This window comes from Phaenicophaeus curvirostris, chromosome 3 (assembly GCF_032191515.1).
Source record: "Phaenicophaeus curvirostris isolate KB17595 chromosome 3, BPBGC_Pcur_1.0, whole genome shotgun sequence".
Lineage (NCBI taxonomy): Eukaryota > Metazoa > Chordata > Aves > Cuculiformes > Cuculidae > Phaenicophaeus > Phaenicophaeus curvirostris.
Window position 1 is genome coordinate 92,716,948 of NC_091394.1, and position 144,179 is coordinate 92,861,126.

Genomic DNA, 144,179 nt, shown 5'->3' on the forward strand with positions numbered 1-144,179 from the left:
TTTGCTGTTACCATTTAAAGATATGATAATTCCATGAGGGATTACCTCTGGATGTCAAGAGTCTTCATATGAACACCCCTTATCTTCGGGTCTGAAGTTTCTGAGATGGTTATTTAAATAAACACAAGCATAACAGCTCATCATCTAGAAAGGAGAGAATAAATAAAGATGGGATTAGTAAAAACTTCCAAGCTTTTCTATGTCATATATTATTTTAGGGAAGGTTGTAGGTATTTCTAAGTTACAGATGGGCAGGAAACACATATTGTCTGAAAATTTTTTTTCCCAAATCAGGTGAAAAGTCACATATTTCAAAGTCTGTCACAGAAAAAAGTTGAGAAGACAGTTGCAAAGTCCATACCAGAAAAAAACCCAACAAAGCAACCATTAGATTCATATGAAAAGGATGAGGAATTAAAGCCATAGTCTCTTTCTTCCTTACCACAATGTAAGAGAAAACAGAGATCTGACAGACTATATCAATGAAGCCATTCATTTTAGATGAAAGATTACTTTGGAAAATGGTCAAGTGGCAGAAATAACAGTCAAATCACTGCTCAGCACCCAGAAGATGGAGGAAATTATTTTGAATCTCACATCCTAATGAAGTAGCCCTGCTACTTTACTGTACCCATGCCTTCTTGCTCAATTTCACCTGCAAATAATTAACTCTAGTTCCTAATGAAGTGTCCTGTTCATTTGTTTATAATGTTAAAAAAGCAGCTATTTGCGAATGAACACACACACAAGAATCCCCCCAAACAGCGCTTGGCTTTAGCTAAGAAACAATGCAAAGTACACAGGATGTTCTGTTGAGATGTTCCTGACTCAGCTTCCTGGCATGACTGTTTCAGATCCTGACTGGCTCAATTACAACAATATCAAAGCAATCTCCATGGCATTCTCTTACTGCAATCTTCATTTTGTCAGCATGTCTTCTTGATCAAGTAAAATCATTCTAATTATTCCTGATGCTTTGCTCATTCCCAGTGATTTTAAAGAAAGAATTCTGGCATACTCTGTTGTGACCTACTACTGCATTGCATCAAGCTAAAGAGTAGTTCAGTTTACATATGTATATATACAATTTTCTTCTTGTCTTCTCTTTTGCTGTGTAAAAATGGACTTCAAAGATGTAATTTTGCCTTTGTGTCTATTATTCCAGATTTCCCTAATTTTCTTAATATTCACTCAAATGGGATTTTAATCTTGTCTACAGAAAAAAATTCAATAAATTTAGTCTGAATTAAATGTGTTATTGGAAAACTGATTGTTTAAGTAAATGAAATTACTATGGTTACTATGAATGGAATGGAATCAAACTTATCTTCAGAAGCATACGTAGCTGGAGATAATAAGGAAAAGGCCCAAATGGGTTCCCAAAACAGACTGTGTTACCTGGAAGAACTTGTCAATGGATCTGTGAATTGCAAATGCATTTTGTGGTAAATTTTACACAGGAAGATGAAAAAGAAGGCTTGCTGAATGCTTTCACTTATCCTCAGGTCAACGACCTTATCAAAAACTTCAGCAAGTTCTATACGTCTGTCAAAGTAGGTAAAAGATGCTCATCTGTCATGATGTGTTCATATATTTGAAACAGACACAGGAAGCAGAAGGAATGTAGGAAAGAAAGCAGCATTCAAGGAAAGAAGGAAAAAGTCTGTTAAGCCTGGCCAGTAAACTCCCCCATAAACCCTGTTAATAAATTTTATATAGCTATGATTTAATTTTATTGCCCAGTATTTTCTTTCCTACATGTATGTAGTTAGCAGCATGTCAGTAGGCATGTCTATACCATCACATCCGTTAAAATACATTGAAGCTCTGGGTGCACAAAGTCCCTCCTAGAGATCAAAGGACACCAAGATTTTACAAAAGGTGGCAAGAAAATGGCTTAAAAGAAATTCAAATTAGCATAAAAGACTGAAATCTTCACCTTGATAAATACTGATGGTGTTTTTGTGTTTATGAATTTAAAATCTTCTTTAAATAAGCTGACTGTTCTATTTCTTTTTTTTCGCATTCTGATTGTTACATAAAAATGCCAATGTTTACATGGTTAGAGATAATCAGAAGTATTTTAATATTGTCATAAGATGGAAACGTAGGTTTTATTTAAAGCGATTTTGATGATGAACCCAGGGTCACAGAAAATATTTTGTATTTTGCTCAAAAATGTATAAACTATTTTCACTGTCATACAATTGACTGCAAGAGGTGTACATCACATGAATAAAGTCAGACTGTTCAACAGTTTGAACTTCTTACATGATAACCCAATCATTATATAATTTTTCACTAAGTGGAGGGGTGTTTTCTGTTATTAGAATTTTGTGTCCTAGAGTAAATAATCAAGTATGAATTCCTTCCCCAGTGAAAGAGGAATCCATGTCTGACAGAAAACAGGCCTGAGACTCAAAAGACGATGGAAATAAGAAGCTTTACATTCATTTTATCACATTTGTGTGTGTGCCTGGGAACAGTATTTCCCTTTATCTCTTTACCTGATTTATAAGACTCTATTAAGCTGTAATCATTCTGTAAAATGGAATTTTCTTATTGGTCTAGTCGATAGCTCTGTTCTTGAGATTTCTTATGGGCTGTAAGGATACAAGAGATGTACTAGGGAAATGTAGACTCATACAGAATGCAATTTAATTATTTAATTATTTTACCATCTTGTGAACTACAGTATTCCAAAGTGGATATCATGCAAGGACTGCTGTGGAAGACAGCAATCTTAACCATTCAAAATGCCTGAAGAGGTTTCTCTTTGGCAACTTCGACTATTTTGAGGGCTTACATTTTCTTTAGCAGATTTTTTATGACTAGTCTAACAGTTCTGAAACAATTTTCCAAATTATCCTAATTCTCTCATGATAAATCAGTTGAGTAGTTTCTTTTCTTCCACTTACAATTCTTTTTTCTCCAGCTGCTCCTAACGGAATGTAAGACTGAAGATACAAACATTTGTATCTTATTTTTGAAATACAAGTTTAGTGTTTGATATTGTATGAAACATGGTCTGTGACGTAACCATGTGCAGACAGGAAGGCTCTTCTTGTTAGTATGAGTTAATGAAAAATGTAAGTCCAATTCTTGCACAGCTTCATTTTCTTTTGAATACTGTGGCTTTCACTTAAGAGAGATTTATGAAATTGAGCTTTGTTTAGCATTGATCATTATACTGCTAATCTCAGGAGAGATTCAGCTGCCTCTATCAGCTATAAAAGCTGAATATAGAACCTGAATCAAGATCTTTATCTCACATAAAGTGAAATCTCTATTATAAAATATAAAATTATGATTTTCCAACAAGGTAGCCCCTGATAAATCTGTAGCAGGACATTAAGTGAAAGAGTATTATGACAACTCATAACAAGGGTATTTAGAACACTATTTAAAATTGAAATAAACCCTGTTATTCATTACACAACCCCTCCTCCATTTTTTTATATATCTGTGCTATCTCTTTCCCTTCCTCTCAAATGTTTTCCTCGGTTTGTTTCAGTTAAAAGGGATGATGTAAGGTAAAGAACTGAGGATGATACACTGAGAAGGCACACCATGAAGCTTACCAGAATCCAATAAAAAGGACAGATAGGATATGAAGATTGGATCTGAGTAGATATAGATTAAAAGATTGCATAAGAAGTAGTGAATTATAATCTTTATTTTTTTGTAATCCTGGGTCAGGAAATTGGAAAATTTACCATAATAAATTGCAGAAATACTAGGAGGAGATTCAGAAGCCAGGGAGACTTCGGGGAATAAAAATTAAGTAGAATAAAGTTTGCTGTAACTTTTTTGCTCAGCGAATAACAAAATGTGTATAGCATATGAGGAAACAGAATCCAGATATCACTTAGGGATGCAACAGGACAGAAAGATTAATCACTGTCACCTGCTGAAAGGTGTGATAAGACGCACACAAGACCAGACCACCCCAAAGAACGACCCAGAAAATGTTGGAAGGGGCTCAAAATCTGATATTCCTTGACCTCTACATCACTGCAAGCAATACTGGGTGGGCTACCTGGGTGCAGGTGTCTTAGTGCTGGAATACTTAGCAGGCTACTTATGTGCTTGATGTTGTAGGTATCGCTGTCATTGGGGAGACTGAAATCAGTCTTGTTTAAAATAAATAATTCTTCCTTACTATGACTTAGTGTATTGAGCCACATTCTTGATACAGCACTGCAGAAGTATTTTTTAACAGGACAAGTAGGCAGGCATTACATTTCCATATACTTATTGTAATAAACAGTTCAACCTTTACTCTTTCTCTCATTCATTTGTGAGACAAAATTCCCTACCTCAGTTTCGGGGAAGATTATGAAGTATTTCATCTTGAGTGCAGTCTCCAGGCAAGTGGAGGACATTCAGGGGATCAGTCCTAGACAGCATGGGTTCATGAAAGACAGGTCCTGTTTAACCAACCTGATCTCCTTCTATGACCAGGAGACCCATCTAATGGAGGAGGGAAAGGCTATGGATGATATCAACCTGGACTTCAGCAAAGCCCTTGATTCTATTGTCCACAGCAGCTGGTGGTTTCATGACTTAGACAAGCGTACTCTTTGCTGGATAAAACACTGGCTGGCTGGCAGATCCCAGAAAGTTGTGGTGAGCAGAGTTAAGTCCAGTTGGTGTCTGGTCACAAGTGTGGGACCAGTTTTGTACAATATCTTTATCAAGATATCTGGATGAGGGGATTAAGTGGTCCCTCAGTAAGTTTGCAGGCAACAGCAAACTGGATGGGAGGGTTGATTTGCTTGAGTGTAGGAAGGCTCTACAGAGGGATCTGGATAGGCTGGATCACTGGGCCGAGGTCAGTTGTATGGGGTTCAACAAGGCCAAGTGCCAGGTTCAGAACTTGAGTCAAAACAAGCCCAGGCTTGGGGAAGGGTGGCTGGAAAGCTGCCTGGTTGAAAAAGACCTGGGGATTTTGGTTGAAAGCTGTCTGAACATGAGCCAGCAGTGTGCCCAGGTGGCCAAGAAGGCCAACAACATCCTGGCTAGTATCAAAAATGGTGTAGCCAGCAGGACTAGGGAAGTGATTGTCCCTCTGTAATCTGCACTGATTAGGCTGCTGTGTTCAGTTTTGGGCTCCTTAGTTCAAGAAAGACATTAAGGTGCTGGAATGTGTCCAGAGAAGGGAAACAAAGCTGGTGATGGGGCTGGAGCACAAGACTTGTAAGGAGTGATTCAGTGAACTGAGGCTATTTCATCTAAAGAAAAGGAGGCTGAGAGGAGAATTTATTATGCTCTACAACTACCCGAGAGGAGGTTGTAGTGAGGCGGGTTTTGGTCTCTTCACCTAAGTGACAAGTGACAGGATAAGAGTTGCACCAGGAAAGATTTAGATTAGGTATTAGGTAAAATTTCTTTACTGAAAGAGAGTTGAAACATTGGAACCAGCAGCCCAGGAGTTGGAGTTGCCATCCCTGGATGTGTTCAAATATGTTTTAGGTGTGGCACTTTGAGACATGGTTTAGTCTGTCTCCACCAATGGTCCCACTGCAGGACACAGCTGAGCCCCTCAGCCAAGTTTTCACTTCTGGGAAAAATTCCCACTTCCTCCTCCAAGTTTTCCTCTGAGGGGAAATTTTACCCTGCAGGTAAAACAGGTTTCCAAAAAGACCAAAAGCAGCACAGGCAGTGGAGAAGGAAGAAAGGAGGGAGCAGCAGCAGAGGGAGCCCCAGATTCAAGGAGAAGGAGGGCAAGAGGTGCTGCAGGCCCAGAGCAGAGATCCCTGCTGGAGCAGGAACACACCCTGCAGTCCTGGAGGGGGTCCAGGCCACAACGGGGAGATATTTCCTGCAGGATCTGAGGCTCCTGAGTGGGAGAGGAATCAAGAGTGAAGATGTGAAGCTGGGGAAGGGAAAAGAGGAGGTGGTGTGCAAAGAGGTTTTCCTTCTTGTCTTTGTTTATCACCATCCATATCTCATTTTAACTAAAAAAAAATAAATAAAATCTCCCCATGGCAAGTCTGTTTTACTTATGATGTTAATTATCTTTATCTTGACCCATGAGCGTTCTTGTCCTGTTTGCTCCCCCTCTGCTGTTGATAAGGAGGGAGGGAGAGAGTAGTCTGGGGAGGGAGAGAGTGAGAGATTAAGGCTACCTCACCATACAGGATTAAGTAGCAGCATACACATAATCTGCCTCACTGTACTAAATCTACCTCACTGAGGCTAAACCACACATTGAAAACTCCCACTGTTGAGGCTGAAGGTGTGTACGTCACTTCAGCAACTTCCCTACTGCACCACTACTTTTAAATTAGCTCAAGCTTCCAGGGTATTCACACCTTCAGGCTGTGCTGTCACAGTTTGCATAAAGGATATAGTGATTTTGTGTCTCCTTGCCATACTACTTTTCCCTTTCCCTTCTGTGGCCCAGTTCATCCATCCTTTTTTGTCTTTGTGAAAGCACTTGCATCAGTGTCATCCCAGTGGTCATGAAACCTTCAGGTGACCCATAAAATAAGTACAGTAAAAAAATGTACAGCTTTCTCTGAACTGCCTCTCTGAGAGATCAAACAAGCCCCCAGTACTGTTGTGAAGGAGGAGATGAAAATGGAAGTTATTCAGGAGCCTGAAGAGAAAGGCAATGAGAACATCCTGTGGCAGAGGCAAGCTGTGAGATCACTTTAACCGTAACACAAAACTGCAACTTAACTGTTCACACAGAGAACACCCAAACTGGTAAATAAGGCAGAATAAAGTACATTCTCTGGCACTTAGATCATTTAGCACAGCAGGGTTTATGTCCGCACTATAAAACAGTCCTTTTACTCAAAATAGTGAGATCCTGTCTTAAGTGCCCAGTTACAGTAGTCCATCATCTTAACTAAATTCTGATTGTCCTCAGGCATTACTCAAGAAAGTGCTAGTTGACCCAAACTATTGACCTGGCTATTTTTAATCTATTAGTATGGACACAGTCATATCTGTTCACTGCAATGATTTTTTAATGTCTCCTTCAAAACAGACTCTCTGAGTAGCAGTCCCTGAGGGTAGAATGCAGCTTCAGATCAAAATACCTGTTGTACAAGCATATAAGCATAGGCCTAAACATTAGTATGCAAAGCCGAGTGAAATGTCACATATTTTTGAGACTTAAGGAGCTAGGGACATATGTCATAAGACCTGTGCTGTTCTACAGTGACGTCTGAGTTGAGGGAAAATAAACCAGAGCAAACCAGATCACAACAGTCTCATAGGTTTACGGTGTAAGTCAAGCTGTACATTTTCATTATAATTAGTTAAGTTAACAAATTTTCATGAGTGTTGAAATTATGTTTTCTGTGCAAAGGGGTCTAGCACCATCTGTAAATGTCTAAAGCAGTCAGAAACCTTAACATGGGACTGGAAAACATAACACAGACCCATGCCCTTCTGGAATGCATGGTATTATGAAGCCTCTAAAATTACAATAGACATTCCAGGGTAGACAACTGAATCAGGTCAATAGTTCTTTAAAGTATGGTAACCTCTGCCAGTATTGAGGGTTTATGTGGTAAATGGGCAGCAAGCCATCAGACAATGATTTAAAATAAATTTGATCAGAATTTTCCTCTGGCACGAAATTTGAGTGACATGGAATGGCCTCTGTTTCTCCTATTAAACCCTCTTAGCTTCCAAATCAGAGCAGCTACACCCAAATGGCCTGTTGGGAATGATTTCAAGTTTCTACTAATGCTTAAAATGTATAGGTTAACCCAGATTAAAATCACACCAAAGTTAATCACAATTTCACTCTAGGTGGAATGAAGCTTCAGAACCCATGAATGTTCTTTCAAGCTATTTAATTAACTACAATAGACACAGTGAAGTAGTTTATAATAAAGAGAAGTAATTGTCTTACTGTACTTGAAAGAGATAGTTTCTCACATCCCATCTCAATGAGTGTTGTTGGTGGCACGTTTGGCCTAAGACTGGGATTTCTTTCACTAATAATATACTGAAAAAGGCAAGATTTCAGAATCTCTGGGGTGCTCACTTGTAAGTTTAGAAAGCTTAATAATGTCAGAAATTTAGACTAAGTGCATACTTTCAGAGTTAGGCCCCCATGTTCTTGAAACATTACTCTCAATCCCTTTTTTCTTTTTGACAATGGCATGGATTATTTCCCACTTCACTCATCACCCTAAAAAAAAAGTGTTGTAGTAAAAATGTGCTGTTTTTTCTTGCTACAAAAAGCTCCTGCTCAGGCATAAGGCCTATTTAATCTCAGGCCAGAGCAGTAACACAAATATTTTTCTACCCTCAACCGGGGGTTGCAAATCATTTTGTTTAATAGATGCCTATCAGGAAAGCCTGAAATTCCTCATGTGTGAATGAAGCTATTAAACCCCAAACCTCATTACACAAATAATGTCCATTTTGATATTTCAAAGTACTTTTAGGAAGGTGCTCACAAGAGTGTTGTAAATGATCCATAAACAGTGTAACACTATAGGGAGAAATTGTAGACTGGGCAATTTATTTTCACAAAAGTTTACTGCCAAAGGAGAAAACAATCGTCGGGGTCACTTGAGGCCCTGATCCTACAAAAGCTCCCCTCCTCTGTCTTCCTTGCTGATATTGTGACACTGTAAATCAGGAAAATTAGTCCTGTGAGTAAGCTTTTCTTAGGTGAGTGAGGGGTTTGAGGTATTGCATTTTTACCATGTAGTCACACAAGACAGGTATCTTTATTTGTAATTTCCTCATATTTCTAAATAATGTCTTTTTATACTTTCTGGAAGATATGCCATCACTGTAATTATGAGGAACTAAGATTTAAATAAGGAACTAAGACTTAAAAAAAGAAATTGAGGAAGGTATTCACCTGATACTTGAACATGACTTGTCTTTGTAAATGGAAAAAAAAGAAAAAAAACCAAAATAAACAAAAAGAGAAAAGTCACTTCTTGAAATTGTAGATTTCTTCAGTATTCCTGGAAAGTGGAAAGATTGAGGAAAAAAAAGCCTGTTTTCATTCAAATGTACCATGTGCAATAATTTCAGTTTATCCTAAACAAACCAATAAATCCTGAACGTCACTGGTACTTTTTTATATTATTTTTCTTACTAAATACCAAAAAGAGTTTAATTCCCAGATGTTGCATTTCTTGTATCTAAACTGTGCAACTAGTATGCAAAAGCTAGGGATGATAGACTTTAAAATCACACTGCCTGGCACCAGCTGAGGTGACAGGACTGGTGATGGAGAATTCAAACAGACAGTGGTTTCATGACATTTTTGTCATACTGACTTTGAGGTCAGTAAGGGACTGATTCTGAAGACAATCAGCAGGAGCAGTTCCAATTTAATCTATGCCAGTTGTCCACTTGAGGGTGGAAAAAACACAGGGTTTTACCTTGGCTAGCTGCCAGATGTCCCCCCAACCCCTCCTTCACTACACTTCAACAGTATAGAAGGAGAAAATAAGATGAAAAAACAGGATTGTTTCTTTCAGGATTTTTCTCACTTCTCTTTCTCACAGGTGCTACTCAGTGTTTTTTACTCTTTTTTAAATATGTTATTACAGAAGCCCCCCCATCTTTGCCAATGAAGAATGCATTAGCCAGTGGTGTGTCTTTATCAGAGACAGGTGCAACCACATGGACAACCCCCAATCTTTTCTCACAGAAGCTCCCCTTATCCCCTCCTCCCCTCAAAAAAAACCCAAAAACCAAAAACCAAAACTCCAAACAATTCACCCTTATATTCCTTTATTCTGATATTAGCTTCTTCACAAACTAACCTGCATTTTGGGAACTACTAATCTGCATCTGAGCCTACAAAAGGAGAGTTGATATTCTGCACTTGTATTAGCTCAAAACATTCAGTGCTTTTTCATGCCAGGTTTATTGCTAAGTGCACCTGTGGCACAGTTGGAAACTGGATATAGGGATAACGAAAGCACCTGAAGTCATGTAGTTGGTCTCCAATGATTCTCAGGCTGCTTAGATGTGCATTTCTCATTAGGAGTGTGAATAACAGAAACAGTTTTTGTTTAGAGGCACTTTAGGCATCATTATGTCATCCTTAAGCTTTGCATGCTAAGACTGATATTAAACCCAAATTCAATAGAGAAAGATTTACTCAGAACTCCAACCAATACTCACTCTAGATTTCATGCTTTTACTCATAGGCTGTTGTCTAGGATTTGTGATATAAGACTTTCCTTTTGCTAATTAAAAATCAGAAACACATTCCAGAAACAAATAATTGGAAAACTCAAAACCACTGGAAAACTAAGCCAGAGGTATAAATGGTTCCAGACCTTGCAAAAACAGTGCCCCTGCACACAATTGTTCACATCCTTTAGTGAAGGCTGATTGGATACCAAACCAAAAAGAATTTATAGTATTGAGTCCTAAAATTTGTATTTGGCCTGAAGACAGTTACAAGTCTTTGACAGATGCTCAGAACCTTTTAAGTCCTCTAAAATCCTAATATTTGGATGTCTGTGAATATATGTTTGAAACTTAACCAAATTTAAGATGTATATTGAACCATACAACATCCATAAATTCCTTCCAGCCAAAGTTATTTGAAGTCTTTATAGCATTGTGTTCATCTAATTCTGGATAAACTGCTAAAAATTACTTTTTAACTAAAACAATAGCTATGGGAATACAAATAGAGTTATCTGCCAGCAAAGGGGACAATTAATTCATTCGTTGCTGAACACTACTTTCAGATGTAATCACAATGTTTCCTGCTTAGAATTATTGGCATTGAGCTTGTGAATGTATCCCCTAAGGGAGGAAAAACACTGTAAATAACTTGCCTGTAAAGAGGGAGGTTTATTGGATTTTTACACCAGACAACATAAGCTCTGGTTAAACAGTGACTGATATTTATGTCCCTGTACATCCAGCCATAGCTTAGCTTCATTTTTTTTAATTTTTCTTTTTTGTTTTTTTTTGTTTTGGTTTTTTTTCAGTCTTAATGAATATAACAGTCATTGGCATTCAGATCCTGAGTCCTTCTAGTTTTCAAAACACTGACACGTTAAAGGAAGGTGAACACAGATGGAAAAAATAGTGTATTCCAATTTCTTTTACTACCTCATGAATTAAGGAGAAAAAAGGACAGGAGGAAGAAGAAAAGAGAGATAAAAGCGGAGATTAAATTATTATTCTTGTGGTATACATATCCAATAAGAATGTATGGCCTAAACAGAATGTGACGGTTTTTCAATATGCCCAGCTGAACTCTTGAGTTGTTACTGGGTTATCAGGCAGTGCAATTCACACAGAACTCCAGGGGTATTTGGCATGGATAAGCACAGGTGTCATGAGAGCAAAAATATATTTAAGCAAATATAGCTTAAATCTGCCACACTGTGTGGCACAAGGTGCTGAAGTGTTTGAGCTAAGGTCTTGAACCTCTGCTTGTAAGACATGATCCGTGGATCTACTTCAGATCCTTGGATCAGTCTGTCTCAGAGTTCCCTGCATTATATAATTACTTAGTAATGTTCTCAGCTTATTTATGCTCTAATGCAAGTTGAACTGTAGGAGGTGATTCTGGTGGGATTTTCTAAAGGCAGCTGCATAAGTGTGGTAAAACCCTTCAAAAATGTTTAGCCTTATTCCAAGGGTAGAAAATTCCCCCTGGAGATGTCAGATGAAAATGCGTTACTTCTTTAAGAGTGGCCTGACCTCAGGCTTTTGTATGGCCAGTTTATTTGTTTGTGGATAGCTACATAGTATAGTTCCTCCCAATTTATGCCTAAGAGTAATTTCTTATTCTACCACGGTGCAGAGAAAATAAATTAGAGGGAAGTCATCTTCCTCTGTCTTAAGCAGATGCTTGCATTGGATTTGCATCCTAAACTCCACTTACTGAAATGATCAGATCTTTACTGATAATAACAAGAATATAGATAACTAGTTCAAATATAGGTGCCTGCAACGGAAGTCAGGTGAGATTGATGAGTCCTATGCTTCATTTCTGCAATCTTCTCAGGCAGGGTTATATGCCACACACCCAGATACTCCATCCTATGAAAACTGTGGTCTTCCTGTGGAGGATCTCTATCTTATGTCTCATGGAAATCCCAACAGCCTGGTGCAGCAATGAACTTCATGTACATTCAGGTTTTATCAGGAAGTGAACGTCGATCTAGCAGCAGAAGCTTGCAGCTTAATCACCTAAATTTCACCACTACCCTTTTTGAAGATTTAAGTATTTTTTATTTTTTTTTAAGTTGATCCAAAATGCCAGCTCCTTCATCAGTGTCTGGTCTTCCTAACATAAGAAAGGCCAGTACATAAGTAAGAGCAAAGTTAATTTTTAAAACTTTTCTTGTTTCTATTTTTATGCTTGCTGTTCAATTGTCTTTCTCCACTTTTTCCAGTTTAAAGCTGTTTTGATTAATACAACTTGTGAATAGAATTATAATGACCTGTGCAATCCTTAGTGGATTAAAGATTTTTTAATAGACGTTTTTGTTATTATTACCATGCTTAAAAATTATATTTCTGGTGTACATAACATTTCATCTGATGATGAGAGAGACAAACAGTCTCATTCAAAATAAATTACTTTAGATATTCATATGATGAACTTGGGAATCTATTTTCTTTCGAAACAGCAGATTATTTAATTTCCAAATAACTCTCTGGCATAGAATACTATACAGGAAGCAGAAGTCAGTTGCAGTTGTTGATTAATTATGTTTTCTTGGCTGGAGTTCAATTTAAACAATGAAATGAATATGTTAGAAATTAAACTTTTACCTTCACTGAAAGAAGAGGAAAGTGCTCAGAACAGGATACTGCACATTTATGAAAACAATGCTGGTAGCCTTATATCTATTTTGTAAGCATTTTAGATTACATTTATATCCAGGTAATGTCCCATCGCTCTGACAGCACAGTGCAAAGAACTTATATAATTGAAATGTACATTTCTATTAATTACCTGCGCATGTGTAGAAAACAGTCCCTAATTTTTAAAAGTGGATTGCCAATTCGGAAAATGAGATCAGACATACTTCTGTCTCAATGTTCTTTTAACTATCTCACTTATTCTGTTCAACAAGATATAGTTCCCTAAATAGCCTTTCTTCCTCCACTGATTGTTGTTTTACATATGTTTTGATCTCTGTGATTTATAAGAATCAGTCCTTTACAATCTGCCCACATTTAATGTTTATGCTTGGACAATTATATTAAGGGCCCAGTTAAATTCTTCGACCTTTTTCTAGCCTGATTGTATGATGTGATAAACAGACTTTTTTCAGTGTTTGTTTGTTTTCTCAGTTGCAGCACTAGGATATGTGTGTGTTCTGCACTTTTGATGGTTCCTTTTTCAAGAATGACATATGGATGCCAATAAAAATGGTTCGTATGTCTGGTACTCTGCTATTTCTGTTCTTCTGTTTCTGAGATAAGCAGATGGAGATTAGGTAATTCTATAGCACTGTAAGTCGTAAACAAGTTGGTATAAATACTACTGCCTAAAATATTATGCTGAGCTTGCTCCATTTGAACTTCTGCCTCACTACAGCTTTTCTTAGGATTGTTAGCATATGCCATGTATATTGGGTTGGTTATTCTCTCCATTCTAATCGATATACAAATTTACATCGGTTGAATTGATCTTCTAAATTTTGCTATTCTTTAGACTAGAACTGGCTTCAATCTTGGGAATTGTATACCACACTTCACAATAAAGCCTGGGTTTTTCCCTCCTTATTTACTTTGATGAGCAAGCTAATGGGAAATATCATTACCCTAACACTTGGTTACTGCCTGTGAAAACTACAATAGTACACACTTCCAGATTATTGTTTCTTACTCTTTGCAGCATTAAGAAAGATTTTTGCATCATTTTCATGCAGGATTTGCTCTGCCTACAGCTACAACATGTGTATATATAAACCTAGATTTTTATAGATATTCAGATAAACCAAAACAACAGTAAAGAGAAAAGAGTAAACATAGACAAAGTCTTTCAAACTTGTGAAGAAATCTCAGTCAGGACTTCTCTCAGTGTGTCAATTAGAAACTTTAGCATCATGCTGCTTAGTCTCAAACAGAAATGATGGCTATGATCCTGAAGAACTCAGTCTCTGTCATTGCTCATTGAACAAGAGGAAAAATTTGGAAAATCCACAGTGACTTCTCGCACCTTCTTGTAAAGGCCAAAGCCCACTCTAGCTTGGAGAACACTCTCTCAATGTACCAGTTTTCAGTAGCATTTGGAAGGTCCTTATCCTCTGTCAAACATCCCAGGATTACTGTTCATTGCCACCGAATCCTCTCATTCTCTCCCTCCCTACTACTGCCACTGGACTTGTTTGTGGTCTGTGTTACTCACACATGTCTTTCCCTGTGACACTCAAATGTGTTTCACATGGCAGCCCAACAAATGGTTGTAGTAGCAGAACTCAGGGACACATCAGGCAAACAGAAGAGGGGAAAGGCAGGAAGGAGAAATTCATATGGAATCACTTTATGAAAAAGAAGTTTTGGTTGCAATCAATTCCTTTAATTCTAATAAAATCATAGTACACTCCAAAAGTGTACTCATCATATCTAAACTTTAGAGAGGATTTAGACAAAACTGAGATGTCAATGCAACCTATAAACAGGGTTATTTACTCTATGATCATTTCTATATAGGTTAGGACATTTAAAGTTAATGGAGTTTCCTTTTATTTAAGCAAAATGGAACTGAGTGCAGACTCTCTCCACTTTATATACTGGAAAATAATGAATTCTATTTTAAATAATCACAACTGGCACACTCAGAGAGTGTGAAGGGAGGAGGCTGGGAGTATGGATCATTTGGAATGGAAAGGAAACTGAGTAAAAAGATGTCAAGAGCAAAAAACAAAACAAAAAAAACCAAAAAAACCCCAAACACACAAAAAAACCCACAAAAAGTTATTCTTACCTTATTCAAGGAATGGAGGAAAATGGCAATCCAAAATACCAGAAATAAAGCCTACTAGTCACAGATGGAGATAAGAAAGTGATGTGTTTGCACAGGCCAGACTGCAAGAATGTAAGCTGTTAAGTTAGAAAATTCAACATGTGGAAACTTTTATGACAATAAACCATTGATTATTTAATTACAGGAAAACTTAAAGCATAATTATTTTGATTTTCTTTAAGAAATTACTGGAAAAACTAAAGGAAAGAACTGAACATTAATAAAGAAAAAATGCATTTGAGTGCAGATAGCAACGTCTGATTCTAAAGCAAAAGGATATGTAGATAATTGTTTATTATTTTTTTAATTTTATGCTTAATGTAATTCAACATTTATAGAACATGAAGTGAGCAATAAATAACTGTACCACAATAACAGGAAAAAAAATTGTCTATTTTCATGCAAGGAAGATTTTGCTAGAAAAGGTGTTCTTTTTCAAACATTGAAATATTTATGAATAATACTGGAAGTGATTTTCCTTTTCTCACCATATTTCCTGCCACAATTTCAGTGATAATTTAACAATTACATAATTAGATGAAAGATGGAAGCTGTATCAAGTATTTTCTGTTTTCTCAAAACATTGTTAGATTGCTTTGAAGAATATGGTATTTGAAAAGGTATATGTTGACCAAAACCAACCAAACAAGCACTCAGAAAATCAAACTCCTATGAAATTGTCAGCTTGGATACAGCAGAAAATGTGATCAGCTATAGAAAACAGACCCATTTAAGACTAAGTGAAGCAGAAAGGTTTTCAGAATATTCCCATTATTAATGAAATTGGTTTCTCATGGCTCAGTCAACTGCAGTGATTTTTCTTGTGCTTTGAGTCTTCATTTGTACTGAATGGCATCATAGAGGAAGCAATAACAAACTGCATGCAGGACTCCTGAGTTGTGTGTCACACACACTATAAATGACAGCTAGATGAAAGAGCTCTCTCATACTCTGTGCACCTGCATAATGCAAAGAGATGATCCAACCTTTGTATATGAATAAAAATGGAGGATTTCTTTATCCTCCAAGCAACCTTTCCTTCTCTATGTTGGTTCTACTAGCAGTCTACCTGAGGAATTATATCCAGCTCTCAGCCACGCTGAGATGTGCTAGGGTACTGTTGCTTGAGCAGTGCCAGTGTTTGCTTATTACTTATATTTTCACCTCACCCCTCATTCTCCCAAAGACATGTAAAAGAACAAAGAAACCAGTCTGGTGAAATTACAATCGATACTGTAATTCTGACTGATTTATCTGAAAACCATCATTATGAAGAATTTTCTTTTCTAACTTTTATCTCTGTTTCTGTCTATGGTCTTTTCTGCCTCAGTGTATGAAAGAGGGATAAGTGGGTTTATCAGCAAAATGATTATTGGAATATTTAGTTACTGAAAAAAAGTTGTCACAAAATTATTTCAAAAGCATCGTCTCACCTTAGTAGATGATGTAAAATTAAACGCAAATAATGCAGTGATTTTTTGCTGCTTTTCTTTATTTTGCGAAATTAATTAATTATCATAGGTTATCACTAAAATGAAATGGATTCAAACTGATCAGAGCCAGCAATGGTTTGGTGAAATCTGGAATTGCTCCAAGTCATACATATTCAAAGTTAATTGTTTTGTCTTCATATTTCTTACTAAGGTTTTAAACTAAAATACCTTTATTTTATCTATATATATATGTGCTAGTGAAAAAATAAGGAAAATTTGAATTTTTTTCTCATGCACTCTACAAATTTATATAAAAAAAAAAAAGTATATTTATTTGCTACTTAAGCAGACATTTTCCCGTGTTTCTACAAATATATTAACAACAAAAGGAGGGCCAAGTAGAATCTCCATCCTTTACTGGATACGCTGGAACAATAGGGAAAAAGGACAAGGACAAGGCTGAAGTACTTAATGCCTTTTTGTCTAAGTCTCTAACAGTAGGGTTAAGCATTCTCTGGGTACTCAGCCTCCTGAACCAGAAGGCAGAGAGTAAGAACAGAGCAAAGCTCTAATAACCCAAAAGAAAATGGTTAGATACTTGCTTGGTCAATTAGATATTTGCAAGTCTATGGGGACAGAGGGGATCCACCCCAGAGTATTAAGGGTGGCAGAGGTGCTCACCAGACCCCTTCCCATCATCTATCAGCAGTCCTGGCTAACTGGCAAAGTTCTGATTGACTGGAAGTTGGCAAATATTACGCCCCCATACAAAGAAGGTTTGAAAGGAGAATCCAGGGAACTACAGGCCTTTCAGTCCGACCTCAGTGCTGAGAAGTTCATGGAACAGGTCATCTTGAGTGCTATCACACAGCACACACAAGGCAACTAGGTGATCAGGCCCCGTTGACACAGGTTTATGAAAGGCAGGTCCTGCTAAACTAACTTGATCTCCTTCAATGACAAGGTGACCCACTTGATGGATGAGGGAAAGGCTGTGAATATAGTGTACCCGGACTTTAGTAAAGCCTTTGACACCATTTCTTACAGTATTCTGCTTGAGAAACTGGCTGCCATTGGCTTGGACAGATGTACTCTCTCCTGGGTTGAAAACTTACTGGATGGCAAGGCCCAGAGTCATGGTATAATTCGAGTTATATCCAGTTGGGTGCCAGTCACAAGTGATTTTCCCCAGGGCTCAGTGCTGCATCCAGTTCTGTTCATGTCTCTATTGATGATCTGGATAAGGGGATTGAGCGTATCCTTAGCAAGTTTGCTGATGACACTAAGCAGGGAGGAAGTGTTGATCTGTTTGAGTGTACGGGGGCTCTACAGAGGGATCTGAACAGGCTGGATCAATGGGCTGAGGCCAATGGGATGAGGTTAAATAAGGGCAAGTGCAGAGTCTTGTGCTCGGGATGCAACAACTCTGTGCAGCACTACAGGCTTGGGGAAGAGTGGCTAGAAAGAATCCTGGCAGAGAAAGGCCTGAAGATGTTGGTTGACAGTCAACTGATTATGAGTCAATAGTGTGCCCAGGTGGCCAAGAAGGCCAATAGTATCTTGACCTGTGTCAGAAACAGCATGGCCAACAGTACCAGGGAAGTGGATATGCCCCTATATGGCACTGGTGAAGCTGCACTTCAAATATGTATTCAGTTTTGGGCCCCTCACTACAATAAAATAAGGCATTGATTGTCTGGAGCACTTCCAGAGAAGGACAACAGAGCTGTTGAAGGGGCTGGAGAACAAGTGTTATTATGAGGAACAGCTGAGGGAATTGGGGTTGTTTAGCCCAGAGAAAAGGAGGCTGAGGGGAGACCTTATCACTGTCTGCAAGTACCTTAAAGGAGTTTGTAGAGAGGTGGGTTTTGGTCTCTTCTCCCAAGTGGTAAGTGATAGGATGAGAGGAAATGGCCCCAAGTTGCACCAGAGGAAGTTCAGACTGGACATTAGGAAAAATTTCTTCACTTAAAGGGTTATCAGACACTGGAATAGGTTCCCCAGGAAGGTGATTGAGTGAGGTATTTAAAATATGGGTAGATGAAGTGCTCAGGGATATGATTAAGTAGTGGACAGGTACAGTTGGACTTGATGATCCTAAAGGTGTTTTCCACCCAGGTGATTATATGATTCTATTTTTAGGCTGTCTTTCTATAAGGATTAAATAAACTCTCAGCTATATTTACCTGACCTAAAAAATTCTGAGCAAGACCTTGTGACCTTGGATGAGATCTAGATTATTTTGTAGCAGCTTTAATTTCTCACAATTATAAAATCAATGGTTCTCGAAGTTGTGCATTACTGTTTTTATTCCACGTGCCTTAATGCGCTCTGAGAAATGGGACAAAATATTATTTTATTCTCTACTTTCTTGTATAATAAACCACATACTCTGTAAACTGTTCCTCTGATGCAAAACAATAACACTCAGGAAATGTTCATTGGCTTTTGGGGGGACTTCTGGATAGCTGCAGGGAACTCAGTTATGTTCTAAATGTCATTGCTCTAAATATGATGGTTCCATCAATCAGCCTTTTCCTCGTCCTTGGTGGCAATGTCCCTCTCCCCGCCGCCCCAAGTGTTGGAGATTCTTCTTGGGTTTTTTTATGTGTAAAAACATTTGTTGTTATCCCTTACATAAGTGGCCAGAATGAGCTCTAGCTGGGCTTTTGCCTTCCTAATTTTCTTTCTGCATGACCTAATGAGATACCTGTAGTCTTTTTGAGTTTCCTGCCCTTTCTTCCAAAACTGGTAGACACTCTTTTTTTCCTGAATCCTAGCAAAAGCTCTCTGTTTAGCCGGGCCAGTTCACTTTATAGCACATGAGGACAGCCTATTCCTGTGCCTTCTTGAAGAATTTCCAGCCTTCGTGGACGTCTTTGCCCATTAGGACTGCTTCCCAAGGAACTTTTTCAACCTGTGTCCTGGACAGGCCAAAGTCTGCTCTCAAGAAATACATTGTAGTGGTTTTGCTCACTTTCCTCCTTACTTAACCAAGAATCAAGAACTCTATCCTTTCATGTTCACTTAGCTCAGGATGGCCTCCAGCCACCACATCTCCCACTAGTCCTTCTCTCATTGTAAACATTGGGTCAAGTAAGACACCTCCTCTGTTCAGCCTGAAGAAGAAAAATCTCAGAGAGATCTTATTGTGGCCTTTTGATATAAAATAAGAATATATAAGACAAATACAAATAGTTTGAGGTCTTAAGGGACAGGACAAGGGGTAACAGATATAAATTCAAAGAGAGTATGTTTGAATTGGACACAAAGAAGATGATTTTTTATGACAAAGGTGGTAAGATATTGGAATAGGTTTCCCAGAGAGGTTGTGGAAACCCCTGGAAGTGTTGAGTCAGGCTGGATGGGGCTCTGAGCAACCTGATGTAGCGGAAGATGTCCCTGCACATGGCAGGGTTTGGGGAACTGTAAGGGACTGTTACCATCGAACTGTTTTGGCTCAACATCACTGCCATCCACCATGATCTAGTAAGAGATCTTTATTGCAATGAAGAGCTGATCCCGTAAGAGCTGCCAACCACAGAGACGAACTGTCCCCAACGGAAAAACCATGACATCCACCTGAAACGTGCTTATCAAGTTGCACCTGGGCATGACAATGCCTTCCTGGAAATGGGTGGACTATTCGGGGAAATCATGGACTGGGGCAATAAATGGGGGAGCCTCTTGCTTCTTTGTGGCTCGGTGGGCTCGGAGCCTCTTGCTTCTTTGTTGCTCGATGGACTCGACCTGGTGTGTGTTGCTGCGTGTGCCCCCCGGTCTACCTGGAGCTTGGAGCATCATCGGCGCTCCGTGGCCGTGTCTTCATCATCACCTGCAATGAGACCAATCCGATGGGACATCGCTGGATTCGTGGTGGTGGTAATTAGCTGCATCTCTACCGTCTTCTTGCTTAGGGATTCTAACTTTTCTTTTCTTTTCCTTTCTGTCCTGTCACTGTTGTCAGTTGTTAAAATAAAGCTCACAAGATTGTACGGCATCTGACCTCGGTTGTGTCTTAATCTTGGTCTCTTGGGATCGTTTAAAAACCCTCCCCGATATTGAATCAGGGCAGGAACAGATGGTTTTTAAAGGTCCCTTCTAACCCAAGCATTCTCTGCTTCTACAGTTGTATGAGAAATGTCTAAAACGCCTGTTGACTGACACAAAAAATAAGGTTGTAAATATGCATCCAGGATCTCAGTACTGCAGGTGTAATACATTAATTCAAACAGGATGTTATGTATCAAAAAAGAATAATATATATTTTTTATCTGCCGTGGAGATAGAATTCAGGCAACTCAAACATCTGATATTCGTATCGGATTCAAGTCCAAATATTAATTCACAGAATTCAGAAATATTTCAATCTAGCATTTTAATTTTTTTCATGATTGATGGTTCTTGGCTTGTGCTTACTTTCTTACAGACTGCTTTAGTTTGGTGTCCTAGACTAAACTGTTCCTATTGTTTTAATTACATCATAACTCTATTAAGATAAATGGTAATTAATGACATCTAGCAACTCCCCTTAATGCTATCATAGCAAGTGCTGCTATGATTGTATATTTGCAACATCGTTTTGGACTTTAGAATATAGTGCTCATGCCATAGTAGAGGATGTACAATGGACAACATGAACCCAACATTAATCAATGGTCTATGAAATCTCAGTTGCACAGCTGAATGCATACATAGATCACTGTTCACATGTCCAGAGCCCTCATAAGACTGTCTGTGGTAAGGTCATGAAAAAATCAGATGATGTGATTCAAGTTCCAATAAATCTCAGTTTCAAAACATCTATGACGTCTTTTAAAAACAGAAGGAAATGATTTCAGACAAATGTGACTTCCACTCCCATGTTCTTATTTTACTTTTTTTACTTCTGTTTACTTCTATAGACACATTTCACAAGATATGATGGTTACAACTAATATAGGGAGGGAGTTAGATACAGAAACAAAACATTTGGAGATACTTCTACAAGCGTTAAAAAACATTTTCTAGCATTTCTAAGACACTTAGAAATCTGAGTCTTGTACTTGGTCATCTGTTAGATTTAGCTGGTAGGTTGCAAACCAGAACAGATTACAAGATTTAATCTCAGGATGCAGAGTGACCACAGCCTGTTAGGCAGGTTAGTGTTATGCTGAGATAAGTACATTACTTTCAACTTGCAGACAACTTCACTGTATCAGCCAATACACACAGACCTCAAGCGTATTAGAAGTTATGTCCCAGAAAGTCACATTTTCACTTATTTTGCACATAATTCTAAATCTTCAACTTCTATAATGAATTTATCATGTAATCCACCACATTGAACATACCTGATATCTTCATAGCCTTAATTTACCAGAATCTAAGTTGATAAACAACCTTAAGCCTACATTTATTTCATCCAATGTTAGCATTTTAAGGAGCTATTTTTGTTTGTTATCTTAGACCTTGAATATAGTAAACACAGAGAGAATCACAGAATCACAGAATAACCAGGTTGGAAGAGACCCACCGGATCACCGAGTCCAACCGTTCCTAGCAAACACTAAACCATATCCCCCTGCACCTCGTCCACCCGTGCCTTAAACACCTCCAGGGAAGGTGACTCAACCACCTCCCTGGACAGCCTACTTTGAAAATAATTTAAATCATAGATCTTTCTGGAGGAAGATTTTTCTCTCTGATGACACATGGGACAGTTTGAAACACCCAGGCTTAGAATTTTGACACTTCATTTAATGTCTAAAGGTAGAATGAATTGGATTCTTAAGATTTTTATTTTCTTTTTTGTATGTCCAAGACTCCCAAAGTCTTCGAATTACCCCATGGCTAATGAAATGCTCAAAATCCTCTTAAGATAAATCTCTCAAAAATTCTTAACTCCTTTCTTAAGCAAGGCAAAGAACACCTTTCTCATTGGTGCAGATTTAACTTTCTACCTGCTCGTCATTCCTTGGTAATTATATAGGGCTTCATAGGGAAAGTAAATGCAAGGTCAGTGAAAAGAAAAGACCTATCTCCAGGTGCATCCAACTAAGGCTTCTATCAAACGTATTGTCGATTACATCAGCTAAGGTTGCAAGTCAATAATTCACTGTAATAAAAGTAAAAAGATTGAGTTCATGATGACCTAGGGAACCTGAACATTCATAAGTCTATGGGATCTGACTAGGTGGTCCAAGAGTCCTGAGTGAATTGGCTGATGTAATTGCCAAGCCACTCTCCATGACATCTAAAAAGTCATGGCAGTCAGGTGAGGTCCCTGGTGACTGGAAAACATGACACACTGGTAAGCATCACACCTGTTTTGAAAAAAGGGTTGAAAGACCAGCTCTAGAAACTAGTTACCTGTCAGCCTCACCTCTGTGCCTGGGAAGATTACAGGACAAATCCTCCTAGGAGTTATGTTAAGTGACACGGAGGATAGGGAAGTGATTTGAGAGAGGCAGCGTGGCTTTACCAAGGACAAGTTCTGCTTGACGATGCTTGACGAGCCTAGTGGCCTTCTATGATGAAGTGGTTATTCAGTCAACAAAGGAAGAGCTACGGATTTCACTATCTATCTGGACTTTTTTTTCAATAATTTTTTTGTACTTTTTTTCCTTAAAATCTTGATTTCATTCTATTATGGAACAGAAAACAAATTCTACATCTTCAACACTACACACAAAAAGGAAATCTTATTATTCATCTGACAACAAACACCATACATATCTAATAAAAAGCATGGTCTTTTAAATGCGCAGACAATTTTGATATTTGGTCTGCATTGCTCTACATAGCATTGTTGTGTTAGTCATAAGTAATGAATTCTGCATAGAATAACTGCTTGTTTTTTTCACTTGTATAGAACTCTTTGTTTTGGCTCATGATAAGCAGAAGTAAGTAAAAATAATTATAAATATGTGGTTAATTAGAGAAATTGTTGTCACAGATAAACCAAGTAAAATGAAGCTAGTCAGGAAAGTTTTAGATAGAGCAAGGCTAACAAACCTCAGTCCTGAGGCCTTGCAAACTCAGTACAGAGTTTATGATCTATTACTGCAAATGGCCATATACATTACAGGATTACACAGTTAAAACAGTCAATAGAGATTCTTCTGGGAACATTTCTTAGGAAGACATAATTTGAGTATTGTGTATTGCCCTCCAGAGAACCCTGTTAATTTTGTAGTGTAGTATAATTGCTTAATGTTTAGCACTGGAAATTTAGCCACCTAGGCAATCTTCCCTGGAGATTTAAATGAAGCCCAAAACAAAGTTTAGCTAGCAGCTTGCCTCCAAGGCCTCTGTTTTTATTTTAGTTTTCTGTGGTGTCTTTTGTCTTAGGTGCGATTATTGTGTCGCCATTTTACCTATAATGTGGTTCAACTGTTAGAGTTTTGACAATGCCCATAACTCTCTTAGCAGAATTTCCCAGCTTTCTCTGTTTTTAAACCGTACCGCATGCTTCATTACTCCTGGTTACAGTTGACTTTCTGGCAGCAGGTTTCAGAATAATAACAATACATCTCAACCATCCAGCCTCCCTTTTCTTCAATTATTATTGTTAGACCATCCACATGGGCTGTGCGTACAGCTGTTTTATAGCTGTGGCCACCAGTAAAAGTACTGTAGTCAAGGCACTGGATCTATTCCACATTTCCTTCCATTAAAATTCATTCCCTGAGCAAAAATAATTGCAAAGATAATATTTTTTACAAATTCTTTTTTTCGGTGTTGGTACACTGTTGAAGCGGAGTGTCAACATCAAGTGTTGAAGCTGAGACACACAAAATTTACATATCTATCATCTGGAAAAAAAGAAATCTAAATATCAGTATTCTGTGTTGTTAGTCTGTATATTCTCACTTTTTTTTTTTTAAGTTCACTGTAGACTCAGACTTGTAACAGCTTATTATTGTTTAAAAAGATATGTAATGGGAACTGAATCATGGCAACCACCTTAGTGAGTGCTCTAAGCCTTAGAGAAAGACTGAGTTTTATAAACAAAGATAATTTTGTTGTGTTATATTCCATTCCTTCCCTTGACCTCTTTTGCTGCCTAATGGCCAGTAAATGGGGAGTTTTCAAAACTCAGCTATTGTGAGATAATAGTGATTAGTGAGGTAACTTGATCCTTGGTTTGAATTACAGGAACTTCTAGTTTGGATAACCTCACCATCTCCCAGATCTGGAAGCCAAGTAGAATATTGTTTTCTAGCATAGGCAACAGAAACAAAATAGTCAGTCTAAACCCCAGTCAAAGAATCACAGAATGGTAGCAGTTTGAAGGGACCTCTGCAGATCATCTAGTCCAATGCTCCTGCTTAAGAATGTCACCTAGTGCAGGCTGCAGAGGAATATATCCAGATGGGTTTTGAATCACTCCAGACAAGTAGACTCCACATCCTCTCTGGGCAGGCTGTTCCAGTGCCCTGTCACCCTTACAGTAAAGAAGTTTTTCCTCGTGTTCAAGTGGAACTTCCTGTGATCCAGTTTCTATCCATTGCCCCCTTTCCTGTCACTGGGCACTATTGGGAAGAGTCTGGCCCCATCCTCTTGACAGCGGCCACTTAGATATTTACAAGCATTGATAAGGTTCCCTCTCAGTCTTGTGTATTCCAGGATAAACAAACAGAGCTCATTCAGTGTCTCCTCATAAGAGAGGTGCTCTCACATAAGAGAGTTTCTGCAATCTGTGGAGTCTAGATAGATATTTAGCTGATCAAAGTTAGATGCTTGCTTTATGATAAACCGACTGGTTGTCTGAGATCCACTGACCAAATCATCTGGAGGTCTACTAGCTACAATGAAAGCTTAAACACTCATTAGACTGTCTTAGGAAATACCTATAATGTCTTCAGAGACTAATATGTAGAAGCCTAAATTTATGCGATGTTATTTCAAACTGCAATCCATTCTTACTTCCTTAAGTTACAGATATGTGGTTGATGAGTATTTCTGCATTTTTTATATTTATACTGAAAATTAAAACTCCCTCCCCCAATTCTGTTGTGACAATCATTATAATAGAACAGTAAGTTATTCAAGAAGTTGGATAGTTGCTAGAAAACTAGCTACTGCTTTTTACTTCCTTTTTTGTTACTGAGGATGTAACCAAAGGAAAAGAAGAATGATCAAACTATCAATATAATTTGTCTGTTTCCATCAGCTGAATCAGACTCAGACCGTGCATGGTGCTAAAACAGAATTTAGAGCCATATGTAATATTAAAGTTTCAAGTTCAGCCTAGCTGTTTTGTTTCTTTAAGCATTACACACCAGAAAGAACCATGTAAGTGTTGTTCTTAAATGAGAATTCAAACTTCTTCTAAGGTGATTGCACCATCCAAATGCTAGTCTTGCACAAAGACAGCATTGGCAGTACTCAATTTCTATCTCAATGTTAACCAATTCACAACATATCCACTCCATATCCATGTTCAGTTTAGTAAAAGACTCAAATGAATCACATCAGAAGGCAGGAGAAAAAATGTTTTGTGTTTCTGAAGTTGTTAGAATATCCACGAAATTCAGCCATATATGGACATAAAAAAAGAAAAAGGAAAAAAATATCTAACACACCATAACAGCCTTATTTTATAGCTAATATTTCAAAAACCTTAACCTTAGTGGTAATGGGACACAGAATTTTCTGACTGGTATACCACAGCCATCATACAAAGAGGAATTTCTAAAGAAATCACAAAATAAATGGACAACTAACTAGCTAGTTTTAAAGTGGGAAACATTTGACATCGATTTGCTTTAGCACTTGAGGCATTTCAAACCATCTTCATAAATCTTTTTCCAGCATCACAGTGGTCAATAAAACTGAAAGTGACCTTGTGCAAAATGTGCTATATTTTAATTACAGTGGGGTTATGTGCTGGATTAGGGGTAAATGTATTATGCTGTCACCCAGTATGTCAAAGCTGGCAAACATAGCAATTCTTGGCCTGTAGCTCAGAGTTTTTAGTTTGTCATATGTATAATTGGCCTGGACACTTATGTCTGAGGCTTTTTTTTTTTTAATCTACTTTTTTGGCTTCTTGTACATGAATGAGCCGAGTACCACAATATTATGTTATATATCAGAAAGTGTTTGTGGGTGTGTGCACACATGCACTAACTATAATACCTACCAAATAACCTATGTTGACTTTTCTTCTGTTTCAGGCTATACAAATCGCAGGAAAATCTGTATTTTAAAGCCTTATGTATGTATATATAAGTATAGCATATACAGTGCACATGTTCATACATTGATAAAGCCAGAATATATGCATGACATGCTACATAACATTAAAGCTAATTGTTACTTTTTACTAAGTAAAATGCTGCATTTGTCTTTTGCTTTGTGAAAGCTAAAATATTTCACAGCTGTGACACTGTTAGAGTCTGTTTTATGAAACTGTGGAGGATTTTTTACTGTGGGATTTTGGAGAATGAAGGAGACAGAAGATAGGTGAGGAGGAATTTTCTAATGAAATATTAAACAAACTGACATGGAAGTCTTGGGAGTACCTAGTGGGAATCAAAGTAACCTGAATGAAAATCCTTGCTCTGGAACAGGCTAGTTGGGATTCTGTAGAAAATTTCAAACATTATTAGATGCTTGGAGTTAGGCAACTCATTCTGCATTAGTTGGGGGAAAAGAGGGGAGTGTATAATGAGAATCCTACCAAAACCAGGATTTGGAAAATAATTGGAGTATTATAATTCTACTCACAGCCGCTGACTTTTGATGTTGCAGTGGAGAGATTCCTCAATCTGTTTGTTGTTCATGTTGATTATGAATGAAATAGGCTTGACAGCAACACAGGACGCATTATTTATAACATAATAAAAATATAGAGATGATGAGTCTGTTGGGGGCTGGTAGAGTGGACTGGAATATTATTTTTGAAAGGGACTTACTTTTTGACAGGTAGTAAATTTATCCATCTTTAATCAGTTCTTCAATCTAAACAGGGATAATCATAACACAATTTTACCTCCTCCCTTGTCTGTTTGGATTACCATTCTCAGTCTAAAGCCAAGCAAAATAAGACCTTGATTTTGGATCAAAACTGTACCTTTACTAGATTATAAATAATATAAAGCAGCTCATTCTTCTGTCTTCACCTAGTTTTCTCCCACAGCCAAAAATAATTTGACAGTAATTAAGCTATCAAAAGCTAAGAACTAAATCAATGTAAATTAAGCTACTAGATAACTGGGAAGAGACTCAATCACTGTATGAGTTAGGAACAGACAAAATAAGAACAAAATTTATTATTTTGGTAAAATATGTCCAGTGAATTTCATGTAAAGCAATGTTATTTTGAAATATGCCTCGAATAAACCAAGTTAAATACAATCCAAATTATCAGCTGTACAGGCATTAAGGAGAAACTTCCCCCGGAAGGCTCATTTGCCGTGTTAACTTTCCCTTCTCCATTTTTAATCTGCTGTAACCTTCTCTGTTAGGTATGTTAGGTATCTATCTATCTGTCTGTCTGTCTGTCTGTCTGAAGTTCTGGTAAGATCCCTCTTCCTGATCTCTCTAAAACTATGCTTTCTGAGAGAGGGAGAGAAGAAGGGAGAATAGCAGGGAAGGAAGAGGGACATGGAGGGAGTAGTATGGAGTGAAGCAGAAAAAGTAAATCCATCTGAGCAGGGGGAAAACAGGGGACTAAGCTGCCTGCATCAGGGTGGAGAAAGTCATGTCAGAACTGCAGAATGTTTTTACCAAAATCCCAAAGTCTTTGCTTTAACTATTTCTTTCAAATCTATGAGGGAGTCTGCCTGGCTCTTCTCCAGAGTTTTGTCCCAAGCTGGTATAACTATATGATCCCTAACACTTCAGAGAGGTTGTTCTGCTCAGTCTTGGGTGCAGTGGCTGTTCCAGGTTAAGGTTTGCAACAGGAAGACTGTGCATGCAACCATAGGCCAGAATCCCTCTTTTTCTTCCTGCCACTTTTTACTGCTCAGAGACCCTGATGACAGCCTTATAATTCTCTATGGCATAAGGGAGTTCTCAGCTGATGTCAAGCAGCATAACCAATTCTCCCACCAGCTGCTTTTCTGCACATTGCTGAGGGAAGAAAGGAAGGAAAGAGATGAAATGGAACCGGTGCTCTGTCAGTGCACAGGCACTTGATAGTACCTTGGAGTCTGGGGGGCCCTGTGAATGCAGCTTAGAAAGGAGAATCATAGAATAACCAGGTTGGAAGAGACCCACCAGATCATCGAGTCCGAGTCCAAGTCCATCGAGAAACAGGAGAGCAGGAGGACATTCCCAGCTGGACTTTAAGCTCATTAATGTTGGCAGTGTTGTTCTGACAATGTGGCTCAGGATACCTGCTCACATGATTCCCCACTGTCCTACAGAGGCTTTACAGCACGTGCAAGCTCTGAGTTCTCTGCACATTAATGCTACTGGCTAGTTTCTAGATAATTCATATATGAACTCCTAGTAAGACCTTTTGTTTTCTAAGACGTGTACAGCCACATACACCCATTGCCTATGGATTTCCAGACCTCTTGCCTGATGCTGTGACTGCTAGTGTCCTGTGCCTTCATTCCTGGGCAATGTGTAGCAGTACCATAAACTTGAGAGACCTCTTGCTTCACCCTTGTTGTGGCTCTGCAGATCTTGTTAAGATTTTAAATGTAGCAAACATAACTTTGACATCCTTTAGCTGACATGCTTAAGTTGCTTGCCTTTCTGCTGCATTAGCATTACAGAGATGAAATCTCTGTGAGACTTCCTGCACTCCCACTGAATCCAGCTCAGGATTGGACTACTAAATCATTAGGAGGTCTTTCACAGTTCTGACATGCAAAATGCAGACTTCTATAGGTGACAGTGAATCTGTACTTGCACTCCGGAAAGCAATAAATATTTAAAAACCCCAGCACTGCAGAAAGAACTGTGAATTCTGCAGCCATAATTGTAGAAGGAAAGCCTGTCCACCTGCATATTTTTGGATGATGTGAAGAATTCCAGATCTACAAATCTGAAGTATATCTACAAGATATGATCCATCTCTTTATTTTGAAGAAGTAGATTTTAAAGACATGCATGAATGTATGGAAGAATAAGAGAATGCTCAATCTCTCTCTCCCTCCCCAAACACTCAGCCTTTTTCAATGACATGGCCAACCTCAACAAAACCCAAAATCAAAACCAAACCCACTTTAGACTGCCAATATTAAAATAAAAGAAGGAGTTGGAAATCTCTCACAGAAACAAAAGGGCAAGTTAAAAGATGGTACCTAAAAAATTTATAGAAATACTACCTTCTTGGAAGTTTTACCCATACATTAGCCAACAAGAAAAAATATTCTATGTCAACACAGGAAACAGACTGGATGGCTACAGTGAAGTGTTTAATTTACATCAACAACCACAAATCAAACTATTTTACCAAAGACTAATGTATCAGTGATACTACCATAAACATAGAAAATTAACACCAGTTTTAAGTTGAGAGTTTTCTTCCTTCATTATAATAGCACAAAAATCAGGGTTTTAGGCTACAGTATGTGCTTGAAATCCTTCCATCAGTTATACAGAGAGTTCTTGAAGGCAAGTTATTTCATCTAAAAATAGGTGTGTGAAATAGGTAGTTGGTAACTTTATGTGAAAAATTTTCCTCTCAGGTATTGACTACAGGGGGAAGCTTGTCAGCTAATTCAGACTATAAACCAATCTGTTAGAGGAATATAGCTGGGTGGTTTTTATTATACTGATGGACTTAAATTGGAGGTTATTTACATACCAAATACATCTATCATGTTATCAGTATAAATATATATATTTATATATACAGAACAATGCATAGAAGCCTGCAACGTGATGTGGAACTGGAATACAAAAAGGTACAAAACACCATCCAAGAAGTGATGTCCACCTTCCAAAATGTATAATACAATAAAAAAGTTAAAATCATGAGAAGAAATTGGAAAGAATAAAATACCTGATTTGATGATGGCAATATGGTAGCAGAGCCATGCACAAAACTGATGCCCCCAGAATCTCAGCACAATCCTCTAGCTTTTCATCATATTGAACTTTTAACATGCATTAACAGTAAATTTCTAGCATTTTCCTCCAGCACAGGCCTTCTACACTGTCCTCTGCCTGGTTTTCCTTGGCGATATTTAGTTGAGACAATCCAAGACAAATCACGGGAATAAGTTTTTCTCACATTTAAGTTGATAATCTTTCAATTACACAAAATCAGTGGGTCTCTTCTATTAGAATTGTTAATATTTTAATAAAAAATTAAACATTTACAGACTTGAATCTTCAGTATGTTCTGACACATTATTATGTTCTGTACACATTATTATGGCTGTTAAAAGCTTTAAAATGTCCTGACTTTATCCTAATAAAAAAAGATTTTTTAAAAAATTTAAATTATTAGTGTCCTTTTAATGGTCAAAGTTAACTGAAAAAAAAATTTCAATCAGTCTGTAACAAATGGAAATTTTATTCTTTATAGAAAATGTGGGGAAGGTTATATTTTTCCAAATGCTGGTGGTAGATGTCTGGGTTATGTGCTGTGGCTCCCTTATGCTTAGCGCTTGCAACTTCAGAGAAGGGAAAAGAGAAGAAAAAAATCCCCCCTCAAATCAAAACCAAAAGCACAAACCCTTGTTCTTTAAAACTCATCTTCCAAGTGTAACAATATCTATACTTGCATAAATCTATGCTGCACTCTGTCCCACAGAGGTCAAAGGTTACATTTAGGTAATCGCCTCTGGAAATGGAAAATAGACTGCTATTCTGAATTCAAGAGAAATTCCTGCTCTATGGCAGTCATGACTGCCAAAACCCTGTGAAATTCTTCTTAAAGATGGCAGAACTCTGAAAGTACATCCAAGGAGGCCACTTTCTTAATCACATTCTCATCAGTAAGCATGAGTTTAAACACAACTGAAGAAACACAGCCACATTTCCTAGGGTTTATCAAAACCATCAGGGGAAGGTTAAGGAAAATAAATTTTCTGAGGGTTGATTTTCAGGAAATACCATGAGCAGAAAATAGACAAAGGCTAAAAGAATGCTTCAGGCAAGTATGCCTGTCCTTATCTTCCTCATATTGGGGTCTGCTTATGCCTAGTTAAAAACAGGAGTTTGGTCTAGAAGGACTTTTGGTCTGCAGAAGCACTTTTACCTTTTTAAGGGATAGCTTATGACAAGAAATTCAATAAGCTACTCTTAAGCTTTTGATCAGGAAGTCTTAGAACAGTTATGAAAAAGTAGCAAAGCAACTCATCTCAAAGCAAAAAATAATGACACAAAAAATGTAGCATTACTGTTATTGATTTCTTAACAATCAGTCTCTTAGGATATGTAGGGGATATATTTCCCTGACTGCTTCAAGTCAAAAAAACCCTATACAACAACGTATGTAGTAGCAAAACAATCTTTATTTGAAATGTTTCTGTTAAGAGACAAAGCTTCTAAAGGGAAACTGAAAGCTTTGTCTTGGGCGTTGGAAAGCCAACCTAGCTTTCTTCTACTCAATGATTTACTGAGAAAGAAATGGGAACTATTATCTTCTTTCAGAAGATTATAATTAAATTTGACAAGCTTGAAAGAGGATTTCACATTTCTTTTCATAGCTCAAGTCATCAAGTGAAAAGGCTACAGTAGTTTCCTACAGAACCAAAGCTGCTCCCAGACACATTCATACATAATACTCAGTGATTTAAAAGCCCACACCCACATCTTTCCCTTTTGCATCATAAATTGACTGATGATGACAAGTGAATAAGATCAGCACCTCACGGGGACAACCTTCATCTTAAATAAATGATAAAACTATTTAGCCTCCTCTAATTCTTCTACCTTCTCCCAGAAGGGTATATGAAGTGGCTTGAAATCCAGCTAGCCAAAATAATAAACCAAGCTTCAAGTTAGAAGCTGTCAGATCCTAAAAGACATTTCTTTTGCCACTTTGACCCCTTCTTAATTTTTTCCCAAAGCCAAAGAGGTATTTTGCATTTCATTTGTTCAAGCAATTGCAAAATTTATCCCACTTATTTAATTCTAGACAAGAATTTTTTATTTTTTTTTTCAGGGAAAGTTTTATTTTTCTTTCCCATATGGCCATCATGGAAAAAGCAATTAATTTCTCAATAAGTTTATGGCAGATTTTTTTTTCAAAATATAACTACTCTGCATGATAAAAGCACTAATTTTCTCTGAATCTAGGATTCAAGCTACAACCAAAAGATTTCTTAGTAATGAAGGTTATTATCTTTCATATTCCAAGGCTGAGCCCCTCTTAGTAAAATCATGGTCTTCAATGTAAGCTTTGTTTAGATATTACTAACGTAAGTGGTAGATTCTAAGCCCAGTGAAAGGAAGATTCTCTTTGATCCACTTTACAGCATTTATATATCAGACATCATGTCTCGAATAAATAATAATTAAAAAAAAACAGAAAAGCAAACCAAGATGGATTACATTTCTAATGTTTAAAGTGAGAGGGAGAGGAACGGCAGGGTAGAACCTGGCCCTGGAACCAACCAGTTTTAGAAAGCTGACATCCCCACAGATGAATAGAGACAACCAGTTCTAGCAAAGAAGTGACTGGACTTTAAGTACTGAATTACCAAATTAAGTAGACACGTCTGTTCACAGATTTCAGCCTTTATCAGTGAAAAGCATTCTGATAAATCAGCACACTGATAAATATCAGGATACAATAGCAGAAAGAGAATACTTGTATTTTGAATTACAAGTTTACTAGTGTTCAGTCCTGTCATCAAAGGCTACCTAGTCATAAATATAAACAGAGACAGAGTCATAAATATAAACAGAGACAGAGAAAAGAACTGTGGATATGTTATGGTAGGGGAAAAAAACCCTATATCAGAAAACAAGTGGAAGACTGAGAAAAAAAGAGATACTGAAGAAACTATGTGAGGTCACTAATTTAGAAGATAGGGGATTTCAACATCCTCAGGGACAATAAGTCTCGATGGGCTTATCTTTATGAGGTCAGTGAGGACATGAGATTGCTGCAGACACTACAAAGAAAGTAGTCAGAGTCTGGGGAGTTAAGATAGTTTAGTGTCAAATTTTGAAAGGTGTATTTTTACCAAATTTTCAAAAATCGCTATTATTTCTAACATAGAGTTTTGTAAGGAATACAACATCTAAAGTTTCTAGCAATAAAAAGAACATTAGTAGAACAAGGGTTAATGCATTATTACCTTTGTTGATAAACTTTATACTTTGGTAAATCAAAATTATTGAGATGGGGTGAATGGATAGATGAAATAAAAAGGTGAAAGGAAGGGTAGAATAAAATACATATGTGTATGTATACACTATGATTTAAGGGACAGAGAAATGGATTCTGAAAAGTGTGGGGAAGGCAATGGCAAGGGCAGAAGAAGAAGCAGATACTATAGAGAAGGAAGACACTATAACTGTTAAAGAACAGTTTATAGTTTAGTGGGAATCCTTAATGCCGGCGATATTATGAGCCTTGCACCTCCGGTTTCTTTGTTTTCTGGAAAAGTTCTGTTATCTCTGTCCAGAACTGTATAGCTCCATCTTCTCCCTGTAGCAAAATCGATCAACTTTGAATTACAGTTCTGGCAATAATACAGAAATTCAAAATACAGATCTGGTCCTGTGCACACAAAGCACACCTGTAGCTGGATGTCAGGGCTGGGCTTCTGCAAGTATCCAGGGCATTTTTTAATTTCCACAGCGGTCCTTGAACTCCTGCTTACATGCCAATGTACTGATTTGAGACAAAGGACCCATCTGAGCCAAGATAATGGTATAAATTCTTAGATGAATACACAGCAAGGCATTTGACTCATTGCCACAAAAGCAATTGCCTAGACATGTCATAGACCCTTTGACTGGCAGACTGGCACTACTTATATGCTTTGGTGTGCTGCGTTACATTCTAGGAAGACCATCCCACTGTCCAGAGATTCTTCAGTGAGGTTTCTTCTGCAAAAGTGATCAGACTGAACACAGACAAGATACTTGTAAGTAGTCAGTAGGACCTATTCCTGCAGAGACAGGTGTGGTCTCACAGAACAGTTTGTAACAACCTGTACTGTTTTGCGCTGTAATAATTTTCTTCATAGCAGCTTCTGTGGTGCTGTGTTTTGGATTGCCAACTAAAACAGTGTTGATAACACAGGGATGTTTTAGTTGCTGGTGAACAGGGCTTACACAGCACTGGTTTGCCCCACCAGTGACTAGGATGAAGTGCACAAGCAGTGAATTAGTTCCTTGGTTTACCTTGCTTACATGCACAGCTTTTGCTTTACCTCTTAATCTGTTTCTATCTCAGCCCAAGAATTTTCTTTGTTTTGCTCTTCACAGAATCACAGAATCACAGAATAACCAGGTTGGAAGAGACCCACAGGATCATCGAGTCCAACCGTTCCCATCAAACACTAAACCATATCCCTCAGCACCTCATCCACCTGTGCCTTAAACACCTCCAGGGAAGGTGACTCAACCACCTCCCTGAGCAGCCTGTTCCAGTGCCCAATGACCCTTTCTGTAAAGATTTTTTTCCTAACATCTAGCCTAAACCTCCCCTGGTGGAGCTTGAGGCCATTCCCTCTTGTCCTGTCCCCTGTCACTTGGAAGAAGAGGCCAGCACCCTCCTCTCTACAACGTCCTTTCAGGTAGTTGTAGAGAGCAATGAGGTCACCCCTCAGCCTCCTCTTCTCCAGGCTAAACAACCCCAGCTCTCTCAGCCGCTCCTCATAAGGCCTGTTCTCCAGCCCCTTCACCAGCTCTGTTGCTCTTCTCTGGACTCGCTCCAGAGCCTCAACATCCTTCTTATGGTGAGGGGCCCAGAATTGAACACAGGATTCAAGGAGCGGTCTCACCAGTGCCGAGTACAGAGGGAGGATAACCTCCCTGGACCTGCTGGTCACGCCGTTTCTGATACAAGCCAAGATGCCATTGGCCTTCTTGGCCACCTGGGCACACTGCTGGCTCATGTTCAGTCGGCTGTCAACCAACACCCCCAGGTCCCTCTCCTCCAGGCAGCTTTCTAGACAGACTTCTCCCAGTCTGTAGCGCTGCATAGGGTTGTTGTGCCCCAAGTGCAGGACCCAGCATTTGGCCTTGTTAAACCTCATGCCATTGGACTCTGCCCAGCAGTCCAGCCTGTTCAGATCCCTTTGCAGAGCCTCCCTACCCTCCAGCAGATCGACACTTCCACCCAGCTTAGTGTCATCCGCAAACTTGCTAAGGGTGCACTCGATGCCTTCATCCAGGTCATTGATGAAGACATTGAACAGGGCTGGACCCAGCACTGAGCCCTGGGGAACCCCACTTGTCACTGGCCTCCAGCTGGATTTCCCACCATTTCCCACCACTCTCTGGGCCCGGCCAGCCAACCAGTTTTCCACCCAGGAGAGTGTGCGCCTGTCCAGGCCAGAGGCTGACAGTTTCTCAAGCAGAACGCTGTGAGAAACTGTGTCAAAGGCTTTGCTGAAGTCCAGGAAGACCACATCCACAGCCTTTCCCTCATCCAGCAGCTGAGTCACTTTGTCATAGAAGGCGATCTTCTGATTCTCTCTTCCTTTCCACCACAGGGCAGTGAGGCAGCCCCATTATGGGACAGCTTCTGGCTAGAGTTTGACTACAAAAATAGCTAAAGTAGCTCTGCTACGTTTTACAAAATTTTGAGATATTCAGTAACGTGGGTTTGTGCAAGTGCTGCAGTGGTCACATAGGACCACAGTACTTCTTGATAGAGCAATTCAGCAGAATAGTGGTTTAAGAATTCAATTTGACATAGATGAAGCTGAATTCATTCTTCTTTTGGATTAGTGCCTGATACTGATGTCTTCATGGTCTTAATCACAGCTTGAAACATTAAAGAACAGATCTGTTGAGGTGCTGAACATACATCATTTTATGAAATTTCAACAGGAGTTTTGATATTGACACATAAAGCAGCAGATATTCTGAAAACTCAGATCATTGCTTATAGAGTTTTCTAAGACATAGAGGACTGATATTTTTCATAGAGTTGAGGTGGATAATAATACAGAAAATACAATTAGTGATTGATAATAACAATTGCACAGTTCTAATAGGAAGACACATTTCTGTTGAGTAGTTCCTGAGGATTAAATTCTGCATTTGACATTGAGAAAGAAAACATTATGTGATCCTGAAATGAAAAATTGCCTCATACCCACATGAGCTTGAATAGCAGTACATAAAAAATGTTAGCAGATACATTTCTTCAGTTTGTCCCATTGACATTCTTTTACAGAATAACTTTTTCTTTGGGTTTTGGACATCATTTTGGTAACACAAAAATATTTACGCATGCAGCTTTGCCTCAAAATTATCCAGCGTCTCCTTAGGCATCCCATTTTTTTATTTTTTTTCTCTGGCAGACAAATGTTTAAAAGTTCTGGATTTATTCAGGAACTTACTCTCATCTATGGATCATTACCTACTCTGTTTCCTCTGTACATGCTCAAGTCTTAATCAGTGAGGGAGCTCCTAGAAGAAAACTGGTATCCTGTTTTCCATGTTTTCCACAGAAACTTACTTTTACGAAACTCCCAATGTGTTAAACCTGTGAGTCAGGGTCTTTTTGGTTTTTTCCTACTTTTTCAGAGTCTGGATTCATTTTTATGCCTTGAGAATACTATAAAGACCTAAAAAAATTCTTTTTTTTTTTAAAAAAAAGGGATTCGATCAACCATAGTGATATCATAATATCATAATTACAGGTGATCATTAAAGTATCATTATTTCTATCTTGGGTTTAATTTGCGTTGGTGACTGAGAGAAGTGTCCTTTCTTCATTTTTGACCTTGTCCTTGAAATGTGATATACATGATAGACAGCATTGGAGAAACATTGGCATGCTGTGGCAGATAGTTCTGTCCTCCTTTTACGTATGCATGTTGTGTATGACTCTTCCTGTTTTCTGAAAGGACTTGTTCTTCAACAATTTAAGCAACAACACTATCTTTTTATAAAATATGTTTGCTGCTCTTTCCCAAGAACAGCAGCATATAATCCTGTGCTGATTTATGTTAGATTTATGCAGAAAAATTCTTTTGTATACCTCTTGAATAATTGTGTATACAATCATTAAGCTTCTGGCTTTTACAGCCTTTATAAAAGATTGATTTTTGGCTACTCTTGCTTCAGCTAGGTTTAGCCTCAGCCATGATGTAAACAGCCTGTGACCTGACAGAATATTAATCTATTCACCAGACTACTCCCTTGGGCTGAATAATTCTTTCAGTCTTGAGAACAAAACAAGCCTCCAATGTTTTGTTTAGTAAATCACTTAACAGGAGGTCACTGCGAATGCGTGACCAGGTTAAATGATATTTATTATTAAGTAAGTACAGACAAGCCCTCCTGTACACATTCTTAATTTAGGTGAAGAACAGTTGCCATCGGGAGTCACTGCATGCATAATGGGAATCTTCCACATGAAGTGATTTCCCTTCTTTAAATGCAGGGTTTTATGAAGACTTTTGCAAAAGGCTTTTAGGGCATGATACTCTGTACAGATGGATTTGCATAGCTCTGTGTAAGCTGAGGTCAGAGAGAGAATTCATCCTCAGGTAATTTTACAAAGCAAAAAGTGTCATTTTTGTTTACAGAGGATATAGCTCAGAACATTTCCATATTTATAAAAACTACATTATAAGATAAGATAATTCTGCTTAATGTAATTCATTTTGGTTTAATTAACAAGTGGCAGTGCCTCGTGTTCAGACATCACACTCCCCTAACAATAGGTACTGAGGTATTCATCAATTTATCTTTACAGGAAGGGAAATACTGTCTCCCTTTTAAAGCTGGAGTTACAGGAACATGACAAGAGGGTGAATCATGATGTAAAGGGTCTGTAGAGCTGCAAGCATATGAAAGCAAGTTATCCTACTCCTGATCTCACACCTTAAACACTTCATCATGAATTAATATCAAAAACCCTCAAAAAAATCTGCCTTACTTGATAGCTGTTGGAATTGTCTCATGCACCCAGGATTTTCCTTCCTTCATCTATTTCTAGTCTTTTCTTTCCTTTTTTTTTCTTGCATGTTTTGTTTTTTATTATCTATTCAAATCCAAGAAACGGAATTCAATAGTGTATGCATCTTCCCATGAACAGGAGAATATTAAATATTCCCAGCTGTCAAGGTTTGGAGTGAAAAGCAAATTAAATAGTAGCACAATTCAGGCAGCATTAATAGAGATATTAATTAAATCAGATTGGTAGTGAAATACCTGTAAAAATCATTATCAATATTTCTTGAACAAATTATGGAAATCCAAACCCACATGTTAACAGATCAGAATTAAGTGGTACGTTAAAAAAAAAAAATCCTCAAAATCCAAACCAACTCCATCAAAAGAGCCCAAATAGTAACAACAAAATCACAGTACTGCAACGTGCGATGGCTTTCCATGTAGTTGTTGCTGATGTCTTTGCCAACAGTAAGCTCAAGGAGAGACATTGCCTTTTTTACTCTCCCAGATCTAGGCTTGGTTAAGGTACAGCAAAACAGCTTGTCACAAAGTGAGCCATTTTGCCCCCAGTTATGATAGTTTTTGTTCCAATTCTTGTCATGAAATGATAAAACTTGGGAAAAAAAAGCCAAGTGTGTCAGCTGCTCTACTCAGCTGCTTCCTCAGTGCATTGGAATAACAGCACAGCCACTGCCTGCATGTTGTTTCTTCCCTTATATCTCCACTGACACCTTCAGGGCTTCACCTCCACAGCTGTTAACATAAAGGAGTGAGGAATGACATCAGAAAGCAATGTAAAGAGGCAGCAGAAACAACCCTGTTCAGTCCTCAGGGTGCTCAGTAGCTAGGCAGCTGGTGTGAGCCTGCATTTTTCCTGTCTTTTCCTTTCCACATAGCTCCCTTATCTTGGTTGATTTGTTCTTCCTCTTTTCCATGAAGTTCTTTCTTTCTCTTTCCTAAGACCTTGATCCACGTATGTGTTTACTAAATTTTTAAGTGCTCTTAGCTCCCGATAACTTACACCAGGAACATATTGTCATGTTCATCTTTGAAATGAGGCATTTTCTTCTCAATTTTACCTTGTTTTGTCTATCCTCCTAGTATTAATTTTTTATTATTATTTTTCTATTTTTTTTAATTAGTCTTGGGCATGCTTCTTTTCTCTCATGATCTGCCTCTCCAACATACTGTATAGTTCTGACTTTTATCCTGATATTTCTATTCTTTTGTTATTATTTTCTTGTACTATCATTCTTTGTGACAGCAGTTTGTGTCACCACAACCGTAACTTTTAACCCAGCTTCTCTGGTCAGGTTGCATTTTGTGCAGAGTGTAGAAAACAAAGAGGCTTCATGCTTTGATTTACAGGTCAGTCCTGAGTCTTCATGAAATGGTATGTTTATCATTTGATATTTACCTGACTTTTCTACACAAGATTTAGTTTTCTGTAAACCATTCACTACACCTCAAGGCTGAATTAATAGCATTAGGAATAAAATGCTATTAAACACACACCTAAAGAGTTTTACCAAAATTTTCTTTCAAAACAAGTTTTTCAGTTTTAAATTCATCTTTCCATTTTTCCTATTAAAATATATGTAAGTATCATAATTATTAAAAAAAAAAAAAAACCAAAAACCAAACCAAACCAAACCAAAACCAAAAATCAGAAGTTTTATTTAGTTTTGTATTCAGCTTGGGTTTTTTAACCATCTTTCTATTCAAACTTTAAAAAAGTTGTGAATGTTTTCTGATGTTCATCTTTGATCCTTTGTCTACCTGTGAGCTGGAGTGCAGGAAGCATGCTTAATATTTTTTTTTTAGGGAAAAATTAACCCAAACAAATTTATATTGGCTTTGAACCTGCACCTCCCATTCCATTCTGTAACACTGACTGTCTGCCTGAATGTCAATTGCAGAAAAGTCTTGTCATGGTGATCCTCAGTTTTTGTAAATTTAAATACAGAAACAGGGTTGATGTGGCAGAGTTTATCAAAAGAAATATTTTAGTTCCAGCAGAATGCTCCAGAGAAGCAGGAACATTATAGTCTTTGTTTCTGTGAAATTACTCATCCCAAGCAACCTTTAGAGATGATCGCAACCTAAAATAGTTTTCTTATGGAGTTGTAATTTAGTTCCTGTGCTTCAACCTTCCCTGTCCAAACAACTCATTACTGTATGTTTTGCATGTTCGTCTGTTTTCTTGTTAATATTTTTCAAATTGAAATTCTGAGTCATTGTCCTGGTTTGGCTAGGATAAAGTTGATTTTCTTCATAGCAGATGTTAGAGTACTATGTTTTGGACTTAGTGTGAGAATAATTTTGATAACACACTGATGTTTTTAGTTGTTGCTAAGTAGTGTTTCTACTAAGTCAAGGACTTTGCAGGTTCCACCACACTGCTAGTGAGGAAGGGCACAAGAAGCTGGGAGGGAGCATAGCCAGGACAACTAACTCAAGCTGGCCAAAGGGATATTCCATACCATACAAAATCATGATCTCTGTAAACTGGGGAGCTGGCTAGGGGTGGATATTGCTGCTCGAAGACTGGCTAGGCATCAGACTTTGCGTGATGAGCAATTGCATTGTGCATCCCTTGTTTTGTATATTCTATTGTTATTAATTATCAACATAATTGTTTTCATCATCATTGATACATCTCACTTTTGCTGTCCTATTAAACTGTCTTTATCTCAACCCACATTTAACCTGTTTTTTCCCTCATTCTCCTCCCCAGCCCACTGTGGGGGGAGGAGAAGGGAGCAAGCAGCTGTATGGTGCTTAGTTGGTATCTGGGGCTAAACTGCAACAGTTATACATGGAATATGTTGAGGTAGGTTAGTGGGCTGTGCAGAAAATGATAAGTGCAAACTTATAGGATGGTATAAACTAATTTATACTTTTACAGACTTGTGATTCTCCTTTGACTTGGATTCATTTTGGCTGGATATCAGCCTTCAGAGGAGCCTGATAACACAAAATATTAAATGTTTGTGTAATATTAGGCAATAGAAATATTGAGATTCATCTCCTAGAACATGACCTAGGACTGGGAACTTTAAGAAAAAAAGCTTCTTTTAAGATGCCCATATTTTAAGAATTTCACATTAAGTGATCCTAATCTTTTCAAAAGGAATCACAGAATCACTAGGTTGGAAAAGACTTCCAGGATCATTTGAGTCCAACCATTCCTACCAACCACTAAGCCATGCCCCTTAGTACCCCATCCATCCATCTTTTAAATACCTCCAGGAATGGTGATTCAACCACCTCTCTGGGCAGCCTGTTCCAGTGTTCAGTGACCCTTTCTGTGATTTTTTTTTTTCTGATGTCTAGTCCAAACCTCCCCTGGTGCAGCTTGAGGCCATTTCCCCTTGTCCTGTACCCTGACACTTGGGATAAGAGGCCGGCTCCCTCCTCTCTACCACCTCCTTTCAGGTAGTTGTAGAGAGCAATGAGGTCTCCCCTCAGCCTCCTCTTCTCAAGGCTAAACAACCCTGGTTCCTTCAGCCGCTCCTCATAAGACTTGTTCTCAAGCTCCTTCACCAGCCTCATTGCTCTTCTCTGGACTTGCTGCAGAGCCTCAACATCCTTCTTGTGGTGAGGGGCCCAGAACTGAACACCTTATTTGAGGTGCCGAGGTCATCTAGAGTCACCAAAGCTGCTGGGTGGGCCTGGGTTCGTTTTGGTCTGATAAATGCACATGTCCCTGGAGATCGGCGTTCATCAGCATGTATTAGCTCTCAAATTGCCACAATTATCCAAGTAATGGGAGAGGAGCAACCAAAGGAACCATATTTAATGGTTCCTGAAAGGGACCTGATTTAATGAGCCATTCGCAGTTTCACTGTACTGCCCACTGTAGTTAGATATGCATGGCTTAAGCTTTTGAGACAAGCATATGCTTCTGGCAGGATCAACCAGATATCCACTATGCTACTGGCAGGATCAACCGAGAATCCACTATGTTTTCCACTTTCAACAGCACCAGTCAATATCAAACACACTAGATATTCATAAAGGAGCAGACTTCGTGTGAAGGATCATAAACCAGTCTAGCTTATCGAGGCAATGCCAGTCATGCATAAGTGTCTGCCTTCTAAGACACCATTGCTAAGATAAGGACATGTAAATATTTTCATAAATTACATAGTTTGCTTCTATCAGCTACTTGAAGGTATCTCTTAAAGGCTTCAGGCATGCAGAAAACCTTCTAGACTGTCAAAATGCATTTCCTTTCCTAAAAAAAAACCAAACAAAACCCCAAACAAACAAACAAAAAAAAAGCCCCGAACCCCTATACTGATTTACAGAGGCTGACAAGAAACTTGTTAAACACTACATTGAGCAATAATCCCCTTGTACTGAAGTACCAAATGATCACTTAACAACAACAACTTGGAGAGCAGAGATCTATTTTTCATATTTTTCATATTTTTTTTTCAGTCAAAGTGGATATTAATGTAGCACTTCTCTTTACAATAACAATAGCTGCCTTATCATTGTTCCTTGTGGCTGGTCTCACAGAAGAACTCCTACTTATCCACTGCATGTGGGAAACCAGATTATTATGTAACTGTATATGTAGAAAAAGTCACCCAAAGTGCCAAGGAAGCCACTTGGCCTACTAGAAACTGCCATAATTAGGAAAGAAACTCCGTTATTGCCTGAATAAGGGGACTTATAGCCAATCACCTCAACCAGGCACCCTGGGGAAAGGATGCCCATGGTTACAAAACAACAGTCCCGAGTACTTGGACATTCCCTCAGTACTCTTGGTGTCCTGTGTGTCTGGGAAGGGATCCCATCATTGCCATAGAAAGAGTCTGAGCATCAGTAACTTCCCCTGAACACCTGATATCAGGATCATAGCCCGTGTGACATAGTCTGATATAACTAATGGAGATTTCCACTAGTATGGCATCTTCCAAATGCGGCCAAAGTGAATATTAGAACATCAAAATGAATATTCAAGGATCTGACTAAAGTAAATCTTCTCAAAACCCTGTTAGTGTGCAATTATATAGAAGTACGTTTAAGCTCTTCTGGATTGCAGCAGGCTGCAACCAGTAGTCTCTCTCTGAGTAGGGATTTCTCTCTGGTGTATGATCCATGTATGATCTCATTTTCTAACACAGCAAATGAAAAGGCCTTAGGCAAAGTCATCTCCCCTTGACAGCTGATCACTGCCTGTAGGGAATGCTGGTGTATTGAATGTGAGTATTCTCGTCAGTCTCAAGGGGGAAATTTTCAGGCTAGTCTCTCTTTGTCTTTGATGACTCATGCTTCCCTATGCTTATATTGATATATCATTGTGTACACATATATCTCTATATCTCCATGCTTGCAAATATACTTCTCATACCATGTAGTAAACAGGAATGGATCTTGTTATTTTCAAATCTAATTAATTCACTGATTAATTAGATTATAATATGTAAAATAATTTGGAATTACTTTGTTAATAATTTTATAGTTAAATATTAATATAAATTTTATAGTTTTGCCTTAATTGTTGAGAAATGGTTAAACGAGCAAGGACATATTCCTTTGGAGGAATTGTACAAGCAAGCTTCTAGCTGAACAATAGTTGGGAGCGGTTAGCTGTACAAGCAATTCCCTGGTAGAACATTAAGTTTAGCTATAGATAAGGTAGTGTGTTCATGGATGCAGAAACCGTAACAGTATGCTGCGTTCTTGATCATAGTGGTCGCACAAGATGTTAAGAGCAAAATAGCGGGTGACAGGTAGTGATATATTAGCATAAGGAGGGGAGGGATATTCAATATGCTTGTAACCATGGAATTTATAATTATGTGTTTGATCAACCAATGAAATTATAATACAATGATGTAATCAAGTACAAGAAAAGTATATAACCTGATTCTTTCTCAATAAAGATGGCCTTGCTTTATCAATCATATTGATTCGATCGCTTGGTCCCTCCCGTCCCGGCATTTTGGCACCCGAACAGGGACCAGGATAAGGATAAAAAGGAATTTTGTGAAGACCGGAAAAATGGCAGGAGCTCGGGGAGAGCACCGGTAAGCAGTGACCGGAGGGCAAAAATTGACACCTGGCTGGAACAGAAGTACGCCGATCCATGCCTGAACTGACCTCAGAGAGAGGTGTTCGCCATCCGAGGAGGGCTACTGCGAGAGAAAAAAGTGTAAGGCTGCACCAAGTTGTTGTGAAGAGTTACCGGTAACCATGAAAAAGCAAGTAGCCCTCGATTTATTACAATGCTTTTTAGAAAAACGAAAAGTAGAGGATATTAGTCCTAAAAAAGATTTGCCGGGATTGGTAGCATATGGAGTAAGTCTTGGGTGTTTTCAGGATCCCGGGTTGTTGTTTAGTGAATCTGCCTGGCGAGAGTTTGGAGATAAGTTATGGGATAAAGTTATTGATGAAGGTAAGACTGCAAAAAAGTTAATGAAACAGTGGCAAGCAGTTATTAACTGTTTAAAACAGTATCAAGCAGAAAAAAAGGTTGCGGCGATGGCCACTAACCAGCTGGAAGTTATCCAAACAGAGCCGAGGCAGTTTGTTCTGGGTAGCGACTACGTTTCGGAGCCACCAATTGACTCTACCATTATATTGGGACCCTCGACTCCTACCAAACGAGAGGTTCAAGCGCCTGTGCCGTCAGCTCCTCCAGAGTTAGATAATGATCCTTTATTTGATAGTGAAGAGAGGGAGCTAGAGGAAGAAGCGGCGAAATATCATGAAGAGAACCAAGCTGCCCGTCTGAGGGCCGCTCCCACACCCCTCCAGCTCCCGCGGAGCAGTTCACTGCGGGGGGGCCTCTGCCCTGGGCTGAGGGGGGGGGGCCGCCTACTGCTGCTGCAAAACCCAAGCAGTTTCGGCTTTGCAGAAGGGACTGTTAACAGATACAATAAGAAATGGCTTGATTAAACAATGTTGGTAACAGTTCAAGAATCAAGACAGTTTGAATAATGCAATTTTATAACAGATGCGGCTTTTTGGTTTATCAAATACTTATAAAGATACCGGATGTTGGAAAGTTGAAACAGGCATGACCCGTATATGGTGTTTATAGATACATCAAAGGATGTGCTTGACAAGCAGGTAGACAACCGAGCAGTTACAGAAGCCTTAATTTTGCAATCTGCGACAAAAAATCCCAGTGATGAATGTAGAAAGATACGGTGTGGTCTGAAAACTCCTACAACAACAGCTGGAATCATCTACCTATCAAGCACAGCTAGTAGCTGCTGCCCTGACTGTAATCTGGGACAGAAATACGTTCTGTCAGAGACGCAGCAAAGAGAGACATTTTAAAAGAGACTGCCACACGCAATGCCAGGAGAGAGAGCCTAAAATCTGCCCTCGGTGTGGAAAGGGCAAACATTTTATAGTTTTATAGTTTTGCCTTAATAAATTCTAAATTGCTGGTAAACCAAAGTTTTGTAAATTCCTGTTTGCGACAGAAGGTCATGACTTGTGTATTGCTTCAGAAATTCACAAAGTCTTTGCATATGGCTAGTGGTCAAAAGGAGTACATACTCCCTGTCAAACAGGATGAACTGAAAAGACTTCTTAAACCAGTATTTCTTTGCCATGATAGGTGTTCGAATCACTGTACTGAGTCCCTAAAACTGCTTCCCTTCAAACTGTAGGAAACTGCTTAAATTAGCTGAACATTTTGAGCAATGAGACTTTTTAGTTAGTAGCTAATCAGCCAAATCAGGGCTAGTGTAGTACCAGTTCATTAGTAAGTACACCTATGAACGGCAACAAAAATGCATATTTGACCCTAATTCTAAGCTGCAGGGATAAGAGATTCTTCTTTCATCATAGGTTCAACACTAGATAAACAGACCATTTACCTTAACTTATGTAATCTTAACTTGATGGGTTTGTAGTCTTTAAAAAAAAGAAAAACAAATCAGAAAAAAAAAATCACCCTTCCAAATAAATAAAACCCAACCATAGCAAAGCAAAATTAAATATAATCAGAACAAAGGTTATAGAATTAACACACTGATTTTTCTTTATTCCTGTTTCCCTGAAAACCTTGCCAAAAACTTTATGAGGCTTTGCATATATCAAGAAGAATATATTGGAACATTACAGGCTGGTTTCCTGGCCACCACTAATCAGTAAAATATTATGAGTTGGATTACACTCGCCCTAAGTAGAGAAGTCTTTTGTTGTAGAGAGGTCTTTATGCTCTCTAATCAGAATGATAACCTGTGAACCTCTAGTTATTCACTACAACTAGTTACAGCAAACAGTTTATTTTTTAAAAAGAGGGAGGCAGCCTTGAATGACTTAGAACAGACTTCCATTGTTCAACTTGACCATCCTACTGCTGTTAAGAGATGTCTCGGAGCTCTCAAAGCTAGCAGGCCATATGAGAACTAAAAGACACACGTCTACCATATTTCCTAATAATATAAACACTACCTTGATGCTGCAACAAAGGTATACTGCAATCGTGATTGTCATGCCAAAATAATCACTCCAAGTTAAAGGGAATGGCAGACAACATTGTCTTATTAGATGTTAACAGAAATTGGCCAGGCGTGGAAATTTTATCTGGTCCCCAACTGTTTAGGATGCCTCCTAATGAACTCAAAATTATTGGCCTCATGAGAAACTGAGTCCATGTGATCCAGTGAATGTTGCTAGCTGCCCTAGGGAAATTAAGTTAAAGCCCAGTAAAATATACATGCACATAAACAGGGAAAGTATCTGGAAAAAAATATAACATTTCATTACGCAAGAAGTCTGTAGCAAGCCACAAAAGTGTCAGATAAAAATAATGGAGAGAAAAGACGTTAAATGAAAATATTACCTTACTCTTTGATTTTATGATGCCTGATTCAGTATCTATGCATTTGAAAGATGCACTGGAATGGGTTCTTCAGGCAGTGTTAGCCCATCAATACATAGTTGTGTGCAGAAAATTGTTGAAAACACACAGTGTGAAAGCACTGGCAAAAATAGATGTCCTCACATGAGGCTGAAAGTGCAGCTGAATGACATGTCTGGTATGTGGGTTTTCGTAAACCAGATACTTTTGTGGGTCAGGCTTTTTGGTTCCTCTTTGTCCATGCAGTACGTTATTATCTCTTCCAGCCTGATTTTGCTATTAGCACATTATTTATGTAGCTCATTTTAAAATACATTTAAAGTAGGGGTTTTTTTTTAATCCATGGTTTATTATCCATGGATAATTGATTACAGATGACTAGAAAGACTATTACTGATTTAGCGGAAGAAGAGCAAATGAGCAGTTATGATATCTGAAACTTCAAACTCAAGGACACAATGTCATACAGTGTCTCAGTTATTGCATGAGGACAGGAAACTGAAACACAACTTATTTCACATAAACTGCAAGTCCACCACATCCTGATCTTCCAAAACTATGTGTTACAGTGGTCACAATTCACCCAAAGACGTGAGGAGCTCATGATTTTAGATTTAGAGTTAAATGCTCCTGCTAGACATTAAAGTTTCATCCAACTCAGTCAGGTGGCCTGCATATATTCATGTACTGACTACTTAAATGCTGGCAGGCTAGGGACCTTAGACTGGCAGAGTAATGGAGAAATGAGAACTATTTTAATAATAATATTTGAATAATAACAAAATAGAGTGGATTGCAAAGTTGTGTGAGTACTATATGATTACAAATTAGAAGCATAAGCTCTGAGTCCTCATCAGTTTCAGTGCCTGAGGCTTTTTTCTAAACTTGATGCTCTGTAGAAGTGATCCTGACTGGAAATAAAACCTTTTGAAACAACATATTTCACAGTAAATAAAAATGTATCTTTATTTCCGTATGTCCTTTCTAGGCCATCATGTGGATTTGTTGTCACACAGGTCTCTGTCTGACAATTGTTTGTTCCACCTACTGCAGGAAACCTTTATCACTTCCCAAACAGAATCTGAACTTGCTATGCCATCACAGGAGAAAATTAAAGCTCTCCTCTTTATTTTCTGTATATGATTTGGTTTATATATTAAAAAAAATTTAAAAAATCAAACCCCAAAAATAAACCCCTGAACCTCGCACTAGCGAGTAGAATTGAGAAAGTGATTAGTTCTGTTTTCTATGTTTCATTCTCATGCAAATGAGGAGGTTAAATTTCAGCAGTTACTAGAGTATTACTGTTTAATCACCAGTTTTATTTACTGAGAATAACAGCAGTTTGTAAGGATGATGCAGAGGCGTGAAGGATAGAGAAGAAATGGGACAGTCAGGGTTTCTAACTCACAAGCACACATTCTGAATATTACCAAGTTGGCTGAAATAAGACTTTTCCTAAATATCTTCTTCTCTCCCTTTCTCTTATCTGCGCTGTGATAATTCTCCTAGGCAATAAGGACAAGTAAGTCATGTTCAAATGAGAAGCCACAGCCGTATGTTCAAAAGCACATATTTTCTGTCCATCTTGACATTTATCCATTCCATAAACCAGGCATTAAAGGGAGATAATTTTCATTAAATAGGGCAAAGTTCTGTCTAACTATGGTATATGGGAAAACCAGATTTGACCAAGTCTTGCAACAGATATTTCTATATCTTTTCTCCCTATAATTAATGCATTCTATCTCCTTCTAAATGAGAGAGAAATCAAGACTTGCTCATATGTTAAACTTAGGGTATTAGTGTTTTATTTTCCTCTAGGAATTGCTCAGAGATTGTGTAAAAATCAAATATGGCCTTTAATATTGATATACTGACAGCTCTAGTTTAATTCATACAATGTGATTTCATTAGTTTCTTAGCTCCAGAGAAGTTCAGATTCCTTGATGCACAGTAGTTGGAATGGCATTTTATGAAAACAGTTGTTGAGCCCTGAAGGACCTGACAGTAGCAAAGAAGTGAATAAAGAGGTCATGAATTTCTTGCAGAGATGAAATCAACCTGTAGCATTCATGAATAATTCACTGAATTTTGAAAGATAAACCTTGGGAAACATCTCATCAAAGCACTTGTAAGATGAATTGTCATGAACACTTACCTACTAGCCCTGAAAAGCTAGCCTGATCTTGTTTCAAACATATGTATAGGATCACTTGTACAATAGTGTCTGAGACTTGGGTTCATAGATACCTTTTCCCTTCAAGCTTCACTTTAAGATTCACTTCTTCTATGAACTCTACCAAATACTTGATAGTGGAAAGACAGAAGGAAAGTTCTAGGATTTTTACGATGCTTGTTTTTAATTCAGTTCTGCTTTGGACAGCTTCAGTTTCCTAAGATATTCGTATTCACAGTCAGCTAAAACATGAGGTCTATGGATGACCTGCACCACAGAGAAATAGGTGGAATCACACACGATATTCTGGTTCATGCAAAATACAATAAGAAATATATTTCGGCAGCAAGTGAGATGTAGCCTATATAACCGATGATATCTGGAAAGCAAGCTAGAGTAGAACACTGTATCTATTCAGCTGTGTAGCTTTCCAGACAGGATTGAACTGGTCAATACTCTAGTAAGTGTTGCTAGACTCTATCTTACACTTTAAGGAGTGAATCATAGAAAGAATCATAAAATGGTTTAAGTTGAAAGGGACCTTAAAGATCATCTAGCTCCAACCTCCCTGCTGTGGTCAGCAGCAACTCCCACTAGATCAGGCTGCTCAAGCCCCATCCAACCTGGCCTTGAACACTTCCAAGGAGGGGGCATCCGTAGCTTCCCTGTTCCAGTGTCTCACCACCCTCATCGTGAAGAATTTCTTCCTAATGTCTAATCTATATCTTCTTCCTTCCAATTTACAGCCATTTCTTCTCATCCTATCACTCCATGCCCTTCTAAAACATTCCTCCCCAGCTTTGTTGTAATCCCCCGTCAGGTGCTGGAAGGCCACTGTATGGTCTCCTCCAAGTCTTCTCCAGGCTGAACAACCCCAATTCCTTCAGCCTGCCCTTAGAGTAGAGGTCCACCAGTCCTCTGATCATCTTTGTGACCTCTTCTGGACCCGTTCTGACAGCTCCATGTCATTCTTATGCTGGGGATTCGAGATCTGGACACAGTACTCCGGGTGGAGTCTCACAAGAACAGAATAGAAGGGCAGAATCACATCCCTTGACCACCTGGCTGTGCTTCTTTTGATGTAGCCTTGGATATTGTTGACCTTTTGCATTGTGAGTGTACATTGCCAGCTCATGTTGAACGAATTCATGGATGAATTTCACTGAACTTTGCCTAGTAAACTTTTTGACTGCATTGTCAAGCTTTCCAGGATTATAGCAGCTCCACATGTGTCTTAAGGAGCTACAAGACAGGAGGATTTCATGTTCTTTTCACAGAAAAATAGTTGTCATTCTCAGGTTGATGACAGATTGGAGGTACCTAGGCCACTTGAGTCGCCCATTCTGTGGGATGGTAGAGCACAGTGCGATACCTGATGTTGATGATGCCAGCATCACAGCAGCACACCTGCCCTAGACCTGCTGCAAAATGGAGGTGAGGCTGGCAACAGTGCTGGGAAGGATCATTGCCTTTTCCCAGCTGTCTGAGATGCATGTGCTGCACCTTACAGTGACAATTTTGAAATATGGCTGGAGTTTAATCCCAGCTCATTATATGCCCAGGTGCAAGCTCTATCGTTTTCAATATTTTTTTACTAAAAGTAAATGAAAACAAAAGTATAAAGGATTATAAATCCTGACATTTACCTCAGTAAAAAATTACTTCTGAATGTTGCACCTTTCACAGCTACGCTGAACCATGAAGAAAAATATGTTCAGAACAAGGTCTAAAGTTTGGTGCTCACACCCAGAGAAGAAAACAAGATTTGTTTTGAGTCGTCAAAATTCCTTGCTGCAGCTGCCTGTTAAAAATAAAAATCACTTCAAAAGCTCACTTTTTATTTAGACACATATATGACCTGGATTTCATAGTAATTTCACCAGCAGCAATCAGGCAATTCAGAAATAAGGATAAAAATAAAATTATGCACTAAATTTATTTCCACTGTCAAAGACTAAAGAGCAACATGTTTCCTGTTTAGCTGCAGCATGTCAGAAAAAGGCTGCATTAAAATAAGCATATTTTTACTAGTTTTTTGTGCACACAAGTTGTTAGACAGCTGGGAAGGATGGCCAAATAAACGAAAGGATGATATAAGCAAGAGATTCGGTTCCCGTTGAAGCAGAAATGAAGATATTTTCATTTTTCCACACCTTGTCTGCGAAAGGCTGATGAAGTTCAAGATTATATTACTATATAACTGACCAAACCATAAAATTAGGTTTACTGGACAGTTTATAGCCAGAATGTCTTAACTCCCATTTCTATCTTTTCTATTCTTTTCACCAGTGTCATGGTCCACTCGTAAGTGGACGTGTGATGGGTCGTTTCATTTATGATCTTGGAGTACAAAGGAAAAAGCAATCATTCAACAAGTCAAGGGAGTTAAATTTCAGTCCAGACTGGAACTGTATTAATTGTGCCCGTAAAGCACCTTGTGGTAGAAAAAGTGAGAGAATAAGGAGAAAGATAAGGAGAAAAGGGAAGAAAAGGGGGTTACAGCTACCACCACACCTCCACAGACATCCGTTGTCTCTGGGGGTCCCAATCCAGAAGGCGTTCCACTGCTTCTGTCTGTGATCGTTGTGCAGTTATAGAAGAATCAGAGCTATTAGCACTGGACGGTGGTTGGGATAGTTCAACATGGAGAAGTACAAAGATCTTCACCTGGGGAAGAACAACCTCATGCACCAATATATGCTGCTGAACCAGCTTCCCTGGGCCATACATCTAACTGTTTTGCATATAACTTAAAAGCTGAGGCCAGTCAGCACCAGGTTGATTATACACCTTTTCTTCTCGAATTTAAAACACATAATCTTTGGAGCTGTTTAGTAAGAAAGAACAATATAACAAAAATGAGAAAGCTAGTTGGTTCTTTTCTTTAAAAAAAATGGCTAAAAATTCAAAACAAGGTTTTATGGAAACATAAAAATTAAAAAATAAGTTTGCAGAATTTACTCAGCTGAAAATAACCAAATACACAATATAACAACATGAAAAAGAACAAAACTGGGAGAATTATTCCAAAATGTTCAAAGAGCTCGCTTCAGCTGTAGTAAAATAAAGCTTTGGAACTGTTTTCTTTGAACAATGTTATCTATATTAGAAATGATCTAATCTAGAAGAAAAAAATTAAGCAAAAAGGTTAAATTATCACAAAATGACAGGGCATCTTTTACTTCTGGTAAAGTCAATGCTAAAAAAAAAATCTATTTTGCTTATATTTTGCTCTCAAAACCATAGCTATTTCACTTTCAATTTGATACAAAAAAAATTTGATGACATTTCCATTTCTCTCCAAACAAAAAAACCCCACAGGACATAGATTGAAACATGGTCAACTGAAGGCTGTCATCAGCAAATCAGAGATTTACATTTTTTTGCATCTGCAGCCTGATTATGATTCACATTGCAGTTTTGCTGCAAAGATAATTAAGTGCTTTTAAAATATATTATTTCATTCCTTTCTCTTCTTCCATTCTTTCTCCTTATCTTCTTCTGCTGTCTTATGAAGCCTGCACATATAATATTCAACTCCTGTTTAGCAAGGAAAGTGTAACTTTCCTGAAATAGGGAAGGAAGGGGAAAGGGAAATTAAAATCTAGATCCACATCTTAATGCGATGAAAAGTCATACGTTGTCCTTCTCTAAGCTTCTACCTTGTACAGTTTCCACCACTAAAAATTACTATGACATAAAAAGAAATTTAAGTGCTTATATGAAGTTGGCAGCTGCAAAATTTTACAGAGGGATCACCACAGATACATTGACACATAATATTCTAAAGTAGATAAAGAAGAACACAGTCTTATAGGTATTGTAAAAATAAGAAATTGTGCATAATTTATTAAGTTCTGTAACCATTGTTCAGAATGCTTTCATAAAGTGAACTCTCTTTTTTATGTTTTTTCCACAAGAGATGTATGATAGAGATGCTGTAGATTGTGTTGGAAGCTGTCCTGTTTTTTATCACACAGACCATGTCTCTTCTACTGATATTCTTGTGTCAGCAAACAAGGGTTCAAATTCATCACCAAAGTAACCCCTACAAAGGAATTAAAGAAAACAAAACAAATGAAAAGAAACAAAAACCAAAACCAAAAAATCCCACACTGTAAAACAACCAAAAAAAATAACAGGGAAAGAGGCTTGTTTTTTGTAGATTATCTATGTATGTCTGTTAAAGTGGCATAAAAGGGTCATATTGCTCTTGAATTTGACTGGGTATTGACAATATTTACTTGTTGTTTTGTTGTCCATTGACTATCTTGAGGGATAAGATGCCTTGCAGAAGGACCTGGATTGGAGCATTAGACTATGATCAATGGGATGAAATTTAAGAAGTCCTAATGCTGGATTCTGCAGCTAGGATGGAGTAACACTGGACAACAGTATAAACTGGGAGAGGAATGGATGTCGAAAACTATCTAGCGGTGCTGGTCAGCAACAGGGTCAATATGAGTCACCAGTGTTCCCTAGCAGCCAAGACGGCAAGCTGCATTGTGGGCTGCATCAAGCACAGTATAACCAACCAGTCGGTCAAAACAGGTGATCATTCTGATATTTTCTGTGTTGATGTGGCCACACTTTGAGTACTGTGTGCAGTTCTGGGCCCCACAATTTAAGAAGTATGTGAAAGTCCTTGAATGTGTCCAGATGAGGGCAACAGAACTGGTGAAAGGTCTGGAAGGAATGTCCTGTGAAGGTGGATAAGGACTCTGGGCTTGCCTAGTTTGGAGAAAAGTAGGCTGAGGGGTGACCTCATTGCTTTCTACAGCTTCCTGAGGAGTGGGAGCAGAGAGGAAGGTGCTGATCATTTCTCTCTAGTATCCAGTGGTCGGATGTGTGGGAATGGTTCAAAGATGTGCCTGGGAAGGTTTAAACTGGAGTTTAGGAAACATTTATGTACTAAGAGGGCGGTCAAACACTGGAACAGCTTCCTAGAAAGTTGGTTGGTGCCCCAAGCCTGTCAGAGTTCAAGTGGCATTTGGACAATGTCCTTAATAACGTGCTTTAACTTAGTCAGCCCAGAATTGATAATTTTTTTTATCCAATCTGTGAATTTACATCAGGAATCTTTAATTTGTAAGCCAGTTTCTAAGGCTGTCTGAAATACTGCTTTTATCCTTCATTATATATTCTGATAATGACAGCATGTTTATTAGAGAGGACTAAGGTCTGATATGCCAGTTCTCCACTACAAATGAGACTCAGTGGTGATTTTGGTGCTATCATTGGTTTACCATGTTGAGGTACAATCTGTCCCACTAAAATGTAGTTAATAACTCTGTACATCTCCAAGGACTGACAGCAGCAGAAGCTCATCTAGTATTTGTCTGCACAACAGGTGTTTATTTGGTTTTCCCATTCTCAGTTCATTTTGTCAGATTACTCATCTAATGACTGAAACTCACAGCTGTCACAATAGCAAATATCCTTTTTCAGTTGTTGTTACTGCTCCAAATTAAACACTGATACATGTTTTAAGACCCTAGAGGAAGAGTGTTTGAGGCTGGCATTAAAGTGTCTCTTGCTTCTTTAAGACTTATTTTAAAGGACAGAAAGTCTGCAATCACCTTCACTTGAGCATGCTAAGGGGGAAACACAGAATTATTCTTCATTCACAGCAGATGATGAATTAGCATAAGGAAAGAGCTGAGCTAAGACAGTTGCTTATTTGCAAAATGCACAACAGTCAGGGAAGTCTCCAATCAGAATATACAGGCAGGCACAAGAATACAGAGTCATAAAACAGCTGAGTTTAGAAAGTGTCCCCAGGGATAATGTCTATGTTAAAGTCCTATGTCTCTTCCCAAAGCAGGGTCAACAACAGCAGGTTTTCTGGGACAATGTCCAGTAATGTTTTCAATATTTGGAGTATTCAAACATTTCCAATGTCAAATCCTTTTTTAATATTACCAGTGATGGGAACTACACAACCTCTCTGCATAATGTGTTTCAGTGCTTGCATACCCTCACAGTTAAAAAAAAAAAAAAGGTTTTAATTTGCATCGCTGGGAAGGTAACATGGGACCATGCAAACACATTAACAATAGCTAAATCTCATTTGACTGTCCAGAGAGCGTTCATTGCTATTTCTTAGGGCAAGTGTAGCCATGCAGCTGCGCTTAAAAATATGGATGTATTTTTTTTCCCTGTCTTCAAACACAGTCAAATTCCTGCACTGGTTCTGGAACAGTTTTAATTACTTATATGCATATATCTATAATAGCATCAACAGGAGAAACTGAACAAGCCAGCAGCATGTAATCCATTGCTTAGAGGTAAAATATAATGGGGGAAATTTTCTCAGGCATTGCTCCCACTTTCACTGTGAGTGAGGTGCCTAATGCAGCCGAAAGAAATGTAAGATATCTTCCCTCACATTAATGAATAATACTGTAGATATTTTCCCTCTCCAGAGTCCCTAACAGAGCCCTGTAAACCCAGAATTTTATTTTCTGGTGAATATACTGTTTATACAAAGGGCTTATTTTTCTTTAGTTCTGCCATGGAACCAGAAGTTGTTTTCCTCCTTTTGTCTTCACTTTCCATTTTTAACACTGCATTTGATATTGTTTAGACACATAACACAACTCTTCCTTTTGCTTTTGCTTTCCTGTTTACTTTTGTCCCATTTCTGGGGGGTTTAATTGAAACACTCTATACCCCCCTTTTTAACTCAATTTTTGAGTTTGGACAGCTTTACAAATATTTTTTTTTTCCTTTCCTTTGTTTTTGTGTGCGGCTTTTGCTTGTTCTTTATTAAATATTCCTTATTTTTACTAATATGTTTTTTCCACCTTATTTTCTTTCTCCAGCTCCCTATCCTGCTGAAGATGGAGTGATACAGTAGCTTGGTGGGCCCCTGGTGTTCAGCCAAGGTCAACCCACCACACCCTGAATCAGTAGTATCTCTACTTTATTGCCAAAGCCTACCCCAGAATACCTTCTGCACAAATATTATTCTCCAAAAATAATTTATTTTACTGGTCAGACAGACATTGCTAGCTCAGAGGATTCCCACCACTGGTATTTACAATATCAGACAGTGATTTTATGTTGCTCTTGCATTATATTAAGGTGAATTTGTGACTCCTTCCTCACACAGGCTCTGGAAATCAATGGAGTTTGTAAATATGTCTCTAGGTCAGCTGCTCAAGAGCATGCCTAGTGATGAAATTTTCAGCTGACTTCTAATTTTTAATATACCTCTCTCACTTCATTTGTCTTCGAACTTCCTGTCTTAACATATTTTTAGAATGTGTATTTTCATTTTTTCAATATTTTCTTCATGTATACAGTCCCCTACTAATGTAAAGAATAAGAGCTATTTGTGATATCAGAAATGAAAATGCAAATCCTTTTGTCACCAACTCTAGCTAGAGCTATCACTTGTTTTAGCTGAAAATTTTTCTTAAAAAGTGAGCATTTGACTTTAATGGAACATTTTGTATATGTGCATGAATCACCATAAATTAAAAAGTTTAACAAAATCTGAGGAAATAAAAACATACTGTTTCCTATATTTTTTTAAAACCAGACTTGATCTTTGTGTTTTACATAGTGTTTTTATTTAATTATTAACAGAAAAGTTGTATCCATCTAAAACTGCTGTAAGTGAGAAAGTAATTTATGAGTTGAGATGGACACAGTGCTGACCGTATTGACCATTATTTGATATGAAGAAAAGAAAATTGTCCTTGTCAGCTTCATTCAAACACAGGATTTCAGCAAGAAATCTGGGCAGGGGAATGTGTACTTTTTGATATTTTAATTCCAGCAAATAATAATTGAAAACCAGAAACAGTCTTCTAATCACATTAAAAATTACTCATAATGGTCTAGTTTAAAGCCAGTATTTAAATAGAACAGTGTTTAGCGTGAAAGAGGACAGAGATATTGTGAATAGTTGACAAACACAAGGTATTTCATTTTCATATCTTGAAATTATTTTGAAATATTTAAACAATATAAACTGATCCCTCATTTCTGGATTAAGTAGCTTAGTAATTGCTGTGCTGTAGTTACTTTGAGCTGCTTGTAAATGAAGGCATTTATTATAAGTCTTGGGAAGCTGTAATAAAATTTGAACCCAGTTGAACTTAGTGAAGTAGTTTATGTTTTAGCAGTAGAGATTCTATTCAGAGTACTTTTATCATATGCAACTGACTTACATTTCAAGCTGGAACCAAGACTCCAGTAGGATTTGACACCTCTTTTGGAGTTCTTACTGTGATTTTAGTCTCAAAAAGCTTAAGATGAGTTTTGCTTATATTATGAATAACTTAGGTGAATCTCAGCCAACAGAATTTGAGTTTTGTGACTCTAAACTGTCAATAGGCAGTATCTAAATCAGTGTTGTGACCCTGAGAGGCCACTATACTGAACACTTTCTTCTGTTGAGATCAGAAAGCTTGTATGGTCCTAGGACACTTCTCTGAGGCATCAGCTCCCAGATCTTCAAAGGATCTTGATATAGATTTGTGTGATGCAACCTGTCCTCCTGCTTTCCCAGAGAGTGAAAATGGGCAAAGATCCATATCAGTGGACCCAAAATGCAACCAAAATCTCAGTGAGGGAAAAGGATATACAGCTGCAAGAGCATGACATTACACAAGGAAATGGGCAATTAGATGTACCAAAGATTGTGCCACCCGTGCTTTTGTTCCCAATCATCCACAATATCCATGATGCAATTTCATGTTTCATTGGCATTCATTAAGCAAGTGACAGAAATAGGAACTGTTCCTTTTGTGTTTCTTCAGGCCTGGATAGGTCCGTTATTTTTAAGTGTACTGTGACATAGGAATAAAACGTAGACTATGACACGTTCCTAAAATGAAACGATATCTATTTTGTACGATTAATGTGAAGTAGGCATGCTCAATATAAGACTGGTCTTCTGCACTGCCATGTCCAGAAAGAAAGATGTTTTCAGGAAGACAATAATGAAAACTATATAGCATTTCAAATATTACCGATTTTCCTTTAAAATTATTAATTTTCTGGGAAAAGTAAGATTTTTTTTTAAGTTTACACTAACTACGTTTAGTCCAGATGTATGAAATCATTAAGATCTGTTTTCTGTCACTATAAGTGCATAATTTCTCTTTTTAATTTCACATTCTAAGTTAATTTAGTGTTAAAACTATTAAACTCAAGGGTATAAAGGGGTAGATCATGTGCAAAGCCAGAGAGATGGACAGTTTACCACATCTAAGGTCTGTCAGTAATCAGTTTGTAAATAGTAGAATAAAAGACTATCAATTCCCTATCTTTTCTGTGTTCTTTTCATTTCACGTAAGTGAAATAAAAATAAGCTTGCCTTTTTATAAACTCAGCTCCAAGTATGATTTTATTGCCAATATGAAAGATAAGTTTACCCTGCCAGACAGTTTACCTAGCAGTTCTCATTCTCCAGATTGTAGAAATGTTAGTATATTCTCAGACCATATTTTGTAGTGAATCATTCAATCCAATTTAAAGAAAACTTGATTTTTGCAGATAGTTTGCTTCCAGGGCTGCCCTGATAAAGAGGATATGAAAAGTAGTTTTGGCTCCCTTTGTTCTCAGCAGTCCTCCATGTCATTGCAGCTTTCGTATCCACAAGTGCGTTCCCGTACTTTCTTCCTGTACCCACAGCACACAACTCACATCTTCAGGTTTCAGGTATAAACCACCAATACTTTACAAAGCTGCAACACAGCCCTCACATTATTGCTTCACTTTGAACCAAAACAATGCAAAATGACATATCCACACACACAAACCAATAAAGCACACATAAGAAAGTTTCAGGGCTTCTGGGACTCTGCACGGAGTACAGAGGAGACCCAGTGTTAAGTGCTATGTGATGTAACTGTGACCAGTCACCTTCAGAGTGCTCTAACACCAGGAAAAGTGGACACAACTGGTCTGCGCTTTTGGGGTTTGAAGGCAGGGATCAATAAATGCAAGTAATACAATTAACAATACAGAGTAAATTGCATAAGCTCTGTTAAAAAGGCAACACTAAGTGCGTAAGGACCTGTATCCTCTAAAGCAAGTATGATGGTGAGCTGTCACCCCGCAGCAGCGCTCCTGTGCTGTTTCAGATCAGGGAACTCTCCTCTGAATTCAAAAGCTGTGGTGAAAAAAAATCAGTGACAACAAAACAAACTAATTCAATCTCTTAGTGTACATGAAGCTTGAAGGTTTGATAGAGGATACTTACCCTGGGAACAGCAGAACTCTGTGGGAGGACTGAAGGGAGGAATATGAAGTTCCTGCTCAGGCAGGATCCACAGGTTTAGAACTGCTGCATGTCAGCTGCCTAAGAATGGTAGTAACTCTCTCACCACTCCACAATGTGATGTTTGTTTCCTCCAGTTTTCTTCTGGGTCCCTGCTACTCATGTTATAACCTTTTCTGGATATTGAGGTCATGGGAAAAGGAAGTGAGAAGACAGCTCATTTGCAAGACTGAGCAGACAACCAAGGAGAGTATTGTTGGAAAAGAAACAAATGACTACTGACCTTTCACTTGGCCCCAGGGTGCAACTCTGACTCCTGGTTTTTGAAAACATTACAAATATGGCTCTTCAGACTCCTGAATGGTTTCATGTACATTAAGGTACTGTTTGTGTGCTTTGAGTCACGCTTTCAAATGAAGCTCTGCAGGTTGTGTATTATGAGTAATGGATATATTTGCACTTTCCAGTTGATATTAAAGTCATATGTCTACTCAAGATAAGTTTTTCTCTAATTCTCAGTATTCTGTTACCAAAAGCAGGAGGCAGAGAACACTCCTCCTTCTTTCTCTCCTGGTCCCACGTTGCTTTTTTCTATATGTTATGCCCAATTTTCTCATTTGGAGACATCCAGTTCATTAGAAATCCAGCACACTAATCTGATGCTAATGATGCAATACTGTTAACTTCTTCCAGTTCACTGAAGGGCTGGAAGAAAATAAAAAGGTAATCATCAGGGGAAATTTGGTCACCAACCACTCATTCCTTTTTCCTCTGCTGATGTAGGAAGTACATAATTTATACCGGCAAGTCTTCTTCACTAGGAAATTAGGTCAATCTATTTTCATTTACTCTGAATTGGCTTCATTTATTTATTTATTTGCTTCTGGTGTGGTACAAACATTTTTCTTTTAACAATTCCTGGCAGTTATATTAACATTCTGCTGCAGCTAATGGCTGAACAATTATTTTTCCTGGAACCCAAATTGAAAGGTTAACCTTAGTATTTATTTTTAAGCATTTTAAATTGTTTTCCATTGCAGGAGTATTTATTATACAGTAGCAGTTTAGAATAGAAAATAAATTAATAAATGAATTACAGTTTCATCAACTCTATAGACAAAGTGAAAATTAAACTACAAAAGTGAGAAAATTAATGTAGCTACACATTATTATTGCTTTTTGGCTTGTGAATCAGAAAACCTCAGACCTTTTCATAATATATATTCTTGTTTAGACTAAACACAAGTGCCGATTTTAAATATTATGAACAAGTGCGTCCTTTGAACTAGTGTGAATTGATTTTCTTTAAATTCATCCTAATATGTTTACACTAATGAAATAATCTGTATCTATGACCAAGTCCTGTTTTACTTAGGAGCTCCACTATCAAAGGAATTAATAATTTTCTCAATTTCACTGGGAAAAGTCCCTAAAAATGTCAAGAACATGTATAAATGTCAATAAATCTTTAAATATAGGATTAGATAAGAGGTGTATACAGTAAAGAAGGAAGGAGATTATTTGCCTGATCTCCTAATTCCTGTGAAATCTGGTGCTACTCATTAAAAGTAGGTCCTGAATCCTTCTGCTTCTGAAAATCCTAGTTATTTTAGGAGAAACAGTGCATTCAAAACTTCTATTTCAAACATGAATTAGCAAATTAAGCATCCCGACTTTTTTCCTGCAGTTCTTTAAAATCCCTATATTGTGTGAGAACATATTAAATTGTCTTAAATCAGTGACAAGTGAGCCTTAATGGCAAAGTGAAGTAGATCTTTATTATTTCTCAGTAACTATTTACGGGTCTATATCAACATTTATTTGTGTAATTGCCAGGCTGTGTATGAACAACAACAGCCCAGGGAATGTTCACAAAGTGTTTATCTTCAGGCATGTGTTTCATTGTCTACAATTTATTATGTTTTCTTCTCTATTACACGGTTACTTGCCTAGTCCTTTCTAACATTTCAACAAGTAAGACTAAATAATGAATAAGTAACTCACAAAAAAAAAAAATCTTATTTTACCAGATGATAATTCATGAAAACATGATGGGTTTTGCAGTACTAATATACTTAAATATAATTATACCAGTTATTTGTGAAACTGAATTGTGAAATTCCACTAATCAACATTAAAGAACAATGTTATATTTAAAGTAATTATTGTGCTCTTATAATATTACACATATCATATATTCTTTCTAAGACATTAATTATATAATTATAAATATAACATATACTATATAATATATAGTATCTTGTAGATATTGTATTATGTAATACTTTATATATTGTGTATTATGCATTACATATTGTGTATTATGTATTAAGCATTATGTAATGTATGATATGACGTGATATATATTACATATTATATATTAAAGGATAGACATATATAATATATACTGCGCATTATGTAATGTAAATTATATAATAATATATCATAATATGTAATATATATTAAATATAAATAATAATATATAATAATATAAAATAATATATAATAATATATAATAATAATAAAATCTAACATGTGATATATAGTACATAAATTAGTATTAGCATTATTAATGTTATTATTTTGAGAATACAACTCATATAAGAACCAAACTAAGCTAAATGCTACGGAAAACATAAGAAGTGGGGGAAACCAGTCTATGAAAAAAAAAAAAATAGAGACAGATAAATTATCAATTAATGCCCATACTGTGAAACAGTAGTTATATAAGTTTTGACAAGTAGCACGTCTCTAAACTTTTAAGAGGCTGAGATTAATACAAATTTTGTATTGCCTATTTTCATACACAGTTCATTTTCAAATATACCATATTTAATGATTCAACATTATGTATTATCCAGGTTCACGTACTTTTGAAATAAGAACTGGGTGAACAGAAGACTATCACTAAAGATTTTATACACCAGGTTTCAACAAAACTGTGAATTTAAATACTTATTGCATTCCAAATGGAAACAGATAAAATCAGATGTCCAAAAGATTAAAAACTTATTAGAAAACAGTATAAATGAAACCCCTTAAATGTAAACTTATTTAGTTATTTTAGTTATTCAAAATTGCCTCTGAATTATCAAATGCTTGCTTTGAAGAAACTTTGTAGTAGTCAGTGGTTCTATAATACATATTTTGTCACCTTGGAAACAATTAGTTATCAAACCACTAAGAAGGTTTAGTTTTATAAAAATTCAGTATTAAGTAGGCTTGTTAATTAACAGAATGCAAGGATATCTTACATTATATCTCATCGATTCTAACAGCTCACATCCACCTACAGGAGAATTATTCCTCTTCCCTGTCATTACCTGCTCCTCTGGTATGCTCCTGACACCAAACTTCTACACCCTCCTTCATGTTAGCTCTAACCACCCACTGACTGACCACGCAGTAAATCAAAATAGTTTCTTAATCCTGAAGAAATCTCACCAGGAGGATGAGAGAAGAAGTGTTACAATGATAGAAAGCAGAATCTAATCTGAGAAACAGGGTGAAACCACAGGGTTGGGAGCTAGGTTAGAGATAGAATTAAAAAAATCACCTCAGAAAGATTGGAAGGACTAGGACTATGTTTTGGGAGAACAGCAGCTTCTCTAGGTGGGCTCTGATACATTGTTTATGTCTACAATCTGCAACTGAACGACTTAGTTAAGAAAGAAATACAGAAAGATATGAAATCATGTGATTTAAAGATATAAATAAAGAACCCTTTATTTCTTGCTCAGTACTCCTCCTAATTTGAGCTTCCTAATTTGAAGCATTCTGCTTCAGAAATGTCAGCCTCTGGCCTGGACAGGCGCACACTCTCCTGGGTGGAAAACTGGTTGGCTGGCCGGGCCCAGAGAGTGGTGGGAAATGGTGTGAAATCCAGCTGGAGGCCAGTGACAAGTGGGGTTCCCCAGGGCTCAGTGCTGGGTCCAGCCCTGTTCAATGTCTTCATCAATGACCTGGATGAAGGCATTGAGTGCACCCTTAGCAAGTTTGCGGACGACACTAAGCTGGGTGGAAGTGTTGATCTGCTGGAGGGTTGGGAGGCTCTGCAAAGGGATCTGAACAGGCTGGACCGCTGGGCTGAGTCCAATGGCATGAGGTTTAACAAGGCCAAATGCCGGGTCCTGCACTTGGGGCACAACAACCCTATGCAGTGCTATAGACTAGGAGAAGTCTGTCTAGAAAGCTGCCTGGAGGAGAGGCACCTGGGCGTGTTAGTTGACAGCCAACTGACCATGAGCCAGCAGTGTGCCCAGGTGGCCAAGAAGGCCAATGGCATCTTGGCTTGTATCAGAAACGGCGTGGCCAGCAGGTCCAGGGAGGTTATTCTCCCTCTGTACTCGGCACTGGTGAGACCGGTCCTTGAATCCTGTGTTCAGTTCTGAGCCCCTTACCACAAGAAGGATGTTGAGGCTCTGGAGTGAGTCCAGAGAAGAGCAATGAAGCTGGAGAAGGGGCTGAAAAACAAGTATTACGAGGAGCGGCTGAGAGAGCTGGGGTTGTTTAGCCTGGAGACGATGAGGCTGAGGGGAGACCTCATTGCTCTCTACAACTACCTGAAAGGACGTTGTAGAGAGGAGGGTGCTGGGCTCTTCTCCCAAGTGATGGGGGACAGGACAAGAGGGAATGGCCTCAAGCTCTGCCAGGGGAGATTTAGGCTGGACATTAGAAAAAAATTTTTCACAGAAAGGGTCATTGGGCACTGGAACAGGCTGCCCAGGGAGGTGGTTGAGTCACCTTCTCTGGAAGTATTTAAAGGACTGGTGGATGAGGTGCTGATGGGCATGGTTTAGTGTTTGATGGGAACGGTTGGACTCGATGATCTTGTGGGTCTTTTCCAACCTAGTGATTCTATGATTCTATGATTCCCAACTTCAGTTTCCAGAGGTTAGTTCTTGTTATACCTCACTGGTTCTTTAAAACAGAAATTCCAAGCAGATATTAACTGAAATTACTTAAAAAGTGAATGAGTGAACTTTCACTATTCTATTTGATTAACTAAACAAATTGAACTATTAATATTTTACCACTGAAAGTTTTCTCCCATCCTCAGGTACTTTGTGATTTTTCTCCTTCTCCAGATTTAGAAGGCTCCTTTTTGTTAATGTGAAGAAAAAAGAAGGACACACTTTTTCTATTCTCAAACGTGTTCTGTTGAAGAATTTGATCATGTGCTCTCTTCTGTATTGTAGTTCCTTATTTAAACATCCAGGACTATATTAGCAGTTTATAATTGTACTGGGAAGGGACAGTTCATGACTGCTGTGACCCTCAGCCCTTTTCCAGACCCACTACCTTCCATTTGGTGTTCATGACCTGCTTTCCCTCTTTCAAGTAGAGCTTCATATTATATTACAGTCAAAGTTTAGTCTCCAAGTGCCCAGATAACAAGGTGATACAAACCTTTATCTGACAGTCTTGTTCTTCTCATCTTTTTAACTCTCTACATTTCAACTATAAAAATATATTTATTTAGGAACATGTACTTCTTTATGTATCAGGATATTAGTTGGCCCAATCTAGCTTCAGTCTGATTTGAGGTTTTTGGCATTATGGATTTGTTAAGTAGATAATACTGTTTAATGTTATAACAGGGTGTTTGAGTTATTATATAATAAAAAAATATAGCATCTGTTCTCTCCACACTTAAAATGTAATTATGGAGGAAAGTGTATCTAGAAAGGTTATGTGCAAGTCTCTTATAGTAGAGATGCTGAGAGCCATTGGAGCTATGATACTCTGGACTAACCACCAAACTTTTTTTTCCATGTGTGTTTTACTATACAACAAAGTATATACCCTAAGTCTATAGCAAATATCCATAAACTCTCATGGAAGTAGTGAATGGTTCTCAACAAACATCTTTTATTTAGAAATAAAATAACCTTGGGCAAATCAGAATCATAAAATCATAGAATCGCTTGATTGGAAATGACATTTGAGATCATTGAGTCCAACCATACCTGCCCACTACTAAACCATTTTCCTAAGCACTTAATCTATCCATCTTTTAAATACCTCCAGGGAGGGTGACTCAATCACCTCCCTGGGCAGTCTTTGCCAGTGCCTGATAATCCTTTTGGTGAAGAAATTTTTCCTGATGTCTAATCTGTCTGGTGCAATTTGAGGTGATTTCCTCTTGTCCTATCACCTGTCACTTGGGACAAGAGACTAACATCCACCTCACTACATCTTCCTTTCAGGTAGTTGTAGACAAGGATGAATTCTCCCCTCAGCCTCCTTTTCTCCAGGCTAAGCAATCCCAGTTTCCTCAGCCACCTCTCATAAGTCTTGTTCTCCAGCCCTTTGATCATCTTTGTTGCCCTTCTCTGGGCATCAGTGAAAGAATAAAGTCCCAAGTCAACAAAGTATTTTACCATTTGCTTCCTTAGCCCTTTTCACTAAAGTGTTTAACTTTAAATTGAGCTGAATTGCACTGGACACAAGAAGATATGCATTATACTTGACTGCTATCTCAAGAATTTAATGACTTTAGGTCTTAAAGGATTGGGGATGGTAGAAGTGATTTGTGTCACATAGATTTAGACTTTTGACCAATGTACCTTTAAAGTCTTTAGGCTTCTTATATGCAGTCGGGAGGATTAAGCAAATTATACAGTCTGTTGCGTATTACACAGAGACTGAAATACCTATGCTGAGCACTGATTATAGAAGGAGTGATACAAAAATGATATCCCAAATTAGGTACCTTAATGAAGTGCTTACTTAATGTTGGGTGGAATTAGCTGATCACTTCTACAGAATCTAGAGCACCTTCTGGTTTCTCTCGGAATAGAAAAAGCTTTTTCCTCTGCACATCTAAAGCCATGAAAACTAGCCCTGAGAAGTCCTAAGCATCTGCAAGTTGTCTTGACCTATATTTGGAAGCTTCTAGATGTCAGGCATCTTTTCTATTCACATGAAGCTGCTCTAAGCAGCTTCAGCTGCTTAGAGAATAAACTTATGAAGAATTCCAGTTATGAGTAATTATGAAAATTAGGAATATTTGTTTTGGTAAAAATCTACCTAAAGAACACATAAAGTTGTAGGTAAAAATGTGCAAAAGGCTTTATATTGGAATTATTCTCACAAGACCTCCCGATTCTTAAAGGGCAGAATCAACATGGAAGACAGGAATTAGTAGGAGAGGGGAGATATAAGACGAGTAGAAAGAGTAAGAGTGAGCAGTGGTTCACACATATTGTTGGAGCTCATCATGGTGTCACGAACGAGTTTTTTAGACAAAACTTGTATCCATAAAACATCCATCACATGTAGTCACAGAGATGGGCAGAACAAGGATATTTGACTAAGTGGAGCCTCGTAGGCTATGTCTGTGTGAATCGTTCATGTTGTGGAGTGAAACATGGGGATTTACTTTACCTACAAAATCCATTAAAGTAATATAGTTTACATAAGATACTTAAGCCATTATAAAAACTTAATGAATTGGATTCCCCCAAAAAGAAATATAGTTTAATGAGTTGGATATAGATTTGACTTTAAAATTCCCCAAAGTTCTTTAAGTATTCAGTGGCTTTCTGTGGGTGTTGGCAGAAAAAATTCAAAGTGTAGGGTCAGAACTCCACTCATTCAGATACTTACTTGTTAAGAAGAAAACTAAAAATTGGGGATATTAAATCTAATATACATGTGAACAATCTAATCCAGGTTTTATCTTCCAAACAGCGTGGAAGGGATTTCTTTTAAATATACTCTTCCATGCATGGAATATGGCTGATACATTTCTGACTCAAAGGTTTAGGAAAGTATGCATTTGTTAATTAAGCTTTGAAACGTAAAATTTTATATTTGAAGCCCCAGTATCATTAATCTAATTCTGGTATCAGTTATACTAGTAAAATCTCAAAGGAATCATAATGAATAGAAGCTCTATTCTATCATCATGTTTAACTCAGCTATTGTAACATTAGTAGGAGTGAGGTTCAAACACTCAGAGCAAATACTGGCAGGGGAAGAAGAGATTGAGACTGTCCTCAGAAGTTTGCTAAATATTCTCAACATTTAACATTTTAATTCAACATGAACTGTGTGAAATAGTTTGATGTAATTAATTGGGATATAGTATACATTACACACTCCTAAGGCCTTGTTTTGTTTGAAAGTACTCCTCAAGCTTAAGAAAAATTGTTGACAGCTAATTTCTTCAGGAACTTAAGCAGGTGGTAAATTAATAGCTTTGGGGGGGCTGCCATGAAGCATGAAAAGTTATGACTGTTGTCACTCCAAATTACTGTCTTTAACTGTGCATAAGGCAATGAAAAAACATTAGCTATGCAGTAAACATGGGTTTAGCCAGCAAAAAGGGATTTTATAAGGTTTCCTTGAGCAATTTCCAAAAGGTCATTCTATGCTTATGGTCCAGCCGTTGGTAGCATTTTATAGCCATTTGTTGTTGTTTTTAATCTGTGGCTGTAACAATGATCTCATTAGCTAAATCAATGGATGAGGACCATGTTGCAATCACTTTTTCAGTGGAACTCAGTGGAAAAAATGCAGATGTTGCAAATGCAAGCTAAAATATGAGTGTAAATAATGCATACAGTAACACTAACATTTTTCACTTATGAGAAGATTCCTGATATAGGCTGACTTTCAAGAAAGAATTATATTCCATTTGTAGTCTAACTTAAGTTGACCTTGTTTGCAGAAGATTAGGAACTAGAAAGAGAAAAAAGCTATAGCTCATAAGCAATGTGTGATTGAGATCATCCTCTAGAGCTCTCATGGAAATGCCCACACACATACTAATAATATCACTCATTTCCAAAACCTGGTGATATGCAAGTCCTCACTAAGGATTTCATTTGAATCTGAGCTAGCTCATGAACAGCAATTGTTCATGAGTGCTAAGTGTTGCACTATGGCAATTATACAGGCTGGACAATGGAGCTCCACTGCCTGGGAGCAGTCATTGACATTAATCTATTAGTATAGATATGGCCACAGAGCACAGACATACATCTATCACCTAAGAAGTTTCCAGCTGGTGAGGGACTTCTTCAGGCCACCATATCAGTAGTGTTGCAGCAGTTTCGTCTTCTTCCTAGCGTACTGCTTTCATCTACTACTCACATCTGTATACTTCTGTTAATTAATGGCCTCCTCAACCCTGGAGCTAGCATCCTAGCATGAGCATTTATTGTACTCATGATTCTTTAACATTCATTTTCTGGACAGTCTCACTTAACTGAATTGGCATGAAGCAAGCCTGCTTCTTTCCAGACCTTTTACCCTCTGTCTTCCATAATGTAATTGTTACTTTTTACGAGGGGTTAACAGCAAGGTAGATATACTAGATAGAAAATCAGTTTCCAGTTACACCATAGATTTCTGTTTGTAGAATCAGTCTCTTCTGAAGATGTCACTTTTACCCATGCTATGTCTTTATCTCTGGGCAGCTTCAGAGAAACTCCTTCTCTATACACCTTCCGGTATTCAAAGATATAATTCTCTTAGTGGGTGGCTGTGAGTAAGTCAGCTTCACAAAGATGCCTGAGTGTGATTAGCTGATCTTAACATCACAAAGCAAATAAAAAAGCACATCTGTGTGTGATTCTTGTGGAACTGGAGCAAACATCAGACCCAATGTGCATATGTGTTGGCTCCCTGGGAGTGCTTGAAACTTAGAGGAGTGTGACTTAAAAGATCAACAAGCTTTTAAAGGAAAAGAACAAAGAGTGAAAGGCTTTTTATACAGTGTGAAGGTGTAAAATCAGAAACATTTAAGGTGAATACGTGAGTCTGGCCAGACATCCTTCTAACACCTACTGCATTTTACAAATGTGTGATGTCTATTCTAATAAAGAATAGGAGAAGGGTAGTATAATATTAGTATGTTAGTGATGCTGAAGACAGCCAGTAGACAATTGCTGTCAGGTACACAGCCCTGGAAGATATGAATCCCCAGTCAATTAGAACAGACCACAGAAAAGGCTCGGTTGTGTTATAATATGGGCTCCCACTGAAGAGCTGATTTGAGCCGATTCCTCCTAGGACCAGCGGGTCTGCAGTTGGAATTTTCCCATTGGATTGGGAAGCCAGCCAAGGTAACATCCCTAGGACTGAGAACCTTCATCTCATAGGTGAGTGATTTCATACCATTTTCAATCATCCTTCTAGCAGGTTGTTCATGAAATTCTTAAAGCAGTTTTGTAGTATTATTTCTGCCTGACATCCAAACTTGTAGTTTACTTTGTTGGAGTGCTAAGTGATTTTGATTGTAACGAGTCTTCATTTTGAGTAGCTGGTTGTCCCTTTTGTGGGTTCCTCCATGACACTGGGTGACTAAACACTTGCAGAAATTTACCTAAGAACTTACAAAACTAGGTAGGTTAACGTTTATGAGGCATATTTATTTAAAAAAACCCCAACTATACAGCACCAGTCCCAGCATAGTCCCCTGAGATACACCACTTGTCATGGATCTCCATCTGGACTTCAAGCCATTGACCACTACTTTATAAATAAAATCATCCAACCAGTTTCTTATACGCTGTACTGCCCACCCGTCAAATCCATATCTCTCCAATCTAAAGGGAAGTATGTTGTGGCGAACTGTGTCAAAGGCTTTACAGAAGTCTAGATAGATCAAATCAGTCAGTTTACCTGTGTCCACTGCTTCAGTCACCCCATCATAGAAAGCCACTAAGCTGGTCATACAGGATTTGCCCCTGGTGAAGCTGTGCTGGCTGCCATTAATCACCTCCATGTCCTCCATATGCTTTAGCATAGCTTCTAGGAGGATCTGTTCCATGATCTTCCCAGGCACAGAGGTGAGGCTGACAGGTTGGTAGTTTCCAGGATCATCTTTTCTACCCTTTTTAAATATTGGCTAAATGTTACCCTTCTTCGAGTCACCAGGGACTTCTCCTGATTGCCATGAGTGTTCAAATATCATGGAGAGTGGCTCAGCAAACACATCTGCCAATTCCCTCAGGCCTCTGAGATGCATCTAATCAGGTCCCATAGACTTATAGTTGTTCAGGTTTCTCGGGTGGTCATGAACCTGATCCTCCTCTACAGTGGGAGGGGGTTAAGCCCCCTGGTTACCATCTTGCTGTCCCATGACCCAGGAGGGGATGAGGAGAGCAGTTATCAGTGCAGACTAAGGCAAAAAAAAATTGTTAAGTACCCCAGCATTCTCCTCGTCTGTTGATACAAGGTCACCATTCCCAACCATCAATGGGGGTACCTTCTCTTTAACCTCCCTCTTTTGATTGAAATACCTGTAGAAGCCCTTCTTGTCAGTCTTTACTTCCCTTGCCAAGTTCAGCTCCAGCTGTGCCTTGCCTTTCCTGACCTCATCCCGACACATTTGGGCAGCGTCCCTACACACATCCCAGGTAACTTACACTGCCTGTGCAGTTCCCTCTTCTTCTTTAGTTTAACCAGCAGGTCTCAACTCAGCCACACCAGTCTCTTCCCTTTCCTGCCTGATTTTCTACATAGGGGACTGAGCACTCTTGCGCTTTATGGAAAGCATCCTTAAATATTTGCCAGCTCTGTTCCGCGCCCTAGTCCCCAAGGGCCATGTCCCAGGGAATCCTACCGAGTAATTCCTTGAGGGACTGGAAGTCTGCTTTCCTGAAATTTAGAGTTCTAAATTCTACTTCATTTAGGGTCCTACATCTACATTTAGGGTCCTATGCTCTTGCATCTTTGAACATTCACAAGTAATAAATAACACAAATAAAATCAAAATTTGTAATGGATTATTTGTTTCTTAAATACATATCAGATAGTGTGTGATAGAGTGTGGCTATTCTTACCATTGTTCTCAATCATGGCACAAATGATTCTTTGCATGTCTCTCTCTGTTTTGTTTTAGCTGCTTAAAATGGTAAATCAATCAGATTTCTTCCAAGTTAACAGTTTCCTTATTTCTTCAAGTTGTTGGGGTTTTACCACACTATTCTCACCCTATTTTGGCTCTTGTGTATATATCATATAGTATATCACCTGTGCTAATTTCACTTAGGTCTTCTATTTGTGCATTAAAAGGTGAAAAAACTGTTTTACAGGACATTTCTTTCCCACCCTTCAAAAGTGTTACCATCTGGGGTCTCGGGAGACCTTGCTGGGTGTGAACAGCCCATATGGAGATACTGTGAAATCTTTGTTGTGTTTTCTTCAGAACTGAGAGGATGAAATGCCTGTCAGAATTGTAGACATGCTTGTGAATTAATGAACTGGAGACAAATAGGTGATTATTTGATGTTGCCTTCAGCTTTACATGCCCTGACATATGAATTTAGTTTAGTGATGCAACTACTAAGTAGCATCCAAATTGTACTTGTGTAACCACACCCATACTGACATTCCAGGAACAAGTACGGGATATCTAAAGATCTTCTTTAATTTTTCCAGGAAAAGCAGAGGAAGAGGGCAATGAACATGGGTGTAACTCAAAAGGGAAGAGCTGTCACATCAAATTACCACAGAAAACTTATAGATATCTAAGCAGTGCTACTTCACGAAGCAGTGATTCTTCACTGGTTCCAGCCTCTCCTGGGAGGGAGAGCATCTAACTAAATGTGCTTATCTACAAATGTAAATGCTTATGCAAACAAATGACCTTAGGCTTATCTTGTGGTTGGTTGAGAGATAATCAAGATACTTAATGGAGATTAGGAAACAATTAATTTCATTCAAAAGCAGATATTTACATTTGGTAAAATCATGCCAAATCCTATAAACTATTTTGCTTAAATCTCTTGTGCAAATAGTGCTGTAATAATTACCTGATGCATAAACACCTGTATGACAGATGTCATGGGGTGAATGAAAAATTCTACCCTGGAAAATTACTGATAGGAAGATTTTGAGTGGTTCATTTCATTCCTACATCATTCCCTGTAAAACTCACATATATTCAGAGGATGTGAGACAGGGAGAAATGTTAACCCCACCCCCTGCTCTCCAAGGCAGGCTGCTACCATGCAGGATTTTAGTGTTGCACCAAACTGTTCCATAGTACATATCACATCATGCAAGAAAGAAGGAAAACTTACTTTGTCTTTAAAGCTTTGAGAAGAAGACATTTAATTCAGTAAAAATATTTTTACATTAGTATTCACTTCAACTAAAATACAGCAATCATAAAGTACATCATAGATTTACTAAAGGACAATGACTCTGGACCCTAGGAATTTTTTACACCAATACAGTCCTAATTTTCATATATAAAGGCAGAATAGTGCAAATCATGAAAAGACTGAGCCCTAAAATAATAGTAGTAGCAGTTATTGAGGAGAAATGCAAGAAATATTTTGATACTACATGATTATCCATATTACCTATGTGAAGTTATCTACTATTAAGAGAAGACATCAAAATTCAATGCAAAGTTTGTCTCTTTCCCATTACTGTGAGAATCTTTGAATTTCCCTAAAACTAAACTAATGTCTTCATCAATGATCTGGATGAAGGCATCGAGTGCACCCTTAGCAAGTTTGCGGACGACACTAAGCTGGGTGGAAGTGTTGATCTGCTGGAGGGTCGGGAGGCTCTGCAAAGGGATCTGAACAGGCTGGACCGCTGGGCAGAGTCCAATGGCATGAGGTTTAACAAGGCCAAATGCCGGGTCCTGCACTTGGGGCACAACAACCCTATGCAGTGCTATAGACTGGGAGAAGTCTGTCTAGAAAGCTGCCTGGAGGAGAGGGACCTGGGGGTGTTGGTTGACAGCCGACTGAATATGAGCCAGCAGTGTGCCCAGGTGGCCAAGAAGGCCAATGGCATCTTGGCTTGTATCAGAAACGGCGTGACCAGCAGGTCCAGGGAGGTTATCCTCCCTCTGTACTCGGCACTGGTGAGACCGCTCCTCGAATACTGTGTTCAGTTCTGGGCCCCTCACCACAAGAAGGATTTTGAGGCTCTGGAGAGAGTCCAGAGAAGAGCAACAGAGCTGGTGAAAGGGCTGGAGAACAGGCCTTATGAGGAGCGGCTGAGAGAGCTGGGGTTGTTTAGCCTGGAGAAGAGGAGGCTGAGGGGAGACCTCATTGCTCTCTACAACTACCTGAAAGGACGTTGTAGAGAGGAGGGTGCTGGCCTCTTCTCCCAAGTGACAGGGGACAGGACAAGTGGGAATGGCCTCAAGCTCCGCCAGGGGAGGTTTAGGCTAGACGTTAGGAAAAAATTCTTTACAGAAAGGGTCACTGGGCACTGGAACAGGCTGCCCAGGGAGGTGGTTGAGTCACCTTCCCTGGAGGTGTTTAAGGCACGGGTGGACGAGGTGCTGAGGGATATGGTTTAGTGTTTGGTAGGAACGGTTGGACTCGGTGATCCGATGGGTCTCTTCCAACCTGGTTATTCTGTGATTCTGTGATTCTGTAAACCCAGGCAGCTCTGTAAAATGATCTGGACTGACATGAGAAAATTGAAAAGTTTAAGCAAATCCATCTATAAAAGCAAATCAGGCACAGTCCTGGCAATGATGGGACATGTTATCCCTTCACTGGTTTTGGTGCCCTGTAGGTGTCTGAGGGTAGGCTGAATAGAGTATAGAAAGAAATGCAAACTCATACATTATGGTGAGTTGTGGAATGAGGATGAGGGATCTAGTGGCCTAGTTCCCACTTACTCTCTTACTTTTCCCTCTTCTTCCTCTTCTCTTGCATTTTCCGTTGTTCATCTCATACACAGTTAAAATATTGCAGCAAAACAGCCTTGACTCTCTTCTTATGCACTCTCAAGTACAGGCATTTGCCTCAAGAGCTCACGGCTCTGATTGATGTCCTAAGTGTTGTAAAACCAACAAAAGACTCTATTTTGCTGAAAAGAAAAAAGGAAATTGTGGATAACAGCATGGGCAACATTTCCACTTTTGTCTCTTTGCTTCACCTTTAATCTAAATTCTTTCATCAATAGCAGATGCCTCTGAAGTTACCGTCAACCACAATTTTATATTACCTTTTATAAAGATATTTAGTGAATGAACTTCAGTCTAAGTAGACCTGTCAGTAGTGTTGAAGGGCAGAATGTTGATTTCTCTATTATATTTTTAACAGTGTCCTGAAATCAGCTACACCAGTTGGAAGACTCACTGTGAGTCACTAGGTTATAAATGATGGTACAAAACAGGACAACATCTCCCATCTGCAGCACGGGGTGACAGCAGGGCAGAAACAGAGCAGATTGCAATACAAAAAGGTGACTTGTTCATGTAATTCCTGCAAGTTTAGTTTTTTGTTTGGCCTCATGCTGGCTGGAGGTATGTTAAAGCCTCCAAATGCTTTGGTTGGTTCATCTCGGCTTGGAGCCTTATGCCCACCAAAACATCTCTACCACTCCTCTCCTCAGCTGGACAAGAGAGATAATGTATAACAAAAGGCCTGTGGGTTGGTATAAGGACAGGGAGATCCCTCACTGATTACTGTCACAGGCAAAACAGGCTCTATTTGTGTAAATTAGTTTAATTTCTTATCAGTCAAATCAGAATAGAGTAATGAGAAATAAAACCTACTCTTAACATAGTTTCCCTCCACACCTTCCTTCTTCTTTGGCTTAACGTCACTCCAAAGTTTCTTTTCCTCCTCCCTGAGTGGCAGAGGGGGAGAAGGAATGGGGGTTGCAGTCAGTTCAACACACCTTGTCTCTGCTGCTCCTTCCTCCTCAGTGGGAGGACATCTTACATTCTTCCCCAGCTATAGTGTGGGATCCCTCTCACGGGAGACAGTCTTCCACAAATTTTTCCAACATGATTCCTTCCCATAGACTGCAGTTGTGCACTAACTGTTCCATTTCGGGCTCTTTTTCTGAGGAGAAGTCCCTCAGGAACAGAATGCTTTAACATGGGTACACCAACATGGGATCACAAGTCCTGCCAGCAAATCTACTGCAGGATAGGTTCCTCTCTCCAGGGATCCACAGGTCCTGCCACGAGTCTGTTGCAGTATGAGATCTCCACAGTGTCGCACAGGCATACCCTCCTGTTCAAGTGCAGAGTGCTCCACAGGCTGCAGGTGGCTAACTGCCCCACTGTTAACCTCCATGGGCTGCAGGATGACAGCCTGCCTCACTATGGTCTTCACCACAGACTCTAGAAAAATCATTACTCTGGAACCTGGAGCACCTCCTCCCCCTCCTTCTTCACTGATCTTGGGGTCTGCAGAGCTCTTTCTCTCTCATATTCTCAATCCTATTCAAAGGCTGCTGCTCCCCAATCATTTTCCTCTTCCTTAAATAAGTTGTTCCAGAGGCACTACCACTCAGCCTCGGCCAGTGGTGGTTCCGCTTTGGAGTCAGCAGGCACGGGATCTATAAGACATAAGTGAAGCTTCTAGCAGTTTCTCACAGAAGCCACTCCTGTAGCATTGCTGCTACCAAAACACGGCTATGCACACCCAGTTCCACCACATATCATTCAAGTTTCACGATAAAAAATGAAAAAGCAAATTATGCATTGCTGGATTTCTTTCTACTCCTACTCACAGAGTTCAATGATTACTGGAAGTTCAGCATTTCTGAAAATGCTGTCTGGCATAATCACAGAAGGCAGAGCTTATGGGGGCTGAACTTCTGCTGACATTAATGGGTTCACCACAGAAGTTATATATGAACTACTGTGGAACATTGTAATTACTCCTGTATACCATAATAGTGAAGAATATATTTACATTTTGCAATAGAAAAAAAAAAGCCAAACCCAAAGAAACACCAGTATACTACCCACTTAAGCATAAGAAATAAAAATCTTTCTATTATATTGACTTCTGTAAAGCCTTTGACATAGTCCTCCACAACACCCTTCTCTCTATATTGGAGAGATACAGATTTGATGGATGGATGGTATAGTGGATAAGAAAGTGGTTGGATGATTGTATTCAAAGAGTAGTGGTCAATGGCTCAAAGTCCAGATGGTGATCCATGACAAGTGGTGTCCCTCAGGGGTCCATACCATGACCGGTGCTGTTTAATATCTTCATCAATGATATTGACAGTAAGATTGAGTGCACGCTCAACAAGTTTGCAGATGATACCAAGCTGAGTGATGTAGTTGCCACATCGGAAGGGAAGGATGTATCCAGGGGGACCTGAATGGGTTGGAGAAGTGGGCCTGTGAGAACTTCATGAGGTTCAACAAGGCCAAGTGCATTGATATCTATATCAGAAGTGCGCTGTATTTTCTAATGGAGGATGGTGCTATATGCCTTGTAAGTGCAAAGCTGGCAGTTCTTGCAGCAGCACTTAGCTGAAAAGCTGCTCATTTGTTTGAATGTCCTAGACTATATGTTAGGAGTCTTGGAGTTGTGCCAAACTACCTAGCAATAATTGTTGCAGTCATCTGTGAACAGTTATATCTGGCAGCATATTAGTAGTTCATTTAATTTATCGTCTTCCCATATTATTAGCAGTACATCACAAGGCTGGAAAACTTTCTAAGCTCATACTTCAAAAGCAGAGCCCTTAAAGCTGCACCTTAAAACTAGAAATTTGGCTTACACAATTTTCTCCAGTCGTGTCAATATAAGCTCCAGACGTTATTGTGTTTCAGAGCTCTCATTCATGCAATGACAGTTCTGTCTCCTCAATGGCAAAGCTGGCTGTTAAAGTGATTCACTGCAATCAGCTTCAAAGGTTTCCAAGACAGACCCAAAGGTAACTTAGAAAGTTATAGGGAAGTTTGACAGCTTGCTTTATTTTGTTTTGTTTGGAAATAATGCTCAGAAATCACAGTGAGCAGTGATGGCAAGGAAGAAAATTCAACTTCAGACAGGTTGCTTTGTTTGCTTGTATAAACATTCACAAAGAAACAAATACCAGGAACATCAGGAGTACATAAAAGCTCACATGGGCTCTTATACACACATCAGGAACGATAACATTTGCTGCATGTACCACATATTTCATTCTTTCGATTAATCTTGAAGTATTTGAAGTATTAAAATGGGACAGTTAGTGCCCTCAGCCCTGTTCTTTGACTATTCTCTCTGTAACTCATGTATGTACACATGTGTGTTTGAGAAGCTAAAACTAAGATACTTGTAGTCCTGAGATATTTTCCTCCTAAGCTCAGTGTTCAAAGATTTGGCTCAATCACAAATAGATTCATCTTGCGAATTTCATTATAAATATTGAGTCAGCCCATTGATTATCTCTTATATGTGGTATGGCTCACTGCCAAGATAAAAGTTTTAGGTATTTTAGGGAAGAGCACAGGTTGTTCTCTACTAGGCATAATTATCACCAGTTTCTGTTCTTTAAATGATGGTTTCCCTTTCTGAGTTCAAACTGCAAACATTTTCCACATCTTTCGAAATGGTTAATAAAGAGAATAACTTACATTCTTTCATGTTGACTTGTTATAAGAATAAGAGAGCTATTGTGCTAACAGTTTCAAAGCAATAGGCCACATTCTTTCAAACTAGAGACATAGGAGGAATAGAAGATTTAGAATATATCATATTTCCTAAATCTCCGATAGCAATGTGTTTTCAGGAAGTTTTATTGACTGTGATGTTTATTGGCCTAAGCCTTAAAAGATAAAGTTAGATATGCAGTAAAGCTGACCACGTACATTTCACCGTGGACCAGAATCAATGCTTAGCTAGGATTCACTGTTTAAATTATTTAGAGGTTTGTTTTTTCTTGATATAAAAGCAGGTTCTGGTTGCATTTGTGGGGTTTATTGTTGTCTTCAAAAGTTTTCACGAATTTACGCCGAAGCTCCCAACCTTAAAAGCACGTAGACATCCTACTTGGAGGATCAGTCAGATGAATAAAGGAAACAGAATAAAGGAAGTCAGAGGTCTATCCATGGTGTACACACACACACACACACACTCACACACACTCCCACACACTCCCAACCAAAACCCAACAAGTCACTCAAAGTCAGTAAATAAACCATTATATCTCAAGTATCATGAGGTAGCCACAACAGTCAAAATTTTCAAGCCTTATGATGGAAGTAAAATCATTAAACTGAGTTCTCTCAGTCACATGCTGATGTGAAAATTGAACAGCCTGCTCCCCAAATATACAAGTTCAGTAGCTGGTCTTGAAACAGAAGAAATAATTCCTGGTGATATTAATGGAAGGACCAGAGGATACTTTCTCCTTTATAAATCTAATCCAAAGGTACTGTTGAAAAAGTCTGCTAGAGCTTGAGTTAACATTTTCGGGACTCAGTTTCATTAACGTTGAGGGAAGAAGTATAGAATTTAAGCTATAAAATTATAATAGAAATAAAATTCAAGTTTCTATTATAATTGTGATATAGTAATGCATCGAGGCTGTGTCTGTGTAAACATAATTCATAAGATCTCATAAGACTGGTCCAGGAACTACCCATCTTGTCAGATGCACAGATAATAAAATGGATTCATGTGAAACAAATTAATAGACTGAACTCTTATATGGCTCCACAGAAACTCATTTTACTCATTGCTACGGGAGATCTCTAGTGTGTGAATTTTAGACAGTCCCATAGATTTCCCCTGACCAGCTACTTGTATTCTTCAGTGTGCTTATTAACATCCTCAATAACCAATTTAGCTGTTTAAGGGAGTCTGTTGGGAGGTTCAGGCTGCAGAGGCCACCAGACTGAACACAGACAAAATGCTTGTGAATGATCAATAGGAGTTACCCCTGCAGAGGCTGAGGCAGTCAAATAGGAAAGTCTCTAGTAAACATTTCAAGTTGTTAATATGTGTTTTGTACAAAATTTAAGATATCCAATAGTGGTGGATCATGTGTATGCTGGATTGATTACAACAGAACACAGGTCAGCTGGACAAAGGAATTCAACAGAAATTTTTCTTCACCACATCACACAATCCCATATTCATCCATCTCTACTCATTTGTAGATGCCCATCTTCCCTCTTTCTCCTGATCATTATGGTATGCTTTGAACAACAAATGTTTAGCACATGCAAAAGCTTTGGTTGTGCAGACAAACATAAGGTCTGCAAAAGATTACTTCCAGAATGGCAGCCAAGAAGTTTCATTCAGGCAGTCAAGGTTTTGCTTCAAATCAGTTAAAAAAATCCCTGTATGAAATGCAATTGACACGTTCGATCACAAAGTCTTCTTTACTGCTTAATATACTGGGGAACGTATGTCAAGCCGCGTAACCAATTTGTGCATCTAATGGCAGTACGTACCTTCCCCTGTTAGCCATCCACTACAGCACAGGCAGTCATTGACATTAATGACACAGATGAGACAGGATCTGTAATGGCTCTTTTTTTTCTACAAATACTACTATTTTTCCTCACAAAGAAGCAAATTCTGCTTGGAGGTGCAAGTACTTGGAAATAACAGCTATTGTACTTTTTCCCTGTAAATATTCCTGGGCAGTTTTTTAGGCAATCAAACAAGAGAAAAAAAAATAAGAAAGCATACTGTAAATTGTTCATACAAAATAAAGCAAAACTTATCCATGCTAATGGTGACTATGAATATCCAGACCATAAATGTGTCTTATGAGTGAAAAAGCAGATATATTGACTGCAAACTACTAATCATATGCAATAAAGGCCTTCTAGCTTTCACCAAGTCTCATCTAATAAAACCATGTCTCCCTTTCATGTGGATTTATTTTCATGTTGCTTAGTTCCCTTTGGTATTCCACAAAAGAATGAAAATATGTTGCTGCTATTAGTACTCATGTCTGGAAGGGAAATTACTCCTGAAGAAATAAAGAAGGATGCATTTTACAGGCAAGCACCTGCTGCTTGCATTTGAGGTTCAAATTTGAATCTGAGAGTCAGCAGATATCAGATCAATTCTTGGTCCAATAAATAACTCCATTACTGTCCCCGAGGTTGACTGATTCAGCACAACTAGCAACCCTAAGGGCAACTCTCTTTCTTCCCAAGCTGGGTGACAGTGTTCATACCACGAGGGTTCATGCTCTCCTGCCCAGCAGAACACTATGTCTTAGCAAAGGCCACAGCTGTGCCAGGAACCATGCTACCAAATGTTATTGATGATCATAGACAGTATTTAAGCCCATGCTTTAGTCTTACTGGCTCACAAATAAAGATGTAAGCTTCATGTGATCTACAGAATGTAATTTAATCTCTTACTCTCACATAATTCTACTACAAATAGTCCTTCTTGTCTCATTTACTTTCTTATCTTCTTTGTCTGTGACAATAATCAAGTCCTCCTATTTCAAAAGATTAATGAAGCTTTTCTTTTTGCTAGAACTCTTAGGCATTAGAAATAACAAAAAATTAGATGTCTCTCTCAAGACTGTCATTTTGGCAAAGTATCACATGCAATGAGGTTTTCTATTGAACATTCAAAACTATTGTAATGCTTAAAACTAATATTGTTATATATTTTACTTGTTCGTACATACCTTCAGTTCCCAAAGACCTGTTTGTCAAGAGTGGAAGAGCTGACTGAATTGACAGTTAGATAAAATACTTAGTATATTTAACTTTACACACAGAGATAATTTCTCAAAGAGAGTCCTAAGAGTCATCTTCCTTCTGACAAGAATGTTAAGGGAAGTTTGTGTTGTTTACTTTGCAAGTGGGGTTTTTTTAGAGATTACCATAATGGCAATAAAACAACAATGAGAAAGTCAACCTGTATTCTCTGATTTCCCAGTGGAGTATGCACAAGGCAATCAGAAAACAAACAAAACTATTGACAGAGAAACAATGAAACTCTTGTGAGCTAATGAGTAGCACAGAGATGGACAAGGCATTCAGAAATGGGTTGCAGCCTAAAAACAGGTATAGGAAAATAACGGGTGGAATAGGAAGGAATCTGCCCTCTGTTATGTCACACTCATGTGTCACAGAGCTGCTTTCAAGAACGGATGCTATAACTTTCCAGGAGAATGTATTGTACTTCAGGGAGAGCTGTGAGGTAGCAGAATTCCTGGATTTCTGTTCATACCTTTTCACACTTCCCTTTTTTTGTCAAAACCTAGACTGTCATAGCCTGAGGTCTACCCTACAGGTAGATCTTTTTTACGTGTGGTCGTAAATGGAGTTAACTCCAGCCGGAGGCCAGTGACAAGTGGGGTTCCCCAGGGCTCAGTGCTGGGCCCAGCCCTGTTCAATGTCTTTATCAATGACCTGGATGAAGGCATTGAGTGCACCCTTAGCAAGTTTGTGGACGACACTAAGCTGGGTGGAAGTGTTGATCTGCTGGAGGGTAGGGAGGCTCTGCAAAGGGATCTGAACAGGCTGGACCACTGGGCTGAGACCAACGGCATGAGGTTTAACAAGGCCAAGTGCCGGGTCCTGCACTTGGGGCACAACAACCCTATGCAGTGCTATAGACTAGAAATCTGGTGAGAAAGCTGCCAGGAGGAGAAGGACCTGGGGGTGTTGGTTGACAGCGACTGAACATGAGCCAGCAGTGTGCCCAGGTGGCCAAGAAGGCCAATGGCATCTTGGCTTGTATCAGAAATGGTGTGACCAACAGATCCAGGGAGCCTTTTCCCCCTCTCTACTTGGAGGTGTTTAAAAGACAGGTGGATGAGGTGCTGAGGGGAATGGTTTAGTGATTGATAGGAATGATTGGACTTAATGATCCTGTGGGTCTTTTCCAACCTTGTGATTCTGTGATTCTGTATGTGCAGCTGGATTTTCAGTGGCCATGCAGTTATCCCGGCATGTATATATCTGATATCCCTCCCTGTCAATCAAGGAATGGTTTTACTTCCAAAAAGTTACCTTGATATCAACTTTTGTTGCAACAGTTTCAATAATAACATTGGCAGTAGGGCTGACACCTGACTGGCAAATATGGACTGGCAGAAGTTCCTGAGGTAAAGTCAGGCTAAACCCTTCAGTGGCTGGCACAGATTTCTTTAGTAAGTGCTGTTTACCTGCATCCATGTCGAGAATACTTTGCCAGTGCAATGCATGAATAGTCTGGTCTCAGGAAGCTAATAATGCAGATAAACCCTACACACACACAAGGAAAATTATTTATGCTTTTCTTAAGAAAGTGTCATTTACCAGTACAGGGAGATGAATAAAAAAGAAGTCTGGCTTTTGCACTGCTCATGGCAGTGTTGATGGAAGTGAAGACTGTCTATGCAAAACCCTATTTCTCCTCTGAGCAAAGAAGGTAGAACCTGAGAAGACAGTGGAAGGAGCATCAATGTCGTTGTCCTGGTATGAATCTGAGTAGCTGCCAAATCTTTTTTTATTGATGTGCAATGGAATAGCTGGGCTTTGAGCCTATAACACCATAACAGCCGAAGGATTCAGCCCTCAGAGGCAGCGTGAATTGAATTGACCAGTTGCAACTAATCTTGCTCTATGTGGGTTTCTTTTTTTTTTTCATTTACTTTTTGGGTTTTGTTGTTGTTGTTGTCATTGTTGTTTGGTTTTTTTGTTTCACTTTAATTCAGGTTCTACTTCTCTTTATAGAAAAAAAAAGCTAAATTGAGCACCTGCTAAACCACCTCTATAAATCCTGGACACTACAGTGAACATGTAGCCATCCCTGGCTTCACTTTCTGACTATTTAAATATGCCATGGGTGTATTCTTGTATTTAAAATAAAATAGGAGAAAAAAATCTTTTTTTGTATGGACAGTGGAGTTACTGTCCAGTTACCTAATCCTGAGCATAGGCCTATGGCAAAGAGTAAGACTAAATATTCCTGTCAGACCTTAACAACCTATGGGTGTTGGAGGACAATGTTTCCTCATGCCCTTTGATCACACAAATACAGAATGGAGCTGTTTGGCTTACTGCTGACGTCTTACTGTGACAAGTCTCCTGATATTTCAACTCAGGAAAGCAGAGAGCTGTCTGGCAATCCTTAACTCAACAGCATCATGCAGGTGAGAAAAGCGAGGAAGAAGGTCTCAGTTCTCAGTGCAGAAGCACTTTGTTGAACAGAAGGGTTTGCCTCCGAGAACCTGCAATTCTTATATGGGTAGATTTTGCAGACAATAACAGATGACTGTAATAAAAACCGGCAGTTCCTTTAATGCTATATTTATGTGAATCATTATGAAGGACTATAACTAACACATGGATAAAATTTCTTCAAAATCTTGTTTTCTTATGGGAGAAAAAAACATCATAACAATAATGCTTTAGTGGTCTGGGGCTCTTGCTAGTACAGAAGAGCTGTTTAAAAAGAAAGTATATGTGTGTGTCTGTCTCTGTGTGTGCATGCATTTGTGCATATTCATATGTATCTCAATACCAATATTATGTGTTACAGTCAATGGCTAGGACCTTCATCTTAGAGGGCTTTGTACTGAAACTGAGCAAAACCGAGTTTGTTTGAAGTGTATGCTTTGTATGGAAACCCTGAATGCCTCAGTTGTGAGCTAGAATACCGAAATTGTCTTCAAACAAAAGAAACCCAAATCTTTCTCAAATAGTCCAGGCTAGGAAGATAGAAAGATTTTGAAACTCCACAGAAAAATAATGTGATTCTAGAAGTTAGGATGGATTTAGTTAGGACGGATTTAGAAGTTAGGGGCAGCCAGTTTTTTAATAATTGAAAGGGATAAAACCAACTCTTCTTTTTTCCCTAGAATTCCAACCTTATGATAACTTGGATTTGTGGGAAAAAGTCTATCACCAGGATCCTTGAAAATACTTTTACTCTTTAAGCTTTCAAGCTAGACTGGCTTGTGGGGTTTTAGACACCTGTAGATAACAACTGGCCCAAAACCCCTTCACATTTTTTCCAAAGCTCGCTTCCTCAGTTGAGACATACAGTCTCTGCCTAAGACTAGTAAATGCCTTTGGGGGCTTTTCCAGGCACTGACAGCATCTGGCACAGAAAAGCCCACATCTGTGCTGCTGGACTCTTTCAGCTTCTAAAATCAAGCTACCACTCTCAAACCGTTTAGTGGGAATGGTTCCTGGCCAGGCTAACATCAGATCTGTGATCAGGACTTGTGTGGGATGCAATTGATCCAATTAGTATAGCCATAATTGGAGAGGATACAGACAATTTTTAATGCATACACTGTGTATTGACAGAGAAAGCCTATTTCAGAGACCTGAAAACAACATTAATATTCTCTGAATACCTCCACAGATATTTTCAGCAGGAGCCAAACATGACAGCAGCTTATCAGGTTGGTGAGAAACTACCTTAATAACCATAGAATCGTAAGATTCATATCTACAGAGAATTTCCTGACCAAAAAGGATAGAAAGAGTAGTCATCTAATTTACATTCTTTATCCATGTATTTATTTCTATTTGTCTAACAATGAATACGTGATATATGCACTTATTGTGTCAAGTATCAGGGTTCTCTGGTGAGTAAGATAATATCTCTAATTCCCATAGTTACCTGTGTTACTGAGCCAATAAAGTACTGTGCATTGCTGTTATTTGATTTCATACCTGCCCTGAGTCTTACTTTTATTAAAGTTTCTATTAATTTGACTAACAGATAAAATTGTAGACAAATGTGCAGTCCCCAAAATGGAAAAATGTATATGATGATCAAAAGGGTCTGCAAATTAGATTCTCAATAACTTGATATTTGCAGGAGATTTGATCTATACTCTAAACCTGACTGTTGCTGAAGTTTACAGGAACTTTTCCTTTTATTTCAGTAGAGGCTATTCCTGCATGTTTCTCGTTAGACCTGGAGCACCTGACTAAAGTGTGCAAGGTAAGGATATAGTCAGCTTAGGCTTTCTCTGTACTCTATAGAAAATGAGATTGATGTTACTCACCTGAAACCTAAACGACCTCTGGAATGTCCCATATTTCTCCATTGATTTCCTATCTCTCTCCATTTATTTTAATGAGTGTAGGGCAGTTATATCCCTAAATTAGCTGGTTCAGTAACATGCCAAAATTTGCATGGCCCTTGAGCTTAACCTTACTTGCATCTACATGCATTATCTGAATAAGTTGGGGTTTTTTCTCTGAGAAAGAAGGTCTCATCTCTCTGAGAAAACACTTGCTATTTCACTCTTTTTGTAGGAAAAAAAAACAATCAAAACCTGTTTTGGTTAAAAAGATGTTTTACTTGTGCATCTGAAAATGCTTTGAATATTGTAGAGATAATTCAAGAGCAATATTGGTTAAGTAAGTGTGATTTCTACAGTGCTCAAGAAGATCTACAAGATGAAATACTCTATCTTGTGCTGCTTTTGTGTCCCTAATGACAGCATTAAAATGTTAAAAAAAACAAAGACAGTTCTTTACTAACACAAAATGTGTAATTAGAATTCATTGGAAAAAAATACTGTGAACATGGAGTAAATTGGCAAATTGTTATACTCAGGCAACTAATGTAATGAAGAAATGCTGACCAGTTAGGGCAAAAGTGGTTTTTCTACTCTTTCTCATTACTGCATGTTCTCACACTGCCTGCTCCAGCCGGATTAAAATGATTTTAATGACTTGGATGAATGGCATCAGGAGTTAGCAGAGCTCACAGAGTCTCTAGTGAGATTCTTGCTCTTCATTTTACTTCTGTTAACAAAATTAGATACGAGTTGCTTGTGTGTTCTCAAAAGGATTTTTTCTTGCATACGGGGCTTCCCACAAAAATATAAACCCAAGACAATACTTTTCAAGAGTTGTTTCATAAGTGATAAATTATGCAAATTTCATTAGACTGTGAATCATTGAATAATTTACCTAAAGGATAATAAGGTGTGCCTCAATAAAAATGTTTGGTATAATTATGATTTTATTCACAACCCATGTAGCTCATGCTCATGCTCAGTAAAGGTATTTTGGTGTTTGTTTCCCCAGTTACTTTCATTATATTTACTATATCTATTCTGCAGTTTTCTGCCTACACTTACTATTGCAAAGTTCAAATGAAAAGTCCAGTTCTGATTTGACAGAGTCCTGTACAACATCATAATTATTTAGGATAAAAAGTTTTTCTGAGATATAGATTTCTTTCTTATTCTTTTCATAGATAAGCAGAGATCTCAACATCCTCAATGGGATGTTCACTGAGCAAAAATTAAAGTTACCAGCTTGGATACCATTTTCAGTAGAGCTGTAACAAAAGTGCATCTATGTGTTTACTTTTGGAGTAAAAACCATGCTTCCATGATTTTGAAGTCCATACTGGAGTTAGATAAATTTGGACAAAAACATTGTTCTGTATAATTATTAGTCAATATAGCTGTTAATCAATAGCTAGGGTGTATCCTACATTCTACTGTGCAGCTGGTTACTGCATAGAAGCAACTGTATGGTACCTAGAAATCCCACACTTGGACTCTCCACATTAGACCATCAACAAGCTGAGTCTGCCAGACTTTAAAGAGCTTAAAGAACCCTGTACTGAGCATCTTGAAAATCAAAATCCTAAATAAGAAGTTTGTTCATGGAACACTATTAAATAACAAGACGGCACCACTGGAAGCTAAGTATAGTAGAAGCCTGTTTGGTTCAACTGCCTACAGGAAAATAAGGCAACTTTGGAAAACAGTAGTAGTGGTAGTGACTGATTTGCCTTGGCTAGAGCTAATGGCTTGAAATTATGGGATAGTTTTGTTGACTACTTTGTGTTGCATTTTCCACAAACAAAAAATGCCCATGGGAAATATTGATGGTGCCTTTGTTCTGAGACTGTAGGTGCAGTGGAATGTGACTACAAAGTCCCACAGATTGAGTCTATTCTTCAGCACAGAGCAGATGTATAAAACTCAATGGCTATGCTTATATTAATAAAAAATATGATGTCAGAGGACAGACTTGGCCTGACTGAGGACACTATTAAATTGTTACATTGTTTTCTGGCATAGATGAGAGGTTGTTTTCCAAAAACTGGTCAGATACTACTTCACTCTTCTACAGGCTGAGATTTTAGCTGGACTGACACAACCCCTACTGTACTGCTTGGTTTTGGGATTAGAAAACAGAACATTATCTCATCTTACTGATATATCTATAGGTTTTAGATGCCGGCCTGCTCTACCTGAAAGTTATTGCACACCTGTGGAAGGAAATCCTAGGTCTTCAGGAGAGATCTAGTTTAAAAACAACTTTACTTCTTTGCTTGCCTTAAACGTTCATCTGACGGCTGGCCATTTGTGCCCTTGTTTGTGGCACTGGCAATGAACAGTGAAGGAGGAGGGGGTGCAGGAGCAAGTACTCCACAAAGATTGGTCTTTGAATATTGTCTGAGGAATGGCTATCTTTGCCTTTTGTTTGTGGTACCAACCCTGAGCCAGCCGCTATAGTGGAGGGGAGGACGTACAGTAACAGGTGCTGCCCACTCCCCCCACCTACTTCACTGCTCTGGCCAGAACCTCTTGAAGGAGCTTCTGCACACACATGACAAGACCACCCCTCGCGTGCTGATGAGTCACAGACTGGCCTTATAAAAGAACTTGCAAGACGCCACAAAGTGTGCATGCCCATCACTCTGATTGGATCAGCCTGAACCACAAAGCCTGGAAGAAGGTGCTGGCAGAGAGACCGTGTGTTCCCAAGAAACTGCTGCTGCATTGGAGTGGTGACCCCTTCTTTCCTTTTTTTTACTTCTCCCTCTCTCCTTTTCCTCCTGCTCTCTCTCTCTCTGTCTGTCTCTCACTTACCTTACTGTGTTTTAGTTTTCTGGCACTGGTGTGGGTCGAATCAAATCCAAGTAAGCCTGGTTGTGTTCCAGGGTTCAGATTGTAATCTGACTAGGCTGAAATCTGGTTTTGCAACTTTGGGAAATTGCCACTCCCCAGCTTTGCTGGACACCTGTGTTTTTTATTGTGTTATTTTGGTTCTGACCAAAATAAATTTTGCTTTTTTTTTTCTTTTATTTCACTCTGGGAGTGACCTTGTCTGCATCCTGATTGTTACACAGATAAACAAACCACCTTCTTTGTGCAGGTCAAAAGAAGGCCAGAACATGAGTGTGTAGCTTGTGGACCAAGGCATAACACCTAGATTGAGAAAAAAAGTTGTCATTACCAGATTAAAAGATTAAGCAGTTAATCTGCTTTTGCATCTCCAGAGAGATGTAATCTGTATTCTAAGTGTATTAGCAAATGTAAGACTTCACAAAAGAGATTTTATGCAAGTTCAGCAGATTGAGAGAAAGGATTTGTTATGAAATGGCATCACAACAGCCCAGTGGCTAGAGCAACAGGTCCCCATAAAGGAAAGCTTTGTTTTTCATCCATCTTCAATAACGGGGAGTTATAACTCAAGGTGTTTATGCTGATTATATTAGAATATATATATTATATGTTATGTTTATTGTATTATATATTATTAGAATATATATATTATGTTTATGCATTTTATATTAGAAAGAAAACCAAATCCACTAAGCCCAACCATTATTAGCTTAATGTACAAGTCTCAGTGAGCTTTAGGTGCCTGAACTGAGCTAACTTTTGCTTGGAAACATTGTTCTGATTATTTCATGTTCTTGACTGAATGGGGAATCCATCTGTCAAGTTAAATTAAATCCTGTATCTTTTACTTTCCCCTGTTATTTTATATGACCTTCACCTCTATGTGAAGTCATGTTTATGAACAGTGCACTCCCTGGAGATGCCGGATGAAGTCCCCGAACAGAGCAAGGTCATGGTTGTGTGCTCTAGTTGGAAGATTGCTCTGCAAAGTAAGCACTGGCTCTTCCTCTGCCCATTTATTTAGTTAGCCTGTTTCTATCTACATTTAACCAAGTCTAATGTCCAGACATGGGTTCCTCTGCTTGAGTCTGAATTGCAACAGACAATTAGTGACAAAGTTGAATGTTTCTGAATGCATGTACATGTGAATGAAGACATGCCAGGAATATTCGGACCTTCTAGAGAGGTGCCAGGGAGTTTTATGTACACCAAGGATAAGACCAGGTTGCGGGTTAGGCCGTCTGGAAGACGTGTTCATCAATTCTTAAATTTGAAACTAAGCATTTGGATTTTTCAGATGTTAGCCACAGGCTGTGTCAAAAGATGGCTGTTGTCAATGGAGACACTGATTTTGGGTGGTACTAAGTTTTATAAGAGCTACAGTAGGCATCCCTTGAAAAACTATATCCGAAAAAAATCAATACATAGCGCATCTTCTATTCAATGAACGGAGTCCTGCTGTATAAGAATGATTTTAATTTCCTGTTTGAGGGCAGATATTTAGTTTAGTGAACAGACTACAAAATTATTTCTTTTGGCAGGTTTCTAAGCTCTGAACTTACACTGAGCTTCAATATAAAACTGAAACAATGATTTGTTTGTGTCACAGAGGTTGCTGTTTTGCAATTTTTGCCCATTTATACTTCAAAAATTTTGAGATGCTTACAGACATGGAACTATACTAGAACAAACAAATACTAGTATAATACAGATAATGACCAATAATTAAACATATTCCAGTACCATTGTGGTTTACTAATGTTACTAAGTAACTAATGAGAGGACAAGTGGAAATGTACTCAAGTTGGGCCAGGGGAAGATTCTATTGGATATTGGAAAAATTTCTTTACCAGAAGAGTGGTCAAGCATTGGAATAGGCTACCCAGGGAAGTGGTGGAATCATCATCCATAGATCACCATCCATTCTATGCCCAAAAGACGCATAGAAGTTTCACTTCAGGACATAGTTTAGTAGGCATGGTTGTGTTGGGTTGACAGCTGAACTTGATAATCTTGTAGGTATTTTCCAACCTTAATTATTCTATGATTCAAAGATTTCAGTTAACCAGTAATACCTTGCAAAAAGTCCTCTTGTGAATAAATGAAGGAGGGCAATAAATATTTTCAAACATGATCAGCATTTACTGTTACTAAACTAAAGACAGAGAGAATGCTACAGAGAGAAATAGAGAATGAGACAAAGACAGGAGAAAATTTCTTATCTGTTTTCAAGAGGCAAACACACTTTGCATGAAAAAACCCACACATACAACAGTTAACACACTGTAAAATAACATTATTTATATAAAATTTATCAGACATTTCATCTTCCAAATTTTATTTCAGGATTAGTCTTTAAATATCCCTAAGGTATTGTCTTACTTGCAAAATGTTATTTCAATTAGTTGAATATCATTCTTTACAGGATTCAGGTCAAACGAGGGGCAAAACTAAATCCAAATCAAACAATATGTGTCTGCAATAAATTTCTGTTCCTGAATTATTCATACATAATGGCATAGGTGACTCTTCAAGCATTTTGAATTAACTAGAATTGATTTCTCACTTTTTTATGCCTAGTTGTACAAGCTTTTTTGTACTTTTACTTCTCCTTAACAAATAAAGTATTGATTCAGCTCCACTGAACATGTTTTATTTAAACTTTGCCCTTTGTCAGCAACTTAGTCTTCTACCCAGAATTCTCCACTTTGACTTTTCATTGTTTCTTGATGCAAAAGGTGAAATACACTGGATGGGCTCCTTGGTATGACAAAACTTAAAAAAATATATTCCAAAGTTGATGGAAACAGTAACAGTACAAAGTACACACCACTCTCTTTAAAGCCTGTGCAAGGGTACTTAGAACTCTTCTTCTTGACTAAACCCTTAGACTGTTCCCTGGGAAATTGTTTCAACAGTTTCAAAGTCAAATGAACAGACATACAAATTACGGCAACTTTTATTTTTTTTTTCCTTTGGCTAGTTGATTCTTATTTCAGTCTAAATCTGACATTACACGCTGAACTCAGATGCTCTCTCACTCTCCCTCCTCAAAGGACAGAGGAAGAAAGTAAGATGGGAAAGTTTATGGACTGAGAAAATGGCAGTGATATCACTTATCAGTTACTATTACGGTCAATATAGACTAGCCTTAGTGAAAACAGATGTAATTTTCTGCCAATTAAAATAAAGTTGGGCCATGAGAAACAGACGCAAGCATTAAAAACCCAGTATCTTCCTCATTACATTTTTCCAATGCCCAGCTTCACCCCTTCACTCTGAACTTCTCTCCCCCTGAGGGGTGCAGGGATAGGGATGGGGGTTGGGGTCTGTCCATCGCAGCCCCTCTCAGCTGCTCCTCTCTTCTCGCATCTCTCCTCTACACCAGCCCACACCCTTCCCTACGTTGCACTCCTTCAGGGACAACTTAGTCCTCTCTTTTCAGGATGTGGAGGGAAGAAAAAGTTTTCTCTCTCTGTGATCGCGCGCATGAGGCAATTTAACAGTAGTATATTTTATTTCAATAAGAACTTTACAGGAGTTACAGTTTACAGATAAGAGCACCAGCCATTATGTCTATGGTTTATCAGTATGTAGGATCCTAGTTTAACTTCTGTCAAAGTTGTTAGAAAGTCAAGGTAATCTGGCTTCTGATCCAAACATTTTTGATTCATTTTCCCATTAGAATTTTTGTTCTGCATGTACCATGCCATGATCTTATTTATTTTCTATAGCCCAAACTTATGTCTCTGCATCAGCAAGGAATTCCTGTGAATAAATTCTAATTATTCCATCAGAGATGGAATGATAATCAGTAGATGACTGATTATGAAAAACAAATTGGTATGATTGTAAAATTAAAAAATGCTGTATTCCAAGCCGTAAAACTTAATCACACTGGTTGCTATGTCACTACGATGCTAGAAACCATTAGAATCATCTAATTTACACTGCAGTCTAATTCTTTCAATTTATTAAGGTTGTTCTTCTTTTTATGCTAGAAGTAAAATCAGCGCATTTCCCAATTATATTTTTGTAAAAGCTATAGAGTACAGCAGTTCATAAACTCTAGTTGCAGATTATAATACTAGTATTGAACACAGCTGACAACATAATTAGGATGGTAGCTACCAGTGCGACATCATATAAAATAAAGATTATCATCATTACCAAATCATAGGAAAAACATGTGGATTCCATTTGCTCAAATACAGATATTTGTTATATAATGTATCCAAAATAGGAGCTTTATTCCATACACAATCTTTTAACTCTTCATCTCATTAAATATGGCCATAAATGCATTTTGTCTTCATAAATTACCTGACTCTAGACCTAAAGATAATTGAGGAAAGATCCAAATACCATATCAATAGTAACACAAAGTACCTGTTGTTCACATGTAAGCTCTTTTCCTTATAGCAAGCACAGTTGTGGAGCATTACCTCTAAAAAACCCTCTGTAACACCTGATGTCATATAGTATTTCTACATCCTTTAGTGACAGCCAAAGACGAATCAGTCTTTACCCAGTGATAGTACATACCTGTTTCCTGGTTATCTGCAATGGAATCAACTTGAAATAGCTAGTCTTTTTTGACTCACAAGATTATCTTCATAGCCCATACAGTCATATAGAAAGATATGATAAATTTGAAGTGAGGTCTTATTTTAATTGGTAGAATATGTTTTGTATATATATTTACATGTAAAACTTTAGTGTATATAAATAAAATGTAAGAGGATCATAGAGATAGTCATTATTCAGTATGAAGAAAAAATGGTACCTTTATTTTACCATTTCTTTTAGAAAGGCAGAGGTAGCACAATTCTATAGATCTCCTGCTGACTTCAGTGGATTCTGAGTCAGGATCAAAACTGATTCAAGGACTGTTTTTATGCTCCCAGTTCCAGATTTGTGAATTGTTTGAAAATGCAAATAAGGCAAGGAAGGAATTCAGTATATTTTTCTTATTCTTCCTAAATAAATATATAACATATCTGACATACAGCTAACTAGTTTAAGCATAGTGACTATCTCAAATATGTATGAGCATTTCCACTATGTTCTAATGAATCTCTAAGAACTCTTAAAATTCTTCAAACTGGCCTCTTCACCCAAGCTTCTTTTCAGTAAAACCTGGCTGTACTATAGCTGGACAAACACAGTCACAACATCTAATTTTGGCAGTCAAAGAAAGGATCTCAGATATGTTCTTTTCTTTATACCAGTACTGCACCCAGACAGGTTCAGTTATGTGGGCTCTCCAATCATTACCTGATGCAGAAAGTGTGTGGGTCCCTCACGTTCTCCTTCCCCTCTAATGTCACTCCTGCTGCTACTGCTCTCACATGTACATTCATACCTCCCTGTTAACACCTGATATTAGTTGTTTGGCCCTTCTGTTATTTGTTTTAAATCACTAAACAGGCAGGAAAATAACTTACTGAAACCAGCTTTTTCTGCTAGAGGCCAAGAAGCCAGATGGTTACTCAAGTCACCTCAGAGTATAAATGGAGCAAGGAAAAGAAAGCACAAAGTGGCATGAGATGTCTCCTTTGAGCATCAATGACTACTTATATCTTCTCATGTCTCTCCTTACCAACTTGCCTAGTCTTAGCTGTCTCATAGTCAAAGCTGTTAGCACAATCATTTTAGCTGGTTACTGCAGACATGCAAGAATTCTCTGTGCTTGTTTTTGTGGTTATAAGCCTTTATAAAGCAAAGAGCAATCACTTCAAGAATTTTGCAATTGCTTTTCTAAAAAAGTCACTTTTCTGGTCACTTAGCTCCCCATTTTCAGGGTTCTGTACATAGCTAGATGTGAGCTGTTTGAAGAAGAGATTCATCTGGCTTCCCTATTATACATATTCAGCTGCTATCTTGACATTACTTCCCTGTCAACATTTCTCACCTGTCTCACCTCTCTCAGAGGTGTTATGTGATGTAATTAGTTTTATTATTCCTCTAATTACCATGAAACCAAGCTGACAAAAAGAGATTGCTTCCCCAGGCCTTTCCCATCATTTTTTAGTGAACTTTAAGATTATTTTAGCAGATAGAACTTTCTCCTGTGCTAGTTACCCATTCTCAATGCTTTCTTACTCCTTCTATATCATTCAGTTACTGTGTTGATAAAGCATGCTGACGTATTCTGCTCTATCATTTTCCACAGCTAACTTGAACATTACTAACACCATGCTTTTACTAGTGGGACTATTCCCCCATTGCCCATTGTAGGTAAAAAGGCAACAAATAAACACTTCTTTTTTTTATTTTTATCCTCTCAAGAAAATTAAGCATAATGTACATACATGTTTAAAACACTGATAAAGCCTGGAGAATGTAAATGCATGATTTAGGAAATGCTGTGATTCAAATGTCCCATGAAACTCTGTTTTTTGTCGCAGATTTATACAGGAATTAAATGCTACCACACTCAGCATTTCAGTGCTTAACAATGGCATGTTTTCCTCCAGGATACAAATTCACAGTCCTCACTAGCACAGGTTCACTGTGCTGGAAATGAACATGAGTAGGTGTTTTGCACAAGAGTGGCAAAAGGTAGCATGCTGAGCCAGTCTATGCCTGCCAGAAGGATTGTATCTGAATTGTGTCTCAGAAACACAATCAAGAAACAAACTGGCTTTGTTTCAAAAGTGTGTCAAAAGTGTGTGTTTCCTCAATATTTCCCTTTTCAGCTTTGCATGTGCACATGTAGTAGTGTAGAGATTGGTATATTCAACAATAAAATAGTACTGTTGGCTAAAATCCATCTTTAAGATTGATAAGGGCTCAAATCCACCTTTCTCACATCCCAAAAGAGTGTTGCAGATTGGCATTCCTAACTCAGTCTCCCTAGATCAATCTGTATGTTTATTGGAATCTAGCCTTTGGTTTATTTAATTTGTCAAAAGGAAGAGGAGGAAGAAGAGGATTTTGGAGGTGTGCTGTTTACAAGTGCTGTCAGGTAGCTGCTAACAACATTCTGACAGAAAAAACAAAGTACAATAAAATTCCTCAAAGATAATGCTGGAAATAATGAGTTTGAAAATGCCAATTCTTTTAAAATTTTACATACGCATAGAAAAATCCCACCTGAGCCTGGAATACATTTTCTCTTAGTTCAAATCTTTCCAGTACTTTTTTATATATTCCTAATAAACAGACCTTCATTTATTTATTTATCTATTAAAAATATAATTTAAATATTATTCATTAGTTACACTTTAATATTAGAAGTTGTTTTGAATAAATCAAATTGTACTGTAAAATAAACATCTTGAAAGTTGAATGTACATAAAATTATGGTTCTAGTACCTAAATGGTTCTTTCTTTCTAATAATCTACACTCTGTTCTGATACATTAGTTTTGTTGGCTTGGGGCTTTTTAGTTATTCCAAAATCCAGCTTTGTCTAATATTTATATTATTTCTTTATACTCATGCTAATATCTTCAGGGTACTTAGGTGATAAATACGCAACTCTGCTTGCTTGTTTGGAACAAGAGCAACCTTAACCTAATTTTCTTTGAAGCAGCCAAATAGTTTTGTAATTTCACTAATACAATAACTCATATTCCATGTAATGCAATATTTCATTTTCCAGTGAATTTATTTTTAGTTAATTGCATTATGTTCTGTCTGAATATGTGACACTGTGAAACAATTCAAGAAAATTCTTGTCTGATTCTTCAGTATCTGAAAGCGAAAACAAAAGGAAAAAAATCCACATAGGTAGCGGAAAATGGAACTTGATGTCCAAGCCTGAGTCAGAGCGATTAGGAGACCCTGACTCTGAAGCAACTTGTCTAAAAAGAAGGATCTGAGATCTCCATATATAGAAGTCTTGGTTAATGTCTACCTTACCTGTACAATCTCTTAAACTTCTGGAAAATGAAACGCTAAAACCTTGGTATCTTTATTCCAGGTTCTGAAAGGTGTGCTATAAAAAGAGAAATGGGATTATGGTGTAATATCTTATGCAGGTGGCACATTGTCCTGTGCTAGAATGGAACGTGGGCAGAGTAGATTGTGTGCAGGATTTGGAAGGTAAGCTAATGTTTTTACTTTATTCCTATTCTCTTTTTTGCTCTTTTGCCTCACTTGCTGGTAATTGTATTAACAATATGTACATAAATTAATATTATTTACACTATTGTGTTATTTACCAGTTGTAAACTTACAAACTGTTGCACTTGGAAGTCTCCATATTGGCATTACAGCTTCATGTCACTGTCTCCCTGCCAATGTATCCTTTTGATCTCTGTTTCATGTGCTTGAAATATAACTACCAAAATTAATTCAGTCTGCATGAGCCAAGTTAACAAATATATGCTATTTTTAAACTCACCTGTCCCATTTTCACTGAACTGGGTTAAACCAGGATAAAGGAACAGCTCAGCCAGCTGGTCAGAAGGGCTGGCAACATTTCTGAGATGAGCAGTGGTGATGTGAATGGCAATCTCTAGAAGTGGAATAATATGGCTAGAACAGGGTAGCAGAAAATAGCCTAAAATATTCTGTTTGTGAATGTACCATGAACAATATCAGTCCTAACCTTTGCATAGATGCATATATGTGACATTTTATATGCAGGAAACTTTCTTTTCCTTTACTCACCTTTCAACCAAGATAAGAGGCATTATGCCACGGGGATTGCTAGGACTACAGTTTCTGAGAGTCTTTAGAAATGTAAATCATCCCTGTAGGTGGGGAAAGAGATCCCGCATTTTAATTGCTTCTGGGACCCTGGGAAGCCCTGCAGAATCCCTGGGAATTCTGCAGAATGGAATTGCAGAATCACAGAATGGTTGAGGTTGGAAGAGACCCTGAAGGTCATCTTGTCTGACCCCTCTGCTAAAGCAGAGACACTTAGATCCAGTTGCCCAGGACTGTGTTCGGACAGCTTTTGAATATCTCCAAGAAAGGAGACTCCATAAGCTCTCTGAGCAAATTTTCCTGCTGCTTGATCACCCTCACAGTAAAAAGTTGCTTCCTGATACTCAGAAGGAACCTCCTATTTTTCAGTTTGTTCCTGCTGCTTCTGGTTCTGTCACTAGGTACTGAAAAGAGTCTGTCTCTGTTCTTTTTTTTGCACCCTCTCTTTGGGTATTTATAGACATTAATAAGATCTCTCTGAGCTTTCTCAGCTCTCTTAGCCTTTCCTCATATGATAGGTGCTCTAGACCTTTAACCACCTTGTGGTCCTTCACTGAAGTCCCTCCTGTATGTCCATGTAGCTTTTGTACCAGGGGGTCAGCACTGAAAACAGTACTTCAGGTGTGGCTTCACCAGTGCTGACTAGAGGGGAAAGATCACCTTGCTCAACTTGCTTTCAAATATTGTCATGTAAACCAAAACTCCTAGAGGAAGAAACTGCTTCTTATGTCTTAACTTAATTAATCTTATCTCTAGGTGACCTGGACAAGGAGAAAGGCTACACAAAAGCAAAGACCTTTCAGTAGTTGATATACCTGGAGTAACTTTATTCTGTGTCAATAATTTTTTCTCTTAAACTGCCTGAAGTTTTGACATGCCAGCAGCTAAGATGATCTATATCCATAGTCAGTTTAGACTAAACATTCTAGACAATATCATATGTGGATGCTGCTATTCCGAAATAATTTTATTATTCCAAAATTGTTATAACCAGACTAGTAAGGAATTCTTTTCCTTCTAAGCAAGAATATACTTCAATATGATAACTTGGAGTGACAATTCAACTTTAGGTGTATATCTTCTTTTTTTAAATAGTGTATATCTTTTCAAAGTGTATATCTTTTTGTTAACATTATGTTTCATGGGTAAATGCATTCTGATGCAGTAATTTTTCACAGTAAAAAAATGGAAAAATCTTATCTTTCTACCAGATGCACTTTCTAAAGAAATACTAAGGAATGTATTAAAAGAAAAAACAACTGAAAAAACCAAACCTATTACATCATTTAGTGAGAGCATTTGCTTGATCCAACTTCAAACCAAGTTACAGTAACAGAACTAACAATGGGGTAAGTTGTAAGTACATTGATTTTGTATGAGGGAAGGGAAAAATGTAACTCCTTTCATCCACAAGACTAATAATCAACTTTACTCCTTTAGGGACTAAAAAAGAACAGCAGAGAGAGAATTAACCACATGCAGTGTCCTCCAGTGCTTCTTCAAGGCTGTTCTCCCTAAGTACTTGGTTGACCTAATCATCTGTGATTTAGAAGCTCTGATAAGAGACTTGGTTGGCAACCACAGCATGCTAGGTGCTTCACTACTTCTTGCTGTTAATATACAAACCTTTCTTATAATTGACCGTGTGCCACTTACCCTTGAGTTCAGTGACAGTTAAAAAGTCTGTCTCAGAGTATAACACATGCTAGAGGTCTCAATATTTAGCTTGTCATAATGCAGCCTTCTCCAGAGTCACAAAGCATACTTCATGTATTCTCTAACACAGTGCTTTATAAAGGCATACAGTTTTCATAAAGGTACAGATGCCTTTATATTGACAGAGTTAGAGCATCTAAAACAAGAGTCCCTCCAAAGGGACGGGTTGCAGAAAAGGCAAATTATTCACATAGAATTTAATGAATATTTTTTTTTTCAAAATAAAGACTCAGATTTCTGTGATGAAATTAGAAAACTCAAATTGTTTCTAATGAACATTAAGATTCTGAGTAATTTGAGGATACCATTACAGACTTTTCCCCATGACTCTTTAAGGAACTTCAGTCTAATTATTCTTCTTTATAGTAAAACCAAGACTTCAAAATGAAGAATGAATTATACTACAAGTGCTATAAGACAAGAAATAAGCTACCTTAAAATATATTTTTAAATCTATTTTCTTCCTTTACTCAGTCCAAAGTGGGTGGTTTGCTGTTAGCAATAAAGAATATTCTGTAATTGTAAACATTGCTTCTTGGCATTGTCATAGAGAAGATGCTGCCTGGAAAAATTCCCCTAAGGCCGTGAGTATTTTACTGTGCCTGGAAAATGTTCTGTGTAAGCATCAGTTGTGAGAAATTTATTTCCAGCACTCCATGCTAACATCCTAGCCTTCTACTAAAGGTTTGTTTCCTAAAAAGCACCTCGGAAGAGCAATTTCCTATACTTATCTGCAAAAACATAGTCACTGGTATTCCAGCATCTTCTCAGTATTGAGTGAAATCATAGAATCACAGAATCACAGAATCACAGAATAACCAGGTTGGAAGAGACCCACCGGATCATCGAGTCCAACCGTTCCCATCAAACACTAAACCATATCCCTCAGCACCTCATCCACCCGTGCCTTAAACACCTCCAGGGAAGGTGACTCAACCACCTCCCTGGGCAGCCTGTTCCAGTGCCCAATGACCCTTTCTGTGAAAAATATTTTCCTGGTGTCAGCCTTAGTCCATAACCTTGGGGGTTGGCAAGGGATCTGAAGAAGAACATGTAGTTCCTTAAAGATTCAGGTCTGTCTCTTTGGTGAACTACTCCAAGAGTTTCCTTCTACCACTAGATCTCTTGTGGTCTTAATTCACAAAGAAAAATAATGCAATGATAGACTTTAGACTTGAACTTCGAGGATTAGTTCCTTGCCAGTGCTGAAATGAGAAATACACTGCTGTTAAGGCATTCACATGTGGATATAGATCTCAGGTTTTTTTTCAGAAATGAGTCTTTTTATTATAACTGTTCTGAGCAAAGTACATTAGCATACAGCAAGAACTAATGTGGAGTTACTTTGGTATTTCGATGCTGTGTGTAGAAATATACATAGAATACCAAAGTTATTTTGGGAGGATTGCTCACTTTATTAGGATAAGACACATCATGCCTTCACTTCACAAGCATCTCTATCTGAATTGTCTTTTATCATCAATGTAAATAAATAAGCATTTCTATTATACAAGTCCTTTCATTGTACAGGAGATACAGAACACTGAAGATGCACTTCTGTCCATTCGCTATAGAAAGAATTCTCATGACAAATCCAGACTGAGAGAATGTCATTACAGGGATATAAGTTAGGGATATAAATTCCACAGTTAGTGAGATTGTGTTTTGTCTGCAAAATAGGAACAACATTGTCCAGGCAGATATTGATGGAGTAGTTACGTAATTTGGTTTTTTTTTTACACTTCAGTATTACCAGTACAGGTAAATGCATCCTGTGTGTGCAAGAAAGAGATAAAAAGGAGGAATGAACCAGCTGCTGATCAGTTAATGGCACAAAATCAAGGTAAGGCATGTAATAAAAGTTGACTTCTAATACAGTGTCTGAGGTCAGAGCCTAAATGACTACTTTAACATCAAGTCTGAGTTTTCACTTCCTCTCTGTAGTCCACCCAAGATGCCTGTCCCTTCTCCCAAAGTTCATATACATTCCTCCTCTTTTTGATGTCTCTCAAGATCTCCCTGCTCAACCAAGCTTTTTTTTTTAGCCCACCGGCTCCTTTTCTGGAACATGGGGACGACTTGCTCCTGAGCTGCTAGGATTTCCTTTTTGAAGAGCACCCAGCCCTCATGGGATCCCTTGCCCTTAAGGACTGTCTCCCATGGGACTTTGTCAACCAGTGATCTGAACAGTCCAAAGTCTGCCCTCTGGAAGTTTAATGTGACTGTTCTGCTAATCCACCTCAACTAGAACTGAAAAACCTATCATCTCATGATCACTTTGTCCCAGGTGTCCTCCAACCGTCACATCCCCCACAAGGCCTTCTCTGTTCACAAACAGCAGGTCCAGGAGGGCGCCTTCTCTTGTCATTCCAGTCACCAGTTGTGTGAGGAAGTTGTCTTACACACACACCAGGAACCTCCTACACTGCTTCCTTTCTGCTGTATTGAACTTCCAGCAGGCATCCAGAAGATTGAAGTCTCCCACAGGGACAAGAGGTAGCCATTTTGAGACTACTCCTGTTTTTTTATAGAAGAGCTTATCAGCTGCTTCTTCTTGGCTGGATGGTCTATAACAGACTCCCATCACAATATCCGCCTTCTTGTGGGTTCCTTTGATTTTAACCCACAGACACTCAATCCTGCCATCACCATAATCGAGCTTGAGGGTATCAAAGCACTCTCTAACCTAGAGGGCTACCCCACCATCTCTCCTACCCTTCCTGTCGTGAAAGTCTTTCACTTATAACTCCTAATATTTTTTTACTTTGATTTTAAATAAAGATATTTTTAATCACTATTTTTTGTCCATGAAATTGGAGTAGAAATAAAAATGTTGACTAAAATGTAAATTAAGTGTTTGAGATTTTGAAAGTTGAGCACATATACACAAAGCCCTGAGATGTAGTGAAGCAGAATGAAGTTTGGGCAATTTTCTTAATTTTCTTTGGATATATGTTTTCAACAATCACAGAATCACAGAATCACTAGATTGGAAAAGACCCACTGGATTATAGAGTCCAACCATTCTTATCAATCCTTAAATCATGCCCCTCGGGACCTCATCCACCCATCTTTTAAACACCTCCAGGGAAGGTGACTCAACCATGCCCCTTGGCAGCCTGTTCCAGTGCTGAATGACCCTTTCTGTGAAAAATTTTTTCCTGATGTCAAGCCTGAAATCTTAGGATGCTAGCAAAGTGTAAATAGGAACTGCTGTAAGCTCAATCAGAGAGGTATAAAACACTATGGACTACCAGTCTCTTACATGATCACAAATTTTAAGGCAAAACAAAACAACAAGAAAACCCAACCTACCTAGTTGCAGTCCTTATTTCTTTTGCTGCAGGGAAAAATTATTCCTCTTCCATCTAATACAGGGGAATTCACAGAAGAGCATACTGAACTAGATTTCACTCTTTTTTAAATTAAATGAATGCTGAGTAGGAGACTGTAAATTTGGCAGAAGAATAAAGCTGCTTGTCTAATGGCAACAGCTGAGAAGAGACTTTTTTTGGTACATCTGAGGCTCTGAACTCATTAGCATGATCCTTGGTAAACTTTTCTGACCTGTTTTTTTACTTCGCAGAGGACTGGCACAACTGCAGCTCTCATTATATCACATCAAATGAGTCCTGCTGACATGAACTAGGTATCAGCTTGTTAAGGAAAATACAATAAAGGCAAAATTCTCCCAGCAGATCTGCATGACAGGTCTTGATTACTGAAATTCCACTCTCTAAAAATGTGTAGTCTTCTCTTTGGTTTGAAGTCGGACGCACACCATATCAGAAGCAAAATATCTTCTGTGAAAAAACATGTTTGCCAAATTGCATAAGCAAACCTATTTTAAGAAGGCTTTATTTTTAGATATTTTATTAATAATTTAATAACAAAATTAATCACTGTTTAATTACAAGGAACAACAAATAATATATTCTTTCGGCTCTAATGAGTGTGCAGGAGCAGGACTATCAATATTTAGAGAAATGCATGCAAACTCAACAGGGTGATTGGAGGTCAAGAAGGATCCTTGAGGTTATGCAGACTGGGGATTTACCCTGACCTCTCCACAAGGCAGCACACAGATGGAAAAACGTGATTTAACTGATGGACTGGAAATTGATGTGATGCCTTAAGAATCAAGTCCATAGAAAGGATCAAAATCTTAAACTTAAAAAAAAAAATAGTAATAAGTGAATCCTGGGTAACTGTAGCTCTCTTGCAGAATTCTAGAAGTGATCTGAAATGTATGTGTCTTTATAAATAGAACACAAAAATTACACTGAGTCACAATGCCAAATGACAGAAAAATCCTACCTGCATTGGTGATGTGGCTGTGTCAGAAGTTTTTCTGGGAGAACCCTGCTGTGTCTCAAGGAGACAAATTTTCTGCTTGATTCCTTCTGCCTAAGTGGAGATAGGAGAGTTTGTGATCTTCAATCTGTTTCCATGGTATGTAAAGATTGTGGGTGAGATGGGAAGGATTGTTGTAGGCACTGCTGCTGCTGAAGTCTGACCTTGGAAAAGTCTCCTGGGTTATTCCTATGTTAGACCTCTGGACATTCCTACAGTCAGAACTCCGTTCTGGGTCCAGTTCTGTTCAATATCTTTACCGATGACCTGGATGAGGGGATTGAATGTACTCTTATTAAGTTCTTACATGACACAAAGCTGGGATGAAGTGTCTATCTGCTTGAGAGTAGGGAGGCTGTACAGAGGGATCTGAACAGACTGGATATTAGGCTGAGGCCGATGGTTTAACAAGACCAAGTGCAGAATCCTACACTTGGGACACAGCAATCCTGTGCAGTGCTATAGGCTTGGGGAAGAATGGCTTGAAAGCTGCCAGGCAGAGAATGACTTGTGGGTGTTAGTTGACAGCCAAATGAACATTAGCCAGTGTGTCCAGGTAGCCAAGAAGGCCAACAGCTTCTTGGCTGGTACAAGAAAGAGTGTGGCCAGCAGGACCAAGGAAGTGATTCTACCCCTGTATTCTGCACTGGTGAGGCTACACCTCAAATACTGTGGTTCAGTTTTGAGCCCTTCACTATAAGAAAGACATTGAGATCATGGAGTGCATCCAGAGAATAGCGATGAAGCTTGTGAAGGGTCTAGAGAACAAATCTTAGGAGGAGCAACTGAGGGAACTGGGATTGTTTCGCCTGGAGAAAAGGAGGTTGAGGGGAGACCTTATCACTGTCTACAATAACCTGAAAGGAGTTTGTAGACAGGTGAGTGTTGTTCTTTTCATAGAATCATAGAATCATCAGGTTGGAAAAGACCTCTTGGATCATCAAGTCCAACCATTCCTATCTACCATTAAACCATGTCCCTGAGCACCTAATCTACCTGTTTTTTAAATATCTCAAGGGATGGTGACTTAACCACCATCCTGGGCAGCCTATTCCAGTGCCCAATGACCCTTTCTGTGAAATTTGTTTTCCTGATATCCAGTCTGAACCTCTGCTGGGGCAGCCTGAGGCCATTCCCACTTGTTCTATCACCTGTCACTTGGAGCAACCTCCTTTCAGGTAGTTGTAGAGGGTAAAAGGTCTCCCCTCAGCCTCCTCTTCTCAAGGCTAAACAACCCCAGTTCCCTCACCACCTCCTCGTAAGACTTGTCCTCCAGCCCCTTCACCAGCCTCATTGCTTTTCTCTGGGCATGCTCCAGAGCCTCAACATCCTTCTTGTAGTGAGAGGCCCAGAACTGAACACAGTATTCATGCAGGCAATAGGTGACAGGATGAGAGGGAATGCCCTCAGGCTGCACCAGGGGAGGTTCAAATTGGACATTAGAAAAAAATTATTCACTGAAAAGGTTATCAAACACTGGAACAGATTACCAAGAGAGGTTATTGAGTCACCATCCCTGGAGGTATTTAAAAGACAAGTAGATTAATTGTTTTGGGGTATGATTTAGTAGTGATCAAGTACGACTAGACTTAATGATCTCTAAGGTTTTTTCCAACCTATCATTGAAAAGGCATATCTCCCCATAAAGTCCAAGGCTGTTAAGAGGGATTGTCTAAAGGGCATAAATTGCCATGTAAAAAATATACAATCTTTCAGTTATCAGGTTTTTTTCTATTTACAGAGGAAGAAGCTTTCTAAAGTTCTTTCAAGTGCTCTCTGTTCATCTGGACAGATGTGGATACTCACACTGGTAGGCTTATTGTGACACACTGGTCACTCTTAAAAACCCCTTTTCCTTAGAAATTTTATTAAGTGATGTGAAAAAAAGAACAAAGAGCCACTAACTTCATATTGGTGAAAAAAATGTCAATCTCAAATTCAGAGACATGTGAAAAACTTTGCATGGACATGTTCCTGATGTCCGCAGATTGGGAACCTGCAGCTCATTGTGGCATTGTATCAAGGACAGCTAATGTCCTGCTGTTTCTTACATCACTCTGTGTGCTGGGCGAACTGTCTTCTCTACACCACTGCTGTAAGATCTTTATAGGTTTACAATATCCTGCTACAGCTTCCTAATGGTTCTTGTGACCAAGCTGCTGTACTTGCATTTTTGAGGTCTGTACATCAGAGCAAGTCTAAGAACCCAATAAACCCATGGAATTCCAGAGACAACCCTTGGACACTTGTTAATGGCAATGTTAAATTCTCATTAGCCGCACCAAGAATTATCTCCTCAATAAGTGTGTGCTTCACAGCATTCTCTGATATTCACCTATTTTTGTCTCATAGAAGACTCTCAGATGCAAAAGTTATTTTAGTGAAAGGTAAGTAGTAATCACAAGTCACATAACCAACTTTGTCTGAAGAAGTAGGCAGTATTGATTAGATTTTATTACCCACTTTCTCCTTTTCTTTCAGCCCCATAAGGTAGATCTTGTTTTTCATTGCTGTAAGATACCTGAATGAGAAGGCCTGCCAGAGTGAAATAGAAAAGGGGAGGCTCGGAAGGGAGATAGGCGTTACAACAAGGCCAAAAAGTCAAAGGTGTGTGTTTGTTATTGTCAGGATGTCAGGCACTGTCTGTGGAGCATTTTCACTGCAGGTTATGGACAGAAAAAACTTTCATGCAGAGCAGCATGTGACAAATCGATTTTCTTTGCAATTTTCAGCTGACCTTTGAATACATGATGAGTCAAGGCCACAATAAAAGATCCCTTACCTCCTTTAATTCTCCCCTTTTTCTTAATAAACTGCCTCTGAAACATCTGCTCAGTACTGGCTCACTTTGCTTTGACTGACTCTTAAAAAAAACCCCTATCCTAAGCAACTCTAAATACGATTTCTTAGTGTGAACCCTAATTTCTACAAGAAACTTATCCCTCTGTTTCCACTCCTTTGTTAGAATTAATTGAAGAATAATATGTTTTGATATGATGAAATCAAAACTATCTTTATTTTCCTAGTCATCAAAAATTTTACTGAGTATATTTAATCAATTTTTTTTGCAAAAGAAATGCAATGCTGCACAAAATTTCACCGTTCATAGTAACTAGTCAAGCAGTTTAATAAAAGATACTTAAATTAGATAAGCTGCAGTTTTGACTGGGTTTATAGTTGCCCTTCTGAGCTTTTAAAATGTATTTAGTATTTATCTTTCTAAAGTTTCTTTTTCTTCTAGTATAGTGAGAAAATTGCCTTTTAGAGTCATTAAACAATATCCTGAATGGAGAAATGTGTAGCCTAAAAACCTGCAGACTATGCAAGGTTTCCTTCCAAAGACATTTTGGGGAGTCTATTAAGATACTTGTAAAGTGACAATTATTCAGCAGCTCTGGTTTTCTGCTCACACAGATATGGAATACCCATGCTAGGAAGCACTGTTATGACCTGATATCTGAGAGGGAAATCACAGCTGTTTACAACGTTGGGAGCCCAACATAACGAAGTCAAACACATGACTTGGCTTCATTTGTAGAGCTGCAAGAACTATCTAAAAATTGCTGTGTTAGGTTTTTGTTTTATTCTGGGTCACTTGTTTTCTTTTCGGTTGTTTCCTTGGTTTTGGCTTTGGTTTGTATGTTGCAATACCAGTTATCAAAAATATTTATTTATTAAAAAATTGTAATAATTAAAAGAAGGGAAAATACACCTTTGATACTGAAATTCACTCAGCTCTAGCAGGTTACACTGCATTTACCTAACTGTTAGTACACATTCAAGAGTGTTTTAAAATCTTTGCTGAACGTTCTAAATTATTATCTCTAATAGATAAGAATGGAAGATGTCTGTGGCTTTATTGTACAATCATTTCTATCATCCATATATCTATCGATCCTAAAAGTTGCTTCTGTGAAGTTTTCACATCACTTTTCATTCTTTCAGTGTGTTTACATATAACATCTGCCTTATCTCAGAGATATCTGGAATATCATGAAGACTAACAGGAATGTAGTTTTGCTCACATTTTATATAAAATACAAAATCTTGCAAAATATGACAGCCCACTCCTCAGAATATCATGGAAACATTTTATAGTAGGAATGATCTGTGTAAGACATCTTGAAAACTTTGTGAGAGGTAGTAATTAAGAATATTGTGCAATGTGATAACAATGATGATAACAAAGTAGGAAGAGATTTAGAGTATTAAGAGGTAGCAATTTAAAAAAGTGAAGAAAACATAATTATGCCTTATCTTGTAAGTATATTTGAACATGTCTCATGCAGTTATTCACTATATCAGATGGAAACAACTACCACTCCTTTTGAACATATAATGCCACTACTTCAGTAGCGGAAATAGAGAATAGGAGTTGGATCCTTCAGGCAGCCAGTACAGCTTGATAACCTGATGGAATGCCATTCCCTTTCTCTGACAAATCAGCGTTTTATCCTGTCTCTTGTATCAGGGAGCCAGACAGGCACCAGAGAGAGCATGAGAACAAATAGGCTGGGAAAAATGGATAGGTGAAGCAGAACAGGGAGGAAAAATAGACTCACTCTGCTTTTCAATGATTTCAAACTGTTAGCTGTGCTTACCCCATCTGCTCTAATTCTGTCTTGATGCACAAGAATTTTTTACCTTTTAGTTAATTTTAGCAATTAAAAATTCTCACTTTCAGTGGAAAAACTGAAATTTAGGGATCCAAAGAAAAGTAGATGTCCTTATTCCTAAGGAATGAGGGAAGGTGTGAGAAATTCATAACAAACAGTAGTAAATAACAACTGTACAAATAACAGCTCTGACAATAACCAGACACTAACAGAGATCCTGTTGTTCCCTGGGGCTACTCCAAGCATTACAAGCAAACACATTGAGAAAAATGACTTTTTTATAAGATAGTGTCTTAAACAAAAGCATCTTTGCTGAATCATTTTTTTTTCCCCATCAAACTCCTTTGTCTCTTAAAACAAGAGGTTCTATTTCTGGTGAGAAAAAGAAGCTTTCCTACTTCTTTCCTTTTACGATGAGAAATCTCCCGTTCACTTCCCTGCTTTAGCTAATGACACCAATCTCTAAGGCTGTTTCTAAAGTGCTTGGAATGGCTCAGAAAAAAAGAGCTGATTGGTCTGTAGACCATCCCAGGCTGCAACAGCTCAGCAACCTGGAGAAATAATGACGGCTCTTTCAAAGGAAGCACAGACCAGATGTCTGAGTTTAACTGACAAATGGAGAGAACAGTGATTTCTGTGTGGCAGGCAGCTTGAACTTCTTGGTTTCTTGGGTTTCAGTGCTTTGCTGGGCACTGATAAAGCCTCCTGACTATAGAGATAAGGAGAGCCTTGATGTAAGGAATCTCTTCGAAGATTCATTCCCAGCATGCTGTTATAAATTGATTCAGTTCCAATCTCAACAAACCAAACTTCTTTCAAATCCTATGAACTAAACCCTGTGAAGTTCAAATAGCTCCTCTAAGGTGCAGTTTTTACACTTTGCTTTCAGAAGGATGCTCTGAAAACCTGCAAATACCCAGGATAAGTTTACAGTTAGTAATTAGGATTATTTTGTATTTTCACCAAATAATGTAAATATTGAGAAACAAAACATAAGAGTTTTGTTCTTGCTTAGTAGTAAGAAAATAAAATATCAGTCTTTTAATTGTTGTATTTGGTTTGCATGGCAAGGTTTCAGTAGCAGGGGTGGCTTTTGTCAGAAGAGATCAGAAGCTGACCCCGTGTCTGACAGAGCCAGCTCCAGCCAAACCCAGTATGGACCCACCACTGCCCAAAGCTGAGCCCATGAGTGACACTGGTAGCATCTCTGTGATAACATACTTAGGAAAGAGTGAAAAAAGCTGCACAGCAGCTGTGAGAAAGGAAGACTTGCAAATGCCAAGGTCAGTGAAGGAGAGCAGGAGGTCATTCAGGTGCTGCAGCAAAGGTTCCCCTGCAGACTGTGATGAAAACCATGGTGATACAATTTCACCCTCTGCAGCCCATGGAGGACTATAGTGGAGCAGACAGCCACCTGCAGCCCATGGAGGACTCCATGCTAGAGCAGATGCTTGTGCTCTGAAGAAAGTTGCAGAACTCATGCAGGAGCAGGCTTCTTCTAGAAGCTGTAGCTTACAGAGAGGAACCTACTCAGAAGCAGGTTATCTATCAGAACCTTTGGCCACAGAGAGGAGCCCACACTCAAGCAGTTCATTCCAAAAGGATTATACCTCATGGAAAAAACATATATCAAAGTAGTTTTTGAAGAACTTAAGTCCATGGGAAGGACCTACATTGCAGAAGTTCAGAAAGGACTGCATCCTGCTGGAGGGACCTCATGCTGAAGCAGGGGAACATCATGAGGCAGAAGGAGCAATAGAAAAAAAGTATTAGGAATGTTTTGCAAAACCTGTTCATCATCCCCATGGCATCACTTGGAGCAAGTGGGGAGGAACTGGAAGAGTTGAGAGTGAAGTCAACACTGAGAAGAAGAGAGAGCTGAGGGAGTTAGTTTTTGTTTAGTTTTTATTTCTCCCTTTTCCACTCTGTTTATTTGTCAACAAATGAAATTAATTTTCCCCAAGTCAAGTCTGTTTTGCCTCTAACAATAATTGTTGAGTGATTGCCATGTCCTTATCTTCATCCACAAGCTTTTCCATCCTGCTTTTTCCGTATGTCCTGTTGAGGAGTTAAGAGGGAGAGAGAGGCTGGGTGGGCATCTGGCAGCAAGTAAAGGTCAACACACCACAGCTGTGTAACAAAGAGGAGCTCTCTGAAAGTAGTAAGAATTAAGATGTAGATATTATTTTAACATAGAATAGATGGCTGGATGATGAGAAAGTGTTCAAGGGTGGATGGATGCTGGTCTCTTACAGCTTTTTCCAAAATATTTGATACTGTCAAAGATCTATACCAATGGGGGTCAATCCAGTACTGCTGCTCTTAAAATTTGATATTACTTTGGAGTATAGCATTGTAATTGATGTTAAAGTCAAAGTGCTAAAAATATATTTGCCACCTCCTCAAATCATCAGATATTATTCTATCATATTTTTGGACTGAAATCTTCACTAAATGTATCACCATCATGTTTAAATTTGTCCTCACAGCAAAGCTGTGGAGTGCTAATGTTTTCAATCATGTTTCACAGATGGAGGAATAGGTTGCTTGCCAAGATCAAAAGGGCAACCTGGCAATGCAGCGGTCCAGAAGAGCTTTGGCTTTCATTTCAATATATCTCAGTCTAGACTACTAGAGGGGATCACATGGGTTGTTTTGTAGGAGAATTAGACAACAATCCTTCATCTGTCATCTAACTACTGTAAATTAAATATGCATTTTCATTTTTCTGTACATATTACTTTGTGATATTCAGTCCACATAACTCACATTAGCAGATGATAACAACAAAGACATTCCTACAGATGTGACAGCACCCAAAGAAACGATTGGAAGACTCAAATCTCTAAAAGTTGACCAATATATCTTGTAGATAAAGCCACCGAACAAACTTTTTAGAAGTTCCTGAATCCAAAGTAATGTGATTCTTCTGTCTGGGAAATGGCTTGAGTGCCAAATCAATAGCTTGTTTAGAAATATTTTAAAATAAAACTCTATATTTATCTCAGTTTCTAACTTCTAACCCAGCAGGTGCAACTTAGGTTATGGTAGTATCTATAATGTAAGAGCAATAGCTAATCTAAGGAAAATTTCTTTATTGGACTTACAAATAGAATATTTTACCCAGACTGTGTATGATTACAGTTCAGTGCTGAAATTACTGTTCAAATTAATGAACTGAAAAAGTAGAAAATCAGTCTGAATATTAAATGCACTTATAAAAAGTTTCTTAATATAGAAACTGACCAAGCTGTAAGTAATGAACAAGTTTTTTAAAAAATATTGGTACTGCAGCAACCATCACTCCCATAGTAACCACATCACAGTCTAAACAAGGAGGGGAAGGGAAGGAAAGAGAAAAGGAAAGGGAAAGGGAAAGGGAAAGGGAAAGGGAAAGGGAAAGGGAAAAATATACCAGTCCTTAAATGGGTTCAGTTGAGTAGGAAAAGAATAGTTTAGAAAGTCTGAAGAAAGGTCAAGACAGATGAATCACTAGTCATGCACTGCTTATATATTATACTGACCATTTACTATTAAGAAGAAGATTCCAAGGCATGAGAAAATATAAACAAGATTTGTTCTTCTTGCACTTTATGGGAACCTTTAAGGTCAGACATTTTTCAAGCTGCTGAAATTTAGGCTGAAAAGCATCAGAATGGTTGATTTTTAGTCTTCTGCTTGTCAGTCCCTCTAACACTCCAAAGTTTTGTAAAAGCAGTAGAAGATATGATACTCCCCATCAGACTCTAAATATCCAGTCTAAAGCAGTCAAAATGGACCCCTGAAAAGTATGAAGGGAGGTTAGGTACTTCCACATTCAGCCCATCCTGACATGCATGGTTAAGACAGAGAACAGCAACAGCCCTTAGTTGTTGGGAGAAAAGCCTAAATCTGGGAGTCCCAGGTCTGAGGCAGAGCCCATTAGTTTTTGAGACATTGTATGTGTTAGGAGGATAGGGCAACATCTGGCAGCCTGAAAAAATGGAAGGTGCTGGAGCTCCATGCCTCTGAGGTATGACCAGCAGTGATGCTGAAAATGCATCCCTGATAGGCACATGTATGCAGAGTACACCTATACACCACATATATACATGGCTGGACACACGGAACGTAGACACATCGAGTAGTCACACACAGCATCAAATGCCTCATCCTGCTTCCCTTTCTGGCTGAGCAGGATGGAAGCCCATTCTTCAAAATATATAGATATACATCTGTACAAGGGGTATCCCTCTAGCAGCTGGGCTCAGATATCCAGTCTGCCCAGCAACTGTCCGTGGATGCCAGTATCTCTCCAGCTGATAACACCAGACATATACACCCCCAAAACCAGAGCTCTGCTCCAGCTTGTGCTGGAACACACACACACACGCACACACACACACAGCTGACCAAGACTCCCCTCAACCCCAATAGCCAACCCCACTGTGGTGTCACCCGTAAAGACATCTCTGGTTCCCAGACTACATCACCTACTGTCTGACTACTCCAGCTTGATCTTTGCTGGTACTCGTTAACTCACTAGCACACCCATTCTCACTCCAAGTGGTACACAGGGGCCTCTCTCCTTCGTATCACTCACTCCTGTCTCTCCAGCCATGGGACTACTAGCCTTGGTCCTAGCCCAGCTGATATAACCCAGACCCCATACACTTATTGCTTGCAGAATAGAGAGCCCTTGACCCAGGACAACCGTTGGAAAGGATTTTAACAATTATACAGAGACATTCCATACATGACCAATCTCTTCTAATCCCTTTGTCCTCGTGTTTTCACAGTGTTGTTCCTTCCCAAACTACCTTTTCTACATCTTTGGCCATAATAAATCCTATTCAATACTAAAATGTTTGGGTTTTTGCTGCATGCCATAATGTGTCCTATACCTCCAAGCAGCAATCCCCTCTGTCCCAAAGCTAATCCAGCAATTGACTCATCATGATGGCTTTGCCTCCTGGACAGCGAGGCTGAGGGTCTTCTACTACAGCCCTGAAGGGGCCCAGAAAATGTGTCCATTAGTTGTGCCAGAGGAGGTTTAGATTGCATGTTAGGAAAAATTTGCTTATTGAAAGAGTGGTGAAGCATAGGAACAGGCTGCTGAGGGAAGTGGTGGACTTACCATCCCTGGAGGTGTTCAAGCAATATGTAGACGTGGCACTCCGGGACATGGTTTAGTAGGCATGGTAGTGTTGGGTTGACAGTTGCACTTGGTAATTTTCCAACCTTAATGATTCTATGATTCTGTTCTAAGATTCTATGATTCCTCAGAGAACCACTTTCTGTGGACTTTTTACTCAATATTCCACAAACAGTATTAAAAATGTACACTTGGCCAATACAAGTCCTGTGACATAGTTACCTCTACTGCTAGCTCTCTGTTTAAATAAAAATATGCAAATATTTGTGTAAGGCCTGATATGGCTTTTAATAGATGTTCATAACTATTTCAGTAGGTTAATTGCAATGTGATTTTCAGCTGAAATAATTAGTCTTACAAATAACAAATCATAACTGATGATGACTTAGCTCTAGTTCATTAATATTGCTAAAGGACTTTCAGACCCTCCAGTGGAAAATACCATTTTTTAAAATAAAAGGAACACTACAACACTGGTTTTCCCTGATTTTGAACTCTCATGTACGTATTTACAGTCACCCCACGCTGCTATTTATTTTTTTTCCATGGCAAGAGTATATTATAATGACATGAATACTAGGATTACATTTTTAATAAACATTTGATAAAGTTGCAAATATGCATTCTTTGGTTTCAGAGCACTTTTCCTTGCCAATATCTTAGTGATTTATTTTGCAGTATGCCTAAAATCTGTATATATCTGGCAAGGGGCAGCCTCTGGCCTTTTTCCACATAGACACCTCTCCAGCCTTCTGCCAGGACCTAGGCACAGCCACACAATACAATTATTATTATAAGACCAGCTTGTCAGTGCAAATCACTGGAGAGAGGCTAATTTATCTCAGCCAATTATTTGTGATAGTCTATATATATATATATACTAATTATGCCCATTTCATCACTGGAGAAATTCCCATTATTTCCAAAATCCTTTCTACCAGCTATGAAGGAGTGGATCATGTTTTTTTCTTTTCACCACAATAGCTTTCAGTTAGCAGGAAGATGCCCTTTAGGAAAATTCCCATATGGGTCGAAAAAACTGATATGTTTATAACACGTACCAATTCATATAACTTGACAAATAAAGGTATGTGTGGAAAAACACTGCATCACTGCCTATACTTTAGAGATATTTAGGACTTACTGAGTTGTGACAATGCGTATACAACTCATAAAACATACTATTCTGTCATGAAGTTGAAGGAGATTTGAATGTCACAGAATTTATCTATGCAATACATACCATACCTGAATTCCTCTGTTGCACTAAGGGACCCTTTTGTCCACTCCAGATCTTTTATAGATGGATTCATCTGAAGCTATCACTATCGTCAGTCTGAATATATAAACAGCCCCCGCAAGGAGAAGGCAATCTCCCCTTCCTGCAGGACTTTTGCCTTCACACTTCACCCGAGGTCACAGTCGTGCAGGCATCTTCTTGGAAGCAGAAGTTCCCCTCTCCTATGCAGGAGACTGACATTTGTCTGCCAGCTGGCAATGCAGGGCAAAAAAGGAGAGGTGGTTATTCTACCTAGCAGGCATGTACTTATTCAGCTCATGGTGATACAGGGCTGCTGATCCTGTGACTCTAACACCACTGCCTTTAGATGTTCTTCTGAGCCACCTGACTCTGACTGAGATGGCAGCAAGATTCTCAGCAGAAACAAATCCTCTGCTAGAAGACAACAGAGAGTATGTTAGAAATAAAATATGCAACAAACGTGAGAATTCAACCATTGCAACTGCTTGCCTGTCCTGTTGGTGGCAGTGAGAGGTTTCTACTGTAGTCAGCACCCACGTAGATACCCTGCTTGGTGGAGAGACCCATCAGGAAAGCCCTTTTCACTGTGCTAGCGGTTCTTAAAAAGGGAAAAGTCCTTGATATGAGATAAAAATAAAGGATTTTTTGCACTTGTATAATGATGTTGAGTACAAACTAAAGTCAAGCTTTTAAAATCCTGGGAGATGTATATTTTGAACAAAATTCTATGACCAGTTCAGTAGAAACATATGGTATATGAATGCCTCAGAGAGGACCTAGGCAGACATTTCAGCATGCTTGCAAATAGTAGAGCTTCTCATTATCAATTATTCTTTCAGTCTTTTATAATTGTTTGGATTCAGTGAAGTGCAACATCGGTGTACATCCTTACTTTTCCAATTAACAAAGTTTAAAAACTTACGTAAGTGTGTAAGTTTATTAAGATATTTCTTGTTAATTAAAACCTGAAAGTGAAAGTTCATTTTGCTCCCTTCTCATATTTTTTTAGTGAAAAGGGCAAAAAAAAAGAATTCATAATGCTTTTCCCTTTGTTCATTTTGTATTGAGTTTTCGAGTGATCATTTTTCAAACCAATTTGTTATTTCACTTTCTCTTTAATCTCTTCATTTTTTCTTTAGTGTGTTTTCTTTCTTTCTTTAAGGGACCAGGAGTAAAAGGAAAAGTACAGGAGGAAGTGAGAAACTAACACAGAAATAAATACAAACCTTCAAAATAATACAGATAAAATACATTTTTGAAAAATACTATTAAAAATACATATTTCAAAATCGGGTTCTTTGCTCCAAATTTACAAAAGTATTCTGTACAGAGATGTTAAATATGTCTAACATTGATGTGAGGACACATAGTAAGAGTGGTCATGTTAGCCTCTAAAAGAGTATTTTTAGATTGCTTCATTAATGTCTCAGCATGTAGCACAATTAAGATTAACAAATGAGCTTTAATTAGTGTTCATTGGCAACCAAGTGAGCTAGTGGTTCTGTTCACATTGAAGAAAAATTTTTTTCCTTATGTATATTCTTGATATCAAACCAAAAGGATCAAGCATTCAATACATGGATTAATAATTGCTGTTTCAAATGCATAACTTTGTCTAGAGCTTATCATGTCCATTTAATAAATCAAGAGGGGGAATCCTTTGTATTAAGATTTTCTGAAGGAAAAAGGACTATTAATATTTCATGCATCACATAAGCTATTAAGTGCATCTGAACATTTTTTTGCAAGATGATCTTCAAGCAGTTATTATATGTAACCTATACTACACACCGCTGAAGTGCTGCTCTTTATTGCAGAATTCCAACCCAATTAAAAATAATTTTTGGGGTGGAAGGGTGTAGTTTTCAAACATGAGCAGAGTGACAAATGGAACTGCGGGGATTCTGTGTACATAACTGAAGTATCTTGTGCTCATAAACCAGCCCCCCTGTGCCTATGCACCTCCATAGCTGCAGGAAGATGGGGGAGAGGTTAGAAGAGAGAGAAAAGGGAGTGCAAATGTTGTTACTACTTCCATAGTCCCAAATAACTCTGTAAATGCTTCTCTGGCTCTTCCTGCTACTGATAGACACTGCAAATTCTCCCCCACAGGATCAGACCTGCTGTATATTTGCCTCCTTCATCCTGGGAACTCAAAGTGCTTTAAAAGACAACAGTGTCAAGGCCCATTAAAATCAGTGTGCATCTTTTCCACTAATGTCAAGAGGCTTTTAATCAGACTTTAAATTACTCCCCAGCTTCAACTGAATTCTGAGTTGTTTCTTTCCCACAAATGCATTTTCCCTGCTTGAATCTCATTTCCTGCCTCTACTTCTAACCTTCTTTTTAGGTCCCTTCTGTTGTTTGTCTGTCCTTACATGGTACTTTTGCAAGACTTCCTACCATAGTCTCATCTGCAAGGTGAATTAATGTGCTTCATCCTCCAGATCATTAGCAAAAGCACTAAATATAATCCCAGGAGAAATATGTCCGTGATACACCACAGCCACAGTGCAAGGAATGAAATGCATTCCTCTATTCCCTATTGTATTATACAGGACTTCGAAATCACTCTTAGCTCATCAAGGAAACCTCGTCAAGCTCATTCCATTCAATTTTTCTGTCTCTAATAGAACAATCTAACACACAGAGACACACACATAAATAGATAATTATTATCATATAATAGTTTATGTTGGAAGGGATCTTAAAGATCATCCAGTTCCAACCCCCCCATCATGGGCAGAGACATCCCACTAGATCAGGCTGCACAAGGCCCCATCCAACCTGGCCTTGAACACCTCCAGGGATGGGGCATCCAAAGCTTCCCTTGGCAACCATGAGAGTGGTCACACCACTCTCATGCTGAAGAAATTCTTCCTTACATCAAGCCTAAATCCGCCCCTTTCTAGATTATACCCGTTCCCCCTCGTCCTATCACCACAAGCCTTTATGAATAGTCCCTCTCCAGCTTTCTGGTAGGTCCCTTTCAGATATTGGGAGGTCACTATAAGATTTCCTCTGAGCCTTTTCTTCTCCAGGCTGAACAAGCCCAACTGTCTCAGCCTGTCCTTGTATGGGAGGTGCATCTTGGCTTTCCTGACCTCACCCCTACACAACCCGGCAGCAACCTTATACACATCCCAAGTTACCCATCCCTGCTTGCACTGACTGCAGGATCTTGCAGGATGCTTGCAGGATGTTTCTATATCATCTTCCAGAACGGAGAAAGAAAATGAGAAAAGGCAAATAAAAAGCGTATGGCAGTGCTACATAAAATTCTTTTTTTATATATAGTCATATAAAAATGCATTTAATAGCACTGGCATGTCACAGAAGGCTGACATGTTTTTGATTGAATCTGGCCGTCACTTTATATTTCAGTTCCATCAGTTAAAGATGCCACACTCACAATAACTCATAGAAAATAAAATACTTATTACAACCTAAGTACTGCAGGTAGAGAATGTTCTTTCTATATCTGGCATTTATATAGTCTATATTCAGCTTTAGTCTGATAACAAATCACATTATTATTTACCACATTCTTCACATAAACTTTCTATGATACAGATAAATCATGTCTTTCCTTAATTATTTATTTGAGTGGGAGGAACGTATCTGTTCTTTTGCTGAGCCCTATCAGTGTAAGTGACCCTCAGAGCAACCTAACATCATGGAGTCACTGCCATCAGAGAGGTTTAGGAGAAAAGAAAAGGCATTATGGAGGCAATGTTCATGTATGGATACATAGATACCAAAAGAATATCTGCAAGGATCCGTAGTGCAAACCTGGTAGTAGACAGAGGAACTTTCAGCTTCACTGCTGGAAGCATTAGCAGCCTGGTGTGAGCAACCGCCTTGTTCATTTTCTGATCAACTGCATCCACTGTGAGGCTGAAAGAAATATCTTCTCACTAACTCTTTCCTCTTTATTCAGTCAGTCCTGCAAGAACTTTCTGCATATCATCAGAAAGGGTAAATTTGGATTTAATCTCCACTATCCACCTCATCCATTTCTAATTTAGTTATATGGTTATTACACGGGTTGTGTAAGTAAATGACAGCAAAGTATTCCTGCCATGTAATTATATTTTAAAATCCAAGTAATAGCAGTTACTTTTATTAGCAATAACAATTATCATCCCTCCTAGCATAGTCTCAAATACAGAAATTCCTTGTAATGATCTTGTAATGACAGTCTTACATCCATGTCATATTGACATGAATAATAGATTTAATGCCAAAAGAAAAATGATTAACTGTTTCTTCATTGAAGAAGCATGAATTTCTATGTATCCACATTCTTAGTGGAAAATATATTAATAAATATAATGATTAGAAAATTCAAAGTTTTAGTCCTTAAAAGAAAGGAAGTCCAGAGAAGGATTCAAAAATAAAGACTCGAGGCGGGTTTACAGAGACCATGGCAATTAATGTCCTTGAGCTATCTCTGAGGAAACTAGTATCTTTAAACAGTTCAGTCTAGGCTTATGAAAGGGTGCTGGGATCCCAAAAGCAGTGGAAATGTCAGTGAGGACTTCCTGGCACTTAATTAATCCTGACAGACCTCTGTCCATGCAGCTTCTGGTGGCAGAGCCATCTTCTTCAGCACTGTTTTAGGAAGCCCAGTGGCTGAGTCTTTTTGCCCCTCACAGCCATGTCCTCAGCATCAGAGCAGGCAGATGTGTTAGACAACACTGTTTGCAGAGAGTTTGTCACCCAATAGGGTAGAATCTGGTTCTGGCACATGGGGTGCAAGGGGAGACCAAGCTCAGCCCTCTTGACGAGAACCTGCAGAATTATAAGGAACTCAATTGATTGTAATCTCCCAGAGGCATTTAGGTGCGTGCTCACTTGTGAACTGATATCATAGATACATTTTTGTTTACTTAATTGTTTTTTTAGATGAACACCTGTGGTTATTTTTAGTTGAATCAATTCCCTACTTGGTTTTCTTTCTGTTGGATCTCTTAGGACTCTTGTGTGACCCAACTAGAGTGTTGTGTCCAGTTCTGGAATCTCCGTAATAATAAAGATATGGAACTGTTGGAACAGGTCCAGAGGAGGGCTATAAAAATGATCAGAGGGTTAGAGCACCTCCCATGTAAGGGCAGGCTGAGAGAATGGAGGCTATTTAGCCTGGAGAAGAGAAGACTTCAGGGAGACCTTATAGGGGACTTCAAATACCTGAAGCGGGCCTACAAGAAAGCTGTGGAGGGACATCTTACAAGGGTCTGTAGTGACAGGATGAGGGGAAATGTGTTTAAATTAGATAAACAAGGGTTATTAGCTGCTCCCCATCAGCTGAACAATGCTTAATCCCACTTCAGAGACAGAAACCATTGGGAAAGACAATCAGATGATGAAACACAAGTGTGTCATTCCAGTAGTTACCCATAAATGTCTCAGATAGCTGTGGAGAACATGAAAATATTATAAATAGCTTACCAGAGACCTTCACTCTTCTGACAGATGAGTTGCATGCCAGACCAGTCATGCTAGGGGTCTGACATAGAAGTAAAATTACCTGAATAGTTCCCTGAAGGGGGGACACGACTAGAAGTCACATGGACAGTCTTTCTGAAGAGCAAAACCAGAGGTCACAATACCATGAACCACTTTGTTGTTTGACAACTAAACCCTGGATTTATACCCCTGGAAAACAAAACTGAAGTTAGTCTTACTCTGATTTCAGCTCAAGAAGAAATACTTACCTTGTGTGCCCCTTTTCTCCTTTTCCAACTTGTCACATGATGCTCACTCTGTTAACATTGCCTTTGACACTGCTTTTATAGCAAAACTATCATTCCATTTATGTGGGTTTGTGTCATTTAAGCTCAAAGTATCTGTCATACCATGCCTTTTTTTGTCCTCTTTGGTATGTCAGGAATTGTGACTATCATTCATGGCAGCTAGTAATATTTACCTGTGATTTAGTGAATTACACAAAAAATGGTTTGTCCTAAAACCTAACCTACTGATTCGTTAAGTTACTTACTCGAAGCCCAGGGAAAAACTAAAAAGTACTTAAGGCGCTTTGCCACTGCTGCTTCATCATTTATCAAGTGTACAAGTGTTATATATTAGTCATGGAGCAGGTGATCTTGAGTGCTATCATGAAGCACATGCAAGAGAACCGGGTGATCAGGCCCAGTCAACACGATTTCACAAAAGGCAGGTCTTGCCAGACTAACCTGATCGCCTTCTATGACAAAGTGACTCGGCTGCTGGATGAGGGAAAGGCTGTGGATGTATCTTCCTGGACTTCAGCAAAGCCTTTGACACAGTTTCTCACAGCATTCTGCTTGAGAAACTGTCAGCCTCTGGCCTGGACAGGCGCACACTGTCCTGGGTGGAAAACTGGTTGGCTGGCTGGGCCCAGAGAGTGGTGGGAAATGGTGTGAAATCCAGCTGGAGGCCAGTGACAAGTGGGGTTCCCCAGGGCTCAGTGCTGGGTCCAGCCCTGTTCAATGTCTTTATCAATGACCTGGATGAAGGCATTGAGTGCACCCTTAGCAAGTTTGCGGACGACACTAAGCTGGGTGGAAGTGTCGATCTGCTGGAGGGTAGGGAGGCTCTGCAAAGGGATCTGAACAGGCTGGACCACTGGGCAGAGTCCAACGGCATGAGGTTTAACAAGGCCAAATGCCGGGTCCTGCACTTGGGGCACAACAACCCTATGCAGTGTTACAGACTAGGAGAAGTCTGTCTAGAAAGCTGCCTGGAGGAGAGGGACCTGGGGGTGTTGGTTGACAGCCGACTGATCATGAGCCAGCAGTGTGCCCAGGTGGCCAAGAAGGCCAATGGCATCTTGGCTTGTATCAGAAACAGCGTGACCAGCAGGTCCAGGGAGGTTATTCTCCCTCTGTACTCGGCACTGGTGAGACCACTCCTTGAATGCTGTGTTCAGTTCTGAGCCCCTCACCACAAGAAGGATGTTGAGGCTCTGGCGCGAGTCCAGAGAAGAGCAACAAAGCTGGTGAAGGGGCTGGAGAACAGGCCTTATGAGGAACGGCTGAGAGAGCTGGGGTTGTTTAGCCTGGAGAAGAGGAGGCTGAGGGGAGACCTCATTGCTCTCTACAACTACCTGAAAGGACGTTGTAGAGAGGAGGGTGCTGGGCTCTTCTCCCAAGTGATGGGGGACAGGACGAGAGGGAATGGCCTCAAGCTCTGCCAGGGGAGATTTAGGCTGGACATTAGGAAAAAAATTTTCTCAGAAAGGGTCATTGGGCACTGGAACAGGCTGCCCAGGGAGGTGGTTGAGTCACCTTCCCTGGAGATGTTTAAGGCACGGGTGGACGAGGTGCCAAGGGACATGGTTTAATGTTTGATGGGAACGGTTGGACTCGATGATCCAGTGAGTCTCTTCCAACCTGGTTGTTCTATGATTCTATGATATGTCCGATGTGAAGCTTCTTGATGTAAGTCTTTGTTCAACTATTGACTTTTACATTCTTTTAATCTCATTCTTTTGCACATATCATATACATGTGAAGACCCATGGCTCTGAAATGGCACAAATCTTTGCCTTCTGTAATGAATCCACTGTATAATACTGAAATCGCAACCTAAAGAGATGCTTGTTTTCCTCTGGGATACATGTATGTAATCTAACGCAGGAAAAAGCTCACAAGGTTAGACCGTGCCCTGGAATAGACAGTCTAATACTGTATAATTCAGTGCAAAATATAGTATTCACTTTCATAAACAGCACACAGAGAACTGAAAATTAAAGCATTTAAAGAAAACTGAATGCCGCAATTGTCACTATTTTTATTTTAATAAATTCTTTTTACTTAAATTTCAAGCTGCATCCTTAAGCCTTCTGGGCATTATTTCATTTAGGGGAATATTTCACTATTATGAAGCCTCTCTGTATACACATAATTTTATCATTATTATTGTTCTCATAATGGTAGCATTTGAATAAGCTATGTGATATAACCACCTTTTTTTATTAGACCTGCACACACTCTATGTTCATTTACTTTAACTCTGTCATGGGACAGGGAATAACATTAATGTAATTGCATATGGCATAATACTGAAATGTATTCTCATATATCACTTATCTATTGTATTTAAGCTACAGTGTTAGACTTATTGATAGGAATGCAATATGCCATATATGACATAGTGTAGAGCTATTCTATTCAGTTTTACTAATACTTCAGTATTAAAGCTTATGTGTGATTAACATTTTTGAGGTTAATGTTTTTTATGGATTTTTTTCTACATCTGAAGTAAATGCTGAAATCCCCTCCAGCAAAGCTCCTGCTGTAATCTGCACAATTCGCTTTTGAATTCCTCCCTGATGTGTTTGCTTAGGCAGTCAGCTCCTAGTGTCAGTGGAAGTTTGTCTGACTGTATGCTGAGAAAGAAAGTAGGAAAACCTTCAAGACCTGGCCTCAGGTTATTGGCAGTGAAGTCTCTGCAGTACTTTTGTGCCTCTGAACTCTAATTGTCCTGAAGCTAAGCAAAGTTCACATTCTAGCACTGGAGCTGAGCCAAGTCTTGTAGTCCTAACCTTAGCAAAATTCTCACTGAGGCATGGAAGTTTCATCTGATTAAAAATTTCAGGGTCTGGCCTTCTTTCTTTTAACTTTGTATGTGTTCACTAGCCTACACTTGGGAAGTGGAGGGCTCTAAGAACTCAATCCTTTCACTGAGCTTTGACTGAAATAAACGTGAACAGGTGCTGTGGCTTGAAATATGGGACATAATTTAAGAGATGCTTTTGAAATACTTTTTTTTTAATTGAAATAGCCCAGCACTGTAAAGATATGGAAGATTTCAAGTAAAAGTTGTTTTCAAATAAGATGTTTTCTTTACACAGTGTTTGGGCTTAGATCTGAATGCTCACTTTTGAAAACCTAATGAGGTTAATCATGTCCCAACCCTGGGATCACATCCTTCTAGAAAGGATAGATCAGCTGATGATAAGGTCTTTTCCCTAGGGACAAGTGTTTAGATAGACTTTATCTGATGCTGCCTTAGCAAGGCTGTTGAATGCAAAACTTGGAAAACATCTTTGTCATTCCTCATGGAAAAATAAGGACACCGAGTAAAAATGCAGAATAACTTCAAACACTTCAAATTTTGAAGAAATCAGAGCTGTACTTGCATCCCTCTGAGAGGAACTAATTTTGTCTAAGTTTTACATTGAGATTTTTTAAAAAAAGTCAGGAAGCATAAATTACACATCTTTCCAAGGGGCACAATACTCCCACAAAATTCATAATTTCTGCACATGTTTTCAAATTATCTATTTAGAACCTTGTGATATTCCCATTCATTTTTCACCATTTCCACATTAAAAAAAATATATATTTAACACTACAGTTTAAACTATAGTTTAGAAGGGCAATGAAGCTAGTGAAGAGTCTGCAATACAAGTGGCTGAGACAACTGAGTTTGTTGAGTCTGGATAAAAGGAGGCTGAAGAGACACCTTATCACTTTCTGCACTACACTGCCCAAAAGGAGGATGTAGCCAGGTGAATGCTGATCTCTTCTCACAAGTAATAAGCGATAGGATGAGAGGAAATGGACTCAAGATGCACCAGGGGAGGATTAGATTGGATATTAGGAAAAAAAAAATCTTCACTGAAAGAGTGGTGAAGCATTGGAACATATTGCATAAGGAAGCTGGGGAGTCACCATCCCTGGAGGCATTAAAAAAATGTATAGATGTAACACTTTGGACATGGTTTAGCAGGCAGGATGGTGTTGGGCTGATTTTTGGACTTGGTGATCTTAGAGGTTTTTTCAACCTTAATTGTTCTACGATTTGGTGATTCATAGGATGCTACTCTACTCTCTCCCTTTTTTTCTACATCACCATCCAGGTTTAATAGTAAATGTACTTTGTTGTTAACTAGACCTTCATTGAATTCTTCCACCTCTTTTTTGACTTCTCTCTGTCAGTAACATAATTGGCATCTTTATCTGTGAATGCTATCAGCTGGGCTTTTTCTATTGCTCAGATATTTTATGCTTTTGTTGGTTCTATTTTATTCTTTGACCTCTTGAAATATTTTCTTGTTGTATGGCATGAATTATTCTGACAGTTCCAAATGAATAGTTTTGCCGACTTCAGCATATTATAGTTTCTTGCTTAAATGTCGGTAGTTTTTCTACAGTTTATTTTCTATTAAATTCCCTGAATCCCATGAGATACTTATTATGTCCTTTCTATGAGTTATCATGGCTAGATTGCTCTTCCTTCCATTACTTGGTCAAATAACTTTTCAAAACATTGTCCAACTTTTCATTCAGAATTGAAGTGTGAGTGACTTAGAGCTCTTCAGGCACTGAGAAAGAACATTTGCAAAATAGCAAGAAACTCCATTTTCTCTAATTCCTGTTGCAATAAAATACGAAAGATATTTATTTTTCATTTTAAGGTAAAAGGCACGATGAGAATGATGAGTGTCATTTTTAAGCTCACATGGTAGCAAAGAGCAGAGGGCACGAATACCATATATTCAGCTCATTTAAAAAACAGCGTGAAAATGACAGAACTGTACAAATGTTATCACTAACTGTCTTCTCTACCTCCAAAAATACAATTCACTTAAGTTTTCAAGTACTCCTCAAAGTAGAAGGCAAAATTGTGTGCCTTGTATGAAAAACTATTCTCACAAATCAGCACAAGACCATGTACATCAGGTCAAATCTGTTCTTCGTTGCAAGATAGATGAAATCAATTGTGCTGCTGAGGTAAATGTCATTACTGAAATCAAGGAATTCCAGTCTGGAATTAATTTAGTTCCATACTTAAAGGGATGAAGCTCAAAACTTTCCAAAGTCCTGAGAATCACCTTCTTCTGAAGCCAACGGAGATAAAGAAAAAAAAAAGAAAAAGAAAAAATCTAGTATCTCAGCATACCTGGTCCAAACCCCAGACAAAATTAACAGTTGTTATAATGTTGGTAATCACAACCAACAAAAACATCAGGCTGCCTTCTATTTGTTTTCAGTATTCTATCCTACATCATTTTAGTCATTCTTTGGATAGACCTGCTGGATCTGGATTGTAAAAATAATAAGGATTAGCTTATGTATTTCTTATTTAAAAACATAAACTGTTTTTCTGAAGAAGTAAGTATTCTTGAAACAATGTAACAAAAATAACTGAAAAAATCCACAAGAAAAATAATAAACCAAGCTCAAAACAGCTATGCCTCTGGTCAAGTATTTCACATTAATCCTCATTCATGTTGAAAGATACATTTATATTACATATATAAAAGATAGTATGAAATTTCATATGCAATTCAATGAGTTGTCTACATGGCAAACCCACAGATATTTTCTGATAAGATTCCATTTTCAAGAGTATGATACTTCCCTGACTTCAACTGATTTATGATTCAGTTGAAATGGTCCGTCTGTTCCTGAGAAGAAAACAAAAGACATGTAAAAAAAAAAAAAATAAGGCATTATTTTTTTTGGAGTAAACCTCTTACAGCAGCTTTATTAAAGAGGTACTTTCTTTTTTTTTTGGCATGCATTTGCAAGATAGTGAAAGAATATTCGCATCCCTGCAAAAATTAAACCAAAGTTAGGCATGTTATCCTGAAATCTCTCTTTGCCTATGTTTAAATTTGATGTTTGTCACCTAAGTGCATTATGCTTTCAGTGCATTAAGAGGCTGATGCAGATCTAAACTGTAGAAGGTAAGCAAACTCATATCGGCTATTGTTACCCTCCTCTACCAGGAGTTACAGGGTTGCTGAGTAAAGGAAGACTGTTTTCATGCAATATGACAAAGATGGGTGAAGAGGAGTCAAAGAGGATAGGAAAGCCTGGGAGCAGAGATTAGATTTTGTTGAAAGAGTGAAATTCTTTTCCAAACCAATATATCTGCATATGCAATCTGCATCTGCTTTAGAAGTCCAAGCTCCCACTACAGTCAATGAATGCTCAGTTCAGTTGATCACATATCACAGGTTAGTGTCATCAGTGATACTTGAAGACATTCATATTAAGCTGTCAGAAACAACCCAATACCTGTGGTAGAACCACATTGTCTCAGAGTCACAGTAAAACACAAGTGATGGAAATCCTAGACCATGTCAAATGGCCTATATGAAAACTGTTTTTGTTTGAGCAGCTAGACCATGCTTTAGAGATCTATCCTTATGACCTACTGGAGTGTTGAGAACTGCTCAGCTGATTAGGCAAAAGAATTTTGATTTAGTTGTTTAAAAATAGACACATAGTACCATTTGAATGCCGTAAGTTACCCAAAGTCATAAAATGGGTTATCCATATGAGGCTCGGAGATAGGATAGGAACAACCTATCAGAGACCCATGTGTTTCTGGAGCAGTACCTGAAGGTAAAGAGAAGAACTGTCATGTGTTTGAAATGGGACTAGAAGCCTCTGTTTTATTTAATAAGTGAACAGATAATCATGAGTGTCTGCCTTCAAATCAGTTATATTCACCACAAATTTTCACTAACAATATAGCCTACTGGCTATAACGATACCTTCCTTCCTCACAGGTGGACACCAACAACTGCACGCTGAAGGTCAGGTAGCTTAGTCTTTACACCACAGGACGTCTATGCCATTACTGACCTTGGTACCATTTCAGAAGTCCTAAGGTATCCATTAGGATGATAAGGGTAAGTATGTGAACACAGGGCACACTTTCTCACTAATGTGTGCATTAGAGGATTGGAGGGAAAGGCATAGGTACAAATAAAACAAAGCAGAAGCACCTACATCTCCAGAAAGATATGTGTCTAAATGGGGAACCTGCCCTTCCAGAAGAGGATTTGTACTTTTAATCTGCACGTCCTGATAGCAGATGGCTGTAAAGCCCTGTGTGTGTACTTGCACGGCTATGTGTGTGATTATAACTTATCGAAATAATATATTGAATGATTTTTTAAATATATTTTAAATACATAGTTTTATTAACAGCTTACAAGCTTCTAATATTGTGATCCATCTGTTATGTTACTGTTATTGAACCTTAATGTCTAGTTCACAGTTTTGGGGTTAATTAGATGCTATTAACAAACCAAAACTTCTTTAACCCTAATTCCATTTAAATTGCATGAACTGAGCAATTTTTTCCTGGTTCATCAACTCATTGAGGCATATGCTAATGAGATAAAGAGTAAAACATTACTCTGGTGTGTATACTTTATTTATGATAGAACATATGCTCAGATTTCTAATGTTTTCCTGTATTAATTACCCTTCTGAAGTAGAAGAATATGAAGGTGTAAAAATCAAATTCTCAAACAATGGGAAACCCTTGAAAAGAGATTTTATGGAGTTTTATTTCAGCCCCTTTCTAACCATTTTGCAGTATGATAGTAGAGCTTTTAATTACCCTCAAGGTTGTCTGGAACAGAGTGTGTTAGGGTTGTATTTGTTTCTCAAAAGTGTGCCTTCTAAGAAAATCTGAACTGAGATGTCTAAAGATCTCATAACCTGGTCTTGTGAACTGACAGTGTAAACACTCCAGTGACATGGGTGAAGGTCAAACTGTAAACCTAGAAAGCATCAATAACTTCTTTTTAGAAGGAAAAGAAAAAAAAAAAAAATCTCAGGTAGAGTTCTGTATTCACATAGTACACTGAAGAGCCATTCATGCACTAGTTTTGTCTCTTTTTTTTTTTTTGATAAAACATATATCCCCGTCTTTTCATTTTGAAGTCTCATACCATTCCTTGTCTTTATTGTACCTCATGGTGATGCTCTCATCAGGAAGCAGAAGATTAGAGACTGAATGTATGTCACATTTAAAGTTAATAGCTGAGATCTCTTCAAGCAAAGCTGGTTTGTATGACTTTAAGTCTCCCTTTACCTTTGCTTCATACAGTGCAAAAATATCCAGGATACCCACAGAGCTTTGCTGTGTGTAAGATCTCTGTGTTCTGTCAAAATAAATACAGAGGAATTGTATAAGCTTCTGAAGGATGAATAGGAGGTCTTCCAAGAGCTGTTTTGTTTCTAACCCCTTGATAATTCCTTTAGTGGTTACCAAAGTCCTTAAATGAATGAGAGCTGTATTGAGATGTGTCAGTATTATCTGCACAAAGCATAGATTTAGTCCAGGAATAAGCGGCACCAACCTATATAGGATTTAAAGGTTCTGTAAAGGACTCTAGCTAATCTATGAATAACTCCACAGGAATCACATTCTAGATAGCCGCCAGGGAATCAACAGAATTGGTTCTTACTTCATTCAAACTAAAATTCTGACAGAGCTGTTTGAACCCTAGAAACATAAAGGATTAAAAAAAAAAATAGTAGAAAGAACCACGGGTTAGCTGCTTAATGCTTACATTTCCAGTCTTCTGTAATGTAGCTGCATCCTTCCATTGGGATGGGAAAAGAGGAAAGAAGGAGGGGGCAGGGAAGCTCTCTAGAAGAGATGACAAAATTGTATTAGACTTTATGAGATGTCTTGACATCCCAGTGGACTCTGATGGTAGTTTTGGAGGACACTACATCACCATTACCCTGACCTCCTGTTACCATGTTGAATACTATGACCTTCAAAATTCTTTGAAAAAAAACCTGTGTTTCTTTACTTGAGAGATTAAAGGTTTCTATGGGAAAAGACGTAATCATGTCAATTTTCAGATACAGGAATTCTGGGGACATGTGATGAGACATAGATAATATCCCTGCTTCTCTGCATGAGTGCCAGTGTTAATATGATCTGCCTGTTATATGAAAATATGAATTTTAAAATGAGAGATGTATGAAGAAATCATATTTCTTTGTAAATACAAAATCAGGAGAAGAGGATAAAGCTGCTTCATTTGTCAATAGAGCTTTCTTGGTTTATATTACCTAGTTTCTATCTGTGAAAAACAACATTGGTGCTTCGTTTTATTTGTTTTCTTCTTTTTCTTCTCTTTACTTTCTGCACAATATTTTGTTGATGAAAATTTCAAAACATGTTGTACTGCAGAAAACTTGGCATAAACATACGGCTGAATGCTGAAACTACTTCATCTAAGGATATCAATTTCTAAAAAGGAAAACTGTTTGAATCTATAGTCAATCAAGCAAATGAACAAGCAGTAGGAGGATGTTTAATCTACAGGGAAGAAATATAATTTTCAGTCATTTAAAACCGCACATCTGTTCTACTCAGCTATAAAGGACTTATTCCCTTTTTACTCTAATATGAAGTCAGGAATATAAAGGCTGAAGTCTGTTGACATGTACCAGTGTACATTCAGAATTAAGGGAAGAATACTCAGGGTCCCTTATTCTATGGCCACAAGTTCTCCCAAAGTATTTCTTAGCCATTTCTAAACGGAAAATTTTGTGGTTAATTTACAGCTACAGGTGCACTTGCAATGCAGTATATGCTTAATGATAAAAATCCTTTGTCTAAAGTATTTCTCCAAAAACAGTGGGTTGAGTGCAGGATTGCTGTTATCAATGATTTTAATGTTAGTGGGACCCGTCCACAGTATGACTTCTGTTCTTTTTATCATGGAAGGGAGGGGTAGTTGTGATTTGAATTTAGAGGCAGCAGTCTTGAGCTGGCCATATCTGCTGAAGCAGACTTTGAAGAAGTGACTTCATGTCCCTAATAGAAGAAAAAATATATTTGGAATAAAAATTGTACTGCCAACATCCAACTGCTTGCTTTGCCTTGGTTCAGTAAAAGAAATGTGTTTTTCTTATCTTTTAATGTAGATAAAATGTATTCTGACTTCAAAGATACAAATGGTAGGTGATATTCATGCCTTTGTGTTCCATTATGAGAAAATTTAATACTAGATTATACAGGTAGCAGAAAGAAGAAAATCTGTTTATTGCATGACAGATTAGACTGGGAAACATTCATAGTGAAATCATAACTGCTATATATGCTGATTTGAAAAATTGTAGAAAGTTAATTTAAAACAATCATTTCTAGCAAGTGGCAAGGCACAGTACACCCTTAGCAGGACAGCAAGCAGCTGGGAGGATGTGCCAGGGTGTAACCAGATTTCTTTGCATCAAAACAGAGTTGTTAAAACCAAACAATATTTTCAATATAGACCACAAAATGTGAGCATGTCATTGTGTCTGTTGGCATCACAAAAGAAACTCTGGATGCGCTGCTTTGTTACATTGATTTATTTTCCTTTCAATGAAGGGTCTGTAAGGAATGAAGCCATTTTAGGAATCCTCATCTTCTCCATTCAGTCCAGTCAAGGACCTTCATCTCAGCAGGTATCTCTGTAAGATCTTCCCAGTTTCTTTTAACTTATAAACCCAACACCTTTTTGTTCAAGATGACACCAACCTTTTGGCATTTGTTATGGTAGCACTTCTTTATTCCACATTGCGGAATTGTTTTCCATTGTTCAATTTTAAGGAAATAACCTCCCAGAATTTGAAAAAAACATTTTGCTTCCTTTTAGGTTACATTTGCTTGTGTTGTAATCAAAACGTCATTACAGAATTAAACATCAACTGTTTTTTTACATAAATTAGATGTAGTCTTGCTGCATCTGAATCCAAACTCATTCTGATGATTCCTGCTGATCTCCTTTGCACTTTAAGTGGATTATAGCACTATTCCTTTCCCTTCCCTGTGCTAGAGTGTGGTTCCATGCCGATAAACTGCTGTAATACGTTAATATGTAATCCCTGTGGTATTTATGCATGTAAGCGTCACCTAAGATATTTTGGCCAACTGCAACTGAGACTTCTAGAAAGAGATCTCTGTGTGTGTGTGTGAACTGCATCTTATTTTCAATATAATAAATTTTCTTGAAACAAAATTTACTACTTTATAAAGCCCTCAGCTTATAATTTCTGCAAATGAATCAATTAGCTCATGTTGTCCTCATTGCCATGGCTACTAGTGTCGCTCCCACAGTAAGTCCTAGATTCAACTGAATTTGCTAAAATGAATTTCTAAAGTTATGAGCATAGGCTGGACATTAATCACTCTAGATGTAATGGAGGACTCAAGTTGTTCACACATATGCATTTAATTCTAGTTTAGATACATAAAGCATTACCACTTTGACATTAGTTGGCACTCAAGAAACACGTAGGTACTGTACTGTGTCTATCTGGATGTTTCAGTTAGTTTTGGACATTACAGATAACAGTAGAAAGCTTTTATTCAGGAAATTAGATAACCATTTAAGCATCTATGATATCGATTGTCATCATTTGAGTCAATTATGGAGGCTGGCATTGTAGTGAGTGTAGATTTTTTCAACAGCTGTTGAAGTTTAGATATAATTCCTATAAAAAATGCAATCTTTAGGGCAAGAATTGCACCTCAGATACCAATGGCTGTAAGAATTAACTCTCTACTGACTATAAAGGAAGCCAAAATTGTCCTACTCAGCTGCATTCCTCACAGTACACATCCATATTCAGCTAAGGGAATTTCCCACCTTTATTTTTTAACTCAAATTCACTGAACAGGCATAAGCACCTGTGGAGAATCATTCAGAACCCAGGTTCCATTCTAAGATATCTATTTATTTTGATTGAATATAAAGTGAGCCAGGTCGTTTGATTCTGGTGCTCACACATGAGCTTCTGAAACCATCAAATATGTTCTATGATATCTCAAATAACTGCAGAAATGCAACTGATTTAACACAGAACGTATGAAAAGTCTGACCTCTTGGTTGGTGGTTAGATGAACTATACCAAGGCACTTGGTATACTCTCAGATTCTTGCATATAGACTAGATTATGTGAGCTAACTGTCTTGTGTAAATATTTAGAATTAGATGTGATGAAGTGGCTCAAGAACTGGAGGTAGAGCTTGTTCAGTGTAACAGCAAACTCCAAGCTGAACCTCCTTGTCTTACGGCAAATGCTGTGAAGTGTTAACTGTTTTCAGGTGGTATAATTCCCTTTAGCAGAATGCACATACAGACGTGTAATACGGTTGCTTTTGATAACAGAATCTTAGCATGTTAGAAGAATTTTCTGTCCGTAATTTCAGCACCAGAACTTTTTCCATCCTTAACTGAGCTGAGTTGCTAATAAAAAAGAATGCTTTTTGCAAGATAATCAACTGTGAGCACTCATTTCTTTCCAGCAGAAAGACATAGTTTTTCAGGCTTTTGAGAATGACATAATGTGTCTCAGGGTTAAAGAGGTCTTCTTACATGTATTACATTTCTCTGATTAGCCTAAATTTTCATTGGCCTCTGTTGTAACCGTTCAATCAGGGTTTTTTTATGTTGGTTTTTTATGTCTCCCAGGAGATTTTTTTCACCATCTTGTATAAAATTAACCTAACTAATCTTAGAATCAAGAAATGGACTAGCATTATGGGTTTGTTCCATAAAACAAGGAGCAATGGGAAAGTTTTTGATCTTTAGAAAGCAACAGAGTCACAGGAAAAAAGTAGGAAATTAATTATTTCCATTCAATAAATCCATCAGAAATCATTACCAAACAATATTCATAAGTGTTGAATTTCATAACGAAGCAAAGTATAAACCCGGTTATATCTAGATTTGTACAACAGACAAAGGCAAAGGTGCATCCAGCTTTATGCACACAAAGTCCTTTAGAACATTATTAATCCAGTTGTAAGTCCCCTTTTATCAAGGTTTTTATTCAATTTTTCATCTCCTGATTTCTGTAAATGTAATAGTAAGTGGAGGATTTTGGGAGTTGATGAAGTCTGCCATCAACTGAGAAGAATTAACTGTATGATCACTGGTAACGAATGTTATCTCAGATAAAAATTAATAACAGTTTTACTTTTTTTTTCTATTTTCTCCATTGTATATGGAAAAAATACCTTAAATATCCATGTTGGTCACCAATAGAAGTTGCTTAATTAAACAGTATTTATACATTTGTTTCCTTGATAGGCAAAAAAGCCCAGTGTTGTGGATTGCAGCATTCTTCATTCAATTATGAGTAAGTAATATATATAAATATAGGATCTTAATATATATGGAGCACACTCTAATTATAGCTATGCTGATATTTAAGCAGAAAGCAGAAGAAGGGGGAAAAAAAAAGAAACAAGGAAAAATTGAATTGAAAAGAGTTAGTTTCTGATTTTTTTTTACATGAATACAAGGAAATGTTGTAACTCATTATATCATTACCAGGCTGAAAAAAGATTCATGTTAGACCAATTTGTCCCTTTATGGCAATCACTGGCCTAATGAGAAGATATCATCTGCAACTTGCTTTAGCAACTTTTTGTCACTCTGTTTGTAGTTATCCTGCTTTTCAATATGTCTTGTACACCACAGCCAATGAGAGCACCACTAGCTCTTAGCAGAGTGAATTCCCTAAATGGGCTCATTTTGATCAAAACAGGCCTGCAAATGCTCATGGAACCAAAACACCAGTAACAACTGTCTGAGAGAGATGTAGTCAATTTTTAAGTTTACTTTTCTTTGCACCCAGAATAAAACACATACTTACATTCTAATGGAGGCAACATAGACTTTGTGGGAGAACTCATGTCTCATCATTATTGTGGGGTGTGAGATTCTGAGTTTTTAACATATTCATCCTATTACATTGAAGTAAAGCCATTCATATTCACAGATGGAAAGCTGAAGAATAAAGACGATGATTGACAAGTTCATGAAAGAAAGGTTGATGTAGACCAGGACTTGAGTCCCAGACTCCTGTGCATAAGAAAAACAGTTTATTCTTTAGGTCAGCATTCCTTCTTTGTGAAGATAGTACTTTCAACTCCATGAATTAATCTGCTGGAGTTAGAAATCTGGTGGCGTTTATCCATTCTATTTGTATATCACTCTGTGTGATTTTAGATGTTTCCATTTATCATGTGATATACTCCACAATTGTTAATTAAAGCAAAACTTGGTATGAAGTCATTAAGCAGCAGGCTGTGATAGATAGTACTGCAGAAATCAGTTTGTTAATGCACAATCAGAGCTGGTAAAAAAACCCATAAAATTTTGCTAGTTAAGTTTTCCATCAAAGTGTTCAAAGTAACTGTGCATCTCTACAAAAAAAAGGCAGAGTGGACGTGCTTGAACAGAGACATGTAATACTTTTGGATTTATCCTAACGTATCCACCTGCCCTCCAACCACTGCTCAAGAAGAAGGTATATCTCCTATGGATCTTATTTCATATCTTGCAGAACCTACGTGGACGCTTTAGATCCAGTATGGCAACTCTTTTGGCACTAAGCATTTGTAAATAGGCTATTGCAGTGATCTTCCCGAAGTTCCAAGAAACATTTAATTTCTCTAGTTGATGGGGTTTTCTGACATCCATGATCACCTGTCAAAGCTATAATTAAAACTGGATGTGACAAACTCTGGTGTTTCCATCCAAAGGCTTCATCCAAATGAATGGCTTAGGTTGACTGGCATTAAAATAGCTCTAATATTTGGAGGAAGGTGTTCAGGAACACACTGATCTTGGTTGGCCAATAATTTCCCAGAAGATAGAAATTATGTCTGAAAAAATTTCTGAACAGAAAATTATATCTGATCAGTGTTTAGCATTTGTTAGCATCAGCTGGGAACTTTTTTCTCTTCACATAGGCAAGTTCATACTTCCATACTTTCTGCCAGTTGCTCAGCCAACAGGTTAAGTTCCTTTGACCCTGAAAGTTCCAGTTCCTCAATCTTAGGAGCTTATCTTGTTCACCATCGTCCTTGAGAATTCCTTAACTGCCACAGAAGCAGTCTTACTGTCTTCTCACCAAAATTGTTTGGATTGACAATAAATATCAGTAAGGGAAAAAAAAAAGGGGTATATCTATTTATATATATCTCAGCAAATAAATTGCATATGTATAAGTTTATAGACACATAGATTTACATTTCATACATAAACATATATATTAATATTATATATAGTACATATCATATGTTTTATAGTATACATTATTTTATATTACGTAGTGGAAAACAGAATGGAATGATTAAGCTAACTACATTTCATCCTTGGCATTTCCATTGCTTATTATGAGACAGAACATTTTGTTATTACAATCCATGAGAGGTTTTGCATTTATTGGAATTGAATGCAACAGCCCTGTTCTGTGGAAAGCCATTTAACTGTTTATGCTCAGCTTTATATTTGTCTGCAGTACAGTTCTAATCTAGCATTAATCAATAGATTCCTTCTGTTTATGTTTCCCAAGTTGAAGGACTCTAGTGGATAATTCTTTTAGATTTCAAGTTCCAGTGACTGCTTAAAAGGATTGGTGTTTAAAAAGATGTCATCATTTCTACGACAAAAAAACAAAAAGTAAAAAAACAAACTGAAAACCAATTCAGATCAGTCAAATCTGACTGTTTCATTTGCTTTAAGCTTAAATACTCTTCTAGAGCAATAAACTATGGGGCATCACTGAGGTGTTTGCTGCTTTTCTTTACAGAAAAAAGGCAGTTCTCCAGAAACACACTACAGGCCTGCTGCTCCCTGCCTAGTTTTGCAGATAGAACCTCAGCATGACATTCTTTTTGCACAGTCAAAAAGGAAAGCAATGATAATTTGCTTCTGGTGATATGCTTTAATGTTTAAGTTGCATGGATTTTCTCTTTAAATTACACCCCTCAAACACTGGTTTTTTTTAAAAATTAAGACTTAAATACAAACATAAAAAGTATCTCTATTTGTTAAAAACATCTAGAAGGTGTGTTGTTGTAAGCAGGTAATTAGCCTGCTTTCTAGTGTAGAAGAATAGTAGATTCTAAATTACAGCACAGAATAGCACAAATTCAAGACAAAAGGTGCATGCTCCATTCAGGCAGGATGTGGAATTTTTTAGAAGTGTAATAAGATTAATTAAACATATTATTTTGTACCTACTGTACTGTGCTTCTTGCCAAAACCTTCAGCTTCTAGCAAGAGGTTCATGGCCTAAGTATTCAGAATTACAGTAACTCAGCTGTCTTGAATCGACACTGCAGTTTTTCTAAGGTTGACTCAAATTTAAAATTTCCCCTAGATTTTCTCACCTTTTCTTCCTGTACATCTTGATCTTCCAGAATGGGCTGCTCTGATTCATCTGGTGTTGTAGGAAACCAACAGAAAAGCCAGACTATTGTATGGGACAATTCAAGGAGATATCACATGTAATCTAAATAAGTAATGCCATGCAAGGACCGTAGCTCCTGCAGAACCTGAACTGACTATTGTAGTTAGCCCCAGTCTTGGTGGCAGCTTCTCAATTTTATTAGAAAATAAACTCTGTCATTTCAGCTGATGCAAACCTGTGTTCATCTCCTTGACATTATTACAGTAAGGTCTGATTTCCATAGACACAGCTAGGAAAACACTTTAATTTAAATTGATAGTTCCCATTATGTTTTTCATTGCAAAAAATAAGGTCCTTCTAGCTTCCTCCTCTTAACTTTTTCTAAAGGAGTTTAAATTAAAGGCAAAATAAAAAATTAGATCTTAATAGTCTTCTCAGCTATTCAGAGAGACCAAACTCTTAAATCTCATATTGATTTGTGATTTTATCTATACATAGTTTAACTGTATGGAGCCAGTTGTTGATGAATTGTGCTCCATCTACTCTTGTTAGTGTTTAAAATGTTCTGTAATTGCAGGACTAGAAACACCAACATAAAGCAAGAAATAAATGAAAACGCACCTCCAGCTTCACATAGTAGTTGGGGTTTTTTTCAAATGTCTTGCTAGAAATAAGATATAGTCTAAAATGTGCCTCATATATGCTTGCTGAGTATATTAAAAAAACAGTAATGTAGATTTTACTTAGCTGTATGCTTAAAGCGTACAGAGAAACCTTTGATGATGATGATTCTTATTCTTCTTATTATTAGATAATTAGCTGGTAATTAAGCTTTTCATGACAGCTGTGTATAAAATACAATATTTCACCCTGAATATATTTTACTTTCCACAAATAGTATATTGACTGTGATTTTGAGTCTAGAGAAGAGAAAGCTTTGGAAGACCTTTTTAACACATATAAATACCTAATAAGGGAAGTAAAGAGAATGGAGACACGCTTTTCTCAGTGACACCCAGTAAGAGGAGAAGAAGTGATAGAAACAAAATGACATACAGGAAATTATGTTTAAACAGAAAAAAACCCAAACTTTTTACTGCATGCATGGTCCAACACTGGAACAAGTTTTCCAGGGAGGATGTGAAGTCTCCATCTCTGGAGATATTCAAACTCTCCAGGGCGTGATCCTGATCTATTTGCTCTTGTTGCTCCTTCAACAAGACCTGACTGTTAGACTGGACGACCTACAAGTGGTGCCTTGAAAGATAAAAATATTGAAAAAAAAAAAAAGTCTATTTCAGGAGGACAAAATTGGCAAGAGCTGAATAGAAGTTTCTTTTGCCTCTTCAAATTTCAATGCTACTAGCAAAGTCAAGGTTAAGACAAATGTCTTTTAACAACATTGCTTCAACATTGTTGTCTGGAAGAGGAACTCATGTCTGAAAAGGCATAAAAAGCAATTATCTTCTGACCACCCCTGTTTCATTTTTTCTTTCTTTTAACAGTTCATCAAGATACTGCATATACCCCCACTCCCATGGAGAAAAAAATCTGTCCTTGTTCATTTAATTAAATGTCATTTTAAATGAAGCAAACAGTGAGAGTGTTCAGAGAGAGTGGGAAATCTTGTCTGGTAAGTAAACTTCTATTTTAAAATGGTTGTTTGGGAACATATGGGCAGCCTATTTTATAAAGGTTAGGAAATATGCCTGGACATGCTGAGAAACATGGGTAAGCATATTTAATAGTGACAGGTTTTAAGTGGCTTTGTCTCTTCCATTCAGAGTGCTTTCCTTCTGTTTTCCTTCTCTTTCTGTTCTTCTCCAGGGACACAACAGCAACAGTGATATCCTCAAATGTACAGCACTGCTCACCCTTTCCCAGGGGCCCTGTAAAGATGTCACTGAAGTCAATAATACAGCTTCTCCTCCAATAAAGTTTGGGAACATCTGGTACAAGCCCATATGTCACCCTAGAACCTATAATGAAACCACAGTGTTGAGGGTGTTTTAGATTTAGAAGCCCTCAGCTGTTTCAGTGATGGAAAGAAAAACAACTATCAGAGAGATAGCTGTAGATGTCTCTGCTACAAATGGCCCTAGATAGTGAGGTACAGACAGCGCATGTCCAAGTTTGACATGAATTTTAAAAGGAAGAATAAAAATAGAAGTAACTACATTAATAACTCTGAAGGCTGCAGACAGATAGATGAGATATTTCCAGAAGAGCAGCAGTTGTTCCTCTTGATGGAGGCACAGACATGTCTGCAGAGACCACAGGATAACAAGTGTGCATTATGTGATCTCTCCATCTCTGATGCTCATTGTCTGATCTGTACTGTTGTGGATCAATACTTTTTCCTGTTGTTGATTATAAGCTTTATTTGGTTTAGGAAGTTCTTGGTTCTCAACACCATGTGAAGATAGGAGGAGAACAAGGAATCTTCTCAGTTAAACTGTAATTTCTTGATACAGATCTGCCACCATGGCCGTTAATTCCACACAAAGTGTTGAGTGATGTGAACAAGAGTGGATGGAAAGACAAGATTAAGATTAAAACTGAATTGCTCACAGGGGAAAAGAACTAGCTGTTCTGCATGATTTACGACTATCAGGGTGAACTTCTTGAGGATTTATAATGAACTATCTCATCCCTGCAATAGAACACAGATAATTTTGAGCTGCTCATGTAAATTCTAGAGAGGTCCTTTGAACAGGCTGAGGTCAAATCCCTGAGACACGTTTTCTGCTGTCACAGCTCCTGCCACTGCAACTGTTGCTAAACCTAACACAATGCCACCCCTGTTAGTAAATAGACCCTGTAGCAACACTGATAGGTGGGAGCAAGAAAAACCTACTTTCCCGTGTCTAGCTTCATAGAGGGTGATATTACAAGGGATAAATAAATTCTATGAGGTCTGAGAGGAGGAGAAATTAGAAAGGTATAAAATTACAGCAGTTTTTTCAGTGAATCCACAAGGATTATTTTGAGTCGCACCATGACACACTTGCATAATTTGTGATTGAGCATAAGATGACAGTGATTTTTATTAAAATTTTGAAAGGCAGAAAATGTCTTCACAGTAGGAATGATGCAATAGGATTGTAGACACAGGAATGCTGTCTGTTATATAATGTACTCAATAAAATATGAAGATGTTTATGCATATAAATGAAGGGAGATAAGAGACGGAATAACTCGAAAAAGCATATTTGTGCCCACAGTGAAATAAATGGTAACTTTACTGTTGTTTTAAATGTCAGAAGAAATTACTAGACTATTTCAAAAACCAGTTTGTCTTGGACTTTGTACAGAGACATAGGTAAGAGTATTGCATCATATAAAAATGAAGAGTGGAAAAGAGTAGTTTGGGTAGATTCCCTTTAGAGAATGACAAGTAACAGTGACAAAGCTGCTATTCCTATCCATTTCTATTTCTAATATCATCTTGCACTATACCTAGCACACAAAACAATAGTACCGGCTTTCTAGATAGGGTGACCCATACAATAATACACATTCGTGATTTAAAATTTGATAGCTGTCACAAGTGGCCCAAGGCACACCAATGGCCTCAGAGGAAGTTCCATTGTCATCAGTGCATCCAAGATTTGAAGCAGAACTTTGAAGAAAACAGTGGTTTTATAAATTTACCTGGAAGCTTTTATGTAAAGTAAAAGGATATGCAGAAAGAAGACATAATGTTTAGTTTTGTTTGTTTGTTTGTTTTAGAGTTTAATGTGCAGAGGGAAAAAAAAAAGTCTCTCTCTAGACTAAGACATTCCTAACAGTGGGATTCCTTCCATGTTCCTAAAGGTGTTGTTCTGTGAACTGGTAAATCTTGTTAATTTTTCATGATGTTCAGCCAAATTGTGCCTTTACTTAATTTCCCCTTAATTTCTCAACAAAAGCTTGATATCACACGAAAAACCTTGAAGCCTAAGATGTTTGTAATTGTAATAATTGCATCTATTCTCCACACCCAGCTTGACTACCTTTCTCCCTGTGCACTAATGGCCTTTTAACAGACAAATGAGGATTGGGAAAGAGAAATTGAGGTATGTGTACTTGACAGAGTGGGTGGATTTTAGCTGAGGGTGTTGACTCTTTTTATTAGCAGGACAACACTATACATTAAGTAACCACAGGCTACTAGCACAAAAAAAAGAATTGTTCATAAATGGTAAAATTAGGCTTAGGAAAAAAAATCTGTTATTTTAAAATCTTAGGTTTTCAATTCTTTTCTTTTCCACTTTGGTTGTTTTGATTTAATTATATTCCCATTAGTCAAGCAACATGGTAGCTGTGAAACAAAAATAATGTTCAATGATACAATCTTTAAGTGAAGTTCAAGCTCCCCGTCTGTTCTCTGAGTGGTTTTGTCCCATGCTGCTAATTCCAGTGTTCCCATTCCCTCCCACTTCTTTCTTGCCACTTACTGAGCTCTTTAGATTTTCCGCCTTCCTTTTTATTTTCCTTACATATTTCATGAAGCTCTTTCTGCTTCAAATTCTGTTTTTGCTTAAGCCCTAGGTGATCTCTTCTGACTGTACTAATCCAATCATCCACTTTGTCTCATCTGTGCTGTGCATATCCCCTATGAAACTGAGGCAAGAAAGCTCCTCTGAAACTTAGGCCAGCTTGAATAGAACAGTCTGTGTATACAATAGCACACAATATTAAATTTTAATAGTATGCAATATTAAAGTCAGCCTCACAGTAGGGCCATAGAAAAAGTAAATAAGTACACGAAAAGAGTCCTGGTCTGTGCTAAGTCACTAACTATATTTTGAAAAGAGATTAAGGAGACTGTTAGTTGGCAAGGACCAAAACCATGCAAAAATCATCTTTGTTATTTAATGACGTATGTAATCAAGACCCAGGGCTTAGCTGAATTCCTGTGACTAGTTTAATTTAGTAACATTGGTATTGCCTAAGCTCCTCATCAAAATTTTCAAAATATATTACTGGATGTTTATTTTTGTTGAACTTAGTTAACCAGACAGTTCAACATAATTTAAGCTGTTGTCAGATGTTTTCTATTCTGAGAGAGTACATACTGAAAAATAATCTTTCTTTTTTTAATTATTTCATTTCTCTAAGCCATAAAACGTGCCTCTATGAAGCTGATCGGATTAAATCTTCTGTTCATTTTTATTTCTCCTTACTTAGCAGTAACCTTCCCTTTCCTTACATTAAAAAAATATTTAATATCCTTAAAATACCATGGGTAGTATAAAAATATTTTGATACTGAATAAACATTCCTCCCCCTTCTTTCTTATCTTGCAGATTCTTAGATATCAGTTAGAAAGAAATGGAGAAAGATATAATTCATTGTAGTTCTTGCTTGTTATCTCAGTGCCCTGTTAGATGCTCAACTGCAGCATCAGAAAAGTGATGATGCACATCAAATAATATAATACCAGAACAGAAGCTACACAGAGCAGTTTAGAGTGGACTTGTGCAGGACTGAACTAGCATCTTTCAAATCACAGAAGCTCTGCCATTGATTTCAAGTTTCCAACTGCCTTGTGAACTGCTGTTCATTTTCAGCAATATGGCATCATTAACAGTATGTCTGCTTTCATTTTTAAACAATATGCCATCATTAATTCTGAGCTGCTGTATACCTCAAGATGTTCAGCTCAGATCCAGGCTTAATGAGGTTGATACATATAAAGTTAGATAATTGTGTATATGGAAAATGAAAATAGAGAGGAAAAGAAAAGAAAAGAAAAGAAAAGAAAAGAAAAGAAAAGAAAAGAAAAGAAAAGAAAAGAAAAGAAAAGAAAAGAAAAGAAAAGAAAAGAAAAGAAAAGAAAAGAAAAGAAAAGAAAAGAAAAGAAAAGAAAAGAAAAGAAAAGAAAACGAGGGATGAAACAGCGCAGTTTTGATAATATGTTTAAGTAAAATATATACTCCAAAGAAATGCCAGTCCCTCTAAATTTGCCTTTATCATGAGTGCACCTCAGATCGAACTTGAATATTTCCCTCTTATGGTGATGAGTTTTGTTTTCTTTTCTGAAGCTGCTGATGAAATATTCCATCATCTGATGGAATCTAATGGAATCTGATACTCCTTCCCAGAGAAGTGATTTCTAAGGCACAGGTTGCACTGGTAGGTTGAATAGTTATATTCAACAAATGCCAGTAAAAGGAAAGTAGTGATATTTTAAACTATGTTGTGTTAAACAATCTTTATTTCTGGTACTAGGAAATCCTTATTTAGACTGAAGCTGGATTTCTAGGTGTACAAATACTTCTATAAGCACTTTTAAGCAGGTATTTTTGGTGCACATTTTTTAATCATCTGGTGTGTTTTGAGAATTAATAGTTAACTAATAGCAATAAAGATATTTATCCATCACATGAAAAACTACCAGCAAGGAGTTCAGTATTTTTCAGAAGGAGGGAAAAGATAAAACACCTTTCTCTGGTCTCACTTTATTTTGCTCATTGTTTTTATCATCAGCAATGCCTCTATTAAAATCACCTTAAGCGTAGTGTTCTTTCCTTTAGACTAAGTTCACAAGGAAAGGAAATATCCCTCTGTCGTCTTTAAAGCAAGGGTGACATGCATCCCTCACTGTGCTGCTACATCATAGTAAACAAGTTTTAATGTTGGAGCATCACTACTGATGTTGTCTTTCCATTGTCTTCCCATTTCTTGTCAACCTGAGGCAAAGGCAAATATCAGCTCGGAAAGGGTGATTTCTTTACCCACTTTTCATAAATGGAACATTTTTATTTACTGCAGGACAACAAAGTTTGGCAATGATAAGGCAGAATGCAGTCATGCAGAACTATTGACTATTAAAATCATGTGCTTTTGCTGTAAGAACAATAATAAATATGTTTGTTTGGTTGGTTTGTAAATGATGTACTTAGCTAAATAAAGACTTTATATGTTGGTGGTAAGTAGTAACGTAACAGTCCTGAAGCATTTTAGTAGTGTTGATTTTACCCTTCATACAGACATGTGTCTTAGTGCCAAGAAAAAAGGAGTGCTTCTTTTTTTCTCTAGTCCACTTAAGATACTCCTTAAAATGGTTACAGACTGTTAGTGATCTATTAAAAGTTTACCCTTGTTGTTACCTCCTTGATTAACATGTCCTCTTGTTGGGGTTGAAACAGGCTGTAGAAGTGTCCTATGCTCACTGCTGATACGTATAATCTATGATGTATATACCCTCAGTTTTTTAAGGCTTAGCACAGACATCTTCAACAGATTGAATGAAGTATCATTCATACTTAAACCATTTCTCTTCATTGACCAGGGAATCTAGGGAGTCTTGACACCTGGATCAGATATAACAGTCTATACAGAATCCAACAATGTAGATAAGATGAATCCTAACTCCATTGCATATCAGCTTTCATTAGGAGCAGAATTTCATTTAAAAACATAGTATGAGAATATTGGCCCAGTACTAAGAATCTAAATAGTCAACAAAAGCCTTCTGTAGAATAATTATTCTACCATTTCTGGTACTTTTTGCATCCAGAATGTCTGAAAAGATGGTCCATACATTATAATGGAGATCAATATTTGTCTGAAAAGCTTAAATAACTCATTTTTTTTCAGCAACTTGTAATTTGACATAGAAAAATAATGAACTAAGACCCAACATTCATGGAAAATGTTATCCTAACATTACTATATACATATTGATTGTTATTATTATTGTAACATATACGCCTGTTGCATATTTTTAGTGCTCTTCATTCCAAGATTAGGGTCTAAGGAACATCTTGGCATTTCATGTTTCTCTCCTGTGAAAATATACAATAAGACAAAGAGAACAGACATTCCATTTCACTTTATGTAGTCTTAGATTGATTTAAGACAATACTCTGCTTCTTTCATTTCCTGCACTGTTCTCTTATTTAGTTATTTGTTATAGTGATAATAAGCACTGCATTTTCATACTCAGTAATCGTCAAAGGATATTATTTGTCTGTAGCTGACAGTTTCTGGGAGTAATTATGTTCGGGATCACTTTGGAAAATATCCCAATAAACTCATGTATTTCTGTTTTGGCTGAAAATTTCCATTCATCATAGCAATTGCTCCCTTCAAGATGGTAACCTCTGAAGAATAACATGACTTTTTTCATCTACCTCATTTTCCAGGATTTTACTTCTCTCTTCTGCTAATCTGTTTATTCCTCTGCTTGCTCCAAATATTCTCTGACGTATTTTTAGCTTTATTCTCACTTTTTAAAGCTCAGCAATACTAATACTTCAAAATCAATGTGATTTTCTGCTAGATAAATACTTATCTTGTTTTATTCCTTTCCCA